This window comes from Myotis nattereri, assembly GCF_964212035.1.
Source record: "Myotis nattereri genome assembly, chromosome: 6".
NCBI classification, from domain to species: Eukaryota; Metazoa; Chordata; class Mammalia; order Chiroptera; family Vespertilionidae; genus Myotis; species Myotis nattereri.
In genome coordinates this window covers 14,900,744-15,021,513 of record NC_138081.1, presented here as the reverse complement: position 1 = coordinate 15,021,513, position 120,770 = coordinate 14,900,744, and the positions used below count along the sequence as shown (strand labels likewise).

At 40.0% G+C, this 120,770-nt stretch overlaps 1 protein-coding gene and 1 pseudogene across 4 annotated transcripts; both read right to left on the bottom strand.

The window, feature by feature from the left end:
* Positions 1–4,241: 4,241 nt before the first annotated feature.
* UBR2 (ubiquitin protein ligase E3 component n-recognin 2) lies at positions 4,242–116,616 on the bottom strand. 3 transcript variants are annotated; one of them, XM_081093820.1, is made up of 47 exons: positions 116,226–116,616; positions 105,274–105,533; positions 86,865–86,943; positions 83,967–84,080; positions 75,418–75,548; positions 73,039–73,177; positions 70,536–70,598; positions 67,968–68,088; positions 64,285–64,392; positions 63,846–63,934; positions 62,818–62,916; positions 57,533–57,696; positions 57,344–57,443; positions 51,560–51,688; positions 50,259–50,442; positions 47,360–47,421; positions 46,599–46,709; positions 45,891–45,956; positions 45,001–45,123; positions 44,800–44,863; positions 43,715–43,839; positions 41,637–41,689; positions 39,806–39,908; positions 39,006–39,054; positions 38,440–38,594; positions 37,393–37,495; positions 34,795–34,904; positions 34,604–34,684; positions 34,099–34,277; positions 33,152–33,351; positions 30,887–30,980; positions 30,186–30,347; positions 28,343–28,446; positions 25,575–25,653; positions 24,162–24,310; positions 23,717–23,772; positions 22,706–22,802; positions 22,386–22,453; positions 19,848–19,983; positions 19,317–19,407; positions 17,420–17,550; positions 16,095–16,203; positions 14,296–14,352; positions 10,246–10,323; positions 9,058–9,228; positions 7,649–7,750; positions 4,242–6,369 (listed from the first exon to the last, which is right to left on the bottom strand). In XM_081093820.1, the coding sequence occupies exons 1-47, from the start codon at positions 116,301–116,303 to the stop codon at positions 6,228–6,230; spliced, it is 5,268 nt and encodes a 1,755-aa protein (XP_080949946.1). In that variant the 5' UTR covers positions 116,304–116,616; the 3' UTR covers positions 4,242–6,227. The 3 variants fall into 3 exon arrangements, with proteins under 3 accessions (XP_080949946.1, XP_080949947.1, XP_080949945.1); XM_081093821.1 differs by having other exon boundaries at positions 28,343–28,443; XM_081093819.1 differs by lacking the exon at positions 62,818–62,916 and adding an exon at positions 62,649–62,747.
* Positions 12,197–13,837, bottom strand: LOC308521494 (cyclin-K-like; annotated as a pseudogene). The gene has a single exon. The product of its transcript is annotated as a cyclin-K-like (transcript).
* Positions 116,617–120,770: the final 4,154 nt, after the last annotated feature.

Sequence of the window (120,770 nt, the reverse complement as noted above, 5' to 3'; positions counted from 1 at the left end):
ACAATTATACTCTTCTAAGGGTACCGGACTCTCCAAAGCAGGGAGGGCTCAAAAGAAGAATTCTCTAATGACGGGGCAAGAGCATTTAGAGACAGAGGATTGTTTCTCCCCACCAAAAACGCAGGTAAAGGCCTGCTCCATCTCAGTCACGTGCCCTCACTTGGCCAGGAGTGAGCTACGGGTGGAGGAAGTCAAGCTGTTGTCATGTCCCAGCAGCATCCCACCCCGAAAGGTCTGGGTGGGCTCCTCTGGCTCTGGGGAAACGGCTGCCCTTCCGTGGAAGAGGAGCAACCATCAGACGGGAGTCTACCCTTCGGAGACCAGGCCTCCCCTCGCGGTGGGCCCAGGGATGCCCGCACAGGTGGGCGTGTCAGCCCCCGTGGGCAACACTCATTGTCTACAGTGGAGGGCAGAGTCCGCCGGGAGCTTCTTCCTGTTTCTATCCCCAGACAGCCGTCCTTCAAAGCAATATTCCTGGGATGCCTCTGCATTAAAGAGGATTCTTCGAGACAGCCCGTCTTCCTGAGCTAGCACTGCAACAGAAGTTCCCAGTTCCTTCAGGAGAGAGAGAGAGGAAGCCTGTTTAGTTGAAGGAGAGAATGATTTCACTGCCGCCCTGAGTTTCTGGGTGGAGAAAGCAAGACTTTTGGAGCTGCCTGGGTGTGTTTTGGGCTCTAACCTTCCCAGGCTTAAGACCCAACAAAGATGTTTGGACACTGTCAGATTTTGGTCCCAGGTTTAATTTGACTCCTGATTCCTTGGGCCCCCCTTCCAGAGCCCTCTTTCCTCTCAGGAGTGCTGAGAACCATGGGGAAAGTGCTGCTCTAGGCCAGATGTGTAACTAAGCTGTACAATAGACATTAAAATTATATTGTATGAAAACCACTTTTGTGTACAGTATGAAAATGCCTATCTTAGCCCATTCAACAGCATGTATTACAGGATCCCCAACTTTACCTAATATATATATATATATATATATTTATATTTAATATATATTAATTTATATTTATAAATATATATTTAATATTTTTGATTTCAGAGAGGAAGGGAAAGGGAGAGATAGAAACATCAACAATGAGAGAGAATCACTGAAAGGCTGCCTCCTGCGCGCTTCACACTGGGGATCGAGCCCACAACCCGGACGTGTGCCCCTGACCAGAATCAAACCCAGGTCCCTTCAGTCCGCAGGCCGGCTAGGGCTCTACCTAATATTTTTTAACAAAACCAAACCTGACACGAAACAGAAGCATTGTTCATGACCAGGGTAGCTGTGTTTCAACAGCATGGGAGTCACCTCCTTCCTGCCTTCTTACTCTCTTACCTGCAAGAACAGTGACTATCAATTTATCCAAATAATCGCAACATTTTGCTAGAGTCTGGACCACAGCTGAATTTACCTACTATTTCAATGTGTGGTATCTTACTTTAGTGATTTAAGTAAAAATTCCAAAGCATTTTCCCCCTGCTCTGGCCAAAACGTATTTCCCCAAACAGGGAAATATGGATCTCGATGGGTCCAGGTTATAGGGCAGATATAAGCAACTTTAGGGTCTGAGGACAAAGGACTAACTCACCCTCCAATAATGATCCAGTTGGTTCAGAGCAGACTTAGAAGAGTTGCATCTTAACAGATCTCCTCAGGGAGCCACAGTTGCCAGAGAAAGCTGGCCCACCTCGTCTGGTCACCGACCAGTGCCCAGTGAACTCTGGCACCAGGTTCTCCCTGGTGTCTAACCTGTCTTTCCTTGGGCCAGTGCAAATTCATCTCACCCAAGGGACTCCAAGATTTCAAAGTCCTGCTAGCCTAGCCCTGGGATAGGGTGAGAGGTAAAGACAGTGCCTTAGGACTTTTATTTTTTTTATTTTAAAAAATATATTTTATTGATTTTTTACAGAGAGGAAAGGAGAGGGAGTTAGAAACATCGATGAGAGAGAAACATCGGTCAGCTGCCTCCTGCACACCCCTTACTGGGGATGTGCCCGCAACCAAGGTACATGCCCTTGACCGGAATTGAACCCGGGACCCTTCAGTCCGCAGGCTGACACTCTATCCACTGAGCCAAACCGGTTAGCGCAGGACTTTTATTTTTAAAACACTCCACAGTGCAGAAGTATGCAATGCTTATTCTGAACATTTAGGAAGGTGGATTTCCTAGAATTTGTGGCCTCAGCTCAATGACCCAGTCTGTTGCAATACATTGAAACCAGGACTGAGCCACCAGCAGCAAATAAACCCCGAGTGACCTCAATACGGATTAATAAGATTAGCTGCTTGCTCTGCACGCTGCCCTGCCCCTCCTCTTCTGGGACCTGTGGTGCTACGCCAGAAGGTTTGCAGCTTAGCCTGGTGGCAGGGGGACCAAAGCAATTAGGGCCTCTGACCTGCACTAGATAAAAAGATGGCTGATGACAGCATGGCAGCCAGTTGTGCTGTGTGTTGGGAATAGGGACATGGGGGAGAGGGGATGCCTTCCCAGTCCTCAGTGGACTTGAGATTGGCTTCAAGGGAGGATTTATCAGTCCTTAACTCCTGATGCACTGTCTTTCTTGTCCTCCAGAGGATGAGTATAAATAGCAAAGTTAAAAGAATGTAGTACAAGGACGGTGTGGATTAAGTTATATATAAAGGAAAACTGTTTACCCAAGTGGAATGAAAACTTAGGTCCAAACAAAATCCTGTACATGAATGTTTATAGTGGCTTTATTTATAATCACCAAAACCTTCCCAAATGTCCTTCACCTATTAACTGCACAAGCATTACCTGGTGATGCAAACACTTGAAGATAAAGGGTGTGTGTTGTTATTTCATGTAAATTCATCTGCTGTGTGTGCACAATTCAACCCCATGTATTACAGGACTCCCAACTCTGGCGACCAAAGGAAATATGGATGGTCCTCAAACACATACCTCCTTTTTTTTTTTTTTTAAATTCTCACCTGAGGGTATTTTTCCATTGATTTTTTGAGAGTGGAAGGGAGAGGGAAGAGAGAAACACTGATATGAAAGACACATCAATTAGTTGCTTCCCACATGTGCCCCCAAAAGGGCTGGAAGCCTGAAACTGAGATATGTGCCCTTGACCAGAATTGAACCTGGAACCCTACAGTCCACAGGCCGATGCTCTACCCACTGAGCCAAATCGGCTAGGGCTGCATGCCTTCTTTGTGAGAGAAGCAGTCTCAAAAGGTTACATAAGATAGTTATAAAACATTATGGAAGCTCTAACTGGTTTGGCTCAGTGGGTAAAGCGTCTGCCTGCGGACTGAGGGGTCCCAGGTTCGATTCCGGTCAAGGGCATGTACCTTGGTTGTGGGCACATCCCCAGTGGGGAGTGTGCAGGAGGCAGCTGAATTGATGTTTCTCTCTCATCGATGTTTCTAACTCCCTATACCCTCCCCTTTCTCTCTGTGAAAAATCAATAAAATATATATTAAAAAAAAAAAAAACCATCATGGAAGAGGCAAGGCAAAGGGATGGGGAAAAAAATTAGTGGTTGCCAGGGGTCAGGATGGGAGAGCTTGGGTGATGGAACTATTCTATTTCTTGATTGCGGTTGTCGTTAAACAAACCTCAAAAACCCTGATTTGGAAAACAAGAGTAGCAACAGAGCAAGGAGTGTATCACAGGGCTTAATGAACCCTGGACCTGATGACACTACGACCAGGGAAGGGAGAAAGCTGAAAGCAGCATTAATGATGGGGGGGTAATACAATGGAAACTTGCTTTTTCAGTGTGATCCTTTCCTTTGAAGAGGATTTTAAAAAGTATAGCAGGAAAAAAAATAAGAGTACAGCCGAGTTCTCGTAGGCAGTGCTTCCCTGGCACTGGATGCCACTCCTCTCCTACCTGCCTCTCTCATAAGCAGAAAGTGTCTGGGAGTGTGTAAGAACAAGACTGGGATCAAGTGAAAAGAGTTTACACCTGGAGACAGGTCTCGGCGTTGGGAGAGACTCCCAGTGCCCCCTTTTCTCGTGCCTTGAGGTCCATAATGGTTTAGAAAGGTCACAAGCTGTCATAGCCAATTAACAGGGAAATTAATCAGCTGAAATGATGATCAAGCTTTCTATGGGAAGGTCAAGACATCTGGCTAATGGCCATAACAGACACTAATAACATAAGCATCTTAAATGCCAAGCTAATACACATGTCCCACTTTACTTGTAGCAAGGTGACATGGGGAACACTTCCAGGGTATTTCAGTGTGAAACAAAATGAAAATGTAGACAGACCCAAAGTAATGTCAACACCTAAAGCATATTTATTTGGATATCTTTAAGCTTTTTACATATGATACATTCCAAATTTTACAAGTTTCCACAGATATTAAAGTTATAGCCAATTTATTAAACATATATGATTTTCCCTGATATAGAAAGCATGTTACATAAACATTTCCACAATAAACATAATACATGCGGAACAAATCATAATACTAAGATGATTCATTAGATAGGGAAGACAATTAGCTTAGTGATGCAAACATTATTTCATTTTCTAAATTTATCTTCTCTCAGACTCTGACATTCTCAGAGAGTGAAATCCAGGGATGACACCCTCAGTCCTAAAAGCTGAAAAATGCTCATGATTTGGTGAAAACGTCCATAATCCATTTATGAGAGAGACCAGACCTGGTCTTTTAAATTGAATCTTGGTGAACATTATTGAGAAAAGCCAAAAGAAGCTGGACTTAAAAGCTAAAGGAATGGGGATGTGACAAAAGCCAAAATAAACATTAGTATCATTATGCCATCCATAGTCCAAACCATCCCATCTTACCAATGGCAAAAAGGCCAGAAAAAAGGGGAGAGCACGAGGTTCTAATCCGGATTTTCTTCCTGTTGGGTGCGAAGCGCCTCCTCTCCTCTGGGTGAGTCAGTCCCAAGCAAAGGGTCAAGGTCATCCTTTCGGAAGACTACGTGGAGAGGAGCAGTGACTGCACCCCCTCCCCCTCTTATTTTAGCCCGAGGCCTGGATTCTAACCTTCCTCCTGGGCACACTGTGGTGTGTGTAACGTTGAGTGTGATGGAACTTTTAGATGCAGTTCAAAAAAAAACCCGAGTGAAAGGATTACTTGCATTGGCTAAAAAAAAAATCCAAGAGCCTTTCATTATTCATTTGTCCCTTAGCCTCGTCTTAGAGAGGCTCCGAATTTATCCCTCCACAAAATCTGCCATCAATCTGTGTGTATCCAAGCTCTTGGCGCATGTACATCAAACAGAGTGGCCATGTGGTATATAATGGTTATAATGAATTTTACTAAGCGGCTATCATTCTAGGAAGGCACCTCTTAGTAAAAACAGTAATGTTTAGAAAGAATAAAAACCCTGGGCACACAGGCTGTCCCAGGAATGTACTAAGTGAGCCAGCACGTAACCAGCAATCCATCTTCCCAGGAAATGCGAGTAGGGAAGGGGGGACGGGAACTTCAAAACAGTTTTTCTTTTTTTTCCCTGCTAGTGTGTGACTCTAGAGGCATACACGTCTCCATTTAGTCTTAGAAATAAAAGAATATATTGTCTGAAAAATAAGGATACTCTATAACTTTTCAAAAAGCCCTTTAAAATGAGTTTTTCTCTCTCAAAGCCGGAAGTCTTGCCAAAGAAAATAAAATAAAAAATCCAACCTTTCACAGCTCTGAAAACCACCCAGCATTTGAAGAAACTGCCTCTCCTTCCCCACAGGGGTTCCTCATGCACAAGTGCCCTGTCCTCTGACAGCCGACGCAGACAAGGGAAAGCTGCTTTCCAAATCCACTGCTTTGCTCTTAGAGGTGGCCCGTCAGCGAGGGGCCGCCAACCCGGTCCATGCTGAGTCACTGAACGGGACTAGGACATGTGACCCCGACAGACCAGAGGCTTTGTTTCCTCCTGCTGGTGAGTCAGCTTCAGGCGCACAGGCCCTGCCATCAGTACTGCAACCTGGCTCAGAAGACAGGGACCGGTCAAACGCAGTCAGGTTCCACAGAGGGGCTGTGTCCAGCCCAGGAAGAGAAGCTTCTTGCAAGAAGTTATGTTTGAGGGATACAGCAAATGGTGCAAGAAAATATGCTGACGAAGATGATTTTCATCAGTCCCTAGAGCCAGAAACTATAAAAATAAAACTGGGAAGAAAAGCTAACTAAAGAATTTATTTCCAAATCCAGTGGAATTGATTTCCTATTCTTTTTCTTGAAAAGCTGCTGGGTTACAAAAATCCGAGTTTATGTTTTTGGTAGCGCAGTGACTATAAATGCTGCCAGTCAATGCCAACCAGTGTCTGATTTGCTTCCTGTGCGTGTCCGATTTCCTCCGTGATACTGTGCTGGTGCCAGAGCTTCTGAATCTTCTTAAATCGCTCTTTGCACAAATGTAAAGGATTTCCCCGTCTAGAAAGAAGACAGATGTCACTCTGGATGCATTCTGTTTATTCATCTATTTTATCTCAGCCTTTCCTGGTTTAGGAAAAGTTATAAGTTATTGCTTTTAGATCCTCTGCAAAATTTCTGTTTGGCAGGCGACTGTGGTTATTAAGACATTAGTTTTGCAGGTTTGCTAGGAGGAGCTGAAAGGGAGTAAGTGCTGAAAAAAGAGGAAAATGCACACGAGCTATACTTCCTCAGACAGGGCTGAGGGAACAGGGCAGGGCTGAGCAGGAGGGTCTGGGTTGAGAAGCTAAAACTACCAATTCATTGTCCATTTCATTGGTTGAAGGTAAACAGAAGGGCGGGGCAGGGGAGAGGGTAGAAGGAAAACCACAGGGGTACATGTGTTCCTCAGAGTACTATCTTTCAGCCACAAAGTCTAAGCAAAGCAGCCAAATGTGAATAACATCTGGGCCTAATGTAACTAAGCACAGGTTTTGGGGCCTCTGCTCCCAATTCACAGGACACACTCCCCTCACTCTCTGACCAGGGCCCCTCCTAAGAGCCCACACTCCTTAGGGAACAGGAAAACCATCACCAGGGGGCATGTGCCTACAACCTCGCAGCTAAGCACCTGGGCAGCCCATCTACTTATTCTGCCTGTTTCCAGACCCTGAACTTCTGAACTTCAAGGCTGGATGGTTATATCTAGGTTAAGACTTACCTTCTTTGGGCAAAAAGAGATGGTCTAACAAATTTTGAAATAGTACTTGAGGGAACTGCTGTTAGCATTTTGCTTATAACGGAAGATATCATAGAAGTGATTAAGTCTGTTGTGTTGCTCTATATGTCCTAAATCTTTGTCCCCCAGATTCTTACGTAATAAGCCCATTTCTTATCGATGAAGATTTGCTCTCTTTAGATCACGTGAAGAGCCCGGGTCTCCCCATACAAAGCCACACCAGTTCCAACGGGCTCTCCCTACAGAGCTCTGATGCCGTGGGTGCCACATGGCAATTCAAACAGTTCTGACTCTCTGGAGTGAGAAGCGGGAACAAGCTGCAACCTGCCTTGTTCTTTCCTTTATCCCGATGGCCCTCACGACAGTCTAAGGGCTGGGAAAGGGAGTGCCGACCAGGAGTCCACAGATACCAGCTCTCTCTGCCAGAGCAGGAGCCCTGTGGCAGCCTGGGCTGTGAGCAGACCGGCCTCCGAGCCACATGGCTCACCATGCTCACCATGTACTGAAGGCTCTGGAGGCCCAGAGTCAGTGAACCCAGCCCCCCAGGATGGGGGCCCTTACCTGAGGAGCTGGTCAGTCTCCCCATAGTCATCAAGGTACGGAGGAGAATAAAAACAGCCTTTGGTTCTGCCGGCTAAAAATAGCACCTGACATTCCCGTACTCTGTAGAGAGACCGTTTACATGTTATACATTACAACCAAGGTTTGGCTTCAGCTCCAAATGGGTTGAAGTCTTATAAAAATAAACAGACAACAGCATTTACAGCAGAGACAGAAGAGTATCAACACATCATTAAAATCACTGAAATGACTGTACTGTAAGTCAATATAGTGAGAAAGTGGAACATTGTGGAATAAGAATTGACAGCTCCCATAACAGCAGCATTTAAAAAACTGTTAAGTGTGCGAAAGTTAACTTCTAAACATAAAATAGTTACTGGTATTTTTAACCACTATCCTGAGAAAATTACCCATTAAAAAATGGTATACAAACATTCTGAATTAGGCTGATTTGAAACAAAGCAATACTGTACATGACAAAAAGAATTTTGAAATATGACAGACCGGGGAAAATGCTACTTGCACATTTCTCCCTAAGGGCTATTTAAAAAAGTGTCTCTTGATCCCTGACAGGTTTGCTTGACTTTTTAAAAATTGAGCTCAATTCAATAGTTATTGAGAACCTATCACATACAAGAAACTGTCAGGCACTGAGATGACTAAGATATGGAGATGGTCTATGCCCCGAGGAGCTCACACTCATGTCCCTTCTCTCCTTCAAATCCTTAAACGGCTTTCATCTCCCTCAGAGACGACACTGGGACATGCCAGGAGCCACGAGTCTCCCCATGATTCCATCCACCCCAGTGACGCCAGCCTCCTGGCTCTTTCTAACACACGGCAGGCACATTCCCCAGCCACTGTGTACTTGCTGCTCCCTTTCTAGAATGCTATACCACTTCTTTAGGTCTTTCTTCAAGTTACCTTTTCAGGGAACCTTCCCTGGTTCCCTATCTAAAATTCAACCCCCAGCTGCCATTTCCTATTCCCCTCCTTTGCACACAGCACTTTCTAAATCCTTACCAGTCCTGTTTATCTCCTGTCTCCCTCACTAGAAGATGAGCCCAGGAAGGCGAGACTTTGGTCTGCTTTGTTGACTACTGCATTCTCAATGCCCAGGATACACAAGTCATAATAAGTATTTGTTGTATGTTGTTGAACACACACAACTATATACACTGACCTGTAATATGTCCGAATCCAAAACTATGACGATACAACAAAAGGAGTAATTGTGACTAAATCTGGGTAGAAAATCTAGTCAGGCTCCCCATGTTCTGCAAATGAATACAGTACATGCGAACAGCAGTCTGGGAATTCTTGGCAATGCGGCAGTTTTAGTGCCACCCTTTGACAGGCATGCACCGCAGTAGATGCAAAGCTAACAAGCTCCCTCAGGGCTCACCTACCTCAGGAAGATGCACACTCCAGAACCACAGGAGTAGGTGTGAGCCGTGCAAGCACCCACATCCTCCCCGTCCAGTTCAGCCTGGCAGCAGTAGCTCTGGGAGCACAGCAGAGTTCCACACACAAGGCACAGAGTTGGGGTTCTGCTCTTATCACCGCCTGATTTGGGGCACCTGCATGGAACAACAACAAAAAAAAGCACAAGTCATTGCTCTGCAGGAGAGGGGCTGAAGAGCTGGTGGTGGTAAAACCACTGTGGAGCCAAACAGTGCAACAGCAGGTAGAGCTGAAGTTGCCTGCACCCTATGGTCCAGGAAAACTATTTCTATAATTGGGAACACCTCACACACATATACACAAACACATGTACTGGAAACAATCAACAATTAGAGAAAAAAAGAAATAAACTCATCAATAGGAGGAAAAGTGTAAATTCTACTACTATTCAATTATGAAATACTACATACAGTGAAAAGTGATGAATGAAAAGTTATATATGTCAAGTGTACAAATAAATCTTACAAACAATGCCAAGTGAAAAAGGTGCAGGGTATGTACAGTGCAATGTCATTTTACAGCTTAAAACATGCACAATAATAATAATAAATAAGAATGCTGCTTAGGAATATAAACATTTGCAGTTAACATGTAAATGCCCAGAAATGCTCCTATTCCATTCAGAACAGTGGATCTCTGATGCACTAGAGAAGAGATACACACACAGCTTCAACTGTCTAGGTAACGCTTAATTTTCTACACTACTGATTATTCTTTATGTGACTGGCTTATTAAATATATAATCATCTATTAAAAATTACTAAGGGCTCTTATTACTTTATACCAGGTGGGGCAAAAGTGGGTTTACAGTTGTGAGTATACAAAAGACAGTTTCTTCTTATATTATTACTTATTGTATTATTTTCCATACAAACAACTACTTTTGCCCACCCTGAAGTGCAAATTATTATTTAGATAATCTTTAATGAACCAAACTTGTTTCCCATCAGCCCCTTTCCCAAATCTTATTCTAAAACATGGTGGAATGATGCTTTTACAAGTTAACTAGTGTAAAGAACACTGGTGTTACAATTTCCCTACCCAAACAAAACAAAACTATGAACAAAATCCCTTAATTCCATGTAGTGTTTCCAGTGGTAGGAAATGCTCAGTTTTCTAATATCAAAACTTACGAGAAATTAGAGGCTTGATTAATGAGGCTGCTGTAATCCTCTGGAAGGTCTATCAATTTGTTAGATTCTCTTGGATAGCTTAAAAAAACACAAACATAAAACCAATTAATATGAGGTCATATCACAGCAATGACAGGATAACTCATTTGTAACTTAGTCAAAACAAATAAAGGTAGATTGAACCCGAGTGCTGAGAGCTACCACAGTGGTACATGAAGCCACAGCAAAAAATTTAAAAAGTTATACTTAACCTAAGACCTTAGGGTTAACATTTTTACTTGAAAAGCTCAGAATAAATCATTAGGACAGTAGACAGTATGTAGATCCTGCCCCATTTAAGTGAAAATGTGGTAACTCTGGGGAGTTGGGGGGAGGGACAGAAAAGGATGTTCATTCCCAGGCTTCTACCAAAACAACCCGGTAACTGAGCTCAACCACAGAACCTAGGAGAGAGAAGACAGAAAAGATGTGTTTATTAAAGGTGATCTTAAGGCACAATGAGTGGGAGGAGAGAAGAGAACAGGTAAGTTGAGGTACCATGTCATGTTGGCAAGTTAATTCAGATACAATTTAGAACCAAATTCAATTGGTATTTGAGAGCACACTCTCAGGGTTCACACCTGCCCGAAAGGGCCATGTGGTTTAGCCCTTCCCTACTTTACCTCTGGCAGAGATAGGAGTGGACTGACACCAGGAGGGAGCTACTTGGACACACAGTAGTTATACCAAAATCGCTTGAGGAAAATTTGAGGTAGAGGGACATACATGCTAGGAACCCAACTTTAGAGAAATAGATTTGGTAGGTAGGGACCTGAGTATGTGTTCAAGTTTCCAGTGTTGTTCTGATGTATACCTCAAGTTGAGAACTACTGTTCCACATCGTAAGTTCTGACCGCAGGGTTGAACCAAATGAAACTGGTGGTACTCAACCATTTTTACTTCCAAAAACTGCAATTTCATATTGTTCAACCTAAAAAATTGTGTATGGTCTCTGGATTTGGGGCAGACTGTGTATAAAATCAAAGAAATAGAACACATAATCTCCTCTAGCCCTCCGATTTTTATGAATATAGTCAGCAGAACCAAGGAGATATTAATAGATGAAATACATCTGTTATGACCTGGTAGAGATTACTGCAGAATCAGAATAGAGCTAATGTCAAAGGAATGAAAAAAATGACTGGTCACCACTTGACAATTAGTGAAGCTGAGTAATAGATATGTGGAGTCTTATTATGCTATTCTTTTATTTTTCTTTCAGAACTGCTTTTATTTGGATAAATGAGCCAAGGAGTCTCATTTGTAACCAAGACGGAATTCACAGGATGTTGTTACATTCACACTTAAAAAATATCTCTCTATGCATAGGAATTTGCAGATAAATGTAAACATATGTTACTTTCCAAGTACATTCCTCCCCTTCTTCTCGGAGGAAAAAGAAAAAGCCATCCAACCAGGCAACTCCTTCAAATTAACTTTAACATAAAGATGCAGACATCTCAAAACAAAAAAAAGGGGTTCTTCTGACTGACTGGGTATCACAGGAGAGAACACAGAATGAAGTGATGACAACAGCTTGACTTCAGATGGAACTGGACTGTTTAAAACTGTATCTAGGAAAAACAGGCAGATTTCTAGAAGGAAATTCACTCCTTATGGAAGCTATTTACTGAGCTAATATGGCTGGTTTACACGTTCACTAGTATAAAGTCACCTAGAGCAGGACTCTTGGCCTCAGCTGACACCAGTACAGCCGGGTGGCCACGGGCACTGCCGAGGCTGTCCCTACTCTAGGTATGGAGGCCCACCTGAGTTCACCTCCTGTGCTTGGTTCATGCCTTCCCATGCTGCAACTGTCTGGCGTTATACAAGATACCCTGCTGCTTACTCATTTCAACTACCCTTCAAGTTAATTAGAAAAACTTATTAAAATAAAGGGGGGAAAAAGGCATCAGGTTATCTCATTTAGGCTGTGCGCCCCAGTCCCGACTGGAGGCATGCTAGGTGGGAGTATGTATGGGGTATGGCCAGGGGGGACAGATGGAGGTGGGTAGCTAGCTGGGGGGCAGGCCCAGGCCTGGAGGAGGGTGAGGTGGGACAGTGTGGGTGGGAGGCAGGAAGTTTGGGTTGAAGATGGGTGGAGGTGAAGGGTAGCTTAAAGTGGGGGGTGGAATGGTCGGTGGGGTAAGTAAAGAGGCTGGGGGAGGGTACACTAGCTGTGGGGGCGGTTGGCGGGGGTAGACATGGAGATAGTAGAGCAGGTGAGCTGGTGGGCCGTAGGCTGGGGGCAGGGTGCTGTAGGAGGGGCCCTTGGTCGTCATCATGGACTGCAGGCTCTGGGAGCCCTCTCCAGACATGTAGGAGCTGGTGGTGGACATTCAGTTATGTAGCTGGAGTGTAGTGATGGCAGTGACTATGGTGGTAGCTGGTGCACAGGGGTTCGATGGGCCGGGGGAGGAATCTGGATTTTGGGGAGGTCAGTGGAAACCATAGGGCCTGGTGGCTTGGCCTTGTGTAAGGAGCCAAGCGGGGAGGCTTCTGGTTTGGCAGTGGGTGGGCCAGAAGCAATGGAGGGTAAGAGGCTTCAATTTAGTGGTGGTTCTGCTGCTTTGATCTTCTTTGGGAGAAACAACTGTGGCTCTTTTCACCTGGCAGGGAGGACTAGGCTATGGGATGGCTTCTTGGGCTGTTGGGCTTGCTGTGGCGGTAGTGGTGGCTGGGCTGATGGCTGCAGGTCCTTGGGGGATGGTTCAGAGCTGACTGTGATGGTGGCACTGGTGGCACTTGTAGTGTAGGGTTGAGTGATGGGGCTGTTGCAGCTGATGAGTCCTTGATGAGTAAAGATCCAGGATTTGGTGGCAGAACATCCACAGGGCCATCTTGCACATGCTGCCCCCATCATCTCCGATATATGGGTTTGGAGGTTCATTCTTGTATTTCAAATTTGCATAAACATCCCGCAAGATATATCACTGCTACTGCTATGATCTCTGGTTCCCACTGCAGTGACAAGGATGTGCAGGAACTGTCATTTACAAAGGACCATGCCATTTGAACCAACTTTTGAATTTTATCACCTTTGAGTTGTTTTGCATATTTGAGTAGGAACTAGTATAGATGTACTACTTGTAAGTCAAACTATATAGTCTGTAGTGAGATTTTCTCCAAACCCACTACTTCCTTTGGGTCATCTCCAAACTGGCCAAATTGTCCATCATTTAATAGACTACAAGCTGTTTTGATGATATCTTTAATTTTTTGTGAGTTTCTTCTACTTTCCCAGCCAGAAAGAGACAACAAGCTCCTGTTACGTATCATGGGAATTGTTTGAAGGAATGAAACACATACAAGTGATGAAAAGAAATTATTCCAGTTGCCAGAGCATTGTAGTTAGCCCCAGGTGTGTGTCCACATCAAAGATGAACTCAATCCCGCCTTGGCAGTACCGGTCTTCAGTGGCTGGATGGAGTCCTTCTAGTTGAGAGGGTGTACGGAGCTAAGTCTTTCTTAAATCCCAGTACCAGCACGGTTTTGTGTGGTTCAGGTTTGCTGAGGTTACTGAAGGGCTTGAATTTTCTCTGTTCTCATTCATTTATTTAAGGAGAATGTTCTTTTCAAAAGATTCCCTGAAAATGTTAGAATCCCCTTGCCTCAGGCCCCTCAGACCTCTCTCCTTGCCAACTTCGGCCATTTTGGACGAATATTATACTATTCTTTAAACTTTTGAATAGGTTGAAGTTTCCCATAATAAAAGAAAAAAAATAAAGCTAAGAAAAAAGTAAAAGAGGACCCACATTTTTTAAAGCAAATATTTCAAAAGATAATTTTGTTATTTGCTTCCTCTGCCAAAAATAATGCATTATATTTATGTTCCTAACTTTGATTTTTTTTTACAAACTGTCACCACCACTGGACTATGAAGAAAAAAATATGAGGACACGATGGCCTACATCTTGGATTCACTGCAGGTCAGGAAGCCCGTGTCGAAGGAACACAGTACCTGCCTCCCTGCTTCCCGCCCCACCATGTATCTGACAAAATTTAACTTACCTAATAGCATCTCTTTCACCTTCCAGATATCTTTTAACTTCAATGTGCTGACACCAACTTTAATGTAATCGGAAAAAAAGAAACAAGTTTTTATTTTTGAAAGGTTAGAACTAGAAGTTTTTCTTCTCTAAATCCAGTAAGGGGGAAAAATCTTCTTTGCTTAATATATTTAACAACTCAAAAAGAAGCTTGGAGGGATACCATATTTTGTCTGCATCTTTTAAAATAAAAAATATGACCCTATAATTTTCTAAAATAATGCTCAATATATTAAAACTTGTGGCTACAGACACAGTTACCCTAATTTGGACACTCTGGAAAAACCAGTATGAATTAATGACAAGCTCTTATTATGTGGAGCTAGAACACTTATATTAAAAAGTTTTTTTTATTGTAGTAAAATATACATAACATACAATTTATCATTTAGCCATTTTTAAATGTATAGGCCTGTGGAATTAAGTACATTGACATAGTTGGGAAACTACCACCACCATCCATTTCTAGAACTTTTCCAACTTGACAAATTGTACTTGTTAAACAGTAATTCATTCCTCTCTCCCCAGCCTCTGGCGATCACCATTCCATTTTCTGTCTCCATGAACTCGACTACTCTACATTCCTCAAATAAGTAAAAACAAATAGTGCCCTTTTGTGACCAGTCCATCCATATTATGGCTTATATCAGAACTTTATTTATCCATTCATCTGTTGATGGATATCAGCTATTGATGGATACTGGCTCTGAACATGAGTGTACAAGTGTATATTTAAGCCCCTACTTTCAATTCTTTTGCAATATATATCTAGAAATGGAACTGCTGGATCATATGGTAATTCTATGTTTAACTTTTTGAGGAACTACCATACTGTTGTCCAGAGTTGTTACACCGCCTTCTATTCCTACGAGCAATGCACATGGATTCCAATTTTCCAACATCCTCATCAACACATATTACTGCTGCCTGCCTTTTAATTACAGGCGTCCCAATGGGCGTGAAGTGGTATCTCACTGCTGTTTGGATTTACATTTCCCCAATGACTAGTGGCTTTGAGCACGCTTTCACGTGCTCATTGGCCATTTGTACATGTTCTCTGGAAAAATCCTTTGTGCTTTTAAAAATTTTTTTCTGAAAAACTTTTTTTCTTTGGTCATTTTTTAATGGGTTGTTAGCTTTTTTCTTGTTTAGATATAGGAATTCTGGATATACATGTTCTGGATATTAATCCCTTATCAGATATATGATTTGAAAATATCTTTTCTCATTCTGTGCATGAAATAGCCAAATTTTACTTTAAATACTGATCGGCTGCCTCGCATATGTGCTCTGACCAAACACCAAACCTGAACCTTTCAATGCACGGGGTTGAAGCTCCAACCAACTGAGCCACACTGGCCAGGGCAAAGCAGCCAAATTTTATTTTGTTTTAAAACAGCCACATTTTAAACTAAGGGTATTGGACTAGGTAATCCTTAAGGTACATTCAGTTCCCCAAATTTATGGAACTGAGTCCTTAATAAGTAAGTTGATCAGAGGAAATAACCATGTCTACCACTACTCTCCTGGAGTATTATTTGTTACAATAACAAACCTGCTTATGTTATTCAGCAGCGTGGCAAAAACCTTACCATAAAGGTAAGTCATTAACTAAAAAGGCCTAATCATTATCGTTTAAAGTACACAGACTGAATTCTTCCAAGCTCACTACTTGAGAATTTTGCAATATCTGTGATAAATTGAAGTTTGTTTCCATATAATTTCGTTCAATGTAATTTTTAAAAAGTGTATAATTATTACCTTTCAACCAGTAATTTCGTTATCTCACTATTTTCTTGAAAAAGGCAAATGAGGTTGTTTGGCAGGGAAAGATAGTTACATAAATGTTCAAAATGGCTTGTTCCAGAAACTGTAAATGGAGAAGAAAAGAGTAATACATATAACAACTAGGAGTAGAACCTGTATTGGAGTAAGCAATAGCAGAGCTTAAAAACAAAAAGCATGAGGAAAGTTCAAAATTGCTAGGTACATTAACTTGTAGGAAGTTAACAAGATGGCACATGGACGGGACCCACAAAAAATGACACAATTCAGAGTGGAGTCAGGTGACTCCTAAGTCAAACTGGTTATAGTTCCTTGGTGTCTGTTTTACCATTTGCAAAATGGTTTACCTGCATGACTACTTCTTGGGGTTAGTTATAAACATTAAGTCACAAATCAACATCTGAGTGCTCCAGAAAAGTGTAAAGCAGCACAGGAATATAAGATGATTTCACCATGGGAGACGTATTGAAACACTTATTCTAATCACCCCTGTAAATGATTAGGAAGTCTAAATCAGTCTATATGGGGCCTGGGCAACTAGCTGAATGGAGATGCAAGTCAACAAACTTAGAGAGCAGCATTACATGCAGGTACCCTTTGCCAGGCTCTATAGACACAGTAAACTTTAAATCTACCTTTACACTACTTTCATGAAATGAATCAAAATAGAACACAGAAAACAACCATGAAATAGCAAACGAATGCCTACATTAAAACCAGATTTATATGCAAATATGGATGTTCTGAACTTGAAAGTTAAAAAACACTTGAAATAGTTTTCACTTTTTAAAAGCCAAAGAACCCAGTTTATGAATAATATATAATTGGACATTTTAACATATGAAAGCAAAATTAGTGTACTTTAGAACATGTAAACATACAAAAAGCATATTACTGAGGTCAAATAAAAGCAGACATATAACCCTGGCTGGCGTAGCTCACTGGTTGAGCATTGACCTATGAACCAGAAGGTCATGGTTCGATTCACAGTCAGGGCACATGCCTGGGTTGTGGGCTCGATCCCCAGTGTGGGATGTGCAGGAGGCAGCCAGTAAATGATTCATCATTGATGTTTCTATCTTTCTCTCCCTCTCTCTTCATCTCTGAAATCAATAAAAATATATTAAAAAAAACCCAGACATATAGACATTTTTATTCTATAATTGTGTACATCACCATAGTCAATTAGCTATATTCTAAGTTTTTAATCTGTTTTCAGTTTTGCAAGTTACCTTAATTCTAAGGTGCTAGAGTGAAAGACAACATACATTTCCTACATTTTGAAAGAAATTAGAAGTTACCTTGAATTTCAGGTGGGGAAGGAACTCCATTTAAGTAATGAAAAAACAAAGCAGAACATTTCAGGAAGGGCATGATGCCAGCTCTGACACTCCTCCACAGGTGCCAGCCAGAGGGTATTTCTTTCAAAGCACTAAGAGAAAAATGAAAATAGAAAAACTTAAAAGAAAAGGTCATTCTAGCTACAGCATAATGTGGGTAGCCCTGACTATAATAGAATGTCAGTTATAAAATGGTGATATAGCCTGGTTGGTTGCTCCATGGTTAGAGTGTCAGCCCATGGACCAAAGGGTCTCAGATGCCATTTCCGGTCAAGGGCACTGCAGGTTTAATCCCCTGGCCACGTCAGGGCACAAGCAGGAGGCAACCAATCAATGTGTCTCTCTCATGTCAATGTTTCTCTCTCCCTCCCCCTCCTCCCTCCCTCCCACTCTGTCTAAAAATCAATGGAAAAAATACCCTCGGGTGAGGATTAAAAAGTAAAAATGAATAATAAAATAACATGGTGATATAGCTTCAAATGCTGTTATTAAAATTTATAATAACATAAAACGAAAAATCAGAAAATAAAAACTATCCACTATTCTAGAATTTTTTTTTTTATTTAAATATATTTTATTGATTTTTTTTACAGAGAGGAAGGGAGAGGGATAGAGAGTTAGAAACATCGATGAAAGAGAAACATCGATCAGCTGCCTCCCGCACACCCCCCACTGGGGATGTGCCTGCAACCAAGGTACATGCCCCTGACTGGAATCGAACCAGGGACCCTTGAGTCCACAGGCTGACGCTTTATCCACTGAGCCAAACCAGTCAGGGCCACTATTCTAGAATTTTTATCAGCAGGCACTATTTTGGCAAACTATTTTCATACTAATTGGTCTTAGTTATAATTTAATATATGAAATTTAAAATTAACATGCTTTTCAGAATATCATAAATGCTATATTCTGGAACACAGCAATCATAACTGATACCAAATTATTCCCCTGCAAGCAAGTACTTAGACTGTTTAAATTCTTTGCTAATATAAATAATATCAGAGTGTATACATTTATGCCTATAAGTTTTTAATATAAATATGTATTTTTATTGATTTCAGAGAGGAAGGGAGAGGGAGAGAGAAATAGAAACATCAATGATTCTCATTGCATGCCCCACACGGGGGTGTCGAGCTTGCAAACCCAGGCATGTGCCCTGACTGGGAATCTAACCATGACCTCCTAGTTCACAGCTCAACGCTCAACCACTAAGCCATGCTGGCTGGGCAGGTTTATCCATATATTGGATTATTTTGTTAGTGTAGATTCTCAGAAATGGGATAACTTGGCTAAAAAACAAAAGTTCTTGACATATACTGTGAGGAAGCTAAATGAAGTTGTTGTACCAATTCAAAAGGACTCCAACAATATGTCAGGTTCGAATAATTTCACTGCATTCCTGCCAGTCTTGATATTGCCTTAAAAACAGATTAGGTCAATTTAATTTGCACTTTTTAATTCCTAGTGAGATAATGTTTTAGAATAGCACTTTCCAAAATAAATTCCATGTCTCCATGTACCGTATCCTAAGCAAAAGAAGGGTTCCATGGCCAAGTAAATGTGAGAAGCTCTGAGAATTCTTTTGTAAAACATCAACTGTCCTGGCCAGTGTGGCTCAGTTGGTTGGGCGTCAGCCTGTGCACCGAAAGGATGCAGGCTCCATTTTTGGTCAGGGCACATGCCCATGTTGTGGGCTTGATCCCTGGAAGGGGGCATGCAGGAGGCAGCCAATCAATGTTCCTCTCTCTCCAAAAATCAATAAAAACAACAACAATAAAAACATGTCAACACACAGCACTTTCCCCTATTTACAAATAAGTGACTTTTTCATGCTATCATGTAAAGATTATGATCCCACCTTCCTGTACACTGGCGAAGTGTTTTATACAAAGCAAGAACTGCTAATTCTTCTTCACCAGCAGGAGTTTCTTGATCCATTCCATTCTCTTCTGAAAGAAAAGGAAATAGTACTCTGTATTTGCCTATTAAGTGGATTGGTGACCACGTCATTTAAGCACTCAAATATAGCATGAAAATACTCCCACAAAACACACAGAACTTAAATTCCTCAGGTGTGAGCACAGTATTGCTCTCCATCATAACAAGGAGCCTGCAGGCTTTGAGAAGAAGCTGTGCTGATTCAGGGTGCCAGGTAGCATGCAGTGAGCTAGATCAGCTAAACATACAGACTATGGTACTCAAATATGACTAAACTTATAAAATAAAAATGACTCACATTGTTAAGGAATTTTAATAGGAGAAAGAAATTTGTTTCAAAGTTTGTCACATTAAATAAGGACAAGTAGCCTAATTATAATTTATATACTATTCTCATCCAAGTACCATTTCCTTTAATACTTCCTTCAAGAAGCTGACAAAAAGGAGTTACCTGTACATGAGGTAAGTAGGATCTGGATGATGTGTGCCATAGTAACCAGATGGAAAATATGGAGGTCTCCAGTGCCAAGGCTGATCCCTGAAAAATCCTGACACTGCAACGCAGGGAAAGCAAGCACCAAGCCCACCTAGACACCAAATATAGAGTGTCAGATAGCTTGCCATTCCCTTCACACCTAAACGTGTTTCCATCTTATTGATATGACCCTCTTTGGAGCTCAGCTCCTCCCTTTAAGAAATCTTTGTTCTTAAATAGCACATACATTAGAAATCCCACTTGAATTGGCTAAATGAAATTCCTTAAGAGTAGAGTCTTGATGGGTACTATCATTTCATTTATCCAGTGATTCCCCTCTATAGAACTTATCCTATCTAATAAAGAGGGAATATGCTCATTGACCCTCAAGCCATTGCAAAGATGGTGGTGCCCACAGCCAATAAGGAGGGAATATGCTAATTGCTTCCCCGCCCTCAAAGACAGTGGCGCCCACAGCCACAAGATGGCCAGCATGGGTGGGCAGTTGTGGGTGATCAGGCCAGTAGGGGAGGGCAGTTGGGGGTGACCAGGTCTGCATGGGAGGGCAGTTGGGGGCAATCGGGCTGGCAGGGGAGCAGTTAGGCGTTGATCAGGCTGGCAGGGGAGTGGTTAGGGGGTGAGTAGGCTGGCAGGCAGAAGCAGTTAGGGGCAATCAGGCAGGCAGGCAGGCAGGTGAGCAGTTGGGAGCCAGCAGTCCCGGATAGTGAGAGGGATGTCCGACTGCCTAAACCGGCAGCCAGACATCCCCGAAGGGGTCCCAGATTGGAGAGGGTGCAGGCTGGGCTGAGGGACACCCCCTGCCAGTGCACAAATTTCGTGCACCGGGCCTCTAGATGTAAATAATCCTATATAATAAAAGCCCAGTGACTGAATGGTGGAACAATAAGAATGACCTATTGACCAGTCGGTATGATACGCACTGACCACTAGGGGGCAGACGCTCAATGCAGGAGCTGCCCCATGGTGGTCAGTGCGCTCCCATAGTGGGAGCACCGCTTGGTGACTATGAAGAGCAGCGCTCCCGCAGCGGGAGGCTGCAGTAGCAGCAGCTCAGAGGGTGGATCCACAGCTGCTTGAGTGGCTGTTCCCGCAGCGGGCTGATCCCCTGCAGGCCATGCCCCCCTGCCCCTGCCCAGTACACGAATCCCATGCACCAGGCCTCTAGTAATAAAAATAATAGCCTTGGCTGGTGAGGCTCAGTTGGTTGGGTGTCGTCCTGTGTACCAGGAGGTTGCTGGTTCAATTCCCAGTCAAGGGCACATGCCCGGGTTGCAGGCTCGATCCCCAGCGGGGGGCATCAGGAGGCAGCTGAACGATGTCTCGCTCTCACATCGATGTCTCTCTTTCTCTCCCTCTCTCCTCTCTCTCTCTAAAAGTCAAAAAACTATTCTAATGAAAAACAAGCAAACAAAAAACAGCTGAAATCTTTCTAGGAGCAAGCAGTGGGAAAAGCATGGATTTTGGACCTACAATGATCTAGCTATGAATTCCAGCTCCTCTTATGAGCTTTTTAGACAAGCTAACACCTCTGAGTCTCAGTTTCCCTGTTAGTAAGCTACAGATGATCTACATGTGTTTTTAATACTTCAGAAGCCAGGCTGTAAAGGACTAAATAAGAATGCATGTGAAAGCAGTCAGGTCTACAATAAGTGTTAGCTCTCCGATTACCTCCTGCTGCCTATACGATGGTGGTTTCACAGGAGCGATGGGAACAGTCACAAAGGCTAACACTTACTAGGGACACAGTGCTCTAAGCTCCTTACACTGACCACCCCACTGAGTTCTGACACACTGTATGAGGTAGGTACTAACCAACTTAAAGGTACAGAATCTGATGGTCAAAGCAATTAAGGAAACAGCACTTGAGGCTGCTGCCTGTGGCACTGCACTCAATGTCCTGAGGAAGGGGACCCTTTGAGGTGGGGCTGAAGTTCAGCCAGTGGTGTGTCCTGGCACCAGCTTGCCCAGAAGACATACCTTTCCCTAAATCACACAAAGGAGATTTCTATTGCTAAGTAGTGTGACCACAGACAGGGCTGTATCTGCTCAATAGCACTGTATGGGTCAGCAGCAACCCTTAATCACTAGTATTATTTTTACGTCTCTGTAGGCAAGAAGCATAGAGAGGTGAAAATTATTTTTTTTAAAATATATTTTTTATTGATTTCAGGGAGGAAGGGAGAGAAATATCAATGATGAGAATCATTGATCAGCTGCCTCCTGCACACCCCCAATTGGGGATCGAGCCCGTAACCCGGATATGTGTCCTGACCAGGAATCAAACCATGATCTTCTGGTTCATGGGTCGATGCTCAACCACTGAGTCACACAGGCCAAGCAATGTTTTCTTTTTGAGGCCCCTCAGAAAGAACTATATTCAGAAGTGGTAAGATGGTAACTCCTCCTGTCTGCCTCTATAATTTTCACTAAGTCTAAGGTAAAGTTCTATAGTACAATAAAGGAAATGTCAAACACAAATTACAAGATACTCACCAATAAATGAAACATGTCAATATCTAATATGCATGGAAGGTCTCCATAATTGTCATTAGGTACCAATGCTGAATATTTAAAGAAAAAATACATTAGCACATTTCATATGCCAACATAAGTATTATTTTTAAAATGTATATAACCTAGTTTACATTTATCTTTTTGCAAGATATATATGAATTTATAAGCTAGAACTTGTATATAAAACAAACAGTATTACCAAAATATTTCTCTTGTAATGGAGAGAAGTTGCATGACTAAAACCAAAATTATAGAAGAAAAATTACCATAACATCTATGGTACATGTATTAATACTCACATGCAAAAAGTTTACAAAAGTGCCCTTGCACCACTGAAAGTAATGCCACTGTCCAATGTGCTGCAGCAAATCTTGTTAGCGACCTAAGACAGTCATCCTGAAATAGATTGACACAAAGAAGCCAGCATAAGAAGTAGTTCTCTCTTTTGAGGACTGTTAGTTCAAAGTACAGCCAATTGAAGCAAAGCTAGATGCACAATGAAATCTCTCTAAATGGTATGCAACTGAATTTATGATATCTTTTTTTATTTTATTTTATTTTTCACAGAGAGGAAGGGAGAGGGATAGTTAGAAACATTGATGAGAGAGAAACATCGATCAGCTGCCTCCTGCACACCCCCTACTGGGGAGGAGCCTGCAACCGAGGTACATGCCCTTGACTGGAATCGAACCTGGGACCCTTGAGTCCGCAGGCTGACGCTCTATCCACTGAGCCAAACCGGCTAGAGCTATGATATCTTTTAAAAAATGTTTTTTATTGATTTTAGAGAGAGAGAGGAAGAGAGATATTGATAGGTTGCCTCCCATACACACCCCAACCAGGATGATTCTACATGAATCAAATTACATGATTTTACTCGTAAGGACAATTTTATGATGTACCTGACACTAGCTACACAGTAAAAATTAGCTATCTTTGACTGTGTATTTCCCTTCCTCATTTTTCTAGGCATAAAATGTACTGTTTTGACATTAGTGTGTACTTAATTTAAATGTCGCTTATGAAAGGTAGTCGCATGTGGAGAACAAGCACTCTGTTTTTAGTTTTTTTCCCATTTTTTCATGTGTTTAACCAAGAACTCTAGATGAAAAGAGCTGAAGTCTATTTAAAAGAAAAACTAGAAATTAAACCACAAATATTACTTCTTCAATATCAGTATAGAAAATGGGTTTACTATGAAATGAGTAAGCTATGCCTAAATAACCAATTCAGTTTTTAAGCTTTAAAAAAAGCAGAACCAAAGAATTTTCATTCTACCATTCTATGAATTGAGTAAATTAATAACTTACCAGTCTGCAAGGCAAAGGACCAAATAATGGTTTATCTTCATCACTTAAAATTCTTTCTGCAGATTAAAAGTGATTAAGATGGTAAATTTTGTATGTATATTTTATCATGATTTCAAAAAGTAGTATAAACATTCTTTTTGGAGAGAGCACAATACTGTCAGGTTTTGAAATTTCCAAGTCATTATACATGAATGAACTTTGGATGAAAAGTAAAAATTAAAACACATTCCCTCAACTGACAAGAAGCTAAATCCTCACCAAAATGAATTCTCTGTTGCTGGTTAATTTACAACCTGTCAATCTAATATTTTGTCAGTGTTGCATTTCCTACTTCAAGGTCTTCATATTGTTGCCCACTTTAAACATGTCATGTAAATACAGGCTTCTACACATAACTCATGTCCATGTATGCTTGTGACCTAATGAGAGACTTTAAATCTCTTACCTATGCTTTGGATGGTGTATGCACAACTACCCCAACACATTATGGGCACACGGGGATCTTCTTCATTGGGATGAACCTTTAGTCCCACCTTGTAAGTAGCAGTTCCAAATGTTGTTAGCATTTCTTTTATGCTATCAGAATAAGGGTTCCTGAAATGAACACAGAGAGGATTAGCTCAAAACAATGTGCTCACATCAAATGTTTCAGATTCTTAACAGCTATTTGCTATGTTGGAACTGAACCACTTAAACTACCTAAGGCAGTTGTATGCAAATTAGTAAGGAGGAGAATAGGAGATCTAGACAAATAAGAGGAACATAGCCAGGAGAATTGCTAGGCGTCTGAAAGATCTATTGTAGCATTTGGGGGGGGCGGGGGGGGGGGGCGAAGTGACACCTATAGAAAACCAAGTACATGAAAAAAAACAAGGCAATTATTAACCACAGGAAAGACAAAATTGTAAAAGAAAAAATATATAATTATAACCCGTAACATGTATCTGTAGCAACAATTATAACGTAAACAATGCCAATGGATTTAACCAAAAATTGTGAAAGAACTCTACTGGGAGACTGGTAAGGAGCAGTGGGTAGGGTTGAGGTAACAGCTGAATACTAAATTGCTAGCCAGTCAACACAAATTACTGTTTAGAAATGATAAATCAAAACAGAAGCTAACTAACTGTTGTAACTAGAAATATGGAAGTAAACAGCAGGACTGGGGATAGTAGGGGGAATGTGGGAGGCATAGGACTGATGTTTTTTCTACTTAAGCGCTATTTTTATTGTGTTACTTAGTACATGCCAGGAATAATGTCCAGGTGGCTTTACATGTATTATGTCACTTTAACCTCATAATACTTTACAGATGAGGAACCTGAGGTACAGAGAGATCAAGCAATTTGTACAGCTGCACAGCTAGTAGGCAGTGCTACTAGGAACCGAACCAAGCAGTCTAGCTCTAGAATTTATGCTATACTTTATAACTAATTGGCTACAGGGTAAAAGAGGATAAAAATATTCTAGATTTGATCTTGGGTTACTAACAAGTTGGTGGGGCCATAAATAGATATATGGAGAACAGAAGTTAGGAAAGCACTGGATGTGGGGGGAACTGAGCAGTTTGGATTTAGATGTATTGATGAGGTGTTGTTAAGGAAAGCCAGATAAAGGGGTATAATAGGGAGTCAGCAATTCGAACTAGGAGAGGTTGGTGAGAAACATGCCATGTAATTCTTAGGTTCTGATCAATATACTGGCAATAAATATCATCATGCAATGCTTAAATCTCAGAATTCAAGATCAATGTCCTATAATATTTTGCTTCCAGCTTACAAATCATATTCTTACTAACTGCTAACTTAGCTTTCATTTCAAGTGGGCCAAGCTTGAAAGGAATAAATAATGTACTCACTTAGGATGAAAATCAGGCCTAAACCCTTCAGGGAGCTGCAATTCATCCATATTTTCTGAATTCTTTGAAGAGGCAATATCTATAGAAACAAGTATTTTATATCATTATTCATCAGTCCACAATATTTCTGTGAATGTCCAACATAAATTTCATTCTAAATATAGGTCAAAGAAATTAGAAACTACAGGAAAAATTTCCAGTAATAAAAGCTTGCATAACACACATTCAGAGCATGCGAAATCCCACTGCTCTGATTGATCAAGGCACCTTCTTTTTTTTTTTTTTTAATATATTTTATTGAGTTTTTACAGAGAGGAAAGGAGAGAGATAGAGAGTTAGAAACATCGATGAGAGAGAAACATCGACCAGCTGCCTCCCGCACACCCCCCACTGGGGATGTGCCCGCAACCAAGGTACATGCCCCTGACCGGAATCAAACCCGGGACCTTTCAGTCCGCAGGCCGACGCTCTATCCACTGAGCCAAACCGGTTTCGGCAAAGGCACCTTCTTTAGTAATCTGTGCTTTTCCTAATAGTAGAACCACTAGAACGTAGCCAGGGAAGGTAGGAAAAGGAGGAGTTTGCTGTTTTGTTTTTTATAAAAATCAATGATATAAATTCTGCTCAGATTGCTCTCCCTGCGTTATAATTGCAGTGCATGCTGTGAAACTTGGGAAGCCTTTGGTAATGCCAACAATAAAATTAATTAGGCCACTGAGAGCTGAAGCTAGCTCTGTAAGAGACAGTTATATTCGCTCACCCTCAGAAGTTCTTCAATAACATGGGGAGATACATGAGTAGTATCCTATCTAATAAAGAGGAAATATGCAAATTGACCGTCATGTCATAATAAAAGATGGCTGTGCCCACAGAGGAGGCCAAGTTCCTGTAACAAGCCTTAATGAGCAATCAGCAGGGGCCTGAGGCTGTGTGGCGCTGGACCAGGGCGGGGACCTGAGGCTGTGCCCCTGGCCTGGTGGGGCTTGACGGGGGACCTCAAGCTGCACCCCCTGCCCCGGTGCCAGGCCGGGGGACCTGAGGCCGCAACCCCCCGCCATGCAGGGCTTGACAGGGGACCTCAGGCCACGCCCCTGCCTGCGGGGCTTGACGGGGGACTTCAAGGCGCGCCCCCTGCCCCAGCCCAGGGGACCTGAGGCCACGCCCCCTGCCCGGCGGGGCTTGATGGGTACCTCAAGGCATGCCCCCTGCCCCGGCCCGGGGGACCTGAGGCTGAGCCCCCTGCCCCAGTGGGGCTTGATGGGGGTCTGGATCTAGCCCAACGGGGGTGGGGCCGGCCGGGTCTGGGTCTCGTGTGTTTTCAAGGCTCACGTGGGCAGGGACTTGACTCTGGTTCCCGTGGTGCACCCCAGACTCTGACAGGAGGAAGATTTTCATATACATTTTACTAATTTTCTTTCATCTCTGACACTTCCATTATAGAGAAAGGGCAAATAGCAATATTAAAATATTTCCTCTAACTAATTCCCATTTAATGTGCATGAATTTCTTGCACCGGGTCACTAGTTTATTATAAACCTCACATAAGCCAGTGGCTTTTCAAGGAATAAGAAGTAACACAGTCAAGCAAATGTAGTTCATTAAGACAAAGAAAATTGAAAGTGAGCCAAATTTTAAAATGAGAGGTTTCATTTAAAAAATATTATGCTGCCTGGCCAGCATGGCTCAGTGACTGAGCATCAATCTATGAACCAGAAGATCATGCTTCAATCCCCGGTCAGGATACATGCCCAGGTTGCAAGCTCAATCCCTCATGTGGGGCATGCAGGAGGCAGTGGATCAATGATTCTCTCTCATCAGTGATGTTTCTATCTCTCTCTCTGAAATCAATGAAACATTTAAAAAAATATTATGCTAAGTGAATAAGCCAGTTAGAGAAAGCCAGATATCACATAATCTCACTTATAAGTGGAATCTAAAGAACAAAATAAACTAATAAAATACGTCTCGAGACATGGATGCATAAATGGGAGACATTTGCAATACTGTTAACAATAAAAAACTGGGGTTGGGGTGGGGAGAGACAAGAAGAGATTAACCAAAGGACATATATGCTGCCGGAAGCCAATGCCAGCATGTCATAATTGCAAGAGTTTCATCAAAAGGTTGATGGAACTTGGGGACTCAACAAGGGCTGAGTCACATATGTTGTCACCTGTTGGGAATGACTAAAGGCATTTCCCCAAACCTGAAAAGGATGCATTAAATTGATTGTTTGCTGCCAGACAGCTCAAGGCATCTTAATCTACATGTTATTGCCTCCTATTGGCCAAACACCTGAACAGCCGTAGGCTAATAATTCCAATCTGACAATGGACTCTGTATACAAAACCCTACCCTTTGAAGTGTATATCTCCACCTCGCCTCAGGACAATTTGTGTTAATAAAAAGCATGGGGTCCTGAGATGAGGAGATCTTAGTTTCTTGAGCTAGGCTCCTCTGACCCCCAAATGCCTTTCAAAATTATATTTCGTCTCTGGACTCTTAAATTACACCAGACCCTTTTCCAGATTGCTGAACCCTTCTTAATGCTGGAACAAGCACGCTGGCAATATGCATACATGCATAACCTATAGACACAGACAATAGCATGGGGAAGGCCTGGGGTGGGGTGGGGGTTGAATGGAGAGGGGCAAAAAGGGAGAAAATGGGAGACATTTGCAATACTGTTAACAATAAAATAAAATAACAATCTTAAACAATTCTTTCTGGACTTTAGGGAAAAATGAAAGCAGATTATCAGAACTTACTAGGAATACTTTCTTCTTTCCTAAGAATCTGTAATGCTTTTATTTGCTGAGATATGGTTCTAATCCACTGAGTCAGATTTGGTTGGTCTGAAAAATTTAACCTGCTAGAAAAAATTATAAAAAGTATTTAGTAGTTTGTTATTGTTGCTTAGTTAAGATATAAAGACTCAGGTGCATCCTGCCCGGGCCAGGTGGCTCAGTTGGTTGGAGCACCATCCTGTGCAACGGAAGGTTGTGGGTTCGAACCCCAGTTGGGGTGTGTACGAGGGGCAACCAATCAATGCTTCTCACATTGATGCTTTTCTCTCTCTCCCTTCCATTCTCTCTAAATATCAATAAGAAAACATATCGTTGGGTGAAGGTTAAAAAAAAAAAAAAAAGATGCGCTATCAACTATAAAAATAAAGGGGGACATCATCTCTATATATATATAAAAAAAAAGATATAAAGACTCCTTAAATGATCATGAGCCTAATATTTTAAACATATTTTTGCCAATGGAAGTAGAAATATATTATTTGTTACTATGATGCTAATAACATTATTTGTCAAAAACTTCACTTTTTTCAGTATTGGAATTTGCAGGTATTTTTGAAATATCACAGTACTCATACCACCACCATTATTTACCGAGTGCTTATTATGTGACAAGCACTTAGTAAAGCATTTAACAATATTAGATTCAATCCTCAAATATTAATGAAACCGGTTATATTATTATCCCCATTTTACAGATGAGGAAACTGAGGTTTAGCACTATCTAACTTGACTAGGCCATCTAAGGAACAGATCTGGCATTCAAACCCAGTCATATCAGGCTCCAAAGCCTTTATTCTTCATTATTATGCCAAAATTGGCTATTATGGAAAAAATACAAAACCTAAACCACAAAAGTGAGGTGAAATCCAACAAAGGTGTTTTTTTTTTCTCCTTCTATGTAGTGAATCCTTAATCTAACAATGATTAATTTATCAGTTCAACTACAGATAAGTCAATACCATGATTTTCTTTTGTGATTAAAAAGCATGAGCTTGCAAGGCTGGCCTGGCTCAGTGGTTGAGCGTTGACCTATGAACCAGGAGGTCATGGTTCGAATCCCAGTCAGGGCACATGCCTACTTGGCGGGCTTGATCCTCAGTGTGGAGCCTGCAGGAGGCAGTCAATCAATGATTCTCTCATCATTGATGTTTCTATCTCTCTCTTCCTTTCCCTTCCTCTCCAAAATTAATAGATTCATATTTATAAAACTCAAATTAGTATTTGTTCATGTAGATACCATAAGTCTAAACTGAGAAATGAAAATCAGATTTAAATAGTAGACAGTATTAAATCCATATTTTGAAATAAGTCACACCTATTAACTAGAAGCACCCTAAAATTTTTAAAATGACAAAAATTTTCAATTTTAAATATACCAAGGGATTTTCACTGTTTTGGCCCAACTCCTGAAGCTATTATCAGCCAGTAATTTGCAAAAAAATTATATTTAATTGTTAGAATATTCAATAAAGTCCATTTGAGCTTCTGTTCTCTCCCCTATCAATTTACTGAGCATCTCTTGAAAAGTAAGCAGGATCCTAGAAATAAAGACAGTTTTCATGAATACATAGGAATTTTCTATAGTGTCTATGGATAAATAAGAAATTGTTAATTTTTGGCCTATTTCTTTCTAAAAACCAAAATGTTTTATGGGCCTGCTAGAAGAAATGACTAAATAAAAAGTTTGGAAAGTATCTGGAAAACATTATACAATTACCTAGATTCCCCCCTCTGGGCTTATTATTTCATTATCTTCAAAGGCAACTATTGCTTTGATATAAAGATTTTATGAGCCAAAACTTACTTGTTAAAAATATTTCTTGGAGGAAGCAGCAGTGGAATAACAGTGTTACTCAAGCACTCACAAAGGGGACAAAGGAATTCTCCATTTTCTACATCATAGCTTGTATGTAAACGTAATCTCTGTTGCCTTCGCTGTTCTTTAGCTTGAACGGAATCAAAATACCTTTACAATTAGAAAATATGAGGGATCAAAAACAACGGTAATTTTTTTCAGTAAGTACCATAAGCCTCAATATTTTAAATAATTTGTTTTCACAAACAATGCAAAAATAAAAATCTTAACATGAACGGAATTATTTTTAATACTGGTGCTTTAATTTCTGAGTTGCTTTAATGATCAGAATGGGTTCTAAGAGTTCTAAAACAGGAAAATGTGTGGTTATCCCAACTTAGCGTAGGGAGCCATGGCAACCTCAGGAAGTAACAAGTACACTGTAAAAATATTTTGTTCACCTAGTTTGTTAGTGGACATAGATCCCCACATTAAAAAATATAGCTGATATACTATGAAATTTGTCATTCCTTTATATGTATGACAAAGCAACTAAATTTTAATTGTTATTTATTAGGCAGTGATGTGGAGTTTTTCTTTAACATTTTTAGTTCTTTTTCCCCTTTTCTAGAATGGAATTTCCTATATATAAAAATTCAATGTTGAACCTTTGAATAAGCTTTTCTTGACCAATATTAAGAACATATTACCTTTGCCAACAATGGGCATGCATAACGTGTCCACAGCTACCAGTGTGTGTTCCACAAGACAGATCAGGGTGCATGAATAATGGATCGTATTTTTCTGCATTACAAACAAACAAAACCCAAGCTTTTAGTTTTTGTGAAATCCTTGATAAGGGCTTGTAAACTTGAAATGAAATGCTAGTTTATTCCTTTCCTTTGAGATACCAATGATTTATGCAAGACCCTGGATTATTTAGAAAGCAGGACCCTTTAACTTTCATCACCCTGGGCAAATAAAACATCCCTGAATTGTTAAATAAAATTGGAATTCTGTATTTAAGCACATCTAAGCTTTTGAACATTTCATACTCTCAGGGCACTGAGAGACTCCCATTCCCTCCAAAGCCCCGCGCTCAGTAAAGGGATATTCTTCATGGGCTGCACTTAACGCCTGCAGGGCAGCTGGGGCACAGTGATCCCTAGCAAAACAGATGCTTTGGCAGCAATGGGCGCTCCCTAGAGAAGACTCTGCCTAAGGACAACACATGCAGAGAAGAGCCCCAATCCCTGGACCACGGTCCAAGTAGCAGCAAAATATCCAGGACAGCGACCCAGACCAGAGGTGGGGAAAAGGGAAAGTCAGTTTCTGCTCTGGTGCTAATTTTTAATATTCAAAGGAAATGAAAAATAAAGACAGCCATAATATGGGTGCCTGGTTTCTTTTGGAATATTTCGAGATCTCTGTGTACAGTAAATTAGTATTATCCTAGAAATTCTATAACATTATAGAAAGAATTACTCAATCTTCAATTTGATTGATAGAACAGTGAAAATATCACAGCATAAAGAAAATCTGCTTACAGCCAGCCAACGTTTTTTTCTTCATGAAATAACAAAATAAATAAACTTGGCGACTTTATCTTTGATCTGGAATGAAATTATATATCGCCTGGTTCAAATGACCATTTCAAAAGATGACAACAGACCAATCTTTCCTAACTGGGTGCTTGGCCGTCACACTATGCAGACTTTCCTTATAGAGAAAAGGCAATCTTACCAGTGAGTTTTCAAACCTCCTTTCAGTCCTACAGCGTGAAAGGCACTTGCTGCCTAAGTGCTTTGGCAGGTCCAAAGACAGTTTCTACTCTCAAGAAATTTACTGGTATTGCTGAAGCATATGCACATATGAACAACTCTAAGAGGAGAGACAAAAGTGTCTATGGTGGACTCAATAACGTGCAGCTAGATGCTTCTGCAGGAATGATGACTTACTCCCTCAGCAGTAGGAAGACACTCACTGTCATTCCTCTTTAAGGGATGACTGCTTTGCTCAAGGTCACACCTCTTTCCAGAGGACGCCCAAAGCAGGCACTGATCAGTCTCCAGGTACAAAGACCAGCCCCCTTGCCCCAGCTCAGCATGCCTCTGGAGGGCCAACCAGCTCAGAGCTCCCATGGGACTGTGAGGGCTTTTGTGACAGCTTAACTTCTCCCTTGCCCAAACTTGCTTCCTTCTCCCCGTCCCACACATGTTGATGCCAAGGCTCTCCCTAATAAACGTCCCAAACGGCAATCTCTATCTATCTCAAGAATTTTTCTGGGGAGAAAAAAATAAAAAAAATCTTTCTGGGGAGCCCTATCTGAGATACAATCACTACTCTAAGCCAGAATCTGACTCAAGGATTGCTTCTCACATAGGTAACTCACACAACTGTTCCCAAGACAGTACACTTTGGATCTATCCATGAGACAAAATAATTGTTATTTCTGTGTGTCAACTAATATACAAGCGTGCTGAGGAATGGGAATGATTGTTAAGTAGCAAAGGTGTTAATGTTATATTACAAAGAAAAACGTTCCTTTGAATCCCTGCAATTTACGAGCTGTGTAATTCAGAAACAATATTTAGCCTTCTGCAATGTTTCCATATCTGTCAAGTGGGCAATTTCTGCCTAAGTTACCACCAAACCTATGGAGTTATTGTTAGTTTAATAAAATTTCTGTGTATCACCACACACACTAGGTGGCAGTCATTATTATTATTTTTTAAATATATCTTTATTGGTTTCAGAGGGGAAGGGAGAGGGAGAGAAACATCAATGAGAGAGAATCATTGATTGGCTGCCTCCTGCACACCCCCAACTGGGGATGGAGCCCATAAGCCAGGCATGTGCCCTTGACTGGAATTGAACCAGGGACCCTTCAATCTGTAGGCAGATGCTCTATCCACTAAGCCAAACCACTAGGGCGGCAGTCGTTATTAAAAGGAGAGGATGAAGCTATGACTTACCTGGATCCTGAATGACTTTATTTCTGTTTTTTGATAATACAGTTGATCTTTGAACAAATGCTGCTAGTACCATTGCCTTGCTTTCCACCTTCACCTCTTGCTCCTCTTGACACAATATACAGGTAACAAACTGTCTTTGTTTAGGGACCTGAGTTTGTGCTGGGCCCAATGCTGTAAGTGTTGTATCTGACACCATAGGGCTGTAATGAAAGGTCATGAATATAATTAACGAGCCCAAGAAGTTTCAATATAATCACAAAACAGTACATGCCAGGTATGCACACATACGGTTTTGATGACTTAAAATGCCAGAAACCTTTCATATTTATCAAACTATCTCCTTTACTCCTGAGAGCCTTCAATATGCAACACAGAAGCCATACACTCAGTTAACTGAGCCTAGTGTACTCACTCTTGGTTGTTTTGTTTTTGTTAATCCTCACTAGAGGATTTTTTTCTCATTGATTTTTAGAGAGAGTGGAAGGAAGGAAGGAAAGGAGGGAGGGAGAGAAACACTGATGTGAAAGAGACACAGCGATTGGCTGCCTCCTGCACATGCCCTGGACAGGGGTCGGGGGATCGAATCTGTAAGCCAGGTACATGCCCTTGACTGGGAATTGAACCCACAACCCTTTGGTGTGTGGCTGGTGTTCTAATCACCGAGCAACACCTGCCAGGGCACTGTGTACTCATTCTTTTGTGAATGACAAGGGTCTCTGTATAACATTTGAAGCATACACATTTATTATCTATAGTTAGAGATACACTCATATACTAAAAAACTCAGATTTATAAGATTAATTCCTGTAACTAGAGGCCACAGAATTTACCTATCAATCTTCTAAATTACTTTAGGATAAAAAATGTACTTATAAGGAAAAAAATTCTTTCACAGTTGAGAATCAATGGTCAAGAGATTAAAAAATTTTGATTTTTAAAATTCTTACCTATTATCAAGAACAGCAAAGTTAGAGGCTTCCTCCGCTACTGTCTGTTGGAAGAGGTCTTTGTTCTCATCAATGAAGTTCCGCTGCATCTCAGACATCTGGGCCATGACCTTTTCCCGGCGCAGTCTGGCAATCTCAGCTTTTCTCTTTCTCTCAGCCTTGTCTTTGTCTCTTGAACTCTGAAATTATGCTTCATTTAATTAGACCATTAAATGCTAAAGAAAATCCCACCCCCCCCCCAAAAAAAACCCCAGAAATATCTTTATTGTAAATACTAATTAAAAACTATTCTACAATCTCACTTTTCTAAACAAAAGATTTATCAACCAAACATGTTAAAAAAAAAAAAAAAAAAAGCAGACTATAACTATTAAAAATAGACTAGTGGCACCTTTCTTGGAATTTACATTTTTGTGACTAATATCAACTATCAACTTATTGCAGATAAATTTAAATAGTGAACTTGCTATAATTTTTTGGTGTTACCACACTCTACTTTTTATACCTCTTCTGTTATGGTTCCTTCTGTCTCTGCTACAGAACTGGTGGATGAACTCTCCCTCATTTTCTTAATAGCATTAAAAGTCTACAAAAAAAAAAAGCATCAGTTATTCTGAAGCTATGAAACATTATCAAAATTTAAAATAAGCATTTAATGTTTCTCACAAAAAACAAGAGTGATGTAGAAAATTGTACCTTTAATATCCACCTAATCATGTCTTTGTGGACTTCCAGGTAAGGAGCATTCTGCAGTGTTTCCAGCATTGCTAGTATGCTGGGGGAGTTGTTTGGTGCTTCGCCAGGTTCTAGGGCAGAAAAAATAAAAGGCGCAATAACAACAGCTAGCACTTTATAGCACATATTACTATGCACAAGATAAATGAAGTTGCTTATAACATCATGAGCCTATCAGTTGATTTCAGCTCTACTTATTAGAGATTTTCAGTACTTCTTAAGAATGTGACATATTTGTACTTTACAAATAAATTAACAACTAGAAAGCTTTAATCTTTCAAAACTGACATCTTATACCAAAATGATTATTTTAATTAATTGAAGTCCAGCTAAAAAGTCTTCCTGAGATTCTATAAGTCTAAGAAAATGAATTGGGATTACAGGGGTGCATTTGTGTTTAAATATACCAATTTGCTGTGACCTTTTCTTTAATAAAACCTAAATATAGCCCTGGCTGGTTTGGCTCAGTGGATAGAGCACCGGCCTGCGGACTCAAAGGTCCCAGGTTCGATTCTGGTCAAGGGCATGTACCTTGGTTGCGGGCATGTCTCCAGTGGGGAGTGTGCAGGAGGCAGCTGATCGATGTTTCTCTCTCATCGATGTTTCTAACTCTCTATCCCTTTCCCTTCCTCTCTGTAAAAAATCAATAAAATATATATTTTAAAAAAATGAAAGACAAGTCCACAATTTTAAAAAAAGGGTTTTAGTGATTTAAGGGATCTGGGATTGAACCTGCAACTCAGGTACATGTTCTTGGTGGATAATTAAACCCATGACCCTTGGGTGGGCAGGCCAATGCTCTAATCACTGAACAACACCCATCAGGGCTCAAATCTATATTATTAAGAGTACATTTAATCCAATGTTAGCTAATTTAGTTTTATATTAAGAAATGCCCAATTACTGAGTTTTCTTACACATGTCCTTTTTATTTTTTAAAATCTTTATTACTGAAAGTAATACATATTTCTCCCTTTACTCCCCATTATAATACTGATTTTCTTGATTTAAGTGTTACCATTCTAGCAAACTGTTCCTCTTTCCTAAAAGAAGAGATTGAACTATGTGATCTTTCATATTTTTCCAGACCTAAAATTCTGTGGCTAGAGATTAGGGATCTGGCTTTAAATAATGTGTTTTAATTATTTGAAATGTTTAGAGAGAAATATGAGGAATGTTCAGAGAAAATGATTGTTGAGAGGAAGAAAAGAGAGGAGGGCAGGGAGGGAGAACCTGAGATCGTCAAAAGATGAGTTAATGAAATTAGGAAGTTTTCTATGTGGTTATTTTAAAGTAAAAGCACTGGTGATAAAGAAGACAAAAGGCAATGTTAATACATAGAAAGAAATACTGGCAGAGAACAGTAGGGAAAGGCTGGCACCTAAGACCATAGTTTTCAGTGAAAAGAGGCAGTTTCCTCTCTTCCTCCCACTTAACTGGATGAAGGCAAAGGGGGAAAATAGAGATCTATGAGCACACAGGACTATTCCTGCCCACCTCCCAGTAGAACCTGATATTCTCAGTCATTATCTTTTAGGAGGAAATGGCAGAGAACACACTAAACAAAGTTATAAATATAATCCCTTGCAATCAGGGAATTCATAGATTCCTATTTGACCAACTCAGCATTTAAACACCTCAGCAAATGGTTGATGGTGGTCTGGGGCAGAAAAAGTACAAGATGAGCCTGGGGCAGTCATCTTTTATACCCAAAAGCAACGTGATATTAACGGGTTGGGTCAAAAGGACGAAGAAGCCAACTGAACAGACTCCCACTGTCCAAACTTGGCACAGTTTGAGGATCAAAAGGAATACTGATTATAACCGACTATAAAACACTGAATAAAGAACAACCCACAAGTAAGATGAAAACAAAGACAACCCTAAGCAAAAAGAGTCACAGTTGCCACCCCTGCAGGTAATTATAAGACCAACTGCTTATTCTGAAAATTATAAAGAAAAAGCTTCTCTTTAGAGGTAAAATGGTATGATGTCTGAAATAAATGGTTCAAAAAAGTGTGCAAATGTAAAAGCAAATATAGCAAATATACTGAATCCAGGTGGTAGGTATATGATTATTTACAACTCTTTCAATGTAAGTATGTTTGATATTTTGAATAAAAAGCTAAAAAAACCTCCTTGGCCTTTTAAAAAGTCACATTACTTTATATAAAATAATATAATCCTTTAAAACTAACTTTATTATCTTCAATATATTTTTATAAAATAACATCAACAATTTAGAGTGAAGTCCTGATATAGCATACTTTGTGTTTTAAAAAGTGTATCTTAAGAGTTTAAAATGTATGTGCTACACTTGATTTAATTTTCCTGTTTATGAATGAAAATTCATATATTTTAAGTATATATAGAGCCTAAATATTTTTATAAAAAATATATCAGGATCTGATACAGTACCTTTACTACATAAATGAATATTATATATAGCCTCAAATATATATTCAAATTTGGATTTCCTATAAGATCAAATAAAAGGCTATCTTACATATTTAAAATCACTGCTATTTTGAGTTAGTTTAGTAAAAAGTGTATACATACTTGATATCTTCTGAGCAAAGGTAAATGTTACTACATGCTCCTCCATGACATTCTCCAAATGCTGTTTTTCTTCTTGTAGTGCCATTCCAATTAAATGTAACACCTCAAATAAATAGGTTTTGTAACTTTTAGTAAACAAAAGTGCATATTTTTATCAGAAATAACAAAAAAGAATTCAGTATTGAAAAAAAGAAAAATCAAACTATTAATGATTAAGTGCAATAAAAAACAATTCGAAGTATTAATTTTTATTAAATTCAAACTTTACGGTTCATTTTGTAATAAAGCAAGGGAACAATTTCTATTTTAGCTAAGAAGAAAATTCAATTGCAAATGCGTAGGGTAAGTTAAAATTATTTCCATATGTGACCAGCAACTCGAATAACATAATTTTTGGTTTTATTCTTTCCCTACAGTCTTAAAAAATCTTCTAAGAATCAATGGCCAAATGATTATAGCTGCAAACATCTACCATGTAATTATCTAGTCTACAATACTACTTAGTTTAATTTCTGTATCTAAAAATCTTAATCATCTCAGAAAGACACATACTTTTATCTCTAATATTATACAATTTATAAAGATATTCAGAGTTCTTCAGTATATCTCAAAAAATTAATTACCAGACTTCTAAGAAAACATGTTACTACACTGACTCTACCTGTATTTTTATTGCTCTTACCGTGCTTTCCAATTTTTGAAGCAGATATGTGCGTGGTGTCTTTGCACCTGTCCTCAGACAGAGGGCTCTTGTGGTTGTCAGATGTGCTAGAACTTGGTTAGCCTGAACGACAGGCAGCAAACGCTATAGTAGGACCAGTCAACGAGAGACAGACTGGCCAACAGGACCAAGAGAATCACAACCATGTGGTCTAAAAAAATCTGTCAGGCTTGTATTTTACTGGCAGCCACAAAAGCAGTAACAATATATTTTAAATTAAGATAACTAACACTACATTTGTCCTAAATGTTCTGTGTACAGATACTGACGAAAGTATTTTGGCTTTTACTACAAAAGATATAAATAATAAATGTCATCAAACCTACCCTTTGCAACATGGACTCAGACCAGGCATATCCATTATGTTCTACAGCCCAGTGCAGTATTGTTCTTATGATGTACAACATGACATCTGACTGCAAAATGTTAACCAGGCTTGCAAACAGAGGGCAGAATGGAGGCAAAACTGGAGGTGGAAGTGCTGAAAATAAAGTTATTATTGGTTTCTTTTGTAGAACATGCTTAAAAAACTATTTCTTTATTAGATACTGTTGATAGTCTTCACTCAAAGAATTATTCATTAACATGCATCTTAGAGCTATATTTTACCTTAAGGACAGTCAAATGCCTAAAAACAGCTTCATAAATAGCAGTACAAAGGAAAGCCTTTCTTTTCTCTAGAAATTTCTTAAAACCTGAGATAAAACCATTAAGCAAGAGATGACTCAGTATAGGTGATTTCTATATTAATATATTTATTAGTCCTGTGAATGTTCACTAGGGAAGCTTATATTTAGATCTTCCACTTCACCAGGATAAACATCAGTGTCAACAGAAAACAATTTTAATAACTAAGAGACCGACATGAGATTTTTGGAAAAATTAAAAATACCTGTATCTTCCCTATTTTGTCTTTTTAATTTCCGTTGAGCTTCCTCTGCCTAATAAAAGAAAAGTAATTTGGACAGGAAATTAGTAATACAAAACACCCTAATATCTGAAACTACTGACATAATCTTTGTCATATTATCTTCTGACTTCAGAAGATTTTTATCTTTAGTTTTTCAATTCCCCCATTGATATATCAAGGTTAATCCCCCCACTCCCACAATGGGTTCTGTTTTACTTTACAATGGAGGAGAAACATGTACAACCAAAAACTATTTAGGTTTGAACGCTATGACATGCATCAAAAACCAAACAAAAACTTCATGTTTAAGTTTTATTTAACGCCATTTCTTGAAAAAGTATTTTAAGAGTAGACTGCTAAAAGGCAAAATTTAACTAGCTAAGAATAATTAGGAAAATTCCTAACTCACTCTGGAAAGGCGCAATGCTAAGTTGTAGCAATTCTGAAATGCGAATAAAAGAAGCTGATTATAATACAGGTTGATAATTTGTCTTCAAAAGCCAATAAAATACAGTTATATGTGTGTGGGTATGTATATAATCATATAGATCTTATATATCTATCACAAAACACTGGGGGCGGGGAAACCCAAAATGTTAGGTGGTGTTATAAATAACCTGTATTTTCTTGATTGTATCTTTTTATATTTTCCAACTTTCCTACAATAAAAATGTATCCCTTTTTAATCTGTGAAAAGCAGTAAATTTTGCTTAGACTGAAACAATAGGAAAACCCAACCCAACTCAACCCTTCCCCAGTACATTTTTAATTTTTCCAATTACCTTGGACTGCTCTGCCCTTGAAAAGTGATAGAAATATAAGTTGAACTCTTTGGCACATTCTGGTTTCAGTTCATACATGCCTCTTCCTGTTAATCCAGGTTTCCTAGGGGGAAAAAAAGGTCCTTAAAATATTATTACTAAAGTCATACTAATGACTAATTCATTAGATAGTCTTAGATAACAGAATAAAAAATCAGAACTATTGCCCTAGCTCAGTGGTCGGCAAACTCATTAGTCAACAGAGCCAAATATCAACAGTACAATGATTGAAATTTCTCTTGAGTGCCAATTTTTTTTTTAAAATATATTTTATTGATTTTTTTACAGAGAGGAAGGGAAAGAGATAGAGAGTCAGAAACATCGATGAGAGAGAAACATCGATCAGCTGCCTCCTGCACATCTCCTACTGGGGATGTGCCCGCAACCCAGGTACATGCCCTTGACCGGAATTGAACCTGGGACGCTTCAGTCCGCAGGCTGACGCTCTATCCACCAAGCCAAACCGGTTTCGGCCCAATTTTTTTAAACTTAAACTATGTAGGTAGGTACACTGTTATTAACTTAATTAGGGTACTCCTAAGGCTTAGGAAGAGCCACACTCAAGGGGCCAAAAAGCCGCATGTGGCTCGCGAGCCGCAGTTTGCCGACCACGGCCCTAGCCGGTTTGGCTCAGTGGCTGAGTGTCCAACTATGAACCAGGAGGTCCCAGGTTTGAGCCCAGTCAAGAGCACATGCCTACCAGACCTCTCATATATTGCTGGTGAGTGTAAGCTGGTACTCCTTACCTTTTTAAAAATATATCTTTATTGATTTCAGAGAGGAAGGGAGAGAGGGAGAGAGAGAGAGAAACATCAATGATGAGAGAGAATCATTGATTGGCTGCCTCCTGCACGCCCCCTACTGTTATCGAGCCTGCAACCCAGGCATGTGCCCTTGACCAGAATCGAACCTAGGACCCTTCAGTCCCCAGGCTGATGCTCTATCCCCTGAGCCAAACCAGCTAGGGCTGGTACTCCTTTCTGTGGATGAAATTGGCAATCTACATTCCACGCTTTACATGCATCCATTTTATCTAGCACATCCACATTGAGTTTACCCTAACTGGACAAGTGAATCTGATGGTGGTGCAGTGGCAACAATTCAAAGTCTAACAGGGAATAGGTTACACACATAATGACATTTCCAAACAATAGGACACCATTAAAAATGATGCTAACTTCTATATTTTGACATGTAAAGATGTCTGCAATACCAAGTAGAAAAAAGTAGGTACAATTTTAGGATTTAAAGAATTATTTTCTATATATGTATTTTATAGTTTTTCTTAAAGTGTGTCTTGTCTTCATAATTGACAAAAATAAAGACATTGCCATTGGGATGGGGAACCAGGAAAAAGGAGGATTAAGACACTGCCTCCACAACCTTAAGGGGATAAACTAGTTTACTGATTGGGCCACACACTGGACACTACAGATGGCAGCACTCAGAGGCCATTCCACAGCTTAGGTGGCACATTCAAATGGAACAATGAAAGCAATTTTAAGGAAGCTTAATGCATTTATTTACATCACCTGCTCAGGTTAATTTTAATTATCTAAAGCTATGAACACCTATTCTGAATACAATGAAAATCTTCATAACGCTACTTTAAGTTGCTGAGCACAGGGCTAGATAATAAAAAGTCAGTGAGAAATATAGTTGTGAATTATGTATTTGGAAATGTTACTCTCTGAAGGCAACAATATCATTCTCAGTTCCATCAAATGAAGCACTCTAAAAAAAATGAATGTATAAAAAAAAATGAATGAGAAAAAATATAAAGTAAACTCACTTGAAATGGGCAACTGCTTCAATGACACTCTCCATGCCAGTCTCCTTGTTCTCCTAACGGTATAGGAAACAGATTAAAAAGAGGTCATTACCATAGGGAATCAAGGTGACAGCTTTCAAAAGGAATTAAATGAAAACAAAGTACACACAATATTTAAATAAAATTTGTGTACAATACTGTAATGTTTTGTGAAGTAATTATACTAATTTCTTATCTATGTTCAGTAAAATAACATTTCCTAAATCATATCCCATTCATGGTAAGATATTACTAAGAATACTGTGAATAAAGAATTTTCTGGTGAAAAATGTTTGGTAAGAATAGTTACAAGGCATATTCACTTTTAAAATGCTATTTTAAATTTTATTACTCCTTATTCTAAAGTCTAACTGAAATTAATTGCTTTATCTAGTAACTCAGGATTCATTTCTTGCATTAAAAAGTACAACTAATTTTCTTTTTAAGATCAATAAAAAATTTTTATAAAATATATCTTTATTGATTTCAGAGAGGAAGGGATAGATAGAAACATCAATGATGAGAGAATCATTGATTGGCTGCCTCCTGCATGCCCCCACTGGGGATCAAGCCTGCAACCCGGGCATGTGCCCTTGACCGGAATTGAACCTGGGACCCTTCAGTCTGCAGGCTGACACTCTATCCACTGAGACAAACCAGCCAGGGCTCAATAAAATTTTTTATTGATTTTTAGAGAGAAGAAGGGAGAGTAAAAAACATAACATTAATTGCTGCATGCCCCTACCAGGGATCAAGCCAGCAACCCGGTATCTACGTGCCCCGACCAGGAATAGAACCGGCAACCTTTCAGTGCATGAGCAATGCTCGACCAACTGAGCATCACTGGCCAGGGCTAAAGAACAATAAAATCTTATCTTACCTCGATATTTAGGGATATTAAAAAATTATAATTATTGTTGTTTTCTTTCCGGTGTGTTAATGACATATAGACAGATTTTCTTAAAAGCCCTTCTCTTTTAGATCAGTTTCTCAACATTGGTACTCTGACCTTTGGACCAGCTAATTCTTTGTTATGGTGTGTGTGTGTGTGTGTGTGTGTGTGTGTGTGTGCTCACACGTGTGCACGCACATATCCTGTATATTGTACAATGTTAAGCAGTATCCCTGGCCTATGCTCACTGGATGCCTGTAGCAACACACACCCTGCCTGAGTACCAAAGGTCCCCTTGGGGTCAAAATCGTCCCTGGTTAAAAACCACTGGTTTAGGTATGTACAGTTCTATTAATAGATGAAATGGTAAATCTCTACAAAATAATCCAGTGGGGTGTAGGGACGAGGGGTTGGGGTAAAGATAAAACAAGACTGGCCATCAGTTGAAGCCAGTGATGGGTTCTTTGTGTTTTCTATTTCTACAGAGCTTCAGAAGTTTTCATAATGCCGAGTTTAAAGGAAGGATTACTATGCAACAGCACAGGTTTAAATCCTAGAAGAATGAAACTAGAGTTCAAAGTTTCTATCTATATTTAAAATTTGGGGTTTCTAAAAAGCCCATGGCTGAAAAACAGGTGGCTTAGCACTTATGATCCTGGGAGGGAAAATCATTATAATTAACCTATGAAAGCCCATGTGCATTACCATTTTACATTCACTAAAAAGAGAAATGGTTCACTAAGGAATCTTCAGAAGGAAAAGGTTCTGGAAAATGTTAGTTTACTCAACACAGCAGAGTAAGTTTTTCTCACTCCCTTCTTCAAAATACTCTACCCATGTCAACTTTGTACTAAAGATCCTATAATAACCTCTCTCTAATGGGTATCATTTTTGTATAACATACAAAAATTCATTTCCAAGGACTAGATTTACTTTTATTCAGCTACTTACCTCTTTCAAAGCTTCACTGTAAAATATTCTACTCCTCTGCTGCTTTCCACTCCCAGTCCCTAGTATTCTCTTCTTCTGATTGTTTCTAGTAAGAGTGACTCGAGGTATACATTTCCTCGAATTGTGGAAAAGGTTATACAAGTAAATCTATAAATACTAAGACTGATAGGTAGGAAAAGACTGTTATAATTTTCTTTTTAAAAATGTAGGTACTTACATCTTCAGGTAAAGACTTTACCAATTCACTATGAGCCATAGGTTTGATGCACAACTGATGGATAATCTCTCGCTTAATTTCATCTGTAGCGTTTACCTGTCCAACTCCAGGACTAAATCTCTCTCCTGTTAACAATGAAAAAGTATACTCATACACACACATTTAACATAAATATAATACTTATGTGACATATACTTATTCACACAACACAATATATTTTTCTTTCTCTACAATGGAAAAGCAATGACTGACCTAGCAACGAGCTAGGGGAGAGGAGCTTCCAATTGTACTTCTTAGTCTCAGGAACAACTGGGAGTGCAGTTTTTAGACAGTGGCGAGAACTTTGGTTGCAATTTTGAAAGAATAGAATCAGAAGGTAGGACGGGATTAGATAGAGTAAAGCCTTGGTACAGCAATAGTTGTACCAGTAGTCTAGGGAACTGCTTTCATGCCACCTGCCACATGGTAGCAGGGAAGGAAAGCCTTCCTCTGAGTCCTGTCTAGTGGCAAATGAGATATCATCTTCTAATACCTCCTTCACTGGTATCTCCTCCTGACAGTTGCCAGGAGTCTCTGCGATATAGACTTTAGAGTCTGAAATACCAGGGGAGGTAGAAGAAGGTAAAGAATAAAAGAATAGCAAAGATGGAGGCAACAGGACTGAAAATATAGGCAATAAAATATCTGCATCCACTAGCTATAGGTCTCTGTTAACTCGGAACTTTATGTCTGAAGTCAATATGTCACTTTTGCACCACAACCATGGAGGGAAATACAGCTAAGATATAAAGTAACAGTAAATAGCTCCCAACTATCCTATTCTTGCTAGCTAAATTCTCCTGCTCCTCCACTCCACAACACTAAGAGTCTTTCACTGTATTCTGCTTCAGCAGTTGCACTCTCTTCTTCCCGAAGCAACAGCGTTGTTACTCTCACCATTACAGTAATCAGAGGGGAGAAAAATCTCCTTCCCCTAAAACTGAGTAACCACTCAAACAAAAGAAACATGGTTTAGAAACTCTGAACTATATGCTACCACAATAGCCAATATCATTTACAAATGTCTCAAAACAATTCAAACTTACCAACCAGCATTATAATGAGGTACAGCATTTCTTCTATTAGAGTATTGTTTTGCTGGACTACATCCTGTAACAAGTGGTGGGGGAATAAAGTTCAGACATAAGAATAAAGATACTGTATTATTTCAATGATTAACATAAAAAAAAACACACGAAAGCTGTTTCTTTAATGATGTGTTGTGGTCTCATGAAACATACTCTTACCTTATGGGTAATTTCAGAACTAAGTCTTTTTCCATAGTCTGGAGTACTGAAAATCTGATAAAGTTCAAAGCGACTGAGCATTATCATCAGGAAATGATTTGGATCCATCATGGAGACACCTGTCTTTTTTTTTTTTAGATGAAGAAAAAGAGGAAGGTCAAAAGTCCTATTAGTGAAAAATACTTTGGTGTGTACAAGAGAAAGCTGCTTACTTGTTCACCAATCCCAATAAAAGATGGAAACCCATTTAACCCCATTCCCTACTTGTGGTAGCTTTAAGTGTGGACAAGAACCTAAGCTAGTAAAACCAAACCAAACCAAACCAAACCAAACCAAACCAAACGAAACCAAACCAAACAAACCCCTAAATCCATACATCAGAATAATGTGGATTTTATGTTCTCTTTTCTCTTAATGCTTTGAATTAATTGTATCCCTCTGGATTCTATTCTAAAGTTTTATTTCAGGGTTCCCTCATGGCAAATTCAGGGAGTTTTAACATAGTTAAGTATCACAGTTCTTGGAAATCAATTTGAGGGGTTGGGTTTTTAGCCAGAGAAAAACGAAGAAAGGATAGCTTTCAGGTTACTTACTTTAACAATTATATGATAGTTGAACATTTCACCAAGGTAGAAAACCCAAGAGATGAAGAAGGTATGGAGGAAGTAAGAGTTATATTTTGAATATGTTCATGTTAAATCTGAAATGTGTCCAAAAATCTCGATGGAAATGTTCTATAGCCCATTAGTCATATAAGTTTGGAGTTTAGTAGATGGGGCTAGGCTAGAGTTATTAGATCTGGGAGTGATTATAAGTGTTTGGGTTCTATGGAATTAATAAGAAAAAAAATACTCCCCATACCTTTAAGTGTAATGTTTTTAATTCATTACCTGAAGCATTATTATATCCTTGTCAAACATTTCACGTCTGCATTTCACATTATGGTAGTAATAAATCTAAAATAAAAATTGATTATATTGGGTAAACAGGTTTTCATTTGTGCAGCTCCATCTTCTCCCCACATTCCGAAAGAGCAAATGGGTGTTGGGCAGGAGTGCATGTGCACACAATGTGGTTTCTGCAACAATACTCTTAATAAAGATTAATGAATTAAAAATTTCCATATTACACTGGTCACTTCATGGTTCACATTTTGGATCCAACTTTCTGAATTTCTCAACAAAGTTATTTCTATAATGTTCATAGCTAAGAAAAATGGGGGGGGGGCAACCTATATCAATCCTTGGTGAGGTTTAAAAATTAAAACCTCAATTTTGGAGTTATACTAACAGAAATTTTATCTTTAAACCTAATTTAATTTAAGTAGATAAAATCTGAATTTTTATTTTTTTAAATATCTAATTTTGTCCTAAAAATGATTGCAAATAAAGAATCAAGAAAAGTGCACTCCTACCTTAATATTGTTTCTTGACAAAGTATAGATAAAAGTTTTAAAAACTTTTTTGGTTTAACATATTTATCTTCTCAAATAATTTTAATATAGGTACAACTTTTAATGACTAAGTACATTGAAAATTACATCCTTCACAGAAGCCAAGGAATGAATTGAAAAATCTCCATAGAATTAAGACACTTACCTGGTTTACCAGAGAGAACCCATTTCTTCTCCACATTCCTGCATGTACTTGGGCACATAAAACAAGACATCTAAGAGGGTGTTCTATCAACATGGGTGGGCTAAGTTCACTCTGTATATACAAAAACAAAAACACAAAGGTCTCAACGCTGAAGAATACTGTTTGATAGAGATTGAAGTTTTAAATAAAACACAACTTAAAATTCTTTCAAAGTATGTTTGTGTGATGGTTAATTTTATGTCAGCTTGGCTAGGCCATGGTACCGTTTTTTAAGACCAGTCTAGATGTTTCTCTGAAGCTATTTTGTAGATGTGATTAATATTTAAGTCAGTAGTCTTTGAATAAAGCAGATTATTCTTCATAACAGGGGGTGGACCTCATCCAATTAGCTGAAGGTTTTAAGATAAGAGACTGAGGTCCCCCCAAACATGAAGAAATTCTGCTTCCAGATTGCCTTTGGGCCTCAGACTGCAATATCAAAGTTGGGAATCTGGCCTGGCCTGTCAAACTGCCCTGCAGCCATATTTCAGACTTGCCAGACCTCATAACTGCATGAGCCAATTCCTTACAATAAATCATTCTAAGTCTCTTCCTCTCTCCATACAGAAACACGTGAGCACGCATACACACACTCTTCTTTTTCTCTCTTTATTGATTCTGTTTCTCTGGAGAATCCTGACTAATAAACTTTGTTTCAAAATGATTTCAAATACATGAAGCATAATAAATAGGCATTTACTTTTAAAGGTAGTACTACTTACTAGAGGTAGGAGTTCTGGAAATTTATATGCCACTTCACTTTTGCTTAATAACACGTGCAAACCTACATGGAAGAACAAACAAAAATGTATTTTTATAAATGAAACTCTTTAGGAGAAAAAAACCCCTAAATAATCACTCCCTTTACATAACTTCTTTTCTCTTTGAGAACCTATCATGCTACAAATTATGATACAGAATGAATTACACTAATAAATAAAGCCTTACTCTCACGAACCTCTGCATCAAAGGCACACTTGGAACTAGCCTTAATTAATGTACCAACATATACTGATGACATTTTCTAAGTAAATGTTAGGCATAGAAACATAGCAAGAGCAGACATATAACTATCAAAGTAACTTATATATGTTTGCCAACGTTAACAGTCATATTTCACTTGGTAATGGAGTTTCTTCCCATTTAAAGTATTGTAGTGCAAGATCCTTCTAGAAACTGAACAGAGAAACTGGCCCTGGGATTTACTATATTGATGCTAACCTCAGAATTAAGTTCTCCAGAACTTCCAGTTTAGGATCAAAGCTCTTTATTTCCTAAATGCAAAGGGCTCATTCATAGCCAACCTTAGGTAATTCTGTTAACTAAGAATTAATTGTCCTGTTTATGTTGTATAAACAGAGAATGCTTTTTACAATTTTATTAATAAACTAGAGGCCCGATGCACGAAATTTGTGCAAGAGCCTTACCCCCCTCTCGTGCCACCCTCCCCCCCCCCCCCCCCCCCGCCACCGCCGCAGCTGCCTCTGCCTAAGCCCCTGCGGCAGCCATGGGCTGCTGCTGCTCAGCCCCCGCCTATCATGGCTTTGTCTGGAAGGAAGGACACCCAGAAGGACATGTGGTCTAATTAGCATATTACGCTTTTATTATTATAGATATTGGCCACTTGGTCAAGCCTGGTTTGAGGCTTTCCTCATCCAAGAAGACTTGCATTATGAATCTCATTCTAATAACATATACAGTACTCTCAGCATTTGCCACTCAAGCTCCATTAGCACACACTCCAAGTTGTTCTTGAACTGTTTTGGGTATGCTTACTTAGCTCTCCAATTAGATTATAAGCATTCAGGCCAAGGCTTGTCAAACACAGTGAGACAGAATGCTCAAAAATGTTCAATGACAGCCCTGGTCAGTTTTGCTCAGTGGTTAGAGGGCCGCGGGTTTAATTCCCAGTCAAGGGCACATACCTGTTTCAGGTTCCCCAGCACTGGTAGGGGTGTGTGCAGGAGGTAACCAATCGATGTATCTCTCTCACATCAATGTTTCTCTTTCTCGCCCCTGCTCCTCCTTCCCTTCCACTTTTTTTAGAAATCAATGAAAAAAAATATCCTCAGATAAGGATAAAAAAAAAAAGTTCTCTGAGAGAGCTGAGGGAGGTTAATAAGGTAGGCAGAAAATGGTACATTTCAGAGTATTGACTATTTTCTCTGTGGATAACTATCAGCATCAGTTACCACTCATACAACCAGATTTTTAAAGGCAGAAAAATCAGCAGCTGAGTCTGAACTAGGACTCACTTTCCCGCATTCCAGTTGAATACTTTTTCACAACACTATGGTGATACTTGCCCATGTTGAGAATCAAGTTCAGTATGCTCAAAGCACTTTCAAAAAACAAAACCAGGCCTGAATAAGTTACAGGAATTAAGAGATTTCTTCTTACATTCTCAACTTCAGTCTAGGTACTTATTTGTTGTACTACTGATATGTCTAAGTTATCTTATATCACCATGATTGCAATAACAATCCAAAAGCCTTCAGAAATGAAAGAGGAATCGGATTATTACTATCGATGCCATGGACATTGAAAGGATAAAAAGGAGTACTATGAACAACTCTATGCCCACAAGTTCAATATTTCAGATGAAAAGGATCAACTGCTTGAAAAAGAAAAACTACCAAACTCACACAAGCAGAGATGGATAACCAGAACCAGCCTATATCTATTAAAGAAATTGATTCAATAATTAAAAACCTTCCAAAAAGGGAAGTATCACATCCATATGGTTTCACTGGTCAATTTTACCATGTATTTAAAGAAGCCTTAGCTGGTTTGGCTCAGTGGATAGAGTATTGGCCTGTGGACTGAAAGGTCCCGGGTTCTATTCCAGTCAAGGGCACATGCCCAGGTTGCAGGCTTGATCCCCCAGTAGGGGGCATGCAGGAGGCAGCCGATCAATGATTCTCTCTCATCATTGATGTTTTGATTTCTCCCTCTCCTTTCCTCTCTGAAATAAAGAAAGGAAGGAAGGAAGAAAGAATACCAATTCGCCACAATCTTTTATACACACAACCACTTTCACATCATATTATTACTGAGCTAGCTACACACTTAAGATAAATCACAAATTCTGCAATGAGTAAAAATAGCTAGCTTCAGATCTTCTCTTTTCTAATCTGGAACTAAAGGAAATAATAAATACTATGTGAGTAGGACAAGCATTCCTGCAATTGAGAAATATGAAAGGAAGTATACTGAAATGAGTCTGCAGAGATGGACAAGTACATTTCAAAGTTTTTGGCTGCTGCAAGGTGGCAGCTTCAAATATTCTACCAAGAATAAATGGCTGTAAATCAACTATTTACAATGAAAAAAACCATCACCCCAACTTGGGGCTCACTCTTGACCTGTTGCTTAAAAAAGTTATCAATAAATGATTAAGAAACAGCTTATATGAGATAAAATTTAGGGTGGTTTCAATTTGTCAGTAATCACTTAAGCAAACTTAATTATAATATCTACCTCATAGATTGATGTGATGATTAAATAAGTTGACACACATAAAACTCTCAGACTAATGTGAGGTAGATATTCAATAAACATTAACCACACAAAAAAATTTAAAATATATTTTCAGGGTTTTCATGGGGGAGAATGCTTTACCTGCAAGTAAGCGAGAAATGGGGAGGTGAATGCTAACTTTTTCTTGAGAAACACAGTATCTGATAGTTTCCACTGAATGTCCACAAATGCTTAATGTGACTGGCTGTTCACCATCAGTAAAACCACCATGACACTGCATCAATACAGCAAGGCATTTCTTGTAAGCTTCAATTAACACTTTTTCCTTAAAAAAAAAAAAAAAGGGTATTTTGTAAGTTACTCCAAAGTTAAGTTTTTATAACAGTGAATAAGCACATCAAATTCAACAATGAGTAAGTACCTCAAATATTAATACAGGCAAAATCAAGCCCAATCATCCCTTCCCAACCTGGTCCCTCTTCCAGTGCCCTGTCTCAGTGAATGACATCTCTGTACAGCTGTGGAAATCTAGAAGTTATTCCAATACTCTACTTTCCCTCATTCCCCATTGTCCAATCTATCACCAAGCTATCAATTTCATCTTCTAAATTTCTCTCAAACCTGGCCACTGATTATCTCCAGTAACTCAAAGGAAAGCCAACTCTATTATAAATTCCCTACTTCTACTCTTGCTACCCTCCATCCACTCTCCATATAAACAATTTTTTTAAAATGTATAAATTAGACCATGTCACCTTTATCCTTGGTAGTCTCTAATGGGTTCCCACTTGAATTAGAATAAAACCCAAACTTCCTTCCATGGCCTCCAAGGCCCTGCAAAATTTACTTAAAAATCTGTCCACTTCTCTACCTTTAACCTCTACGTTCCAACCAGAGACTTCTCACAGCTCCCCTAACAATTATATTCCTCCGAACAGAGCATGATTCAACTATCCCTCAGTCAGGAATATTCTTTACTGTTTGATCAGTTAACTCTGACACATAGCTCAGATCTAATGGAAGCCTTCTATGACCTCCCAACTTAAACAAGCTCTCATCTAGACTTTATAATCAAAACGAGAACAAAATAGTTTTAAGATAGAACAAATGTACCAATAGTAAAACTTTATTTTTTGATAAATTTAGAAATTATTCTATTTATATGCTCAAAATCTAGATGGGATAATGGAAGAAACAAAGACAGTAACATAAGAGAAAGAGAGTATGGATTATTTCCTCCTCTATATATTTTCCAAGTTGTTTTTAAAAGACTGTAAAATTTTAACTTTTACTGAATTAATAGGTGGAAGAGGAAAATATGCTGTTTTATGAGCTAAGTATCACCACTATCCTCCCCAAAGTTCCTCAAAATTTACTTAAAAATCTATTTATTCCCCCCTCCACCATCTTTCTCCTATCTCCTACAGTTAGAAGAAACTCACATCTAAAGCACACCAGTCCTGCATCATTGAAATAACATGTGTTAATTTCATTTGCAATGTGAAGGCTGCTTCCCATTCTGGTTCCATTTCAATATGCTGTCCTACTTGACGTGTAACTGGATCCATTCCCTTAAAGAAAGTGAAAAGATTTTAAATGAATTAAAATTATATTTGTTCTCTTACATGGAAACTTAAAAATAATGTAGAGGAAATATATACTGATTACAAAAACATATAAAGTAAAAGGCTAAATAAGAAGTTTCAAGTAGTATGAGAAAGTTCAACTTCGTAAATTATATGTTTATTTAACATTCTCTAAAATATAAATTAAAAATCCCAGTAAAGTACATAGCAAATTATTTTAGAGGCAATCTTCTATATGTTTTAAACAATAAAAAGAATACTTTACTGCAACAATCCTTCAAATTCTGTTTTAGGTCTGTTATCTATAGGAAAATTATTAGAAGAAATCTGATAAAATGTTACTGAATTTATAAATGTATTTTATTCAAAATGACCAAAATAGATATTGTTTCTATAGATACCCCAAACACCACAAAACATAGAAGTATTATTACAAATTTAAACACCAGAGAAAAATTTTAAATAAACAATTTAACCCTACACCTAAAAGAACTAGATAAACAACAAGAAAAGCCCAGAGTAAGTAGAAGAAAGGAAATTACAAAGATCAGAGCAAAAATAAATGACATAGAGACTGTAAGAAAATACTATGAATAACTATATACCACAAATTGAACAACCTGGGCAAAACAGACAAATTCTTAGGAAGATTAAATCTTCCAAAACTGAATTAGGAAGAATGAAAAAACCAGAACAGACCAATAACAACTAATGATATTGAAGCAGTAATTTAAAAAAACCCCAGCAAAAAATTTTGGACTAGATGGCTTCACAGGCAAATTTTGCCAAATATTCAAAGGAAATCTAACACCTATCCTCCTCAAATTATTCCAAAAACTTCAAGAGGAGGGAAGACTTTCAAGCTCTTTTTATGAGGACAGCATTATTCTAATTAAAAACAAACAAACAAACAAAAAAACAGATAAAGACAAAGAGAGAATCTTAAAAGCAGCAAGAGAAAAACAGTCAGTTACCTACAAGGGAGTACCCATACGACTGTCAGCTGATTTCTCAACAGAAACTTTGCAGGCCAGAAGGGAGTGGCAAGAAATATTCAAAGTGATGAATAGCAAGAACCTACAACCAAGATTACTTTATCCAGCAAAGCTATCATTCAGAATTGAAGGTCAGATAAAGAGCTTCACTGATAAGAAAAAGCTACAGGAGTTCATCACCACCAAATCAGTATTACATGAAATGCTGAAAGGTATTCTTTAAGAAGAGGAAGAAGAGGAAGAAGAAAAAGGTAAAGATAAAAATTATGAACAGCCAATACATATCTATCAACAAGTGAATCTAAAAATCAAGGGAATAAAAAATCTAATGAACAGAGTACACTGGTGAATATAATAGAACAGGGGCATAGAAAGGGAGTGGACTGACAATTCTTGGCGGGAAAGGGGTACAGGGGTGCAGGAAGAGACTGGACAAAAATCGTACACCTATGGATGAGGACAGTGGGAGGGGTAAGGGCAGAGGGTGGGGTGGGAACTAGGTGGAGGAGAGCTATGGGGGGGGGAAAAAAGAGGAACAACTGTAATAATCTGAATAATAAAGATTTAATTAAAAAAATATAGTCTATTGATTTTTTACAGAGAGGAAGGGAGAGGGATAGAGAGTTAGAAACATCAATGAGAGAGAAACATTGATCAACTGCCTCCTGTACACCCCCTACTGGGGATGTGCCCGCAACCAAGGTACATGCCCTTGACCAGAATCGAACCTGGGACCTTTCAGTCTACAGGCCGACGCTCTATCCACTGAGCCAAACCGGTTAGGTCTCAGTGGGGCATTTTTATACACCAATAAAGATCAGAAAGAGAAACTAAGAAAACAATCCCACTTATTATTGTAACAAGAAAATAAAGTACCTAGGAATAAATTTAACAAAAGAGATAAAAGACCTGTACTCATAAAATGATAGGATATTGAAAAAAGAAATAGAGGAAGACACAAACAAGTGGAAGCATATACTGTGTTCATGGATTGGAAGAATTAACATCATTAAAGTGTCCATACTACCCAAAGCAATGTATACATTCTGTGCAATTCCCATGAAAGTACCAATAGCGTTATTTCACAGATTTAGAACAAATATTCCAAAAATTTATATGGAACCCAAAAAGACCCTGAATAGCCTTAGCAATCTTTTGAGAAAAAAGAACAAAGTTGGAGGGAACACAATACCAGGTATCAAACTCTAGTACAAAGTCACTATAATCAAAACAGCCTGGTACTGGCACAAAAACAGGTGTTCTAGATCAATGGAACAGAACAGAGCCCAGAAATCAACCCATGCCTTTATGGCCAATTAATATTTGACAAAGGAGGCAAGAGCATACAATGGAGTCAAGACAGTATCCTTATTTATTTTTACTAAATTTTTTTTTTTTTACATATTTTTATTGATTTCAGAGAGGAAGGGAAAGGGAGAGAGAGATAGAAACATCAATGATGAGAGAATCATTGATCGGCTGCCTTCTGCACGCCCCACACTGGAGACTGAGCCCACAACCAAGGCATGTGCCTTTGTCCAGAATCAAACCCGGGACCCTTCAGTCTGCAGGTTGACGCTTTATCCACTGAACCAAACCGGTTAGGGCAAGACAGTCTCTTTAATAACTGGTGTTGGAAATATTGGACAGATAGATGCAAAAAAAAAAAAAAAAAAAAAGGAAAGAAAGAAAAGAAAAGAAACTAGACCACCAACTTAACATCATACACAAGAATAAACTCAAAATGGAAAAAAAACTTAAATGTAAGTCGCAAAACCATAAAAATCCTAGAAGAAAAGAGGCAGTAAAATCTCAGACATCCCTTATAGCAATATTTTTGACAATATATCTCCTAGGACAAGGGAAATAAAGGAAAAATAAACAAATGGGACTATATCAAACTAAAAAGCTTCAGCACAGCAAAAGAAAACATCAAAATGAAAAGAGAACCCACTGTATGGAAGAAAATATCTGCCAATGATATATCTGGTAAGGGGTTAATTTCTGAAATATATAAAGAACTTATACAACGCAACACCAGAAAGATAAACAACCCAATTAAAAAATAGGCAAAGGATCTGAATAGACGCTTCTCCAAAGAGGACATACAGGTTGACCAAGAGACATATAAAAAAATGCTCAACGTCACTAATCATCAGAGAGATGCAAATTAAGACCACAATGAGATATCACCTCACACCTGTCAGAATGGCTACCATCAATAAACCAACAAACAAGTGCTGGCAAGGACGAGGAGAAAGGGAACCCTAGTGCACTGTTGGTGGGAAGGCAGACTGGTGTAGCCACTGTGAAAAACAGAATGCAGGTTCCTCAAAAAATTAAAAATGGAACTGCCTTTTGACCCAGTGATCCCACTTCTGTGACTATATCCTAAGAATCTCAAAACACCAATCACTAAGAATATATGCATCCCTATGCTTATAGCAGCATTATTCACAATAGCTACGATCTGGAAACAGCCCAACTTCTTGTCAGTACCAGTAATTGAGTGGATAAAAAAGCTGTAGTTGCCCTGGCCAATGTAGTTCAGTTGGTTGGTTGAGCGTCATACATGCACTGAAAGATTGCTGGTTCAATTCTCAGTCATGACACATGCCCAGGTTGCGGGCTCAAACCCTAGTAGGGAGCATGCAGGAGGCAGCTGATTGATGTTTCTCTCTCTCCTTCTCTCTTTCTATCCCTCTCTCCCTCCCTCCATCTCTCTAAGCATGTACTTAGGTAAGGATTAAAAACAAACAAACAAAACAAAAATATTTTAAAACAAAGTTATGGTACATTTACACAATGGAATACTATGTGGCTATGAAAAAGAAACAATTCTTACCCTTTGCAACAGCATGGATGGACCTGGAGATTATTATGCTAAGTGAAATAAGTTAGTCAGAGAAAGACAAATACCATATGATCTCACTTACATCTGGAATCTAATGAGCAAAATAAACTTATGAACAAAACAGAACCAAAGGCATGGAGCAGTGAAACAGACTGAGGGATGTCAGAGGGAAGGGTGGTGGGAGAGACTGGGTAAAAGAAAGCAAAGATGCCCGGCAGGTGTGGCTCAGTGGTTGAGTGTCAACCTATGAACCAGGAGGTCACAGTTTGATTCCCAGTCAGGGCACCTGCCCCAGTTGCGGGCTCCATCACCAGTGTGGGGCGTGCAGGAGGCAGCTGATCAGTGATTTTCCCTCATCACTGATGTTTCTCTCTCTCTCTCCCTCTCCCTTCCTCTCTGAAATTAATAAAAATACATTTTTTAAAAACGTGATGGGATTAGCCAAAGAACATATATGTATAACCTATGATCACAGACAATAGTGTGATGAAGGCAAGGGGAGGAGAAGGGTCAGGGGTTGGAGGAGGTGGACAAAGAGGAGGAAAATGGAGGATTATCTGTAATAGTGTGAACAATAACAAAAAATTAAACATCCAGAAATCACTACCCAACATGGAACTCGAGTATTTTCTTTTTTAAATGTATTTTATTGATTTTTTTTACAGAGAGGAAGGGAGAGGGATAGAGAGTTAGAAACATCGATGAGAGAGGAACATCGATCAGCTGCCTCCTGCACACTCCCCACTGGGGATATGCCCGCAACCAAGATACATGCCCCTGACCGGAATCGCACCTGGGACCCTTGAGTCCACAGGCTGACGCTCTATCCACTGAGCCAAACTGGTCAGGGCTCAAGTATTTTCTAAAAACAGTAGGTCACCTCTGTGTATTCCTTTCTTAAGAAAAGCCAGACAGTTACTAAAAGAATCATGATAACACTGCTTAAATTTATTGAGATGTTATCCATCTTCTCGAAGTTAAAACTAGTTATATATGCCAGTTTGTTTCTGCTTCTAGATTCTATTTTGTATATGAGGTGTTTCCAAAGGAGATCATTAAACAGAGGGGGAAGAGTTATATACTATATTATATAAATACCTAAAGGAAAAAGAAATATGGAAACATTAAAAAAATCCAAACATTATAGTTTCTTAAATAACTGACAACACTTCCATATAAGCATATTAAAAAAACTTGCAACCTCCAAAGAAAGAATGTTAATGGTGACCAAAAGAAATACCTAATACAAAAGAACATGAGAGCCCTGGTTGGATGGCTCAGCTGGTTGGAGCGTCATCCCATGCACCAGGAAGTTGCGAGTTCGATTCCCAGTCAGCGCACATACCTAGGTTGGGGGTTCAATCCCTGGTTGGGGCGTGTAGGGGAAGCAGCTGATTGATGTTTCTCTCTCACATCAATGTTATTGATGTTTCTCTTTCTCTCAAAACAAACAAACAAACAAACAAACAACACAATAAACCTGTACTGGGGTAAGTATTAAAAAAGAAAAAAAAAGAAAAGAAACAGTAGATACCAGAACCTTTGCTAGGATTTCATTCATTCTACACCTTTCCAAGAGTAGTCAATTAAAGAGGCACTTCTTGGTCCAAATTGCAGCCATACAAATCATTCTTTTGGAGATGTGCCCAAAAGGAAATAAAAGCATACACAGAAAGGTGTTCACTTCAATGAACAACAACAAAACAAAACAAAACAAAAAACACAAAAAAAAGGAAGAAAGAAAAGAAAAAGGAGAGTGTTTCCTTTTAAAATGTATCAGTTTATACACACCTGCATACATTTGAGTAATTCCAAAAAGGCATCAAATCCTTCTAGGAACTTCTGCCTGAGATCATCTGACCATTCAGTTGGTTTGCTAATCAACACATACCTAAAAAAGAGAAAAATATCAAAGAATATATAGATAAACGCTGACATTTTACAAGTTGCAACTGGTTTGATAATTAAACAAAAACTTACTTGAGGTCTAAAATAAGGCTCTGAACTCTTCTAAATTTGAAGGCTTGTAAAGCAGTATATCGTTCAAACTGAAATCTACCCTGGGCATCTCGATGTCTCAAATGATCCATAAAAGTCTTAATGATAATGGTCAGTAGGTTTTCTTCTGTGATAAGCATCCGAGCCTAGAAGGAAGTGTAACAGAGCACATGGTAATCAAAACCTATTTACTAGGAATCCAAGAAAAAGTCACCAACATTGGTTAGAATTTCAGTTTAAAGCTTTTCAACACAACTGAAGTATAATAAAATAAATAATGCATTACTGTGTATTTCTAAATAACAATTACTTACTCCAATTGGCACTTGTATGAAGCAACAATTATATCACGGAGAAAGAAGCCAGAATGTTAGGAGACACATCCAAGGCTCATTATTCAAAGACAATTCAGGGTGGGGGGTCTGAACCAGGCTGCAAATTTTCCTTAACTGAGATATTTAGACACCTATAATGGTATGGTATAATTACGCTAGAATCCAGAGGTTTATTATCAAAGATTCTGTAGAACTTAGTATATATATATATATATATATATATATATATATATGCCTAAGCGACTGTTACGACTGAAATATCAGAACACCTGGTCGCTATGATGCACACTGGCCACCAGGGGGGCAAATACTCAATGCAGGAGCTGCTCCCTGGTGGTCAGTGTGCTCCCACAGCCAACCTCCCACACCGGCCAACCTCCTGCAGTCCCTGCCCCTAGCCAGCAGGCCCTGATCACCTGATCAGGGCCGGGCCCCAGACTGAGATGGTGAATCAGGGGTGGGTGGCAGCAGACACGAGCCCTTTCCCAGGGGGGTCAGTGGCCAACCTCCTGTGCCCTGTCCTTGCCCCTGGTCGGCCCACTGCCTGCCCACTGCAGTGGCGGTGTGGTGGAGAGGGAAGGAGGAGGGGGGAGGCGGGGCACCGCGTGGTGGCGGGGCACCGACAATGATGGCATCAGTGTCTGGTGTCTGTTCCTTCCTTGCCCAGTCCGACGACTGCTGCCTCCTCTCCTGACCCCGCCAGGGCATTAGGCCCCAATTGGCCCTGATTGCCGGCCAGGCCTAGGAACCCCACCTGTGTACGAATTTCAGAGAGAAGAAGGTATACTGGCTAGGGACCTCAGAATCCAAGGAATGACATGGTAGAGTTCTTTGTTTTCACTTCAAATATCCCAGAGCTGAAGAAGCTGACAATCTGCAAATACTAATGGGAACAGACTTAAAAAATTTCTTTTTAAAAACGCCCTGATAAAAGCCTGCTCTCTTTAGCCACAGGAAAGGAAAACTTAATAAAACTTTCAAATAATAACCCCTCCACTCTAGTCAACCACCACAGAAATAAATTGAGGTTCTATTCCCATTGACACCTGCAAAAGCTGAGTGAAGAATCTAGACTTCTACTTTTAAGAGGTAGAAATGTGGTGCTTGACTACAATTAGGATGCATGTCATAACGTACAGGGCAATGCTACTCAAAATATGGTCCACAGACCAGCAACCCCAAAACTGCTTGTGCCAGTTGTGATGAGAAGACGGCAACAAGATAAAATCAACTACTTATAACTATTCAGTTGACATTACTTTTCATAGCAAGATTTTTCCAAAAAAAATATTTTAAGGAGAGAAAGAAAGACAGCAAGAGAGGGGCAGGGGGGATATATTGATTGGTTGCCTCCTGCATGCATTCCAGTTTTCTGGGGATCTAACCTGAAACCCAGGTATGTGCCCTTGATCTGGAATTGAACCTGAGACCCTTTGGTGTTCGGGCTGACCACTGAGCAATACTGGCTAGGGCCATAGCAAGATTTCTGCTGAAAGCAGTAATGTGTGTTTCACGTTCTCATACAAATTGTTTATCTTTTCATAACTGACACTTTGAATAAAACTGCTCTAGAGAGACCCTTAAAAATATTAAATGAATGTACAAGTAACAAATTAATAAAAGGAAAAATAAAAAATATTTAATCCAAAAGAAGGTAAAAAAGGAGAGAAAAAGTAACAAGATAGGTGGGTTAAACAAAAAAAAATCATAAGGTGGTAAATATAAATCCAAATATATGGGTAATTATATTAAGTGTGCAGAAAACTAAAATATTAAGAGTGTCAGATTAGATAAACAACAAAACCCAAATACATGCTTTTTATAAGCAATTCAACTTAAATATAAGGGTACAGAAACGTAAGAAATATAACAATGGAAAATATACAGTATGCAAACACTACCCAAAAGAAACCAGTTGATGCTATAATATCAGATACATTAGACTTCAAGGCCAGAACTATGGTTTGAGATGAAAAGATATAATCTATCTATATATATAAAAGGCTAATATGCAAAGTGTCCCTTCGGGAGTTCGATCACTCACTATAATGTGTGCTGACCACCAGAGGGCAGTGCAGAATGAAGGCCCCAGCTGGCAGCCGGCAGCCAGCAGCCGGCAGCCAGCAGCTGGGGAAGGGAGGCCCTGGCCGGCAGCCAGAAGACCCCAATTGGCCCTGATTGCCGGCCAGGCCTAGGTACCCTAACTGTGCACGAATTTCATACACCAGGCCTCTAGTTCATACATAAAAGGCTCAATTTGGAAAGTATAATTCCAAATTTGTATATATTCAATCAATCACACTGCTTTAAGATATACAAAGCAAAAAGTAGTAAAAGGAGAGAAATCAACAATCATTGTGGGAGATTATTAACATGCTTTGATAGTTCACAGAACAAGTAGATAAAAAAAGTGAGTATATAAAAGACTTACACAATGAAAATGAACAAACTTGACCTAAGTGACATATATAAATACTATGCCCAATAATAAGAGAATATTCTTTGCTTTCAAGTCCACATTGAATATTTACCAAAGCTGACAACATTCTGGGCCATAAAGTCAAGTCTCAACAAATTCCAAAGGACAAGAATCAGAGTATGTTCTCTAACCACAGTGAAATTAAGTTAGAAATTCATAAGAAAATTATTAGAAAATGCCCAAATGTTTCAAAATTTAGCAATATACTTCTAAAAAGAATAATCACAAAGAAGAAAAAAATAGGTTAAAGAAGAAATCACAAAGGAACTTGGTTTTATGAACTAAGTAATAAAAATATGACATAAAATTGTGGAATGCAGCTCAAAACATTGTTTAGATGGAAACTTAAGCCCTAAGAGCTTATCAGAAAAGAAAGGCTGAAAGTCAATAATTTAAATATCTCAAGAAATAACAAAAAGCATGTTAGTCACCCTGAAAAGCAAAATGTTTTCACATTTCTGATCTCAGGGGAAAGCTTTTAATATTTCACCATTACATAAAATGTTTGCTTTGGGTTTTTACTTTTTGTTTTGGCTTTAGATCCTTTATCAGATTAAACACTTTCCCTTTCATTCCTAGTTTGCTATGAGATATTTTTGTCTTAATTCATGAATAAGTGTTTAATTTTCATGAATTCAGGAAAAGCATTTGATATTTTTTCCCTCCTTTTTGTTTGTTAAATAAGGTGAATTATTTCAATTGATTTTTTTCAAATGTTATACTACTTCTGGATGTGATGTATTATCTTTTGAAAAAAATGTTACTTGATTCAATTTGTGTGACCTCATTTGTGGTAATTTTCTTTTCTTATAATTGCCTTGTTGGGTTTTGGTATAAAAATTACAGAGGACTCAATAAAATTGGCAAGTACATTCTCTTTCTCTGTTTTCAGAAAAACTTATGTAAGACAGATGTTATTTCTTTCTTAAATATTTAGAAGAATTCCCCAGTGAAGCCATTTTAGCCTAGGAATTTCTTTATGAGATTTTTATATTAAAATTTTCAATTTGTTTTTTCTTTTCATAACTTGTGTTTTTGCTTGGGAATTTCATCTCATTTCATCTAAATTTCTAATTTTATTAAGTTGGTCCTCATTTTATTTTCTACTAGAGGCCCAGTGCACGAAATTCATGCATGGTGGTGGTGGGGGGGGTCCCCTCAGCCTGGCCTGCACACTTTCCAATCTGGGACCCCTCAGGGGATGTCCAACTGCCTCTTGCAATCTGAGGCCGCTGGCTCCTAACCATTCGCCTGCTGGCCTGATCGCCCGTAATTGCTCCCCTACCGGCCTGATCGCCCCTAACCCAGGATTCCCTCCTCTGGCTGGTCGTAGGCACCCAGGACCTGGGCCAGCTTCACCCGGCCGCAGCCGCAGGTGCCCAGGACTGCGGGGCAGGCAGCCTGTCCCTCTCCCGGGCCAGGCGCAGGTGTAGCCACTGGTGCCCGGGACCGCGGGGCAGGTGGCTTGTCCCTCTCCCGGGCCACAGCCTGGCTGGTCCCCATTCCTCTCTCCCGAGCTCATTTGTGCCTGGCTGGTGCCCATTCCTCTCTCGTGAGCTCATTTGTGCCTGGCTGGTGCCCATTCCTCTCTCGTGAGCTCATTTTGTGCCTGGCTAGTCCCCATTCCTCTTTCCCCAGTGTTGAGTGTCTGAGCCATTACGGCGTGAAGGTGTGAGAACCATTTGCATATTAGCTCTTTATTATATAGGATTCAATATCTGTAAGATCTTGTTTTGTTTAAATTTAAAATTTTCTGTTTTTCTTATTAGTCTTAATAGAGATCTATCCCTCTTTTCTGGTCTTTTCAAAGTACCAACTTTTGGTTGTTTTGATTTTTCTCTTTTGAACATTTACTTTGTTTTATTAATTTCTGCTCATTATTTCCCCTTTCCTACTTTCTTTCTTCTTCTTTTTTGTCATCATTGATTCTATTGCCTTATCTTAATAAGGGGAAGGGACTTCTCAAAATGTAAGATTATATACATAAGCTGTCCTGTTTCTAATGGATAAATTTGTTGGACTAATCAGCTTAATTTTAACTCCTCAGTTCAAAACCTCAGGGAAGTACTATGAGATAGTACAGATTAAGGTAAATTACTTTTTCTCTCCAGATTACATATTTGAGGATATGTTCTAGTATGGTTGAAGGTATCTGAAGTCTCATCACCCATTAATAAAATATTATTCTACTCAGCAACATACAGATCTTAGTTCTCTAATATTTTAAGGCTTTACTTTTAGTAATGAAAAACAAAAAAATTCTTCTTCGTCGTTCAGTACTTACAAGTGAAGGAACTGTGAATATCTGAACCGAGAGGTCTGCGACTGAAAACTCTCTGTCGTGGTCATCTGTCACATAATCACTCTGCAAACGCTCATAGTTCTATTAAGAAGGCAAAAAAAGGCAAGGAGTGCCAGCTATCAGTTACAAAGAAAAGGCAAGCACTACTCACCAGAGTAGGTGCGGTGAAGAACTGGACAGACAGAGCAGTCACGGACACTGCTCGCTCGTGATCATCCTCCATAAAATCTCTCTGCATCTGCTGGTAATTCTAAACAACAAGGGGAAGATTCACCTCTAATCCACATTGACCAAATGGTTAAGGATAATAATGAAAATTCAGTGCTGGAGGTGTCAATGAGATAACACTCACTGACTCGTAAGAATGATAACTGGAATAATTTCTACTAAATAAAGTGTGTATAAATATTGACTCACTGGACAATCCGTTCAAACACAAATGGCAGTTTATGAGCTGAAACAGGAGTAATATCCTGGGATATAGTGGGGCTACACCATAGTGCTTAGCACCATCACTGATAAAACCAGACTTTATTACTTCTGGATGTATATCAGAATCACCTGATGGCTCTTTCAAAGTAAAAGTGCTTGGGCCCCATTCTTGGTGAATCTGCTTTAGCAGATTTGAGAATAGAACACAAACACATATATTTTGAAAAAACTTCCCAATGATTCTTACACACTTCCTTGGTTAAGAACACCTAATTTAGATAAATAATAAAAAGAAATAGCCGTTAGCTTAATCACATGCTGTTAAAAAGAAGAACAGAATTCAACAATATCAATAATCTAGAGTTCATGATTTTTAAATTACATCCATATATACATATGGTTTTAACTAAGATGAGATCTTCCTTGTATAAAATTTAATAGAAATAATACCATAATTCACAATAGGATAGGTTTAAATTTTCATTTATCGTTTCATATCATACATACAGTATAGGTGGATATTCACATTACCATGGCAGACAATGAACAAGAAAAGCCTCACTGAATTTTATTCTATTGATAAAAGATAAAAAGATCATTTATGAAGTTTCTTAGAATTTAAAAGCAACACACTGACATATTACTTTAGCTGCCAATTTTACGAAGGCTAGATATAATCATGGGCAATAGTTACTCTGTATACAACCTGATGATTTTGTTAATCTTCAAGTCTGAGAAACGACTTACCTTTGCAAATCGAACAGCAAACAGTTTCTTGTATTTCAAATCCATAAGCAGACTGCTCATGAACAACTGATGATACATACTCCTAGCACCTTTTGCAAAGGGAGCAGATATAAGAGAAGGATGTATAAACAAGCCAAAAATTACATTCCCCAAGTTTTATATGGACAACTGTATTTTAAATCTCAAGAGCAAAACTGCGTGTTCCTTCGGCTTTTCTAAATATAGTTTCTAACAAAATATAAAGGCTATTTAATTTGGGTCATGGACCCCAGAATCTGTTTGTTTTTTCCCAAAGAATAAGATTGCATATGCTAATTTGAAAAACCATACTTATTTAAATACTTTCCCAAATGAAAAAAAGAAAAAAGAAAAAGAGAACTTAACATCCCAGTTACCTACATAGGTTCCTCTATACCTTAAAAGTTGTTAAGAGACTCACCTTTCCACAATTTGGAATCATTGAGCATCAATCTATCCACGAGAGAAGAATTTTCACCATCTGGCCCTTCTTGTAAACCAACTTGACATAAAATTCGGCGAAGGCCATCTTAAACAGGAAGAAAAGTAGTCATGAAATAGTAACTTCCAATATTAAACTAAAATTTTAGTAAAAATGTTCAAATAAATCTATGGAGTTTTACGTGTTCTTATTAAAGGTCAAACTAAATCAGAAAAAGTAAACATATTAACAATTTTATTAACATTTTCATAAAAAGGAGAAAACTTCCAAATCTTGCATTATACACAGACTCTTATTCAGGAACATCAAAATATATGCCTATCAGAAAGGCAATGACCTCTGATGCTGTAAAGAATTTAAAGAGTAGCCCAGCTTGGGTTGCTCAGTGGTTGGAACGTCATCCTGTGCACTGAAGGGTCTCAGGTTTGATTCCCAGTCAAGGGCAAGTACTTGGGTTGCAGGTTCCATCCCTGGTCCCAGGACGCATGCAGGAGGCAACCAATTGATGTATCTCTCTTACATCAATGTTTCTCTCTCTCTCCAAATCCCCTCCTTCCCTCCTTTCCACTCTCTCTAAAAATTAATGGAAACAATATCTTCGGGTGAGGATTAACAACAACTAAAGAATTTAAAGAGCAAAGAATACAAAAAAAACCAAAAAACCCCCAAAAAACCCCACTGAAATAATCATAGTTCTTCAAACACCAATGTTAATTAAATCATATTATAGCAAAATTGTACTACCAATTAAAAGAAGGGATGACTTCAGTGCTGTAACATATACCAGTTCTTTTTATTAATGCCATGCGAAATGTTCATCATTAAACAAAAATTCACTGTGTCTGTGTAACTATCTATGTGGGCCTACTATGTGACAGGCCCTGGAAAAAAAATTCCTACATCCTTTAAATACTAAACTTAAAAAAAAAGTTGCTCAAATATTGATATAAGCATTAACATAACCAAAACTTTAATACCTTTTTGTTTCATATTTTATAATTAAAATTACTATTTTCAGAATTCTACAAGCATGCAAATAATTAGAAAAAATAGAATTTTTACTATAGCACCTACTTGGCATAAAGGTATCCAATGCAAAACATCAAAACTTAAGAAATGAGGGTAAGAGCTCCAGCCAGGTAGCTCAGTTGATTGGAGCATCATCCCATGCTCTAAAAGGTTGAGGGTTCAATTCCCAGTCAGGGCACGTACAGGAGGCAACTGATGGATGTTTCCCTCTCACATCCATGTTCCTCTTTCTCTCTCCCTTCTAAAATCAATAAACATAGTCCAGCTGGCATAGCTCAGTCATTAAGCATCGACGTATGAACCAGGAGGTCACGATTCAATTCCAGTCAGGGTACAAGCCCAGGCTGTGGGCACAATCCCCAGTGGGGGCTTGTAGGAGGCAGCCAATCAACGATTCTCTCTCATCATTGATGTTTCTCTCTCTCTCTCCCCCCCCCGCCCCTTCCTCTCTGAAATCAATCCTATCTAATAATAGAGAAACATGGTAATTAACTGTAACTTCGCTACCCTTCCCATTGGCTAATCAGCGAAATATGCAAATTAACTGCCAACCAAGATAGCGGCCGGCAGCCAGGCAGCTGAAGCGAACAGGAGGCTTGCTTGCTCCAGTGAAGGAGGAAGCCAAGGTTCCCCACCTGCCGCTGCTGGGCTCTGAGCTTGCGCTCTAAGAAATGTTGCAATTATAGAAGCTAAACAAACCCCAGAAACCTGCTTTCAACTGTCAGAGCTGGAGCTGCAACAGTGTTTCCATTATAGAAGCCAAACAAACCTAGATACCTGCTTTCAGCAGCCGAGGTCTCAGAGCTGGAGCCGAGCCTCAGAGCTAAAGCCGGCTCTCAGCTCCAGTGACAGCCATAGAAGGTAAATAAATCCCAGAATAAAAAAAAATAAAATAAAAAAAAAAGGAGAGGTTGGGAGCTTCAGTCACCCACCAGCCTGAAAACGGTCCTCAGCCCCTCACCCAGACTGGCCAGGCACCCCAGTGGGGACCCCCACTCTGAAGGGGTTGTGACCAGCTGCAAACAGCCATCATCCCCTCATCCAGGCTGGCCAGGCACCCAAGTGGGACCCCCACCCTGATCCGGGACACCTTTCAGGGCAAACCAGCTGGCCCCCACTCGTGCACCAGGCCTCTATCCTATATAGTAAAAGGGTAATATGCAAACTGACCCTAACAGCAGAAGGACTGGGAATGACTGGTCACTATGACACACACTGACCACCAGTGGGCAGATGGTCAATGCAGGAGCTGCCCCCTGGTGGTCAGGGTGCTCTCACATGGGAGGAGCTCTGCTCAGCCCTAAGCCAGGCTGATGGCTGCCAGTACAGCGGTGGTGGTGGGAGCCTCTCCTGTCTCCTCAGCAGCGCTAAGGATGTCCGACTGCAGTTTAGGCCTGCTCCCTGCTGGCAAGTGGACATCCCCCGAGGGCTGCTGGGCTGCCAGAGGGCTGTCTGATTGCCATCTTAGGCCCAATCCCTCCGGGGAGCAGGCCTAAGCCAGCAGGTGGTCATCCCCTGTGAGAGGGCACAGGCCGGGCTGAGGGACCCCCCCTCGCCCCCCCGAGTGCACAAATTTTTGTGCACCGGGCCTCTAGTAAAAGCATAAAAAAATAAAATCAATAAACATATCCTCAGGTGAGGATTAAAAAAATGAGGTTAAGAAAAATAATTGGAAAGGGCGGGGAAAAAAAAAGGACACATATGTAATACCCTTTGTAATACTTCAAGCAATAAAACGATAAAAAAAAAAAAAAAAAGCAAAGTAGGGCCTACCAGCCAAAAAAAAAAAAAAAAGAAAAACAATTGGAAAGATATTTATAAGTCAAGCAAACATGTTCTCTTAAATATCCACACCTTGTTTTTTCACCTATCAGTTCAGTGTGGCAATGCTCTTTTAAACATTTCAATACATGTTTCAGAAATCTTCTTTATAGTTATACATATCAGAATGTCACTTATCCAAACCTCCTCTCTTGCCTGAAGAACAGTATGTAGATAGCTCTCATCTATTCCTGTTTTACTCTTTAATGTTATACACCAAACTTGTATTTTTGGCATTGAACAGAGGGCTCTAATTCTGTTACCATTACATCAAAAAGATTATCTAATTTGTATACTGTGGAAAAACAAAAAACTAAATTAGTAACTTCAAATTTGCAAATTTTCACAGTTGCAAATTACTGGTAACCAAAAGTTGCAGGAATTAAAACAAAGATATCAAGATTCGTGTATTATCCTTTAAACTGCTAACCATTTAGGTTTTATTCACAGTAGCATTTTCCAGCTTGCTAAGTGAAACAGTTCCACAGGTACTCCTTTTTTTTAAAAAAAGGTTCTTTATCAAGTTGTGAGATTTAGATTTCATTAGCATAAAGTCATTTATAATTGTTAAAATACATGTGTGCTGCATTAATTTAAACACAAAATCCTTTGTATGCATATAAAAAGAATCCTGTGGATCAAAATTTGGGAAACAAAGGTTTTTCTGTGCATAAAGATATCCTGAGATGGTATTTTAAAATGTGAAATTAAAGCAAAAAATTCTTTCACTTGGTATTTTTTTCAAAACAGTTTTGCAAGGGCACACATGAGCTCATTTTTCAGTCAAGTAGCACCAGTTTTTCTGAACCTACCTGAATATCCAATAATGCTTCCCAGCCAAGACAAAAGTTTCAAACCAAAATTCTGATGCGCAACAATAGACGAATGCATAACTTGAACTTTAAGTGGCTTTGTCTGTCTACTGGTATTCCTCTTAAAAAGAAATGGCAGGATGAAAAAACAAACTTAAAAAGGCTATTTTATAGGAAAAAAGTTAATATTTTTATTTCATATAACGACAAACTGTTATTTTATTTTGTTTATATTAACCATCCTAATGGGTATGAAGTGGTATCATTGTGGTTTTCATTTGCATTTCCCTAAGGATTAGTAATGCTGAGCATGCTTTCATGTGCTTATTGGCAATTTGTATTTTTTTTTTGTAGAAATGTCTCTTTAGGCCATCACAACTTTTTATTTAACATGTCCCCCTTCACTTCTGTTTAAACCATTTCTTGCCTCCCATTAATTCCATCTCCATAACCCACATCAATACAGTAGATCTTTGCAAAGTTTCTCCATCTACACATATTACATATGTATACATTAAAAAAGATTTTTGATTTATAAAACTGGGATACTATATATACTCTTGTGCATCTTTGTGGTAACTGATATTTTTGGTTAATGAATCAATATTCTGTGGTGTGGATTTATTCAAACATCCTCTAGAGAAGGGCAATCATATTCCATGTGTTTTCAGTCTTCCGTGACTACAAAAAAAGCAGTACTAAGGATCTTTGTACACACACTTACTGGTATTTATATTCTATGGGATAAATTGCTAGAAGTAAAACTTTAATAGATGCTACACTGTTTCCCAAAAATGCTGTTGCAATTTCTTTTTATACAAGTATTCCTATTCTCTGCATCTCTGCCAGCAAGGTATTTTATCACTCTAATTTCTCCATTCTGTTGGGTATGAAATTTCCCTGTCATTTCACTGATTACTGCTGTGTTTGAGTCTTGTTTCATATATGTAGACCACCTACATTTTCTCTGTTGTGATTACTTTTTTCTGTCTTATGAGCATTTTTCTACCTTATGTGTTCCCTACTTGATAATCTATGAGTGCTGTTTATCATAAACATTAAATGTCTTCCCTATTTTAGAAATAATTTTTCTAAATCTACTATTTGTCTACTGATTTCGTTTATGGAATATTTTGCAATGCAATTTTTTAAAAATATTTTTTTATTGATTTCAGAGAGGAAGGGAGAGGGAGAGATGGAAACATCAATGATGAGAGAATCATTGATTGGCTGCCTCCTGCATGCTCCTACTGGGAATCGAGCCTGCAACCAGGGCATGTGCTCTTGATGGAATCGAACCCAGGATCCTTCAGTCCGCAGGCCGATGCTCTATCCACTGAGGCAAACCGGCCAGGGCTGCAATTTTTTTATGTAGTAAAAATAAAATGTTTCTTTTCTAACTCCATTGGGTTCTAGTCTTAGTTAAGAATATCTTTCACCCTAGCTAGTTTGGCTTATTGGATGGAGGATTGGCCTACAGACTGAAGGGTCCCGGGCTCAATTCTGGTCAAGGGCACATGCCCGGGTTGCGGGCTCGATCCCCAGTAGGGCTGAGCAGGAGGCAGGCAAACAATTGTTCTCTCTCATCATTGCGAGTCTCTCTCTCTCTCCCTTTCCCTTCCTCTCTGAAATCAGTAAAAATAAAATTAAAAAAAGAAAAAGAAAAAAAGAAGCTCTCCTTCTCCCTTAAAATGTACCTGGGGTTTTCTAGATTTTCCTCATATTAGTATCTATTTCTGGACTTTCTATTTTATATTATGACTGTATCTATGCAAACACCACCAGAGATTACAAGCACTAATATTTTTAAAAAAGAAAATATTTAGAAGATAAAGTATAAAGGTATGCATGAGAAAATGAATTCATAGAAATAATTATATCCAGGGAAAAAGTAAGGGGAATGGGATTAAGGGATAAGACAGGGGCCACTATATTATTTTATTTATTTAAAGTAAGTATAAAAAATGTATATAATGTGGACACACAGGTGTTCATCATATTATCTCTATTTGTATCTGTACATTAAAAACATTTCACAATATATAAAGTTATTTTTAAAAAGGAGTTTTGCATAAAATGGAGTTACATGGAATAGTTAAAAACAATAAATGCTAACTTTTAAAATAAATTTAAATGTGGGGATGCTTTCTTTTAGAGAAATAATACATGTAATAAATGCTATTAAGATATGCAGCATACCTTGCTATAAGGTACCAAGAAACAACTTCCCTTGAATTCTAATCTTGGTGCTAAAGGCCAGTTTAATTCTTAAAAAGTAACGTGAAACCCTATCAAAAACAAAACAAGACAAAAAGCAAAAAACTTTCTAGAGATGTCGATGTCTCTGATGAAATAAGAAGGCAGAAAATATATATCATCTAAACATTCATTTTCTATATTAATCTTACACAGCTTTAAAAAATTAGATAAAGCAATAATGCAATGCTCAAGAAACTTATCTTCAAATGTAATTTTTGGCTGATGTTGGCTTTACATTAATGAAGGCAGAAAAATGTTTTCGTAAATGCCAAAATATGAAACGAGCAGACATGTCTTAAAATTACTTACCACAATTACTGATTTTGCTTGCTCACAATACGCGAAGTCTCCATATCGAACAGACCTACGTCCCTATAAACAAAGATATTTACAATTAATTTGTGAAAATATTATATTCAGTATTAATAACTTTTGGATCAGGAAACAAATAAACATATTTGAGCATACAACAACTCTAGTCATATTTTAATATTTATAACATTCATTCTATTCATTGATAAAAAGTAAATGAAAATACTTTCCTTCAAAGCTATCTCAACATTTTTTTTTTGTTTAAAGTATTACATGTCTTCTTTTTACCTGATAGACTCCCCCCCAACTCCTACCCCTGAGGGCAAGCCCCCACTACCCCAGTGTCTGTGTCCACTGGTTATGCTAATATGTATGCATACAAGTCCTTTGGTTGCTCTCTAACCCCTGTATCCCAACATTTTCAAGGCATTAATAAATATATTTTCTTGAATAAAGCAACATTTATTCTTTCAGGCTGCTGTAATTTCTTTTTTTAACCAGCTTTAAAAAAACATTGATTGGTTGCCTCCCACACTTGCCCCAACAAGGGCTGGGGACTGAACCTGCAACCCAGTTATGTGCCCTTGACGAGGAATAGAACCCAAAACTTTCAGTGTGTGGGCCAATGCTCTAACCACTGAGAACACTGGCCAGGGTACAATTGCTCTTTTAACAACACAGTTTGCACTCATTTTTGTGAACTGAATGAAATATAAAGGGATGGTTGGGGAAGCCAGGCATTGACTGGACATCAGGCAGCAGGACAAGAAACTTTGGGATTTGTTATAGCTATGTCATTATTAGTTGGCATTGCAAGTGGGAGTAGGAGAAAACAGATAAACTAATACTGAGCAGAGAGCATTTAATGGGGAAATCCATCTTATTCCTTATCTTTTGTTGTGACATCTCTACAATAACTTTTAAAAATATTTCTACATCTTAAAATTTTAATTTGTGTATATTTTTAAATCCTCACCTGAGGATGTTTTTATTGATTTTAGAGAGAGAGGAACATCGATATAAGAGAGAAACATCAATCAGTTGTCTCCCATATGTGCCCCAACTACAGATGGAACCTGCAACCTAGGTAAGTGCCCTGGCCTGGAATTGAACCCCAAACTTTTTGGCTTACAGTACGATGCTTCAAACAACTGAACCACCTGGCCAGATTTAATTTGTATTTTAATCAAAGTAAAACTTTGTCATTCATTAAAAAAAAAACAAAAAAAACCCAAAACAGTTTATTTAGGATCATGGAGGCAAATATTGTTAGTGTTTCTCTCTGGAGATACAGAATAATGCTTGCGCTTCTATAATTTTTATTTTCATAACTGAACATTTTGAATCACTGGGTAGAATGAGGATAACTGTATCTACATATATTTTCTCCTAAACTTCTTATCTAACAATAATTTATAGTTATACCCAATATAAATTTGGGCCAATATTTATTTGTTTGTTTTTTATTTTATTTTATTTTTTCCTTTTTTTTTTTTTTTTTATTGCTTAAAGTATTACAAAGGGTATTACATACATGTCCTTTTTTTTCCCCCCGCCCTTGAGAATCCCCTGGCCTCCCCTACCCCCCAGTGTCTTATGTCCATTGGTTATGCTTATATGCATGCATACAAGTCCTTCGGTTGATCTCTTACCCCCCTCCTTCCTGCCCCCCAACCCTCCCTGGCCTTCCCGCTGCAGTTTGACAATCTGTTTGAGGCAGCTCTGCCTCTATATCTATAATTGTTCAAAAGTTTATAATGGTCTCTATTAACCATGAATGAGTGAGATCATGTGGTATTTTTCCTTCATTGACTGGCTTATTTCACTTAGCATAATGCTCTCCAGTTCCATTCATGCTGTTGCAAATGGTAAGAGTTCCTTCTTTTTTATAGCAGCATAATATTCCATCATATAGATGTACCACAGTTTTCTAATCCACTCATCTACTGATGGGCACTAAGGCTGTTTCCAGATCTTAGCTATGGTGAATTGTGCTGCTATGAACATAGGGGTGCATATATCCTTTCTGATTGGTGTTTCTGGTTTCTTGGGATATATTCCTAGAAGTGGGATCACATGGTCAAATGGGAGTTCCATTTTCAGTTTTTTAAGGAAACTCCATACTGTCTTCCATAGTGGCTGCACCAGTCTGCATTCCCACCAGCAGTGCAGAGTGTTCCTTTTTCTCCGCATCCTCTCCAGCACTTGTCGTTTGTTGATTTGTTGATGAAAGCCAGTCTGACAGGTGTGAGATGGTACCTCATTGTTGTTTTGATTTGCATCTCTCGGATGATTAGTGACTTTGAGCATGTTTTCATATGTCTCTTGGCTTTCTGAATGTCCTCTTTTGAAAGGTGTCTATTTATTAGGTCCTTTTTGGGCCAATATTTAAATGAAATTTAAAAAATAGCTTACACTTATATACCTAATTCTATATAACTTATCTGTGTAAAAGTTCTATTTTATTATGTGACATCAATTTAATAAAAAAATTACTTACATCTCGATCTACTGTAGTTGCAAAGCCAATGGCTTCTTTTTGTGTACAGTTAACAGCTTTCTGAAGAGTATAAATAACTTGTTCGTAGGTATGAACCTCATCATTAAACAGCATGCAATAGTAGGTGTCAGTCTTCTCTCTGTGGGATCAAATATTAATGATACATTATTGACTTGTATATTCCTTGCTCAAGGCTAATTTACAAAGAGCATACTTTGTTCTAGGGAATGTGCTAGTACTAACTACACCAGTCATCCATGGTCCCCATGCTCTATGACACTACTATCTGGTGAGGAAGATAGACATTGTACATATAATTCTATGTGAGCTGCTTTTATTGAATTTAGGATGCTAGAGCAGGGTAAAACAGGTCTGGGAGCTCAAAGAGGAACTGCCAGAGAAGTAATCTGAGACCCGAAGTCACAATTGGCTATCAGTGGCTCTTAAAAGGGAATAATTCTCCTCCACCCCCAACAGTTGACCATTTGACAATGTCTGGAAACAATTCTGGTTATCATGATTAGGACTGAAGTGCCAGTAGCATCTAGTCACAGCGGTTCTCAACCTGTGGGTCGCGAACAATGAAAATACATCCTGCACATCAGATATTTACATTACGATTCAATTCATAACAGTAGCAAAATTACACTTATGAAGTAGCAACGAAAATAATTTTATGGTTGGGGGTCACCACAAGATGAGGAACTGTATTAAAGGGTTGCGGCATTAGGAAGGTTGAGAATCACTGATGGGTAGGGCCAGAGATGCTGCTAATTATTCTACAATCCACTGGACAGTCCCCATAATAAAGAATTAATTTGACTTCAACTGCCAGCAGTGCTATGATTGAGAAACCCTGGGCTAGAGGAAGGTGTAAGCAAAGGCCACAAGGTGGTGAAGGTAAATATCAGGATCTGGAGCACAGAGAAGAAGGGGGAGATTAATCTGGAAAGAGGCAGAAATCTAAAAAACTTTCTAATTAATTTGATTATGCCATCCTAGGGGCAATCAAGAATTTGAAAAGGAGATATGGTCAGTTTGCCTTACAGTGTGGAAAATGAACCGTGAGGGACAAGAGTGGATATGGCAATCCAGTTAGGAAGGCCATATTGTCCAAAAATGAAATTAATGTAATTTAGACTATGATAGTAGTAATGGAGATGAAGAGTAGAAAATTTTGATAGAAGGAATGCCATTTACTAAGAAGCGAAAACAGTACAAAGAAGCAAGATTCTTTCTCTTCTATGCTGGTATCCTGAACTTAAAAATGAACAAAAAAATCCCCCCCAAAAAACAAAACCTCTTCTAGTCTCTTAGATCAATGAATGGTTCCCAACTTGAAGTACATGAAGATAAAGTCATGAGGTACTAATTCATTTTCAACATTTTATTAAAACACTTAACCCGCAACTAATTATCTGAATCACTGTTGAGAAAACAAAAAAGAACTAACACCAATGTCCTTCAGACTCTCATTCCATCCAACTTGTATTCAACTTTAATTATGAAAACAATTCTGACAGCCTGGTTAGAGTTAAAAGTAGCAGAGAAGACTGCCTAAGGCAAGCACACTCACAGAAAAAGCAAGCCTTTAGCCGTAACAGAGCTATGGCAGAATACAGTTTCCAGTCACAAGTCTGTGACCTCCTCAATAATCTAAGTACAAATGGTAAATATGTTAGATGTACACTAAAGAAGCTCAAAGTGTGGAATATATTTTATAAAATTTTAGAATAAAAATGAGTTTGAGCATTTAGTCAAACCAGAAAACTCACATCAAAGAGCTCATTTCCTAATCTTACCTGACAGACAAAATAAAAGGAATTGTAGAATTAACTTACCAGTTTTACCACACAAAGAAGAGAAAATTGCTTATGGCTGAGCTTTGACATAGCTTAAATATGGCTATATACCAACTAAACCAACCAACCAACAGGGAGAAACTACTACCAATTAAGAGGATCACACATATTTTAAAAGTATAAAATCAAGATTACTGTTCTGCTGAAAATTAATTATTGCAAAAAAAAGATTATGTTCTGCCAGAACCGGTTTGGCTCAGTGGATAGAGCGTCGGCCTGTGGACTCAAGGTTTCCGGGTTCGATTCCGGTCAAGGGCATGTACCTTGGTTGCGGGCACATCCCCAGTGGGGGGCATGCAGGAGGCAGCTGATCGATGTTTCTCTCTCATCGATGTTTCTGGCTCTCTATCCCTCTCCCTTCCTCTCTGTAAAAAAAATCAATAAAATATATTTAAAAAAAAAAAAAGATTATGTTCTATCCTAGCTATATTAAAGTTAACATGAGGAATTAGAAGAAAAATGGTTAAAACTGAGTGTGAGGAAATACAAATACAAAAAAATAAGTGGTTGTACTTACACCATCTCTAAATCTGCTGGTAATTCACTTTCTTTTTCCCAGGTTAATATCTCTACTGCATAATGAAACATAATAGCAAAAATGTTGTAAGTTCTTGTTATCACATCTTCTGGTAAATGAATGAGAGGATCCTGAAAAAAGAACAGAAAAAGAAAATACAATTTTGTTAAATGCACATTAATTTTCCTCTTTCCCATTCTTCCTCCACCTCTCAAAATATTACTGTAAAAAGCTGACTGATTTTTCAGCTTAAGCTTCTCTTCGATATTACATCCTACCAAATCAAGCTTCCTAAAATGTTTTATTAAATTATAATCCCAATTCTGAAATCAACTGAACCAAAATATTCAATGGCACTCCAATGTCTAATGAATAAATATAAAAACTTTAGAATGACATTCCAGGATCTTTAAAACCTAACATCAAACCGTCTTTATAGCTTCCTAATCCCTAATTTCCAGAATAAACAAAGGAATGTTGTCCAAGGACAAAAAACCAACTTAGTTTTACAGGATAAAGAACCTGATTTTGAAGATTACGAAGATGAGAAGTCAACAAGGTCACAAAATTGCTTTGAAGTTATAAAAATCACTCATAGGTTGTGTATGCATGTAACAGGTTACCTCCTTCTTTAGATTTAACAGTAAGTTACTAAATTTCTAGGTTAATGTAAAAAAATATTTCTATAAACATATATGTACTAAGTTTATCATGGTATCTTTCAGTCATGGTTGGCAAAATGTTTTTAATCTTAATGTTTTATCTTAAATCTAAACACATTATTTAGCTTAATGGCTAAACAGTGTTATATTCATGTCTCATATAAAAGATTAGTATGTTCTAACATCACGGAATGAGAATCAGCACATTCTTGCAAATACACACAAGGCTACACAAAGATAAGCCTAGTGGAACTGATATAAAACAAATGGAGATGGGAGATAAAAAGAATGGAGGGAAAAGGACAAAGATTGCTAGGACTTGAAGAATGTAAGGAAAAGTAAAAAAAAAGTAAGGAAGGTCCTGGCCAACTTGCATCTGTTGGTTGGAGTGTTGTCAGTACACCAAAATGCCGTGGGTTCGAATCCCGGGCAGGACACATTACCCAGGTTGTGGATTTGATCCAGGATTGGGGCAGGTGCAGTAGGCAACCAATCAATATTTCTCTCTCCCTCTTTCAAAAAGAAAAAATATTTTCTGAGGTCTTACTTTTTACCTCTATTTCTTCTCAACAGGCTGCTTTTTATTTTATTTTTGTTAATCCTCACCTGAGGATATTTTTCCAATGATTTTCAGAGAAGGTGGAAGGGAGGGGAAGAGACAGAGAGAGAGAAACACTGATGTGAAAGAGACACTTCGATTGGTTGCCTCCCACGCGAGCCCTGTCCAGGGCCAAGAATGGAGCCTGCAACTGAGGTACATGCCCTTTGACTGGAATCGAATCTGGGACCCTTCAGCCCGCAGGCCTACACTCTACCCACTAAGCCAAATGGGCTAGGGCTCAACTGGCTGCTTTTTATGTCTCAAAAAAAAATAAATCTTTTTTTATCCTACTGGCAAGGGTTACTACTATTTCCTATAAAGACTTTAGAAACTGTTAACATATTGCAACCACCTGTACAAAAAGAAACTAGAACTGGTACCTGCTGCGGATTCATAAAAGAGTGGATATTAGTAAAAATATGAGCCTCAGACTACACCAAAATAGAAAATAGAACCTTAAGAATAGTATCTTACTATATAGTCACTCCTTTTCTTACAATTCTGTCCCATAACATTTAGAAGATTGAAGAATTACAATAAACAGGATTCATAAAAATTAAATGATCCTGGGGAAGAAACAACTGCCAATTCTTGAGAATCCAAGCCAGTAGTACCCAAACTCTGTTCTGCAAAATCCCAAGGCCTGGTAGAGCTGTTTCCTATTTAAATTACACATCAATTGTCTTAGCTGGTGTGGCTCAGTGGACAGAGCGTTGGTCTGCGGACTGAAGGGTCCTGGGTTCAATTCCAGTCAAGGGCACATGCCCAGGTTGCGGGCTCCATCCCCAGTAGGGGGCATGCAGAGGCAGCCGATCAATGATTCTCTCTCTTCATTGATGTTTCTAGCTCTCTCTCTCCCACTCTCTCCCTCTCTGAAATCAATAAACATATATATATTTTAAAAAGTGTTATATTACATATTAGGAATCACGAACTGGTAATTTTGTTGCTACATTAACCCCGTTTGAGGCAGGCCAAAGAATATAGATTCCTGTGCTATCTTTGTATGCATATGTTATCTTCTTGCAAAATGGTCACTAAGAATTATTTTTGCAGTGAAGAGATGCTAGGCTGTGTAAATCTACTCATATGTACAATGGTAAACTAAAGGTTAGGAAAGATTTCTGCTCAAAGTGCTCGTATCATAACATAAATCAGCTAGAATGAGTAAATAAATGACCATCTTATCCTATGTTGTACTATCAACTATCATTAATAATTACAGTTCTTTGATTATATTTATGTTAGAGAATGCAAACCTTTGTGAATCAACTTTGATTTACTCTTCTTTCAAATTAAAAGAATGCGAGAGGCATACCTCTACCATCAAAAATGTTATCTGTGGTTATTTCTGAGGGTAGTGGAAATTACGGAAAATTTTCATCTTTTATGTTATACACTTCTATAATGTTTAAATTTTTAAAATGTAAACATGTATTATAATAGTTTAATTATTTTCATATGTGAATAAGGCATGAATGAAGATTTTCTCCATACCACCCAACTAAAACTAGAAACAAACTAGAATTATCTTTCCTTTTTTTTAACAGACTAGTTTTTTAAATTTTGTTTGTTTTGTTTTTTTAACTTGATTTTTAGAGAAAGAGGAAGGAAGAGAGACACATCGATGTGAGAGGAGAATATCCACCAGGTGCCTCCCGCATGACCCCCACAGAGGATCTGGACAAGTGCCCTGACCTGGAATTGAACCAGCAACCTTTCAGTGCATGGGATGACCCCCAAACAACTGAGCCACACTGGCCAGGACTGAATGATCTTTCTTTTCTTTTTTTTGTTAATCCTCATCCGAGGATATTTTTCCATTGATTTTTAGGGAGAATGGAAGAGAGAGGGAAAGAGAGAAAGAAACATTGATATGAGAGAATCACATCGATTGGTTGCCTCCTGTACGAGCCCTGACCAGGGCCCAGGTCAGGGAGGAGCCTGCAACCAACGTATGTACCCTTTACCAGAATCAAACCCGGGACCCTTTGGTCCACAGGCTGTCACTCTATCAACTGAGCCAAACCGGCTAGGGCCTGAATAATCTTTCTTAACAAGTAAATAATATACATTTCAACTTAAAAAAAAATAAATTTATTAATAACACCACTTTTATCTGTCTTATTATTGTAATTTTAAAAATTAGAATCTTATTTAAAAAGCAATTCCACTGCTAAAAATGTTTTAAAAAACCAGTATAAGGTACTGTCAAAAAAGTTCCATTACTGGAGCCTATACTACCTAAGCTTAAAGCACTGCTCCAGCACTTTACTATGTGGGACACTTTGAGCAAGTTTCTTAATCTCTCTTAAAACTCAAGCTTCTGCAGATATAGAATATTGGTACCAGCAATATTTACCTTATATGGCTGTTCTCAGAACTAAATGAGATAAACCAAGTATAGTACTTAGCATAATATTTAGCTATTAATAATTACTAATCTGCATTTGCTCTGGCTGGTGTGGATCAGTGGTTAGAGCATTGGCCAGTGCACCAAAGGGTTTTGGGTTGGATTCCTGGTCAAGGACACATACTGGGTTGCAGGTTCAATCCGGCTTGGTCAGGCACATGCAGGAGGCAACCAATCAATGTATCTCTAAAATCAATGGGAAAAATATCCTTGGGTGAAGATATTAACAAAAAACAAAAACAAAGCAAACAACAAAAGATCACTAATCTGCATTCTAATGAGATGAGAGCAGCAAAGTGAAAATTTTAGATTAAAAAGTATTTGCTGAGGTTGCTCATTCAGTTAATATTTGTTACTGAATTAAATTTTGTTCCAAAAAGTATTTATAGCAACTGAAGAATATAAGCAGTATAATAGAATTGAAAAATAGATATACAAAGCAGGTAAAGTGAAAAATAAAGGTAGGAAAATAAACTGAAGTCAAGATAATACCTATTTATAAATTCAGATCATAAGTTTTCATATAGCTACTAAAGACAGGCTCTATTTCCAAATATTTTGGCTCTGTTTTCCAGATGCCTCAACAAAAGGAAACATAATCAATTATCAGGTTCAAACCAAGAGAAACAAAACATTTCCTAATGCAGAGATCTAAGAGAAATTTGGTACGATTCTTATGAAGAAGATCAACAAAGGAGACACTACATAGTAGGTCATATAGTATGTGGTAGGTCTCAACTAGAAGAGGTACTATCCCACCAGCCTCCTGACTTACCCTGCACACCCAAGCATAGGAGATGGCATTTAGTGAGTGGGAATCAGGTATAATAAGCGCTTCTACTAGTGTATACCTGGTGTCAGAAAACCTTTTCTGTGAAGAGTCAGTAAGTACGTTAGTTGTTGCAGGCTACAGGGTTCTCTGTCTTAGCTACTCCATTTTGCTACTGTAGAAAAAGAGCAGCTACAGATCATACATCAACAATTAAATGTCACTGTGTGCTAATAAAATTTCATTTATGGACACTGCAATTTGAATTTCGTAAAATTTTCACATGCCACAAAATACTACCCTATTGATTTTTTCAACTATTTAAAAATAGAAAAACTACTAGAGGCCAGTGCACCGGGCCACTAGTCTTCTTATCTTACCTTATAACCTCATCCCTGAAGACCTCATTTCTCTTAACTGAATTCTTAAATAGGAATTAAGTGGTAGAGTCCAGAGGTTTTATTCTCTGTCAAGTTTCTGTGGAGTATATATTCTCTAGGCAGGGCCATGTAGCTTCAGCCAGGCAAGTGACCTTGCTGTTATATTCTTAAAATTCAAGAAATTACCCAAAGTCTGCACTTTTTGATAGCTACCCTACTAAAGTATGAGGATAAAGCCAAGAGAGTAACTGCAGGCAGATTTATAATTTTTCTTAGAAAACTCTTTTAAGCCTACCTTAAAACAGATAAAAAGCTAACAGAAGTCTTAAAATATTTCTTTTTAAATAATCTATTGAGATGAAATTCATAGAACATAAAATTAACCATTTTAAAGTGAACAATTCGGTGGTATTTTGTATAGACATAATTTGTGCCACTAACACCTCTATTTAGTTCCAAAACATTTTTTTTTAAATCCTCACCTGAGGATATTTTACCATTGATTTTTAGAGAGAGTAGAAAGAGAGAGTAAAAGACCTAGAGAAACACATCGATTGGTTGCCTCCTGCAGGCATCCTGACCAGGGCCCAGGGAGGAGCCAGCAACTGAGATACATGCCCTTGACGGGAATCAAACCCTAGCCCCTTCAGTCCACAGGCTGATGCTCTATCCACTGAGCCAAACCAGCGAGGGCTAGTTCCAAAACATTTTTATTCCTTCAAAATAAAACCCTTTACCCATTAAGAGTTTTTCCCCATTCTTCCCTTTCCTGTTCCTGGCAACCACCGTCTTTACAATATTATCTATTCTGGATATTTCATATAAATAGAACTATACAATATGTGACTTTGTATCTGGTTTACTTTACTTAGCATAATGTTATGGAGGTTCACTCATGTTTTAGGATGTATTGGTATTTTATTCATTTTTATGGCTGAGTCATATTACATTGTATGTATATGCCACAATTTATTTATCCATTTAATGCTAGATATTTCAACAATTTCCACCTTTTGGCAACGGTGAATAATGCTGCCACAAACATTCATGTTCATGTACTTATTTGAATACTTGTTTTCGATTCTTTTGGATATATACCTAGGAGTGAAATTAGTTTCATATGGCAATTCTATGTTTAAAATTTTGAGGACAGGCTCATATGGAAATTCTATGCTTAACATTTTAAGAAAAGCCAAACTTTTCCACAGCATTGAAATAATTTTGCATTCCCACTGGCAATGTACAATGGATTACAATTTTTCCACATCCTCACCGACACTTTTCCTTTTCTAAATTTTTATTACAGCCATCTAGGATAACTCATTGTGCTTTTGATTTACATTTCCTTGACTAATAATGTTGAGCATGTTTTCATGTGTCTACTGATCATTTGTACTGTATCTTCTTCAGACAAATGTTTATTCAAGTCCTTTGACCATTAAAAAAAATATGTTTTTATTGATTTGAGAGAAAGGAACATCAACAATGAGAGAGAATCATTGATCGGCTGCCTCCTGCTCACCCCCCACTGGGGATCGAACCTATAACTGAGGCATGTGCCCTGACTGGGAATTGAACCATAACCTCCTGGTTCACAGGGTGGCGCTCAAACACTGACCCACACTGGTTGGGCATCATTTGACCATTTTTAATTAGGTTGTCTTTTTATTGTTGTAAGATATACATTTTGGATACTAGACCCTTATCAGATATATGATTTGCAAATATTTTCTCCCATAGTCCTAATGTTTTATACTGGTTTTCATTTCTTTTTAAAGCAAACCCCTTTTTTTTCAAATATATATTCATTTGTCTTGTTTATAATTTTACATACAGAACTCCAATCTGATATCTATACTAAGAAAAGGATAATATGCTACTTAGAGCAGACGTCCATGTGAACAAAGTCACAGTGGCTGTGAGGGCCTACGGCCAGCGGCGGCACAGGAAAGGAGGCAACACCTCCCCGGGAGTGGGAGTGGGAGCAGAGGCGGGGCCGCTGCAGGAGCAGGAATGGGACCCTCTGCCTCTGCTCCTGGCACCACGCCTCCACAGAGGCTAGATGGGGTGCGACCTGCTGTGCCTCAACCTCCCACAGCCCCTCCCCTTGCTGGCCTGGCTCCACATCGCCCCCCTGCCCACCAGCGGGGCCAGCACAAAGAAGCGAGGGCCTGCCGGAGCGGCCGGCAGTGGCAGCAGTAGTGGGTTGATAGGGGCAGTGCCTTCCCATGATCGGCCCAGTCGCCTCCCACAGAGGGAGGCCAGATTGCTGCTTAGGCCTGCTCCCCCTAAGCTGTCAGTAGGACATACCCTGAGGGCTTCTGGATTGTGAAAGGGGGAAGGCTGGGCTGGGGACCCCCTCCAGTGCAAGAATTTTCATGCACCGGGCCTCTAATATGATAAAAATGAAGCTGCTCTAAAAGGAGTGAAGAAATCCAAAACCCTGGCCACTTGTCTCTCTGTAGCAAATTGTAGATCGCTTGGACAAAGCACATAAAACCCAAGATATATGTTTTCTATACCAATGAATAATTGTGCACAATTTTATCTGTCCAAAACACGGTGGAACAGTCTAAAAGACATTGTCCTACACCATAAAGTCTTGGTTGTTCTGTTAAAATATTTGAGACCTATAAGGTATGAGCACCAGGAAGGATTATTTACGCCTCAAATCTGTATTAGACCTACTAATAACACAGAAGTACTTCGAATGTACCCATCTCTCAGCCATTTAAAAATAAAATCTGAAATAAGGATCTTTTTTGTTGTTTTTTGTTTTGTTTTGTTAATTCTCATCTTTTCTCACACTCCCTAAATAGACTTCTTTGAAAAGAAAGGAAGCTCAGGAAATACAAAAGTGGACTGAGGATATTTTTTCCATTGATTTTTAGAAAGAGTGGAAGGGAGGACGGCAGGAGGGGGGGAGAGAGAGAAAGACAGAGGGAGAAAAAAAACACACACCAACCATTGATGTGAAAGACACACTGATTGGCTGCCTTCTGCATGCACCCCACCAGGGCAGGGATTGAACCTGCAACCCAGGTATGTGCCCTTAACTGGTAATCAAATCCATGACCCCTCAGTGCTCAGGCCGCCGCTCTAATGACTGAACAACACTAGCCAGGGTTGAAATAAGGATCTTGACTCAAACATCAAATTGTCACAAGCAGCAGCAGAGAGTCAAGTACTTATTTACCAGTAGTTATAAATATATCCTTATAAATATCAGGGAAATATAATACAAGATCAACAATTTATTAGAGCACATATTTACAGATGGAGTGAGTATAATTTGTTCTGAGCTATCACCTCTACACTTGGTCGCATAACATCCAATATCACTGATTTACCAGATGACAATTAGAACTGGCTGCCAGATATGGCTATAGAAAAGACTAAAGATAGTTACAACACAAATATACAAAAACCAACTAAGTGGTCTACACATATAGGAAAAGTAATCCCTTCAATAATAAATGAGAACTTAAAAAAAGCTGAATTAAACTAAATTTCCAAAATTTCAAGTGTGTACTATTAGCAATGGTATGGCATCATTAAATGCAAACAACTTTTAAAGTATACCTGGTCACTATTAGTGACAGGACTATTTTTCTTATCCATTGCTCATATTATAACCTTATTCCCATGTCTCAAAGTATTTTAAACTCATGGTTAAATAGTATTTCCTTAAAAACATACACAAAACTTTGAGAATTGTTTTTACCTCTTCCTCCTCAATTTCAGAGGTGTTAAGTTTGTGTTTTTCACAGTAAGGACCCTCTTTCCAAGCTTCAATATCACCACAGTCACAGAAACCTCCACCTCCTGACGTTGTCATCTTAAAAAAAAATCATAAAGCATCTTGTCAGTAAATGTTTGCTGAGGGCTCTCAGATTATAAGAAAAGCAAGTTAAGGAAATAACATTGCTAGAGCGTTTAAATTTCTTTGGAGGGATGAAATTTAAAAAAATGGCAAACCTCTCAATAGTTTAAAGCTTATTTTAAATATGCCTATAAGCTAATAGAAGTGATTCAAAATAAAATAAGCTACCTTGTAGTGAACTAGTAAACAATAGATATTTTAAAGAGATAAAATATGCTCACATATGTAAGTTTCTTAATTAGGGAAATCATGAGGGTCTGGGGGCTGGATTTTGGCTAAATTGGTATAATGCTGGCCTTTATGCTAGCAGGTTACAGTGCTATAATGTAATATGCCAGATTCAAGAGTTATAAGAACTAGAATAGTCCAATAAGAGTGCTGCATCTGCATTAGAGGAAGTAAGCAATAAAAACTAGAAAGACCGTTTATTTTTCTTTTCTTACACTCCCTAAATATCCTTCTTTGAGAAGGAAGCTCAGGAAATACAAAAGTAGACTGCCTGGTCACAAAAAACCTTTGCACCACTTGCAGGGTTCAATAATTATTTATACTTCTTTTTCTTCTTCTTTTTGGGTAAAGACAGTTTATTCAATAAATGGTGGTGGGAAAATCGGACATGTACAGGCACAAAAATGAAACTAGACCACCTTCTTATACCATACACAAAAATAAACTCAAAATGGATAAAGGACTTAAATGTAAGTGATATCAGAGTAGTGGCATCCTGAAAGATTCCTCTGATCTCTCCCCCTGAAATTTCAAGAATTTGAGCAGCCATATCACAACAAAATATTCCCTGTTCAATGCACAAATACACCTGAGCTATCTGTGCACTGAAACATCTGAAGGTGGTAGATGGAGCAAGGGAGGAGGGCAAAAGGGGGTCGGGCTAATACAAACCAGGGAGACAGCCCAGAGAGGAGAGGAATCCTGCTGCTGCTGACACCCCCTCAGCCAGGAGAAACAGGGGGGCTGGGTGGCCAATCCTGCAGGCGTGAGCAGGACTAGTTATGGCTGAGCTGAAAGACCATTTGCAAAAAATGGCTAGGCAGTATGTCTGGGGTAGCTTTAGTAGCTTCTGGTCAGGGAAATTAGGAGCCATTCTGGAAGTTGGGAAGTCCAAAAGAAAGGTGCCAGCCAGAAGGTTTCATCCTGAGGCCTCTTCTCTTGCCTTGGAGATGGCCACCATCTTGCTTTGTGCTCAGATGACCTGTCTTTGCATTTCCACATAAGGAATGGGGAGGAGCAAAAGAAGCTACTTATTCTTTTAAGATATGGAAATGATTCAAGAAATCTGGCAAGACAGAATCTATTAGTTAATCATTGGTAGACTGGAAATTCTGCTCTTTAAAAAATTCTGAGAGTTTAGAAATGGTTAAGTGCAAATTTTAGATCAGCCTTAATATATTTTGCCCAAACTATCTGTGTGTTATATATCACAAATAATTAATGTAAACCCACAAAAGACAGTTATTCTAAGGGACTGCAAAGATATATGTCAAGAAACATGGGCAGGCAGGCATTTGAAAAATGCTAACTCCACCCTATAGTTTTCATGCACATTCTATTACCGAAGATAGGTAGAACAGCTTAAAGCAGTGGTTCTCAACCTTCGTACTGCCGCAACCCTTTAATACAGTTCCTCATGTTGTGGTGACCCCCAATTTCATTGTTACAAATTGAACATAATTAAAGCATAGTGATTAATCACAAAAACAATATGTAATTATATATGTGTTTTCCGATGGTCTTAGGCGTCCCCTGTGAAAGGGTCATTCGACCCGAAAGGGGTTGCGACCCACGGGTTGAGAACCGCTGGCTTAAAGAAAACTGGGATTCTCTTACTGATTTATGAAAATAAAGAGAACACAAACATACAAGGAGTTCAATTTTATAGCTGTTTTTAGTTCGTTATTATCAATATTTGGGTACTATGAATAAATCAAATAGGAGGAAAAGTCCTGAACCAACAGGGCTCCTGAAATAATAAGACTGCAATATTCTCTACCATTTTATTTGAGATTAGGGTGGAAAAAGCTCCAGCTACTATCAGTTCCCTAATTTCTGAATGTTCATGGATCTGTTTTGAACTTTTAGTAGAGAAACCAAGACAGGCTTAATAATAATCTGCCTTTGTCATATCCTTGACTTAAAAGCAAACAAACCTGATTTTTGTAAAAATACTGATTGCATTATAGCAGAGAAAAAAATAAAAATAAAATTAGTGGGTCTTATGTTTTGGAGTTGAGCCCTCTTCTACACTGTAGTAGCTGCCTCTTTAATATTAAGAAATGACAAATCTTCTGTGGAAGATGACCAATAAATAGAACATTTCTTAAATGTATAATCCTATCACTTTTCCTTGTCTCACACAAACCCCTTTAGGAACCTCCCTCTCACACTTTTAACTCAACTTTAGCCTCTGATTTTTGATAACCCCTTTCTTAAACCTAGAGTTTTGAAGATAATAAACATAGAAAAACATCAAGATAAACTAACTGAAAACTAATATGGAGGAGCTGATATCTGTGTTGTCTTTCTTAAACCACATGTTCCAAGAAGTCTGGATTCATAATTCATATCTATACTGCCATTGTATGTTTAATGGTGTTTAAATAACACATTTCTTAAACCACTCTCTCCTATTTTAGTGTTAAACCTTGGAATTTTAAAAAAGCAGAAAAGGTAGGTAGTATAAAATTTGATACTAGGTATGGTTATTATCTGGACATTACTAACCCTGTATCGATGGTCTCTGTGAATACTTCCCAAAAAGCACTCCATGCATAAAACACAAGTTGGATCAACTGCACAGTCTCTGTAAAGTTAAAGAAAAAATAAAAATGAGTGTCATAAAATTACTGCATATTTCACAACATAATACTTCATACTGGGTTCCATTCTAGAAGAGCAATAATAGTGAACTGTCTTAATGTTAAAAGAAAGGAAATATTATTCCCCAAAATCTCTCAGATCTTTGATCAATGATGTCAGCTTAAGAACCTGTTTCTCATACTGGATATGTACTAGTGAGTTTCTGAAGGCACGTATTACTAGAATGGTAATTTCCCCCAAAGATTCAGGGAAATCACATTTTATATTAAAACACATAGATGTTATGGAATCGATTTTAAACTTTATCTTGCAATTTCAAGTAATTTCCTTCAAACAGGTGTTTCAAATCAATGGTCTTCAAGGTGGTATGTGTACACCCCCAGAAAGAAGAAAATATTAAAACTTGTATTTCTATTTAAATTTTAACTAATTTAAAAGGGAAATTAAACATTCTAAATGATTAAGTACAGACTGACATGGGTCTCCTTACTTGGTCATTATGTCTGATAGTCACACAACACATATGGTTTCTAAGATATCCTGACGGGAGAATAAGAATTCCACAAGGCTGCCTTGCCCGGTTTGGCTCAGTGGATAAAGCATTGGCCTGCAAACTGAAGGGTCCCAGGTTTGATTCATCAAGGGCATGTACCTTGGTTACAGGCTCCTCCCCAGCCTGGGCCCTGGTCAGGCCTCAAGCAGGAGGCAACCAATGTGTTTCTCTCACACTGATGTTTCTCTCGGTCTTTCCCTCTCTCTTAAAAATCAATGGGGAAAAAAAAATCCTTAGGTGAGGATTAACAGCAACAACAACAACAAAAGAATTCCACAAGGTGGATGGGTTGTGACAGTGGTGTCCTCAGTCATTTCATTTGCTTTCATCATACTGCCAGTTTGATATATCTACAGATCATATCTTCTCTCTATATAAAAGCCTAATATGCAAACTGTCCCCTCAAGAGTTCGACAGCTTGTTATGACGTGAGCTGACCACCAGGGGGCGGCATGGAATGAAGGAAGGCCCTGGCCAGCAGTTGGCAGCTGGGGAAGGGAGGCCCCGGCTGGCAGCCAGAAGTAGGGCCCTGATAGGCCCTGATCGCCGGCCAGGTCTAGTGACCCGAATTTCGTGCACCAGGCCTCTAATCTTAAATAAGAGAATCTCTCTAATGCCATGAAATGAGATGGGGTATGATGAAAAATCTTTAAGTTTCCCTTATCCTTGGTTCTTATATCCTCATAAGCAAACCACTCTAATGTGCTTATTGTACTCCTTTTTATTTGTAGCATACTAGAGGCTCGGTGCACGAAATTCCTGCACAGTGTGTGTGTGTGTGTGTGTGGGGGGGGGGGGGGCATCCCTCAGCCCAGCCTGCGCCCTCTTGCAGTCTGGGACCCCTTAGGGCAGTGATGGCGAACCTATGACACGTGTGTCAGAGGTGACACGTGAACTCATTTTGGGTGACACGCATCGACAGAGACAAAAAATTGCATAATTCAAATATTTGTCTCTCGTAACGGCCAGAGTTGGGCATCACTCGAGTAATATTATTACTCATGTTACTCATGGTCAATAATGCAATTCTAAAACCAAATGTAAACATGTACATCGGTGTTGCGTAGCAAAGATACATAATGAAAACATCCAAGATACATTGTTCCAATATTGACATTAATATAAAAAGGTTAAGAATTGCACTATAAAGAGATTAATCTTTACTCATGACATTTTATTTTCACTCGAGTGACAAAATGCCCAATTCTGGAAACGGCCTCGTTATTGTCAACATGTGCCTCGGGTAAGCTTCCCGTGCGTTCGGGTGCATTCGGCAAACGGACGCACTTGATTGCCATGTTCGTTAGGAGACAGGAGTGGGAGGGTTAGAAGAAAAAGATATACAGTGCAACAGTGCTCGATGAGACATTCTGTGTGTTGGATAATTGATTACAGCACCATATATTTGTTGGTTATACATACTATCTTTGAATTGTTTTGCATCAGGAGTCAGTGCAACAACACTGCAAAAAGTTAATAGGTAAGAAACCTATCAACCTTTTATAAAAAACGCCGTGATTTATATTTATTTATTTTTGCAGCCTTGTGATGGAGAATCAAAAAAACAAAAAAGCAAGATTGAATGATAAAGGAAGTGGAAGTAGCAGTAGCCGACCCTTTCAAGACATATGGCCCGAGATGTACAGGATTGTCGACAGAAACAACAGATCATTTTGCATACTGTGTAATGAAACGGTAGTAAGCAGAACGTGGAATGTAAAGAGACATTTTGAAACTAATCATTATCAGCTCTTGAAAAAAAGTATCCATGAAAGGAAGGAATACATTACTAGGCAGATACACCTCTATAAAAGTCAATCAAATTCCATCATTAAATTTGTAAGATGCTCTACAAATTTAACATCAGCAAGTTTCTGTATTGCTCACTCCATAGCTCAGCATGGAAAAGCTCTCAGTGACAGAGAATTTATTAAGGAAACATTTCTAAGATGTGCACCAGCTCTATTTCACGATATGAAAAATAAAGATATTATTAAAAGAATTTCTGAGTTACCACTCAGTAGAAATACTACCAAAGACAGAATAATAGATCTTAACAAAAACGTACATCAATTAAAAAAAGACTTAAATAGTTGTAAATATTTTTCAATTTCTCTTGATGAAACTACTGATGTCACATCAAATGCTCAGTTGGCCATTATTGCTAGATATTCTGATGGTCTCACAATGAGAGAAGAGTTGATAAAGTTAGAATCAGTGCCAATAAGTACATCAGGAAACGAAATATGTAAGGTTGTTATAAAAACATTCAGTGACCTAAACATTGATATCTCTAAAATTGTGTCAGTCATGACAGATGGGGCACCAAATATGGTGGGAAAAAATGTGGGACTCCTGAAATTGTTTATGGAAGCTATTAGACATCCACTTGTACCTTTTTATTGCATTATCCATCAGGAGGTGTTGTGTGCCAAATTGGGATTCTCAGAATTGAATGATTTAATGTCAGTTGTAACAAAAATTGTGAATTTTATAGCTTCTTGACCCCTTCACAAGCGAGAATTTTCTGCACTTTTACAGGAAGTTGATTCAACCTACAGTGGACTACTGATGTTCAATAATGTGAGATGGCTGAGTCGAGGTAAAGTACTTGAGCGATTTGTGGAGTGCTTTGAAGAAATTACGGTATTTATTGAGAATAAGGATCTGGCAAACTTTCCTCAGATCAATGATCATAAGTGGGTCAGCAATTTGATGTTTTTTACAGATCTCTCTGTTCATATAAATTAACTGAACTTAAATTTACAAGGTTTTGGCAAAAGTATTGACGTTATGTTTGGATACATCAAATCTTTTGAAAGTAAACTTAAAATTTTCAAGCGAGATATTGAAACTAAAACTTGTAAGTATTTTCCTTGGATAAAAAAGTATTTCGAGAAGGCCACTACAACAAGTGTAATGGAGTCCATACTATGTACCAGAATATAGTAAATTCGTTATTTGAACAGTTCAGTGAAAGATACGGCCAATTTAGAAGCCTAGAACAGACCATTAAAATAATTAAGTATCTGGATGTAGTTGTTTACAGTACTTTGGAATTAAAGGATTTCCAATGGATGCAAATCTGCAAATCTGCAAATTGCAGATTTTCAAGGTAGCATTTGGACTCGTGTTTGTTGACTTAAGGTTGAAACTTGAAAATCTGGAATGAAATCGTTTGAATAATGAAGAAGAGTGCAACTACGAACAAGAAATTTTGAGTGCTTGGAACAGAATACCTGACACTTTTAGCGACATAAAAAATCTAGCGATGGCTTTGCTAACCATGTTTTCATCAAGATATTTTTGTGAGACTTTGTTCTCAGCATTAAAGAATATTAAAACGAACAAAAGAAACTGGCTAACAGATGAAGTTAGTGGCGCTTGCTTGGCCTTGAAGTGCACCAAGTATGAACCTGCAATCGAAGAATTAGCAAACTTCAGCACTAAAAAAGTCACTAATTTCTAGTTTTTGTACCATTTGATTATCATTGTTTTTATTATTATTTTTTCCTAAATGTACATTGTTTTTCTGTTTTTGTTCATTTTATACATATTTTTTGGTTGATTTTTCTTTGTTAAATGGCATTTAAATATATAAAATAAATATCAAAAATATAAATCTTTTTTTTACAATGGTTGCAAATATAAAAAAAAATTATGAATATTTCTATATGTGACACAGCACCAGAGTTAAGTTAGGGTTTTTCAAAATTTTGACATGCCGAGCTCAAAAGGTTCACTATCACTGCCTTAGGGGATGTCCGCCTGCCGGCTCAGGCCCGCTTGCAGTCCGGGACCCCTCGCTCCTTACCGCCTGACTGCTGGCTGCTCCTTACTGCTCAGTTCATTGCTCCTTAGCGCTGCTGCAGAGGTGGAGAGGCTCCCACCACCACTGCTGCGCTCGCCAGCAAGGAGCCTGGCTTCTGGCAGAGGGATGCTCCCTCTGTGGGAGTGCACTGACCAGTTGTTCTGGTCGTTCTGCTGTAACAGTCGCTTAGGCTTTTATTATATAGACTAGAGGCCGGATGCACAAAAATTTGTGCACTCGGGGGGGAGGGGGGTCCCTCAGCCTGGCCTGTGCCCTCTCGCAGTCTGGGACCCCTTGGGAGATAACGACCTGCTGGCTTAGGCCTGCTCCCAGATGGCAGAGGGCAGGCCCAATCCCTAGGTGCAGCCCCCTGGTCGGGCTCAGAGCAGGGCCGATTGGGGAGTTGGGGCGCCGCCCCCTGTCATGCACAGAGCAGGGCGGATTGGGAGGTTGTGATGCCACCCTCAGTCACACTCAGGGTAGGGCTGATTGGGGGGTTGGGGCACCACCCCGTCACACTCAAGGCAGGGTTGATGGGGAGGTTGCGGCGCCACCCCCTGTCACAAACAGAGCAGGGCCAATCAGGGAGTTGGGGCGCTGCCCCCTTTCACACACAGAGCAGGGCCCATCAGGGGGGTTGGGGCTCCGTACCGTGTCACGCACAGAGCAGGGCCGATAGGGGAGTTGGGGCACCACCCCGTCACACACAGAGTAGGGGGGATCAGGGGGTTGGGGCGCCGCCCTCTATCACCCACAGAACAGGGCCGATCAGGGGGTTGGGGAGCCGCCACTCTCACACTCAGGACAGGGCCGATGGGGAGATTATGGCTCTACCCCGTCACACACAGAGCAGGGCCCGTGGGTGGGGGGCTTGGGGCGCCGCACCCTGTCACACACAGAGCCGCAGGGCGATCAGGGGGTTGAGTTTCCATCAACCTGGCTAACACTGTTAGCCGTGCCCTGGTGATTTCCTGAAACCCTGCCACACAACTTTTGGGCCCAAATATGCTGTTTCCAGTGGCTTTTCCATATTAATGGCCTGTCTCGACTCATGCTTCTGACTGTCCTACAATCTCTCAAACAAGTAGCATCTGGCCTAACCATGCCCCATGCTTCTCGTAAGTGACCCCACATCAGGCACTAGCAGCAGCTGGCCTTAGTTTGCAGCTTAGCCTCTCCTCCACACCTCTAAGCCCAGCACAAGTAGCAGCCATCTGCAGATTGCTTTGTAGCTCATGCCAGGAGGCCCCAAGCAGAATATAGGCAGTGGCTGACCTTGGCCTGTACCTCCCAGAAGGCCCCAGAGCCAGTGCACCTGGTATACAGCTTCAGACCACATTGAAGATGCCCAACCACTTCCATGAGATATACTCAATGGGCGGACTCAGAGCCCTGCTGAAATAAGTCCTATACTGTGGGGTGGGCCCCTGCACATCTGATCTGTTGCAGCCAGTACTTCCAGCTAATCAGCCTGGGGGTCAATCCTTCCTATTAACGTGGCAAAAGCAGTCAAGGCTCAACTACAACAGGAGGGTGTACACAGTCCACAGGGTGGGGAGGAGAGCATCTAGAGTGCCCAGCTTGGAGGATCAGGGAGGCTGTGCCATTAGACCCTAGAGAACATCTACTACATATGGCCACTCTACCAAGCCTGGGAGACACAACAGCTCTACCTAATACTAACAAACACAGAGAGGTTGATAAAATGAGGAGACAAACGTGTCAAATGAAAGAACAGAACAGAACAAAACTCAGAAAAATTAAATGGAGATGAGCAATCTACTAGATGCAGAGACCAAATCATTGGTTATAAGGATGCTCAAAGAATTTAGTGAGAACTTCAACATCATTAAAAAGGACATGGAAATCATAAAAAAAAAAAGAACCAGTCAGAAATGAAGGATACACTAAAAAATTAGTTTGCGATGGATCATAGACCCAGACATAAAATCTAAAATTTCAAAGTTTGTAGACAAAACAGAGAGAATATCTTTGCCATGTGGGAGAATGCAAGAGATTTCTGAAACAGAGGATATGATCATCACAAAAGAAAAGATTGGTAAAATGAATTTCATCAAAATATAAAAGCTTCTGTCATCAAAGATACCATATAAGCAAGCCACAGACTGGGAGAAAATATTCATAGAAATGTCTGACAAAGACTTGTACCCAGAATATACAACGAATTCCAAAACTCAATAAAGACAAACAATAAAAAAAAAAAAATGGACAAAGGACTTGAACAAAACTTCGGAAGTTAGATGATGAGCAATGACCACGTGTAAAATTCCACCAACATCATTAGTCATCAGGAAAAAGTAAAATTAAAACCAAGCGCTGACCAGTGGGGCTCAGTTTTTCGGAGTGTCAACCTGTACACTGAAAGGTTAGGGGTTCTATTGCCGGTTAGGGCACATACCCTGGTTGTGGGTTCAATCCCCAGCGGAGGCATGTGCGGAGGCAACTGATTGATATTTCACTCTCATAACAATATTTCTCTCCCTTTTTCTCTAAAATTAATTTTCTAAAAAGCATGTCTTCAGTTGAGAATTTTTAAAAAGAAAATTAAAACCATAATGAGATACCATAGAATGGCTAAAATTGAAAAGACTAACATCAAATGTTGGTGAGGATATGGAGCAAGTGGAACTTTCACGCATTATTGGTGGGAACAAAAAACCATTTTGGAAAAAGTTTTGCAGTTTCTTATTAAGTTCATCATATACCTGGCCCTTTGAGCAATTCCATTTGTAGGGATTAATACATGAAAAATGAAATGTATGTCCACAAAAAGACTTGTTTACAAATGCTCATAGCCAGCAACTAATGTATCTGCTAATAGTGTTCACTGTATGAGATTCCAGTCTAGAAGACCTATCCTGTAATAGTGTCTTTATATTCCTAAAATGTGTCATGAAAAGCTGAAGATTTTAAAATAATGCAAGATTTATGTTTTTGGTATATTAAACACAGAAGTACAGAATAATAATGCCTAATACTTTAATACTAGAGGCCCAGTGCACAAATTCATGCACTAGTGGGGTCCCTTGGCCTGGCCTGCGGGATTGGGCCGAACCCAGCTCTCTATCATCCCCTGAGAGGTCCTGGATTACGAGAGGGCGCAGGCCAGGCAGAGGGACCCCACTGGTGCACGATCAGGGCCAGGGAGGGATGCAGGAAGTTGGCCAGCCGAGGTGGGACTGTGGGAGGGCTCCAGGGTGTGTCTGGCCCGTCTCACTCAGTCCAGATCGGCTGGACCCCAGCAACAAGCTAACCTATGAATTGGAGCATCTGCCCCCTGGTGGTCAGTGCACATCATAGCAACTGGTGGACTGGTCGACTGCCTGCCCCCTTGTGGTCAGTGTATGTCATAGCGAGAGGTTGAGTGGCCTTTATCATTGGCATATTACACTTTGGTTAAACGGACGACTAAACACTTAGCACATTAGGCTTTTATTATATAGGATGTTGCATTTAAAATATTGGCATAAGCTAATATAAATATGAAATAAATTATCGTTTTTCTTTCCTTTAAATTTTAAAAATTTGCACTAAAGAAAGAGAATGAGTTGTTCAAACAAAAGATCATAGAAGCCTTGTTCATGGTAGCCTCAAATTGGAAACAACCCACATGTTTATCAACAGGACAATGAATTATGGGCAATTACAGTACATTCATACAATGGACTAACACTCATCAATTTAAAAAGAAACCTATTTCTAATAATCATAACATTGTGGGTAAATCTGACAGACATTTAAAAGCAAGCCAGAAACAAAAAGAATATGATTTCATTTTTATGAAGTTTTAGAACAGGCAAAACTAATCTAAAGAGAAAATATCTAAGAATAGTGGTTATGTAGGGGTTGAACCTTTAAACAAGGAAATTTCTAGTCAGATGGAAATGTTCTATATCTTGATAGAATATGAGTTACATGACGTTAACTATTGTTAAAAATGTACAATTAAACTTGTGTCTTTCAAAATGCGTAAATTTCCCCTAAAACAACAAAAACCACAGATAAGGTACCAATAAGAAAATTTTGGTAATATAAATCCGAGTTTCTACACTTGAAAGGATTCCCATAGTAATACATTTTAGTTCTACTATTTCCTAACATCTAGACAAAAGCATGCATGTAAAGTTGATGTTGTACCCCATGTAATTCTATGCTTGATCTCGAACCAAACTGGTGCAGAATTAATAAAATTGATCACAAATCTCTAAGCAAAGAACATACGACTCACTTTAGACAATTATAGGAATCCACACTAGGTTATCTAGGAAATATCACCAACAACTTACTTTCATTTTCCCAGGTCAGAGACTAGGGTAAATAAGGGAAATTTCCATTATATTGAAGGCCACAGTGACAACACATAGCATTGCAATTCTACTTCTAGGTATTTACCTTGAAAAATACTGAAACGTGTACAAATACAGGGGTTGGCAAAAGTAGATTTACAGTTGTGAGTACGTGAAAGTTCATTCTTGTATTAGTATTTATTGGTTATTGTATTATTTGTACTATAACTATAAACCTACTTTTGCCTACCCCTTATGTACAGGGTGTTCTTTGCAGCACTGTTTGCTATAGGGGGGAAAAACTTAGACATTCCCCATTTCTGACTTGATTAATAGAGCAATCAAATAAATTATGGCTGTCCTTATTATGGAAACACAGGAGAAAAAAAGAATAATAAAGATTTATATATATTGACAGGTTGCTATTTCCAAGACAAATTATTAAATGAAGGGGGGAAAGCCACAATTACAATATGCACAGTAAAATTTCATTCATGTATCACCTCCACAATTAAAGGTAATTAATATTTTTTAAATTAACACAGTATTGATTTTAACCTCTGGACTATTCATGCTAAAAAGAAACAGTCTTAAAATAGAACTCTGCTTAAAAAAAAATCAAGTGTTTAAAAACTAAGAATCCCTAGCCGGTTTTGCTCAGTGGGTAGAGCGCCTGCTCTTAGACTGAAGGGTCCCAGGTTCAATTCTGGTCAAGGGCACATACCTGAGTTGTAGGCTGAATCCCTGGCCCCAACTGGGGCACATGTGGGAGGCAACCAATTTATGTGTCTCTCTCACATCGATGTTTCTCTCTCTTTCTCCCTCCCTTCCACTCTGTCTAAAAATCAATGGAAAAATATCCTCAAGTGAGGATTAATAACAAAAAATAGTAAGAAACTGAATAAACAACTCTTCTTACTGGAATTAAGTGGTTCTTCCATATTAGAGCTTTATATTTCCATTCAGAAAAGGAACAAAACTATCTCTACCCCTCTGATATTACTCATGGCTCAATATCTTATTTGAAAACCAAGTATCTGGCTTAAAAAAATCTTACATACACAGAATGGAAAAATGTCCTGTATATAATAACTATTAGTTAGTCCTAGAAAGTAGCTGGTTTACAATAAATACGATATTGCCACTAAACGAGTATGGAAATGTGGAACAAATAGGAATACAAAAGCAATTTAAAGTAGGAACAGCAAAATAACATCTTTCAAACTGTCCTCTGTATTTTGAACAATATAACAGGCATTTGCTCAACAAATATTTGCTGAGCACCTAATTAGTATGAGGCACTATTACATGTGCCAAACATATGCAACTGGGAAACAGTAACATATAGAGTTGTCTAATGAGATAATGAGGGAAAAAGGAGCTCAGGCCAAGTCCACAATTCTGTCACCAAAAGCTCTTTCTCCAGCCTAATTATGATTTTTATTTAATATTCTTTGCATTACTTCATGGTACAGAAAATAGTACTGCAATGTAACTTGATTTTCTGGTTAGGAGTCAGAGTGCTACTCTGTTGAAGTTCCTGTATTTCAGAGTTTCAGGGATGAGTAGAATGAGCAAAAAAGGGAGCTGATAATTATTTTTTGCAAGAACATTAAAATACAAAACAAAACTACCTAATTGTCTTTATTTTAACAAACTACCTAATTGTCTAATATTTTAACAATAAAGAATATCTCTCAGAATTTAGGAACTAAATAAATTTAGCCACAAGAATAACTCAGTCTTTTTCCCCAGTTTTTTCCTCATTTTACTGAGGATAAGTGAAAAATTCATGAGACCACTATGTGAGATTCAAAAAAAGGTAAAATGAAAAAAGAAAAACACAGACTTTAGAATCAGAGCGCTCTGGTTTCAATTTTCATAACTGCAGGTGAGTCCCTTAAACTATTCTGCACCCTTTTCCTAAGAAGTTTATAGAAGGATTAAATGTGAGTATATAGAAAGAGCGTAGCATTAAATTTAGTGCCTAGAAGGTGCTCAACAAACTTAAACAATTTCCACTGTTAAAATAAATTGTGGGACTTCAATTTCTGATTATGACAGAAAACTGGTACTGAGCTAATCCTCCCACTGTACACAACCATAAAACCAGATGAATACACGAGGCAACTACTTCCAGGCATTGAACAGGCAGCACTAGGATGCAATAACTAAGAGAGGGGAAATTCATGAGCTGAGCCCTATAATGGCCCCGCTCTCACAGAGGGGGTAAATTCCCACCTGGGGCACAATAAGCTAGAGTCTAAGCAGAGAGGGAAGGTTCTGCTGAGCTGAGGCTAGATCAGAGTTTGGGGCAAGTGTAATAGCTGAGGGTCAGGACACCAGAAAGATGGAATGTGTGAAGGATGGGGGGCAGATAGGGGCAGAAGTCTATGTGGGGGTCACCAGTGAATGAGTTCTTGGCTGATGGTTGGGCTACACATGCATAGGGAGACACTTTCTAAGTTTACTAGAGAGTGGCTGCTATGGAATTGAGAGAGCCACAGAGAAATCTAGCAAGAAGACTTTGGGAACTCCCATTTGACCCAGTAATCCCACTTCTAGGAATATATCCCAAGAAATCAGAAACAAAAATCAGAAAGGATATATGCACCCTTATGTTCATAGCAGCACAATTTACAATAGCTAAGATTTGGAAACAGCCTAAATGCCCACCAGATGAGTGGATTAAAAAACTGTGTTACACCTACACAATGAAATACTACGCTGCTGTAAAAAAGAAGGAAATCTTACCATTTGTAACAGCATGGATGGACCTGGAGAGCATTATGCTAAGTGAAATAAGTCAGTTGGAGAAAGGTAAGTATCACATGATCTCACTCATTTGTGGAATATAATGAACAACATAAAGTGATGAACAAAAATAGATCCAGAGACATAGAAGCATCTAATAGACTATCCAACCTCAGAGGAAAGGCAGGGGAGCGAGGGGGTGTAAGAGATCAACCAAAGGACTTGTAGGCATGCACATAAGCATAACCCATGGACACAAGACAGTAGGGGGGTGATCGCATGTGCTTGGGGGGTGGGAACGGCTGGGGAGAGGTCAATGGGGGAAAAAGGAGACTTTAAACAATAAAGAATTAAAAAAAAACTTTGGAATTCTGATCAAGATAGACATCCAGTTGAGGTAACAGAAAGGCCAGATTTGAATTAAGGACCATGCATTTTAAAGTAAGATTTATTTTATATCTGCCCTAACAAGGAATGTGGGGAAAGCCACCAAGGCCCAGCACAGAGTGTAAAGTTCAAATGGGGTAAAAGAGGGCAACTATGCAGAGCTGGGTGGCAGCAGCAGCAGCAGCAACAGCAGCAAGAGAATGGTTACATACCATGATCAAATAAGTATTTTCAGGATGGGAATCACGCTCATCAGAGGGAGTTTCAAATATGCAAAGGAAGAAAATGAGAAAGAATATTGTGGTGTTGGACTGGAATTGGAAAGAGATCACTGTAAATGTATGGTCTTCAGTAACTCTTTCAATATGTATCTACAGATACAGATCCACTGAGAGGGTCTGGGATTAGTAGCATACCCAAAGCAACAAGCACACCTTATTTCTAAACACCAGTCTCTACTAAAAAAGAACTACGCTTCTTGGAGAAATGTTTGCTTTCAGGACTGGGGAAGGGAAAATTCCAAAATGTGCCCAAACATCTTGTGTCAGAAAGAAAAATGAATTGCTCAAAGAATGATGGGGACATGAAAAAGAACAAAGAAGACAGCTTTGAAGGGCCTCCCTCGGGTCAAACCTAAAACAATTTGAGCACAAGAATAATTGGACTCCATGAATACATACCAATATAAATAAATGGATAAATTGAATGTTTGGTACGAAACGGGGGATTTAATAGTCTCAAAATATCTTCCCATAAAATACTTACTGATTACAGAGGGTGAAAGAGTAACTTTACAGTGAAGTTTACAGCATCTCCTTAATCAAGTGATCTAAGTTAACATCACCAGTTACCAAACAAATCAAAATCATATGCTATTTGATAGGGTATTTGAACAGGTGACTTCTGTGATATTTCTGTGAAAGATACAACCTGACTTTCATCATTAAGTATATCAGACAAAGCCAAATTAACAGACATTTACAAAATAACTGGCCTGTGATCTTCAAAAGTGTCCAGATCATGAAAGTAAAAGAAAAATGGAGGAAATGCTCCAGATTGAAAATTAAAAGACATGCTTTGAAACTGGTTCCTTTGGCTACAAAAGACATTACTGAAACAAACGAACCTCCGTTTCCTTATCTGTAAATCATGAGGGCTAACTAGCTCTATTGCTCCAAATATCAATTAAGGACTCAAAGATGTTTTTGTAAAGACAGACAAAAAACGAGATCTAACAGTCTATCTCTATTGGTATTCTAACCACGCTGATAAAGATGACCACTGATACCCAGAGGCCTTCCCCCAAATTACAAGAACTTTTACAGAAAAAAATGTTATACAATGCCTCTATTAATAGTATATCCACACAATGGGTTATCTGGTTATATCAGCTAATATGAACAGATGTCAATATTTGTTAAACAGAGAAGGGAAAATTTAGCCGAGTATCTATAACATACTCTCTTTTGTATGTATGTTTGCATATACGTATGTATTAGATAATTATATTTACACTAGTGCCCCAGTGCACAAATTCATACACATTAAAATTAATCAGAAGGTGGCCAGCGGGGTGGGAGACAGGCTGGACATGCCCTGGAACCAACCTCCCGCAGTCCCTCCCTGGAGTGGTGCAGCGGCTTGAAGGGCATCTGCAGAGTGAGCGGGGTCCCTCCGGAAGGTGGGGTCCCTCGACTTGGCGTGCGGGGATTGGGCCGAAACTGGCTCTCCAACATCCTCTGAGGGGTCCTATTGCTAGAGGGCAGTTCTTGGGTGATGCACCCCAGAATTGGGTGTCTTCCTCTCTGGTTACGGGATGTATCACCCAAGAACCGCCCCTGCCAAGTCACCACAGCTTGGCATCTCCTGCGTTGAGTGTCTGCCCCCTGGTGGTCAGTGCACATCATAGCTACCAGTCGGAGCATCTGCCCCCTGGTGGTCACTGTACGTCATAGCTACCAGTCGGTCACTTAGCCTTTTATATATCTACTAGAGGCCCGGTGCACAAAAATTTGTGCACTCGGGGGGTGGGGTGGGGAGGGGGTTCCCTCAGCACGGATTGTGCCCTCTCACAGTCTGGGACCCCTTGGGAGATAACGACCTGCTGGCTTAGGCCTGCTCCCGGGTGGCAAAGGGCAGGCCTAATCCCTAGGTGCAGCCCCTGGTCGGGCTCAGAGCAGGGCCGATTGGGGAGTTGGGGCGCCGCCCCCTGTCATGCACAGAGCAGGGCGGATTGTGAGGATGCGATGCCACCCTCAGTCACGCTCAGGGTAGGGCCGATTGGGGGGTTGGGGCACCGCCCCCTGTCACACTCAAGGCAGGGTCGATGGGGAGGTTGCGGCGCCACCCCCTGTCACGCACAGAGCAGGGCCAATCAGGGGGTTGGGGCGCTGCCCCTGTCACGCACAGAGCAGGGTCGATCAGGGGGCTGGGGAGCTCCCCCCTGTCACAAACAGAGCAGGGCCCATCGGGGTTGGGGAGCTCCCTCCTGTCACGCACAGAGCAGGGCCCATCAGGGAGTTGAGGAGCTCCCCCCTGTCACTCACAGAGTAGGGCCGATAGGGGAGTTGGGGCACCGCCCCCTGTCACACACAGACCAGGGCAGATCAGGTTTGGGTGCCACCCTCTATCACCCACAGAGCAGGGCCGATCAGGAGGTTGGGGCCCCGCACCCTGTCACACACAGAGCTGCAGGGTGATCAGGGGGTTTGGGCACTGCCCCGTCACGCTGATCCCAGTGCCGGGAGGCCTGTTGGCTCCGTTGATCCCGGTCTTGGGAGGCATATTACCCTTTTACTACATAGAATAGAGGTCTGGTGCATGGGTGGGGGCTGGCTGGTTTGACCTGAAGGGTGTCCTGGATAAGGGTGGGGGTCCCCACTGGGGTGCCTGGCCAGCCTGGGTGAGGGGATGATGGCTGTTTGCAGCTGGTCACACACCCTTCATGGTGGGGGTTCCACTGGGGTGCCTGGCCAGTCTGGGTGAGGGGCTGAGGGCTGTTTTCAGGCTGGGACTGAAGCTCCCAACTGCTCCTTTTTTTTTTTATTCTGGGCCAGCTTTAGCTCTGAGGCTTGGTTCCAGCTCTGAGGCCTCAGCTGCTGAAAGTAGGTATCTGGTTTGTTTAGGTTCTATAATCGAAACTCTGTATCAACTTCAGCTCTGAGATCTCAGCTGGCTGAAAGCTGGTTTCTGGGGTTTTGTTTAGCTTCTATATTTGTTACAATGTTTCTTAAACTGCAAGCTCAGAGGCCGACAAGGCAGGCGAGGAATGTTGCAGTCCTCCGTCACTGAAGCAAGCAAGCCTCATGTTCAGTTTAAGCTGCCTGGCTGCTGGCCGCCATCTTGGCTGGCAGTTAATTTGCACATCGCCCTGATTAGGCAATGGGAAGGGTAGCGGTCGTATGCCAATTACCATGTTTCTCTTTTATTAGATAGGACTAGTAGCCCCGTGCACAAAAATTTGTGCACTCGGGGGTGAGGGTGAGGGTTGGGGCCAGACCCCTCAGCCCGACCTGCACCCTCTGTCATGTTCCTGGACTCCGGCCACTCCTGGCCTAGGCACAGGTCTACAGGCTTGGGATGGCCTTGCTCCCGAAGCCCCATTTTATCAAGAGAACAAAGTCGGCATTAGTTACACCCTCACCGAATTCAACAGTGCATCCGTGCATACAACTGCCTCATTCATGTGCCTGCTTCGCCCTACTGAATTACTAACATCTTGAGGGCATAGCTCTTTCTTATCCTGCTTCACTTTCAGTGCCTGGCCTGGTGCCTGGGACCTGAGAGGGTTTGCTGAGTGAGTGAATGAGTGAATGAATGAGCGATTAAGTGAATTAGCAAGCAGCTAAGGGGCGGGAACTTCTGCCACGTTGCTATGGCAACACGGCAGAACTTCCAGCCCCACTCTCTGCTGCCTGAAGCCCATCCCGGCAAAGTTCCCGCCCTGCTCCCAGAGGCCCGGTGCCCTTCTCCTGGCTGCATACTGAATTACTAACATCTTGAAGGCAGAGCTCTGTCTTATCCTGCTTCACCTTCAGTGCCTGGCTTGGTGCCAGGGACCTGAGAGGGTTTGCTCAGTGAGTGAATGAGTGAATGAATGAGCAAGTAAGTGAATGAGCAAGTAGCTACCGGTCGGGATAGTTTGCACTCCGCTCTCGGCTGCCTAACACAAACCCTGGGCAGTTCCCGCCCTCTCCCAGCTGCATAGTATGCACAGGGCAAAGGCGGCCCAGGGCTGTCGGTGGGCGTGGCCAGTGGAGGATCGGTGCATTAGCACCCGTCAACCCAGGATCCCCGCGGGAGGGCCATTTGTGGGCGCAGCCGGTGGCTGATCGGTGCATTAGCACCTGCCAGCCACGGATCCCCGCGGGAGGGCCGTTTGTGGGCGTGGCCAGTGGCTGATCGGTTCATCAGCACCCGCCAGCCAGGGATCCCCACGGGAGGGCCGTTTGTGGGCGTGTCTGGTGGCAGATCGCTGTGGTCCCGCCGGCCAGCCCTGTATCAGGTCCCATACAGGCTGCTGCTGCCCGGGTCGCAGATAGCAGGTCCGGATGGCAGCGGGGCAGGTGGGATAACGCTGTCCCACCCTGCCTGTAGTATGCAAATTAGCCGCCATCTTTGTTGGCGGTTAACCACCATCTTGGTTGGCAGTTAAGTTGCATATCACCCTGATTAGCCAATGGGAAGTGTGTCGGAGGTATGGTTAATTACCATGCTTGTCTATTATTAGATAGGACTAGAGGCCTGATGCATGAAATTCATGTGCGGGGTGCAGGGGGTCCCCTCAGCCCAGCCTGCACCCTCTCTCCAATCTGGAACCCCTCAGGGGATGTCCAACTGCTGGTTTAGGCCTAATCCCGGGGACCGGGCCTAAACCGGCAGTCGGACATCCCTCTCACAATCCGGGACCACTGGCTCCTAACTGCTCACCCGCCTGCCAGCCTGATCACCCATAACCGCCTCTGCCTGCTGGCCTGATCGCCCCTAACTGCCCGCCCCCTGCCAGCCTGGTCACCCCCAACTCTGCCCCCCCCCCCACCTGCCAGCCTGGTTGTCCCCAACTACCCCTCACCTGCCGGCCTGGCTGCCCCCAACTGCCCCCCCACCGCTCGCCTGGGTGCCCCTTACTGCCCCCCCCCGCTGGCCTGGTCACCCCACGCAGCCTGCTGTTCAGTCATTTGGTCGTCCCTCACTAACCCTCCATATCTTGGTTCCTACCTACCATTCCCAACTAAAAGGAAACACTGCCTCGAATAACCTATAACCCTGACTAGGTCACTCTAAAATTTATAAGGTTTGTGCAACACTATCTTTAAAGTTTGCTGAAAGTTTCACAGAAAAATCAAAACTTAGATGTTTATCCATACCTATACAATCCCTGATGTTGGTGATTGCTACTAATGTTTTTCAGGATCAAGCCCAGGATATTTTGCAGGACCAGGGGGTGAACCAGCTAAAATCACCTGAGACTGTCTGGAGCAGCCTGAAGAACCCTTCAGTGACCTCCATGTGAACTTTCCTCATTAAAACACAAAATCTCCACCCAGGGGTAGATTTGCAGAGATTTCCCATCATTTTTGAACGTGCAATGTATGTTTAAGCATGTTTCCTAACTGCGCAAGCGCTGGCATGTCCCTACCTATACATACAATTACTAAGTCTACCTTGATGCTAGTGCATGATTTCCCCTAATAAATATGGATTATATACTTGTCCTTGCTTGCTGGCTCACAATAAAGTTCCATCTCATAAAATCATCTTTTTGCTGGCAACTACTGAGCATTCAGATCCAGTTTGGTCGGTAACATGATTCTGCATATGGGTCAGAGTAATAAATGGTGGGTTGTTTGGATATCTTGAGACAGAAATCAAAGAAGTATTCAAACACTAATGAAGGCATTTAAAAAGGATAAAGATGCTAGTGTGATGGGGCTTCCACATATCTGGGATAATACAAACATCAAAAAGAATCACTGTAACTGAAAAATGATCAGAAAAGGACCACCCAAGTCAGTTTGGCTCAGTGGTTGAGCGCCAACCTATGACCAGTAGGCCACAGTTAAATTCCCAGTCAGGGCACATGCCTGGGTTGCAGGCTCAATCCCCAGTGTGGGGCATACAAGAGCAGCCAATTAATGATCCTTTCATCATTGATGTTTCTATCTCTCTATCCCTTACCCTTCCTCTACTGAAATCAATAAAAATATATTTAAAAGAAAAGCAAGAAAGTGATTATTACAAGAGTCAAGGTAGCAGTTAATTATGGGGTAGGAAGAAAGCATACAGTGGGTTTCTAGGATGCTGGAGATGTTCTACTTCTTGACCTGGAAAATAATTTCATGAATGTTTGTTTCATAATTACTTATTACACTGCATATACCTGCTGTGTACACACACGCACATATTATACTTCACAATTTAAAACAAAGATATAAGTTTTCAGGAGGAAAAAAAGTCAAATAAAAACAAGAGCCTTTTATAAAGAGAATGACAATATTTTACCTGCAAGAGTAAGTAGGCTCTCCTACTTTAAAAACACGACCACAAAGATGAGAAGGTTTGTTTGCTTGTTCAAGTTTTGGAAATCCAAACGCAGGATCTTCACCACAAATGTACCATTCCATTGGTCCCAATAAGACAAGCTGTGCCAGCATGTCTTCTCTCTGTGGAAAAGGGTTGGGACCCCTGCAGTAGATTTTGGGTACATAGTGGGCTAAATGCTGGTATACTTCTCTAGTGAGGTCAGTAGACTGCAGCCATTTCTGTAAACAAAGAAAAAAGAAAAAAATGTTTTAAACAATGTCACTAAACTACTAATTTGAATAAATCTACTCTATTTTCTTTTAGGTACAAAAATAATGGTAAGAGTCTTATAAATTATTCTGTTGACAACACTCATCACTGAATGTCTTCTTTCCAAAAAGGGCAAAATTTAAAACCAAATCCAAACTATTTTAGAATTCTACTTAAAGTGAAAGTAAAATTAAAGTGAAAGGAGCCCTTCTTCCTCAACTCTAGAAGCAATCTTCTGTAGGCAGTACAGGAAAATGACCACATCAAATTGTCATATAAATCACTAGCTACTGAGCCCATTCATTTCTAATGCTTTGTTCAAAAAATTTTTTTTCAATTTCTTTAATAAATTATTTTCAATTACATTCAAGAGACATTATATTAGTGTCAGGTCACAACATAGTGATTAGGCATTTATATACCTTATGAAGCGATTACCCTGATATTATGACTGTGATTTGGATTCTCTTTATCAGTTTGCCGACAGGAACAGCATGTAGTGAACATCAACAGCCAATACATTACTTATATTTTCGATTGATTAATATGAGATGACATGCCACTCTTATGAATATCAGTCCACAAGAGACTTTATTTCACCGATATGGCTTCTTTCCCTGATCAACCTCACTATAAGCCCTTTCCTCTTCCTTCTCCCTGCAATAAACAAACCAAAAACAGCCACGTTTTTGTTCCCAATCTTTTTTTAAAAAATATATTTTATTGATTTTTTACAGAGTGGAAGGGAAAGGGATAGAGAGTCAGAAACATTGTTGAGAGAGAAACATCGATCAGCTGCCTCCTGCACACCTCCCACTGGGGATGTGCCCACAACCAAGGCACATGCCCTTGACTGGAATCGAACCTGGGGCCCTTCAGTCCGCAGGCCGACGCTCTATCCACTGAGCCAAACCAGTCAGGTCTGTTCCCAAACTTTTATGTTCAACTACCTTTGATAATTATACTGATAGCAAATGGGTACTGTGATATTATTATTTATAACATACTAGAGGCCCAGTGCATGAAATTCATGCACTCGGGGTGGGAGGGGGTGGTCTCTCAGCCTGGCCTGTGCCCTCTCACAGTCTGGGAGCCCTTGGAAGATGTCCAACTGATCGCTTAGGCCCGCTCCCCACGTGGGCCTAAGCCACAGTTGGACATCCTTAGCGCTGCCATGGAGGTGGAAGATGCTCCCGACACCGCCGCTGCGCTTGCGAGCCCTGAGCCCGACTCAGAGCTTCTGGCTGAGTGGCGCTCCCCCTGTGGGAGCGCACTGACCACCAGGGGGAAGCTCCTGCATTGAGCATCTGCCTCCTGGTGGTCAGAGCGCATCAAAGCGACAGGTTGTTCCGCTGTTTGGTCGATTTGCATATTAGCCTTTTATTATATAGGAAATTTGGCCTTTTTCCCATTCCTGGCAGATCTTTGATAAAACTCTTGAAATTTCCAATCTACAGACCTCACTAGAGAAGTGTACCAGCATTTAGCCCACTATGTACCCAAAATCTACAGTAGGGGTCCCACATTTCGTAAGGGAGATAAAGGTGAAAGGAGTGTCTTTTGTTATTTATCACAAGCCTCTTTGAGGAGCTGGTTGCCAGGGGAGCCAACCCAGTGATTAGAAGGTTGAAACTTACATTCTCCACCTCCAACTCTGGGACGGGAGAGGGCTGGAGGCTGAGTTAATGGCAATGATTTCATCAATAATGCCCACATAACAAAGCTTCCATAAAAATCCCTAAATGTTGGCTTTCAGAGTTTCTGGGTTAGTAAACACACAGGGCTGCAGGCACAGGGCATGGAAGCTCCGCACCCCTTCCCACATACCTTGCTCTATACATCTCTTCCATCTGGCTGTTCCTGAGTTGTATCATTTTAAAATAAACCAGTAATCTATATCCTATCTAATAAAAGAGAAACATGGTAATTGGCATACGACCGCTACCCTTCCCATTGGCTAATCAGGGTGATATGCAAATTAACTGCCAGCCAAGATGGCGGCCGGCAGCCAGGCAGCTTGCAACTAACATGAGGCTTGCTTGCTTCAGTGACGGAAGACTGCAACGTTCCCCACCTGCCTTGCCAGCCTCTGAGCTTGCAGTTTAAGAAACATTGTAACGAATATAGAAGCTAAACAAAACCCCAGAAACCAGCTTTCAGCCGGCTGGGATCTCAGAGCTGGAGTTGATACAGGTTTCGATTATAGAACCGAAACAAACCAGACACCTGCTTTCAGGAGAGGAGGCCTAAGAGCTGGAGCCCCAGAGCTAAAGCTGGCCCAGAATAAAAAAAGAAAAAAAAGAAAAATAGGAGCAGTTGGGAGCTTCAGTCCCAGCCTGAAAACAGCCCTCAGCCCCTCACCCAGACTGGCCAGGCACCCCAGTGGGGACCCCCACCATGAAGGGTGTGTGACCAGCTGCAAACAGCCATCATCCCCTCACCCAGGCTGGCCAGGCACCCCAGTGGGGACCCCCACCCTGATCCAGGACACCCTTCAGGACAAACAGCCAGCCCCCACCCATGCACCAGGCCTCTATTCTATATAGTAAAAGGGTAACATGCCTTCCAGCACCAGGAACAGCAGAGCCGCGAGGCCTCCCAGCACCGGGATCAGTGTGACTGGGGGCAGTGCCCAAACCCCCTGATCGCCCTGCGGATCTGTGTGTGACAGGGGGTGGGGCCACAACCTCCCTATCTGCCCTGCTCTATTCATGACAGGGGAAGGCGCCTGAACCCCCTGATCAGCCCTGCTCTGTGCCTGATAGGGGGGAGCTCCCCAACCCCCTAATCAACCTGCGGCTCTGTGTGTGACAGGGTGCAGCGCCCCAACCCCCTGATCGGCCCTGCTCTGTGGGTGATAGAGGGTGGAGCCCCCCCCCCCCCCCACGGGCCCTGCTCTGTGTGTGATGGGGTAGAGCCATAACCTCCCCATCGACCCTGCCCTGAGTGTGACAGTGGCGGCGCCCCAACCCCCTGATCGGCCCTGCTCTGTGGGTGATAGAGGGCTGCTCCCCAACCCCCTGATGTGCCCTGCTCTCTGTGTGACAGGGGGGAGCTCCCCAACGCCCTGATGGGCCCTGCTCTGTGCGTGACAGGGGGGAGCTCCCCAACCCCCTGATTGGCCCTGCTCTGTGCATGACAGGGGGTGGCGCCGCAACCTCCCCATCGACCCTGCCTTGAGTGTGACAGGGGGCGGTGCCCCAACCCCCCAATCGGCCCTACCCTGAGCGTGACTGAGGGTGGCATCGCATCCTCACAATCCACCCTGCTCTGTGCATGACAGGGAGCGGCGCCCCAACTCCCCAATTGGCCCTGCTCTGAGCCTGCCCAGGGGCTGCACCTAAGGATTAGGCCTGCCCTCTGCCACCCGGGAGCAGGCCTAAGCCAGCAGGTCATTATCTCCCGAGGGGTCCCAGACTGTGAGAGGGCACAGGCCAGGCTGAGGGACCGCCCCCCCCCCCCCCGAGTGCACAAATTTTTGTGCACCGGGCCTCTAGTATATATATAAAAGCCTAAGCGACCGTTCGGCAGTTCACTATGATGCGCACTGACCACCAGGGGGCAGATGCTCAGCGCACAGGCATGGAAACATGGAACAGACTGATGAATCTCAGAGGGAAGGGGGTAGGGTGGGAAGAGATTAACCAAAGATCTTACATGCATACTAGAGGCCTGGTGCACAGATTCGTGCACCGGTGGGGTCCCTCAGCCTGGCCTGTAGGAATCGGGCCAAATCTGGGCACTGGGCCTCCGACATCCCCCGAGGGGTCCCGGATTGCAAGAGGGCACAGGCCAGGCTGAGGGACCCCACCAGTGCACAAATCTGTGCACTGAGCCTCTAGTCTAGTAAATAAACTAGATGTTCTACCAAATGATTGAACACAAAGGATCATGCAAACTCCCGATTTGTAGTCAACTCAGACGAAATTGTGGGTAACTTGAGGACAGTGGTTAAGCAGGAAGTCTTGTGGGACTGAGCCCTTAATCTGTAGGATCTAATGCTAACTCTAGGTGTATAACATCAGAATTGTAGGCCACCCAGTTGGTGTCTCAGAGAATTACAGAACTGCTTGGTGTGGGGAACCGCCCCCCCCACCCCCCCCCCCCCTCCACACACACACATTGGGCAGCCAGAGTATTGGTTTAAGTGTAGAGAGAAAAAGAAGAAATAGAGTTTCTCCTTTCAGATACCAACTCAACATGTCCAAAACTGAACTAATGATCACCCCCCACACACACCAAAACTCTGCTATTACCATTACTTCCCTATTTTAGATACCAGCATACACCTAGGTATCTAAACCAAAAAAAACCCCTGAAAATATTCCTCTTTCTCACCCCAATGTCCAATGAAGTCTTGTCCATTTGGCTTCTTAAATCTTTATTGCATCCATCCATTTCTTTCTCTCCATCTCCACAAGCATTAACTCCACTTAGTCCAAATCCCCCATTCCTATCTTTCACCAGAATTAGTGCAACAATGTCCTAAATGGTGATCTCCACACCTCTTACCCCTCTACAGTCCATTTCCCAACCTCACTACCAGAGTGATTCTTGAAAAAGTCAGCTTCTCCTTGTACCGAGAATCAAGTCAGCTCTCCTAACATGATTTACAATGTCCCTGCCTTGTATCAATACCTTCCGGTCTTCTCCTTCAGACCCATATTGGCTCCTTTCTCTGCTTTATAAGGCTATTTTCTACTCATTTTTCAGATCTCAGCTTATGTTTCACTTTTTCTAAGATGCCTTCTTTACCCACTCCTCTCCCCCATCTCCCATTTCCATATACCCCCAGGTCTAAAACAGAAGTTGGCCTCAGTGGGCATTTAGTAAAATCTGCTAACTGAATGACTATAAATACGTTTACACTACTTACTGTCACATTACACTAATATTGTGGAAAGACTCTCTATGTGGTTTCAATGAAAGCAAAGATAGAGCAGATCCAGGCCTGCAGACTCCAAAAACTAAACCAAATAAGCCCTAGGTAAAGCATCTTTTAAACCACTTCCTTTCTGTTCCCTTTCTATTTCATGAAGTCTTTTCCCTGCATTCTGTCACTTACCCCTGCCTTCACTGCCAATTGAGTTGGTATGTTTATTTGCCCTCCATACTACTGTTCAAGTGATGTCTAACACAGTAAAACAACAGTATAAGATCTTCATTTTAACTATTTGTACAATCTTCAGCCCACTTCCTTCCAAAAATAACATATAAAAAGAGATTTTAAGTATTCATGAGGTGTTATATATTAACTTTCTAATCAATTTCACATTGCAGATAACTTTTACTAAAATGTAAAAATCCTGTTCATAAGTTACGGGGCTGTATGGAAGCTCTATGCAGGTAGGAAAGAGACTAAATTATTCTTAACAGCATTTCTTGAGAGACAATCCCACAGGTTTAAGAATTTTTTCTCCATTTATTTATTTGTTTATAAATCCTCACCAGAGGACATGCTTAGCAAGAGGAAGGGGGAGAAAAGGAGGGAGAGGGTAGAGGGTGGGGGTGGGGGAGAGAGAGAAAAGGCCAACAACATGGATGTGAGAGAGAAACAATCCGTTGCTTCTCATATGCTCCCCGCCTGGGGATAAAACCTGCAACCCACGTATGTGCCCTAACTGCAGCCTTTCAGACTACGTTCAACCAATTGAGCCACCAGGCTGGGCTCTTTCCCCTTTAGAGCAGTAGCTCTAAATAAAAATTACATACATACTTCAGTAATTATAAAAGTGACAAGAGCCCTAACCGGTTTGGCTCAGTGGATAGAGCATTGGCCTGCGGACTGAAGGGTCCCAGGTTCGATTCCGGTCAAGGGCATGTACCTTGTGATGTTTCTCTCTCATCGATGTTTCTAACTCTCTATCCCTCTCCCTTCCTCTCTGTAAAAAATCAATAAAAATATTAAAAACAAATAAATAAATAAAAGTGACAAGAAAAAAAAAGTTAAGGCCCTGGGCTGGGGTAGCTCAGTTGGTTAAAGCATCATCCTGATACACCAAGGTTGCATGCAGGTTTTATCTCTAGTCAGGGCACATCACGAAGCAACCAATGAATGCATAAATAAGTGGAACAACAAATCAATGTGTGTTTTTTTCTTTCTCTAAAATTAATTAAAGGCAAACTAGAACCTAACTCTTTGAACTAAAAACCCTTTTTTTTTTTTGGTTACATCCAAGGGTACATGTCTAGTTTTTCACCCATTGCTAGTAAACCCTATTTAAAATATGAATATAGAGTCAAATTATCCTAAGCAATTTACTGTTCATGAATGAAAAATTAAGCATTAAGAGTCAATGGATTCCCAGGTGGGTACTAGAATTAACGAGGGTGGGGGGAGGTCACTTCCTAAATCATATAATTGTCTAACCACTACACTTTATACCTGAAACTAATATGAAATAATATTGAATGTCAAATGTAATTGAAAAAAATATTCAAAGAATTCACCTCCATGATCCTGGAAAATTATGATTTAGGCAATCTTACTTTACAACACATTTAAAGATTTTGTTTTAAAAGCAACTTTTGTTTTTATTTTTATGTTCCCATTTCTCTTAAAACTTCACTTGCAGCCCTGGCTGGTGTGGCTCAGTTGGTTGAGCGTTACCCTATGGACTGTGAGGTCCCAGATTCGATTCCCTGTCAGGGCACATGCCTAGGTTGCAGGCTCAATCTCCAGTAGGCACATGCAGGAAGCAGCTAATTGATGTTTCTCACATCGATGTTTCTTTCTCTCTCTCCCTCTCCCTCCCTATAAATCAATAAAAGTATATTAAATGTATATTATTAATAAGAACAAGCATTTCATTCTAAATATTATTTATCACACATTATTCTAAATTATTAAAAAGATATAAAATCTGATTCAAGAAAGGCAGGCATAGCCCTGGTCAGTGTGGCTCAGTTGGTTGAGCATTGCCCCTTGCACCAAAGGGTCACTGGTTTGATTCCCGGTCAGGGCATCTCTCTCTCTCTCTCTCTCTCTAAAATCAATAAAAACATTAAGAAAAATGGCAGGCATATATTCCAAATTCAAAACCATGCAGCCAATTAGCGATCCTTTACAGGCATTTTAATGTTTTTAATTTAACAATATATAAATCAAAGTACCTTCACATGAGACTTCTATACCACAGATACTGAATCAGTGACTTGCAACAGTATAGATTAAAAGGGGGGAACAGCTGCAAAGAGAAAGTGAGCAGGAAGAAAAACTTTCTGGCTGCCTTTCAAAATAATGGCTCATGTATTTCTCTAAAGAATAAAATTTACAGCTTTTCATATTAGTTCTCACTAATATAAGCTGATTAGGTAAGTGCTTAACATGAAAAACTATTGAGATTTCTAATTGGCTGCATGTTAATTTGCCTTTATTTCAGACACTTGTGGCTGTCAAACCACTATGCACAACAGAGTAATAAACACTATCTTATTAGGAGCCCTCCATAGGGAAGTAAAGAAACTGTCAACTCATTCCACTAAAGTAAACATGTTATGACAATGTTTCCAAGAGCGTTCCCTTTTTGAATGCTATATTTAAACCTGGGGATAGAGAGCAACTACAAACACAACAATAAAAGATTCCCTAGAGGTTAGCTTCTTATTACATTATCTAATCATTATTCTATATCCAATTAAAACTGTATCCTTTAACCCCATTTGATTTTGCTTTCAAGCAAGGGTAACCAAAGCGTAAATTAATTGTAAAGCGACAATTGCTAGTCCTGAAATGGAGTTTTCTGGACTATAAATTATTAAGAAATATTTAAACAAATCATATTATGAGTTGTAAAAATGAAGTAAAAGCAATCACAAATAAAAATAATATGCAAACTCAATAATAAAAGACAAAAAAATCTAATTTAAAAATACACAAAAGATAGGAACTGAAACTTCTAAAGAAGATATACAAATAGCCAAAAAACTCAGGAAAAGATGGTCAACATCATAAGTCACAGGGAAATACAAATCAAAACACACCCAACAGGATGGCTATAATAAAAAAGACAGTAACAAGTGCTGACAGGATGTGGAGAAGTCCACATCCCTTATTTTCTGTTGGTGGGAATGTAAAATGATGTAGCCACTTTGGAAAACAATTTAGGGGGTTCCCCAAAACATTAAGCATAGAATTACCAGGTGACAGAGGAATTCCTCTCCTGGATAAAAGCGCAAGAGAAATAAAAACATATGTTCCTACAAAAAAATTGTACACAATGTTCATAGTAGCATGATTCACAATATCCAAAAAGTGGAAACAACCCAAATGTCCATCAAATGATAAATGGGTAAGTAAAGTATGGTATATGCTTACAATGAAATATTATTTTGCAATAAAAAGGAATGAAGTATTGATATATGCTACAATACAAATCTTGAAACACTGTTAAGTAAAAAAGCCAGAAACAAAAGACAACATACTGTACCATTCTATTTATATGAAATTTCCAGAATAGGAAAATCAATGGAGACCAAAAATAGATTAGAAATTGCCTAGAGTTTGGGAGTTTAGGTGAAAAGGGGGACTGACAGCTAATGGGCATAGGATTTCTGTTTGGAGGTGATAAAAATGCTCTAAATTGATTGTGGTGAGAGTTGCACAACTCTGTCAATATAGTAAGCACCATTAAATTGAACTGTGCATTTGAATTATATGTGGAACTTAAAAGTTTTAAAGCAAAAAATAACCATAATGAGTATGTTATACTTGGGGAAAATATATTTACTTTTTAAGTCATGATCATCCATCGGAACATATTATAATCAGATCAGTGGAGCATGCAACATAGCAGACTCAAAAAGTGTTGCTTGTGGAGTCAATTCTACCAAGTAAAAGAGAAGACTGTGAAGGGAGGCCTCTTTAATATCCTAAACGTAAAATTATTGAAGATAGCATCTACATGCGTTATTTATGAAGCATACTATTCAGGGTAGATGGGAGATCACAAATAGTGATCTCATAACAGGAGAAGCTGTGCGTAAACAAAGCGTGGGAAAGATGACACTAGTGCTTATTAAGTAATTTCAAATGGATGTGATCCCAACAAACTGTAGTATCAGAGGTCTAAAGGCTGCAATAGCTGCTTTCTAAACTTGTTTGCCCTCTCTAAAATTTACTTCTAACCTGAGAAAACTTTATCAATTCATTTTAGTTTGTCTCTGTCACCAGTTTTGTAATTGGCTTCCCCAAGAACCTCAACAAGTTGAAGCTCTAATCTTCTTGGAAAGACTGGGAAAATAGAGTACACAGCCTGTAATACTGGGCCAACAGATACAAAATTCGATGGGAGTAAAAGAAAATACTACTGTGGGGTAAATAACAGAATAGTTATCAATACGGATAATAATAAGATGACATGGAGACGGAGAGTCATGATGACCATTTTGCTGTTTACTTGTAACACTGCTTTTTCTTTTTCAAATCTCTTTGATAAACGAAGGCCAATGGGGGCTGAAAATCCTTGGTGGTTGTAATATTAAGCAGAAATGAAAACTGCCCAAACAAGTGGGTTAAAAAAAAATAATGAAAAAAGCAAACACTTATCATTCAACAGTGTCGTCCTTTAAACTCTTCAGCTCTACCACTCCTGCCATGTATTCCATCCACTCTGACTTCGGTGTCCTCCTCAATTCACCCAAACAGCCCCCACAGTGCTCTGCCAAAATGCTGTTTCTAACACTCGGGGTGTTGACGTTAGCTTTCTAAAGCGAAGGCCCTAGAGGTGGGGCCCGCGATGTTTTGGTCCATTCATAATCAGCCGGGACAATCCGCTCTAATGGGTGTTCCCTGTCCTTGAAGCAAGATGCCCACGAGCCTATGGACGTAACCGCCTTACAGCCCTGCTGCCGGCACGAGCGCATTCCCCTTACAGTTTCTGCACAAACCCGGGCTGGGATGGTTTACGTTTGGGGCATAACTGTCCCCACTGTGCTATGGCCCAACCCAACGCTATTAACTTCTGTGTGTTGACAGCTGCTCTCTCAAAGTTACATAACGTCTGTTCTCCACCCCACTACCCCAACTCCTAGAAAAATTATTATCATTTTTTTTTTTAATCTCCCGGCCTGCACCACTACTTTCTCACACTCAGTGCACAAGTCGAAACACTACTTTCCGCACATTCATCAACACTGTCGACGGGCCAACGCGTGTAAAAACGCACCGAGGAGAGGGAGGGGGAGGGGGCACGGTGCCGTCGGCATCCCTCGGCGGGCGCGCACGGCGGGAACAAAGTCGGGGCTCGCGCCAGGGGGCATTTCTCGGCGGAGGAGCCAATGCCCCGCTCAGCTCAAGAAGCGGAACCGGGTGGAGAAAGTGGGGCGATGACACCTCCAACACCAAGAAGACTCTTTCCTCCGCTCTCGCAAGACCTGGCATACGGGGCAAAGGCGCTGGTGCTGGGGGCTTCATGGGAGTTGGGGGGGGTGGGGGGGAGAGGAATGGTGAAGAGCTGTTGGTTCTGGGCAGGAGGGGGACGTAAGAGGTGGCCGGTGCACAGCGCAGCCTTCGGGCTGTTTGAGAATAAAGAGGGGAGGGAAGGGGCCGCTCCCCGCTCGGGGAGGCCGGAGAGCCGGCCGCTCCGGGATTTCCGGGAGTCGGTCCTCCCACGGGGCTCGGCCTGCGACGGCCGGACGTCCCGCCCGGGGCCGGCACTCACCCCCGCGGTCTCCTCAGCCGAACATTCCAGCAAACTCTGGTCGATGGCCGGCACCTCCGGCTCCAGCTCCGACGCCATCTTCCCTCGTCCTCTTCCCCAGCGCTAACGCCGCTGCCGCCGCCCCAAGGGCCGCGGCCTCGCTACAGCCCGGGGGCCAAGCTCGCCACCCCTGCCCCGGGCAGTCGGTCCCGAGCCGTCCAGGCGGCGGCGGGCGTAGGAGACGGAGAGTAGCGTGAAGGGAGCGGGACAGGAGGGATCGCGACCTCCGGTAGCTCCCTGCCGGGCTCGGCGCCCGAGTCCAGTCACTGCCTCGTCCCTGCGCTGGGGAAGGACACGGAACACCCCCGGCCTGGCACGGTCGCTCGCTTCCACCGCGTACCGGACTGGGAGAGGGGCAATACCACCCGAGAGCGGAAGCAAAGCTCCCTGGGAAATGTAGTCATCCCTCGCTAGGCCTTGGAGAATTGTGCCCTTATAGGGTAGGCACAGGGGCATTGTGGGAGTTGTAGTCCGTCTGCTAAGGAAATTAAGCAAAGGGCAGGTGAGTGGGCGGGGCTTCTCTGCACAAGCGAATCATGGGAAGAGAATATTGGCAAGAAACGCCCACCTGGCCCTAGAATAGAGGCAGGTGGATAGAGCCTCAGCCTGCGTACTGAAGGGTCCTGGGTTCATTCCGATCAAGGGCACATGCCCGTTACCGACTTGATTCCCCCAGTTGGGGGCGTGCCGGAGGCAACCAATCAATGATTCTCTCTACCTCTCCCTTCCTCTCTGAAATCAATACAAATATATTGAAAAAAGAAAAAAGAAGCGCCCACCTGGAAAGGGGCGGAAGAGCATGATATTGTGAGAACTGTAGTTTTATTCCCCCAATCCCATTTGTTCATTTTTGTATGGGCAGATTCTAGAACAGTGCCTGGCACGTGGTACACACCTAAGTACTTTTCAAAGCCTTGCGTCCAATGAATGAATGAATTACATTCTATTCCTATAGTTCTATGGCCCTGTCATTTATAATCCCATCCTTTAGACTAGTAACGGGTGTGAACATTACCCAGGCGTTTGAAGCTTTTACAACATGTTTAAATACTATTTTAAAGGAAACATTTCCAAGCAAGTTAGTTATGACCACTTACCAGAATTTATAACAAGTCTTGCTGCAAAGGAAAAGGAGTCTACCCAGCCAATTCAGAGATTTACTCTTGATAGGGACGTTTTACAGAAACAGATAATCATTAGATTAGGTACAACATAAAATTATGTTTGGTTAGAGACAGACATTTGACTGACAATTGAAATGAATGGGTTTCTTAGAACAAGTCTTAAATTCCCTTAGATTTATCAGGTAATTGCTAACACATTTTATCAGGTATGCTAGTTTATTCTCAGAAGGAGATTGTGAATTACATTAGGGAAAAAAAAGTTCTGACTCAGTCTAGGTTTGGGACATGTTTTTGTTGTTTTGTCGTTGTTAACAATACTATAATATTAACCAAGATTTTTTTAAAAGGAAATAAAAATTGCCCATAACCTCATAGTCCAAATAAGCCTTGTGATCACTTTTAAAAATAAGTTAGCAATTTATAAGGTTAGAAATGTATAAGGTTAGAAATTTAAACTCAATAGAAATATTTTTAAATAAAAACTACCCCTCTTACCACAAGTACCTCTCCCCAAAGAAAAGAATTTTTAATACTTTCTTATGATTCTATCCAGAAAAATGTATGCATACATCTGCATAGATATCTAGAATGAGATATCTTCAAATGTTCTTCTGGGTATTACTTTTTTCTTTGCCCAATTTCCTTACACTGATGAACTGCCTAGTCAGAATGAACCTGGCAGTATATTGGGATTGTTACAATCCAGAAGCAAAGATAATATCTTTCTAAGGGTCCTAACACAGAATTAAAGACAGTAAAATACATAGATTATAAATAATTTTATGCTCTTAACATTATTTTTTCTTAATTCTATTACTTTTGGATTGATTTTAATGTTACTTTTCTAAATTTTCAAATTGGATGTTTGCTATTAATCTTTTTCTTTCAATATGTACATCTAAAGCAGTGGTTCTCAAACTTGAGCATTTACTAGAAATGCTGGGAGATCCTGATAGGATACAGATTTTTGGCCCAGCCAGCGTAGCTCAGTGGTTGAGCGTAGACCTATGAACCAGAAGGTTACGGTTCAATTTCTGGTCAGGGCACATGCTCAATCCTGTGTGGGGCAGCCGATCAATGATTCTCTCTCATCATTGATGTTTCTCTCTCTCTCTCTCTCTCTCTCTCTCTCTCTCTCTCTCTCTCTCTCTCTCTCCCTCTCCCGTTTTCTCTGAAATTAATAAAAAAAATATATTTTTTAAAAGTTAAAAAAAATTATGGAGAGGGAAGGTGAAGATGAGGAGTAGGAGCAATGGATAGGTTGGTTAGGGAGGCATATCTGAGGGTGGGAGAATTGAACTGAGCCCTGAGTAAAAAGAAAAGAGCTAGTCACCTGACGATGCTCTGGGACAAGAGCATGGGAGATAAAGAAAACAGCGAGTACAAAGGCCCTGGGGCTGGAACAGACTTGCACGGAACCAAGGGCAAGAAGAAAGCTATGGCTTTATGGCACCAAGTTTTCAGATAAATTAGTAAGTGCTACGCTCACTCGTAATAGTAACAGGTATATTATTTCCATTCTTTATTAAAACCCTTTCAAATATGTGTTATTTTCAGTTAAAACACAATGAAACCGAGGCTCAGAAAGATAAGCTAACTTGCCCAAAGTCACTGTGGTAGATTGATTGCAGTTTTATGGCCCTAATTAATGGCCTTCTAGTACCCACTCTCTTGGCTGTGTGACTTTGCCAGTCTTTGAGTGGAGTCTACTTTCTTCCCAGCCTTTGAATCTGAGCTGGCCTTGGGTCTTGCTTTAGGAAACAGAATGCAGGTGGAAGTGACAATGTACCACACCTATATCCCTAGATGTGGTCTTGCACACTCCACCCTCCTTGAAGCTTGCTTTTTCCATGAGAACAAGTTAGAGCTAGCCTACCGGAGGATGAGAAACCACAAGGGGAACCGAGGTACAGGGGTTGACAGACAGCCTGCCGAAGCCTAGAAGCAGAAAAACTGAGCTGACCTGTGGGTAGCTGTGGGCACCTGAGGGAATGCAGGGAGACCAGAAGAACTGGCCTAAATTGCTGACCTGCAGAATTGTGAACTAAATGTCATTTGAGCCATTGAGTTTAGAGGTAATTTTATATGCATATGTAGCTAATTAATTCAGTCACATAGTTAGATGAGAAGCAGAGCTGGCATTTGAGCTAAGGTTTCTGTAAGTCGAACACTCATATTCCTTCCATGCCATTGTCGTTCCCCCTACATACCCATTTCTAGGGAAATACATTTATTTTTTCATAATTAAAATAACCAAGCTAATATATAATAGGCCAAAACCCAGTCTCACTTTTTCTTGAGAAATCCCCCCAAAATCAATTGGCCCTGGGTGCCTGGGTATGATAGGTGGCCACCCAAATGGGCCTTTTCCATAGTCTTGTCCACTCTGAGCCTCACTTTCCTGCTTTGGCTCTCACCATTTATATTATTCCTTCTGACCCAATAAACTCCCTTATAAGAATTTATCCTCTGGCTATCCTTTTAGAAGTCCGTTAATCGATATGAATGAGGAATTTCATTCAGTATTATTTTAATCACACAATACAGTGGAAAGAGCCAATGAGTTGATCAATAAGGTTAAATACGTTTATATAATGGGATACTGTGCATCCATGAAAAATAATGAAGCATTATTAGGTTAAAAATCAATGTGGAATTCTGGCATCTAATATGCTGTAGACACAGGAACATGAATAAATGCATGAACAGGGTCCTTACCTTTATTGGACTCAGGTTTTAGCTCTTCTGGAAATAAGACAAACTGTATTAACTAAACCACCATCACTCCCAACACAAATACCTAGAAATGTTGGATAAAAATATGATTGTAAATGCATATTTTAAAGATTGACACATCCAGTGCCATTCTGATGTGTTTTTGTGATTTTTCTTTCTGGAAGTTTGTAGTATTCTCTCTTTGTTCCTGATGTTCTAAAATTTTCCTATGATTTGCCATGATAATTCTGAAAAAAATGAGAAATTAAAAAACACTCATATCCTGTAATCTAGGGATTCCAGCTCCAAAATTTTATCAATCCCACAGATGTACTCATATAAGTGCAAATTTCAAGCGTTACAATGTTGTACAAATTTGTTTTCAAAAAAAGAAGGAAAAGAAAAAGAAGCCCTGGCCAGTATGACTCAGGTGATTGAGCATTGTCCTGTGTGCTGGTTCGATTCTGGGTCGAGGCATATACCCAGGTTTCGGGTTCAATACCCGCTCACGGTACTTTCGGGGGGCAACTGATCAATGTTTCTCTTTCCCTTCCTCTCTCTCTAAAATCAGTTTTTTAAAAACTTAAAAAAAGAAAGGAAAAAACCCCCTAAAGCTGCTTCCATTATCTCAAAATAGCTTCCTGTATTGCTTCTTGGTTGTTTTTCC

Bases quoted from the DNA above. Each gene is read 5' to 3' on its own strand.
- UBR2 (XM_081093820.1), bottom strand. From the start codon at position 116,303: ATGGCGTCGGAGCTGGAGCCGGAGGTGCCGGCCATCGACCAGAGTTTG. The intron at 44,864-45,000 runs GTAAGAGTATGT...CACTTGTTACAG, and splicing joins GTTCTGAAATTACCCATAAG to GATGTAGTCCAGCAAAACAA. The intron at 43,840-44,799 runs GTAAGTTTGAAT...CATTGTTAACAG, and splicing joins CCTCATTATAATGCTGGTTG to GAGAGAGATTTAGTCCTGGA.